Source organism: Zalophus californianus, chromosome 6 (assembly GCF_009762305.2).
Source record: "Zalophus californianus isolate mZalCal1 chromosome 6, mZalCal1.pri.v2, whole genome shotgun sequence".
Lineage (NCBI taxonomy): Eukaryota > Metazoa > Chordata > Mammalia > Carnivora > Otariidae > Zalophus > Zalophus californianus.
Window position 1 is genome coordinate 19959912 of NC_045600.1, and position 144179 is coordinate 20104090.

Sequence of the window (144179 nt, forward strand, 5' to 3'; positions counted from 1 at the left end):
CTATGTTCTATTTTGAAAAAGCTGAGGGAGTACAGGGCGAGAGATTAAATGAAAAATCTGTGATGACAGGTGTAAGAACCTTTACAACCTTTAGAGTTAACACTGGCTGCGGGGACCCTGTCACTTACCTCGTTCATTTATTCTTCTCAACAACTCTTGAGATCTATAGCTTCAACTCCATTGTTGGAATTAAGCAAACAGAAGTATATCCATGATAACCCCTCATATGGGTTCTTCTCTTGAGCTTCTAGTTGTTCCTTTGTTCTTTCTTATGGTTTCACCTTCTTTCCTGACTCCTTAAATGTTGCCATTCCTCTGGAAGCCTCTTTGGTTCTCTCTCATTCTAACCTCCCTAGTGAAGCTCTTAGTTCTAGGGTTCAAATTTCACAAATATGCCAATGACGCCCAAATCAGATCAGCTGAGCTCTAGACATTTCTACTTGGATAGCTCAAAGATTTAACATCAAAAGGGAATTCAGTGTATTTATCCCAAGTTTCCTTCCTCTTCCTGTATTCCTATCATTACTGCAATCCACCTGGTTTCTCCATTTTTTTACTTCTTTCTCTCCATCAGGCCCTTCTACCAATTAATCACTAAGACCTGTTGATACTCATCTAAATATTTCACAAATCCATCTCCACTTCCTTGCTGTGGACCACCACTGTCCTTTCCCTACACTTTTGCCCCAGCAGGAGTCCTACCTCTGATTCATTTCCTACACTGAAATCAAAAGAGCCTTCCTGACATGTATACCTTATCATATCATGTTTTTGCATGGAAATTTTCAGAAATTCCTGACTAGACTCACCATTGATTCAAAGATGGTCAGTGTTGTATGCAAGGCCCTTCGTGATAAGACTCTTCACTAGCTTCAGTTATTTCTACTTGCAATGTTCTCTCTCTCTCACTTCAACACACCCTAAATCCATTCCCACCTAAACATGCTCTTGGCACCTCTAAGTAGAACATCTGTTAGGCCCTATGTCAAGGTTATCTTTTCTCTATTTCTGCCCTGGGCTAGTAAGTTAACCACTTACCCTTCAGGATTCAGCTCTGCCATTTCTTCCACCTCGAAGCCTTCTCTGAGTGATTCCTCTACAAAGGTCCTCCATGGCATTCAACTCTATCACAGGCAGCACTTATAACCCAGAAGCACTCATTTTTTTCTTTATTTTTCTCTCTTTGCACTCCTTTGAGTTTAGGTGGCTTCCCAAGACAACAAAACCAGTAAGTTGCAGAATCAAAATTCAAATTCAGTTCTGTTCTCTCTCCATTGGGCCACACTGCTTGATGTAATCCCATGGTGTGCAGCAATCCAGCCTGCTAACTTCCTTCTAAGTTTTAGTTATAAGGGATAGAGAAATTTACATGCATACTCATTCTTCCTCCACCATATATTTATTATATCTTCCATCACCACAATCACCAAAATAATTTGGATAATTATGGTACTCTATTAACTTTCCCCATTTGAACAGATACATATGCACCTTGTTTTGTGCTCCTCTCAACCTATCAATAACCAATGTTGTAGTTGGACTGGACCTTATAGTTCTTTTTTTTTTTTTTAAGATTTATTTATTTATTTACTTGACAGGGAGAGAGAGAGAGAGCTAGAGAGGGAACACAAGCAGGGGGAGTGGGAGAGGGAGAAGCAGGCTCTGGCTGAGCAGGGAGCCTGATGTAGGGCTCAATCCCAGGACCCTGGGATCATAACCTGAGCCAAAGGCAGACGCTTATGACCGAGCCACCCAGGGGCCCTGGACCTTGTGGTTCTTATTATGATTTCAAAATGTCCTCAGCAATGAACAGCTGGAAACTTTGAAAAAAAAAGGGGGGGGGGTATTATTCACAAGTCCTGGAAAGTACATGGCACACCTGGGGCTACACACGTGAGGTAATGGGTAGAGAAAGAGAGAGAAAGCTTAGGTCTTTCATTTGGATAGAAGGTGGGGGCCTAGGGTTTTGGGGGCTCACTCTTTATTGGTGAATTTAAAACATAAGAGCAGGAATTTAAAGCATAGGAAGAGAAAAAACAATAAGCCCAAAGAGTTAGTTATCAAAACCAGCCAAGATCTCCAAAACAGAGGAGCCTAGGGCAGGAGTTGGGTGGTAGTGGTGGTTGGGGGTTTGGCTAGCTCTTTATCTAGTCTTGTGGCTGGCAATGTGTTTATTTGAGATAACCGTCTTTGAAGTGGATGCCTCTTTGAAATGGATGCCTTGACAATCAAAGCTTAAGTTAGACACTTGCATTACAATAAAAGAAAAACCATCTGTCAGGGCTTACGTTAAAACCTCTAGGTTTAAAGAGACTTTAGAGCACTAGTTCTCAAATTTGGCTGCATATCGAAATTGCCCCGGGAGTTTTAAAAAATACTGATAGACCTGGATTCCACCCTCGGAAAGTTTGATTTATTTGTTATGGGGTTTTGCCTAGGCACTGGGATTTTTTCAAAGCCTATGAGATCATTTGAACATGCAGTAGTGTTTGAGAACCATGCCTCTGAAAAGATCTAGTTTACTGCCTCTTCTCAAAGATGAGGCAAGTATAGAGAGATTAAGGACTAGCCTGAGGTTAAATGATACAGATCATGAGTAATTAGTCACAAGTGATTGATTCCTGAATTGAAAATTGGTTGCCCAAGCAGTTAAAATTAGGTAGGATTTTGAGACTGTCCCCACTGCAGTGATGCTATACTGAAGGAAAGGGAAACGTCATCTCTCTCCTAAGATATCACAGCCCTCCTCTGCTGCTCAATAAAATAGCAGCACCCTCCGTTTGTTTCATGCTTATGATATTCAGATCTATTTCATCAAGTATGTCCTTTATTAAGTACTTTGTTGGTACTTTCAGATCTATTATATAGTTTTTCTGCAATTTTGGAGATAGTTTATTTATGAACCTAAGTTTTTAAAAAATTGTAATCAGTAGCAAGCAGTGAGTTAGAATTTTAGACTAATATTATTTAAAAAGTATGTAGGAAATCTTAGTTTAGACATGGACATAATTCACGGGATTAAGAGGAGGGGCTTTGGCATCAACCAGTGTTGAGTTTAAGTGCTGACCCTGCACACATGAGCTGTATAGTATTGGGCAAGTCACTTGACTTTTCTGAATCCCAGTTTCTATAGAGAGGACAGTAATCATACTGTCTATGGTGATAAGCATCAGCTCCTACAAATGTATGATTGCAGGATTTCTTTCCTTTGGTGCCTGGAGCTCTTTGCCATGCCACTTCAAAGAATGAAGAGGTAGACCAGAGGAAGAGTGGTGGGAAGCAAAACAAAGTTTATTGAGCCATAGTAGTACAAAGCTCCTGAAGAGGGAGGGACCCAAGAGGGTTGCTACTGGAGTTTCTAAGTCTAGGGGTTTTTATGGGCTTGTTGGCAGGCTGTTTTAATCTGATTAACACTCCATGCGCCTGTCACCCAATCAGGTTTTTGTGAAGATACTGAGACTAGAGAAGTTAAGCCCTGTATATAAAGTCAACATATTTGTGGTGTTAGAGGTGAGCTCTGATTAGACTCAGTCCTCTTTCCACAACGTTCTTGTTTATTTAGGCTTAACACTTAAAATGTGGCACAGATCTCCTTACATCCAACTTCCCCTTAACATTAAAATTATTAGCTAGACAATACTCTTTCCCAAGTTGGGTTAAAAAATTTTCACAAACCAAGAATCTAAATGGTGCCAACTTTCCTGGCTGAAATTTCTAGTAATGAGGCTCCTAGGAATTACTCCTAAGAGTAACCCTTAGCCACAAAGTAGAGATAAGACTGAAATGCCAATTAATAAAATATTCACTAAATAAATATACACTGAAATATACACTTAATATACACTAATAAAACATACACTCTGAAGTCTTTTCTGAAAGAAGGCAACAAGTACAGTTGCCTTAGGCATATGTTTTTAAACTCTAAAGAACACATCTTCCTTTCTCCTCTCCAGAGTCCGAGAGTCAAAACATCATCTTCCTCTGTGACAGAGAAATTTGCTGGGTTTGCATGCTTCCTGGTAGTGCAAACTTGACAAATGAGGGAGGCCATTGCAAAGATGTGACTACCGGTTGACCCAGGCAATCTGAGGCTCCTCACCCTCCGCCCTGTCTTTGGAATGTGCATTATGCTTGCCTTCCCTGCTCTCAGAAGCTACCCCAAGGAACTGGCCTTGAGATAGTGATACAGTGTTAAGACCATCCATACATGATTGAACCTAGTTAAGGTCTCTATATAATCTTTTAAGATTTGTTGGACAAGAGTGGAGATCTACTTGTCTTTCAGTGGCCTAAGACAAGCTTTGTATGTAAGTTCCCTTGCTTATTAAACCTGCCACCTACCAATCTAGAGTGGCCTGCCTCTTCCCTAGGTCTCTCCCTGCCCTCTGTGTTCAGGGGCCATTTCAGATTATGCATGGGGTAAGCTTACGAGAGGAGCTTGTGAACCAACAGACAATTCTCAATCTTCCTGCCATAATTTCTTTATCTGCAAAATGAATGGATACCAGCTGTTTTATAGAGTCAACATGAGGACTAAATACAATAAAGCATGAAAAATATTTTATAAACTCTGAAGTTCTGCATTAGTATCAATATTCCTGCTCTTACCCTAAGTACAAGGGCTGATTGGTCCAGGGCAGATTGAAGACTGTAAATGTTGTCTTGGGGCAAATATTTCTGCTCCAGGGAAACCCAGTGATATGGAATTCTGTTCCATTTTTCTCCCTGCCTTGGTAGTGGAAGTAGTTAATGGTAAATCCTTGGTCTTGTGAGGTGATGGATGATTACCTAATTAAGAAGGCATTCCCTTCATTCTTTCTAATATATCTGAAAAAAATGTTATCTGTTTGATTTTATGGTCAAATTCATTGTTTCAGGGTAAATGGGAAGCTAGTAAGAAAAACAAAACAGATGGAAAGCAGTGAGGGGGCCAACAAAAAGTATTTTGGAAATCTTTAAAAAGATCTAGGAAATAGAAGAGATTTCTAATGGGATCCTGGGCTCCAATTTTCTGTTCTCAATTAGTTAATGCAGTTCACTCTTTCATCAATTACAGCCCATAAAATGCCTGCTATTATTTCCCACCAGGTCTGCTTTTCCTCTCATGGAGTAGGATCCCAGAGGGGAGAATGAAACAAACAAAAAAAAAGTGCTTCTCAGAAACATGGGATGGATGTGCTCTGAGAAATACCACTGGCAGCAAACAGTCGCCTGCATAGGGGAAAAAAGAATTTCCTACATCTTTAGAATTTTAGACCAACTTGTAAATCAGCTGATAGCAGAGGGACTCAAGGGGAGACCAAATAGCTCTATCATTTCATTGCCCATCATTTTTCTTTTCTTTTTTTTTTTTTTTTTTAGTGTCTCAGCTCACTTAACACCCAGGATTCTTTTTTTTTTTTTTAACTTGTTTCTTTTTTTAATTTTTTTATTAACATATAACGTATTGCCCTTCATTTTTCTTTTTTAGCCGTGTCCATCTCACTATACAACCCCTCTTATCCTTTGCTTTGATTTTTGAAATGTAAGTTAAATTTACAAGAATCTAAACACCTTAATTTGCATGGAGAAAGAGTAAGGCACCAAAAAATACTATTTTGAGACCTGTGCTTTCTTGCTTTAATAGCCAAATCCTAAGTTAAATACCAGTAATTAACTAAATAAGGACTATTTGAATGCTTTTCCTTTAAGGGCCCACCAGGGATCTGGATATTTTTGGAGAATACGAATGTGTGTATATTCATAATTTTCCCTGCCTTCAAAAAAAAAAAACAAACCAAAAAACAAAACCAAAACAAAAAACTCAGGAGTGCCCTATCCTAAATGGAACTAATAAAAATCTAAAAATATAAAGAGATTTTATAGGTATTTTTTATCTATTTTATTTTTTCAACTTTCTTTTCTTTTTAATGTTTATTTTTTAAGATTTTTATTTATTTATTTTAAATTAACATATAATGCATTATTTGTTTCAGGGGTACAGGTCTGTGATTCATCAGTTTTACACAACACCTAGCACTCACAACACATACCCTCCCCAATGTCCATCACCCAGCCACCCCATCCCCTCAACCCCCTCCCCTCCAGCAACCCTCAGTTTGTTTCCTAAGATTAAGAGTCTCTTATGGTTTGTCTTCCTCTCTGGTTTCGTCTTGTTTCATTTTTCCTCTCTTCCCCTATGAACCTCTGCCTTGTTTCTTAAATTCCACATATCAGTGAGATCATATAATTGTCTTTCTCTGATTTATTTCACTTAGCATAATACCCTCTGGTTCCATCCACGTTGTTGTAAATGGCAAGATTTCAATTTTTGATGGCTATATAATATTCCATTGTGTGTGTGTGTGTGTGTGTGTGTGTGTGTGTGTGTGTGTGTGTGTGTGTATATATAATCTTCTTTATCCATTCATCTGTCGATGGACATCTAGGTTCTTTACATAGTTTGGCTATTGTGGACATTGCTACTATGAACACTGGTGTGTAGGTGCCCCTTCAGATCACTATATTTGTATCTTTGGGGTAAATACCCAGTAGTGCAATTGCTGGGTCATAGAGTAGCTCTATTATCAACTTTTTGAGGAACCTCCCTACTGTTTTCCAGAGTGGCTGTACCAGCTTCCATTCCCACCAACAGTGTAGGAGGGTTCCCCTTTCTCCACATCCTCACCAACATCTGTCATTCCTGACTTGTTAATTTTAAGCCATTCTGACTGGTATGAAGTGGATTCTCATTGTGGTTTTGATTTGCATTTCCCTGATGCTGAATAATGTTTTTAGTAGCTGAGGAAACCAAGGTCAAATTAAGTGATCTGTCTGTCTTGGTTTAAATGATCCATTTAAGGGCTGCTCTTTTGGATTATATTAAGGGCCTTTTCCTTATATTTGCATGTCAAATGACTAATCTATGTTACTGTTGTTTTTTTTCCCCCCAATACCTTAAACCTGACCCACAAAGGTTATTTGGGACAAAGAAAAAGAAAGTTGTTCTCATTGTTGACATAATTCAGTATTTCTCAACTGAGATCCAGCTTCTAAAGTATAGTAAGGGGAAAAATTGGGATATGAAGAAATGATAAACTCCAAGGGGTAATTATATACAGATTTATTTGAATTAATTTGCTTTTCCATCTCCACTGATTCTGATTCTAGACTAAATATATTTGTGGTCAGACCACAGAAGCCCTTTGGTAACAGTACTTTCTAAGCCCACATGACAGATACTCTCCTGGCCCACCTAGAGTCTAATCACTGGTTTGGGGATATAAGTTTATTCTTTTGATAGCTATTTCCTCAACCGCTTTCAGTCCACAAGTGCCTCTTTTATTTTATTTTATTTTATTTTAAAGATTTTATTTATTTATTTATTTGAGAGAGAGAATGAGAGAGAGAGAGAACACATGAGAGGGGGGAGGGTCAAAGGGAGAAGCAGACTCCCCGCTGAGCAGGGAGCCCGATGCAGGACTCGATCCCGGGACTCCAAGATCATGACCTGAGCCGAAGGCAGTCGCTTAACCAACTGAGCCACCCAGGCACCCAACAAAGATCTCACTTTAAATGATGTTTGATGTTATTACATGAAATGTGTGGGCTGAGAAGACAGGACTGACTGGGCATTTTTTTTTTTTGAGTCAGATAATGATTCAAGATGAACGATTCCTTCACAGTATGCTACTTACAACCCTACCAAGATGAAATTGTTTATCAGAAGAAGAACAACAAGAAGAGGAAGAAGAAGGGGAAGGGAAAGAAGAAGGAGGAAGGGGATGAGGGGGAGGAAGAGGGAGCAAGGAGGGAGGAGCCGAAGGAATATTCCTAGTATTAGAAAGAATGGGTTAAAAACAAAAAGGCAGGGCACTTGGGTGGCTCAGTCAACCGGTTAAGCATCTGCCTTCCCCTGAGGTCATGATCCCAGGGTCCTGGGATCAAGTCCCTCATCAGGCTCCCTGCTCAGCGGGGAGTCTGCTTCTCCCTCTGACCCTCCCCCCTCTCATGTTCTCTCTCTCTCTCTCATTCTCTCTCTCAAATAAATGAATAAAATCTTTAAAAAAAAGAGGGGGGGATTTTTTTTTCTTTTTACACAGTGGCATCTAGATAAAATTACCTTTCATTCCTTTAACCCTATCTCATTTTCATCTCCAGTGGAACGCTTAAGACAGAAGTTACTCATTTGATTTCTCTTGCATTAGTCACAGTAAACATAGATAAATAAGAAAATCTAGTGTAACACCTTACATTGCTGAGGTTAGTTATTACCTTTTTAAATCCAGGCATAGGACTAAGCTCTGTATACAGAATGTAGATAGAATTTTTGAGAATTATCATTTTTTTTTTTTTAAAGCACAGGTCATCCGTTTTTACAATCCCATGAAGCCCTGTGTGTGTTTCTTCTCCCTCACTGTTTTCTCTGCCCCCTTGCCCTCAGTTAGGCCTTCTTATCTTTTAACTCCCCATCTTACCACACAGTACCTTTTTCACGAACCACATAGAGCCCCAAGTTCTAATCCTTTCACTTTCCACCAGGCCTGTATTCTCCTCGCACGTGAATGGAACAGTCCTGGTTCTTCCCCTTCTGCGGCTTCCCATTTCCCTCCTAAACTAGATCACTCCCATCTTTCTTCACTCACTCTGCACCAATTGGCATTTGTACTGATAAGGCTGCACGTGTACTGGGGGACATTAATCACACAGGCACACGATATCTTATGGCTTCCACTTTATACTGTACCCTCAAGTTATTTGTCTAAATTTGGCCCAAATCTTTCAAATATTTAGAAGGTATAGGATGAGAGACTTATCTTAAAAAAATTATTTTACTATATGCCATTAAAAATCTTAAATTCCCTAATTCTTTCAAATCATATGTTTCTCCTACTTTTCCTCTTTTCTTCTGGACTCTTTCAGATTAGGATCCATTCTTCTCACCACAGACCATGATTCCTATGTAAATAGGAATTATCTCTTTATGTATTTATCTCTCTATGAATAGCTCTGTCTTCACATACTATAACACAATAATTTTTCAGATTTACTCCTCTAAGCTCTATCACTGTAAATTTCACTAAACAGAACTTGGTTTCATCTCTCCTGGTTTTGATGTAATTTTGCTAAGTGACTTTAGACAAGCCATCTAAATATAAATGTTTTCATGTGTCTTTTTCACATGCAAGACTTGATGCATATGAAAGCTCTTTACAAATGTAAATTTATAGTCCTATAAATGCCAATTCTGAATCATCTCATACACAGCCCTTTCTGAGGCAATCTTTTTACCCTTCAGTATTTTTTGAAGGATAGGCTTTGAAGGCTGATAAAGCTCTATCTAAACAGTAAACATCTGGTCCAAAGAGATTCTTCTTCAAAAGTTGAAGTGGGAAACAGTGAAAATCAGGCAGTTTGTGGCAGGACAGGAAGCAAAATAATCATGAAGTAAACATACACCAGAGAGTCCATCATTTACATTAGTGAGCCAAAAAATTAGAAAACCAAGGTTATAATTAGATGCTATAAAGAAGGACATGATAAAGTCAACTGAAAATGAGAAGACTTAGAAAACAAAGAAAATGCATCAAGATAGTAGCTATTTTAAATTCAATGTATTATGCTGGATAGTTTCTATTTGTTTTTCCAAATATACATTTTAATTCTACTGACCTACTTTGTTCCATGGGACATATCAATATCTATGGCTGGCACCACCCAGGCTGCTCTGCCTTTGGCTTCTGACTGGGCATCATCATGGCAGGTGTGGGTGGGAGATTGGACAAAGATAAGAGAGATACTGGGGGTTGTATTCCCTCAGCTTTCCCTCTGCAAAGCTGCATTGTGGCAGTTGCTACCAAGGGCCATGGCATCAGATGGTAAGCACACTGCTAGAGCCACAGGTCTTGCTGGACTTCAGTAGTCACTTCTTCCCTTTGCTCCTTTAGGCCTAAGGATGGCCATGGCTTTGTTCTCTTTCTAACCCCAGGCTGTGTCACCATCCCATGTCAGTTTTTCTTAACCTCTCTACATTTGTGTTAATGACACCTTCAAAAAAATCCTTCTTAACTAACACTTCTAAATATGTCATCTCTTTCCTCCCTGAAGCCTGACTAAACCGGTCTTGACAGAGTAGATGTGTAGCCACTCATTGCTAAGACATCTTGGATCAAGAATGACTCTTTAGTTTTAGGCTTTGTGAAGTTCACTTTCTTGCCCACATTTTGCAACAGCTCATCAGTCCAGTACAATTTGGCTTTGCCTGCACTTCTCCAATGGCAATGTCAAGGTCTCCAATGACCTCTCTGTTGCCAAATTTAGTGGGCAGTTCTTAGTCCTCATCTGACTCAACTTCTCAGCAGGTATACTAACCACCACTCTTTCTTAATTGTCCTGTTCTCCCACAGATTGTTTTGAATTGTTACTGTTACCAAAGTGACACATGTTAAGTAATTTTACAAGTTTTATATAAAATAGTAGACTTCTGTATTACCTTTCCCCATTCCCAATTCCCCTTTTCCTAGAAACAATGGTTTTCAGCTCTTTCAAACTAGCTTACCCCATGCCATACCCTGGCATTTGTCTCCTAATTTCTAAATAATATGTTTAAAATATTTTTGCTTGGGTTTTTTTTGGTTTTAGAATAATTATCAACTTCCTGTTGAAGAAGCTACTACCATAATTTCTTACATCACCCGCACACACTTACACACATGAATTGCTTTTTTCCTTTTTGCTTGATAAAGTTATACCATAATTTTTAGTTGAATCACTATGCCCTTTCTATGTGATTATGGCTAAGTAAATATTCACAGATGATTCATGCAGTGTATTCTTTTTTAAAAAATATTTTTGTCACTCTTTTTCATTCGCTTTTGTTTATTCTGGACTCATCTTAATGTACTGTAATAAATAAAATTTCCTCTCATTAATTTTAAGCAAATCTTTTCTTGGTGCTATCATTTCTAGAGATCCTTATTCTCTTTCATTAATGACTGCTCAAAGGATGTCATGTTGGGATATTTCTTTGCCATCATCCTGGAAATTCTTTTACCCTTTCCCACACGTGAGATCCCCAATTTTCTGGATACCACTTCCACTTTCTTAGTTTACTCCTGTATCTTAGTGAAGTATATCCTCCAGTAGATTTCTGGAGAAGGGTGTATATGAGGAAAATTTTTTGAGATCTTGCACATTGGACAGCATCCTTAGGTATAGGATTCTGATTGAAAAGTATTTATCCCCAGACTTTTGATAGCCTTGGTCCATTATTGTCCAAATTCCCATGATGCTATTGAGCAGTCTGATACTTTTCTGATTCTATGTCCTTTGTATACAAGCCTTTTCCTTCCCCTGAAATTATGCAAGATCATCATGTTGTCCCATAAGTTTCATGATGGCATATGATTTGGGATGAGTCTTTTTATCTATTATACTGTCAATTGGTGTATAGGGTGACCAACTCTTTCCAGTGTGCCTGGGATTATTATTGTTTTAAAACTAAAGGTTCCACACCTCAAAAACTCTCTGGTTTTAGGCAAACCAGGACATTGGGTCACTTTACTGATGAGTCCTCTCAATTGACAACATCATGAATTTCAGTTGTGGGAAGTTTTCTTAAGTTACTTAATGATTATCTCCTTTTTCTCTTAATTTCTTTTAATTGTTCCAGATACAACATTTTTTAGATGCTGAGTCTCTGGACTGAGAAGATGGTTAATTATATGTTTTCTAGTTACCATATTTTCCTTTCTTTCCTTCCATATGTTTTCTACTCCCATTCCCACTTTTGTATTTAATCTTTTATGTCTGCTATCTTATTTTTATTTTGCAAGAAACTTTTTTCTTTCTGAATATTTGCATTTTCTATAGCAAGCTATCCCTGTTTAATAAATGTGTTATTTTTTCTTTTTTCTGTATAGATTTTCTATTGCTTTTGACATAGTTCTACTTTATTCTGAGTATTTAATATCTGAGATTTACCTCAAATATTTGGTAATCATTTGATGTCTGTCATATCTAAAAGTGATACACCAGAATTCTCTTGGGAAGGTACATGTGCTGGATCAGTGAAGATTATTCGACTGGACTCTTCTTGAGGACCTCCACTTGTCAGTTATGTGAAGGTTCTTTCTCTTGAAGTTATTGGTTTCCCCAGAAGAATTTTCAACTCCTTCCTGGATAGGGCAAGCCTTGATGCCATGTTCTTGAAGCTGAGTAGAACAAACTCAGGGCTGTCACTACTTTGTATGTAGACTTTCACTTTATCTTCCTTTATGAGTATGGTTTCTTCCCCTTTCTCTGGGGCCCTGAGTTGATAATTTCTTAGGTTAACCACCCTCTTTAGAGAGTAAATCCCTAATGTTCTGTGATGGTGAAGGACATTCAATTACTAGTCTGAGGTTAATGAGGCAAGGTATTTAGGAGTCCAAATCTTTCTTATACAAATTCAAACATTGCTTCTATCTATAGCACCATCTTTAAATTTCCATTTTCAGAAGTACCTGTATCTTCAATTTTTGAACATTTGTGGCATTTTGTGTTGTAAAAATAATCTTTCAATCTAGCTACACTAATAGCTTTCCATATGTCTCCTTGATCCAATTCTACCCACCATCATGTCTCCAGAAAATCAAATCAGAAAATGTCTCACTTGAGAACCCTTCATTGGTTTCCCAGAACACTTAGAAGAAAATCCAAATTATTGCATTATATAAAAAATCTTGCATGATCTGGCCTTAGCTTATTGCAAAACCTCATTTTGTACAATGTCCTTTTTTACTCACTTAGTCTAATTACATCATTATTATGCTGACACAAGGTCTTTGCATGTTGTGTTCCCATTCTAGAATACTCTTCCAACAAATGCATGCATGTATATACACATTCACACATACACACAGCCTACACAAGTGCACTTTGCACATGACTACATTCTGCTCATTTTTCATGACTCAACTTCGGTGTTACCTCTTCAGCAACATCTTTTGTGACCACTTACTCTGAGTATTTCCTCCATCCCTAATTCCTACTTCAGCCCTTTATTTCCTCTTTAGCACTTGCCTCAATTTGTAATTATTCTCTTTATTTCTTTCAGGAATACAGTACAGGGATACTTGCATGACTAATTTAAATATGCAATGTAATTCTGCATTATTATGCAAGCCACATTAATCTTCCTGACCAGTATGTACACCAGATTATTTTCAGGAAATTGCATTGGTTCGTATTACTCAGATGCCATTATTTCCAGGCAATCTATTACAGTACATTTACAGGTTACTGGGAAGCATTTTTATAAATACAAACTAAACCACACTTGTCAAAATAAAAGAACAAAGTGTGATGAGAGTTGACAGTTTAGATTAGATAGTCCCTTCACTTGAGCAGTCAGAATATTAACCTCAGGGGGTTAAAAGTGGCACAGGGAGATAACTGGTAGATATAAAACAATGAGAAGCAGGGTAAACAAAGAGAATTTACTGAATTCAAGTAATCTACAATACATTTTCCATATATAAAATGAGATAGGCAATGAAATAGATCCAAAATAAAAGGCAACATCAAAGAACTAGAATAAAATGGAATGGTATCAGTGTTTTTCTTGCAAAAGAAAGTACACATTGTTACATTTTAGCAATTATAAGACGTGGTGTTAGATGTTATAATATCAATATGCCTAGGGTGCCATATAAGACTATACAGGAAGGACACATAGAGTAATGAGGAGAAAGGAGGAGCTGCCAGAAGGGTAAGAGCAAGGTAAGATCATGTTATGTAGTCTAGATTTGGGAAGAAACTTAGAAAGATCAAATCTAATGTCAGTTTTTTCTCAAATAAGGCATATGAAGTCTAGAAGTCTAGAGAGGTGGAATGGATTACTCAATTTCTTTTTTTTTTTTTGAATTTTTTTGTATTAATTTCTTAGAGCTCGACAGAAACAGAACTTGGAAGAGGGTTTGATACCCCAGGTGCCTAGTTTAAAACTCTCCCTATTTACCGTGAATTAACTCTTCCACTGTTTCTCTTGTGGGTATATTATGTACCCCTAAAAGATATGTTCAAATCCATGGTACCTGTGAATGTGACCTTATTTGAAAATAGCGTCCTTGCAGAAGTAGTTAAAATGAAGTCATTCCAGGTTAAGGTAGGCACACAATCCAGTAACTGGTATCTTTATAAGATAAAGAGAGATTTACATAGAGGCTCAGAGGAGACACACAGGAAAAGAAGGCCATGTGAAGAGGGAGACTGAGGCTGGAGTGATGTGTCTACAAACCAAGGACCACCAAGGGTTGCTGACAACCACCAGAAGCAAGGAATTGGCAGGGAAGGATTTTTCCCTACAGCCTTTATAGGGATCCTGGCCCTGCCAATACCTTCATTTCAGACTTTAAGCTTCCAGAACTGCATAAGAATAAATTTATGCTGTTTGAAGCTGGCCAGTCTGTAGTAATTTGTTACAGCCACCCTAATAAATGAACACACTGTTCATCAATAGTAGGCAAATCTTACCAATCATATTTAGTGAGAGACTATCCCAGTTTCCCTGACTGCGACCTGCCAACAAAACAGAATCAAATGCTCTGCTGCGGCATGCACTCCCAGTAATCACTCAACTGTGATTTTTCTATTTATTTTTCTGAGTATTCAATCAGTATCCTTGCTATGAGAGCAAGGATAACAGTTTGTTTTTACCATTTATGATGGTTAATTTTATGTGTTAATTTGACTAGGCTAAAAGATGTTCAGATAGCTGGTACAATATTATTTCTGGGTGTGTCTGGAGGGTGTTTCTGGAAGAAATTAGCATTAGAATTGGTACTGAGTAAAGAAGATTGCTCTCACCATTGTGAGTGGGCTTCATCCAATCCATTGAGGACCCACAGAAATCAAAAAGGTGGAGGAAAGTTGGAATTTGCTTTCTGCTTGAGCCGAGACACCCATCTTTTACTGCCCTGGGACATGGATACTCCTTGTTCTTGGGCTTTTTGAACCAGAACTTATATCATTGATCCCCTAGATCCTGGGCATTCAGACTCAGGTTGGTACTTACTCCATTGCCTCCTCTGGCTCTTAGGTCTTTGGGGTTTGGACTGGAACTATACCACTGGTTTTCCTGGGCTTTCAGCTTGCATACAGCAGATAATGGGGCTTCTCAGCTTCTATAATTGCATGAGCCAGTCCTTGTTAATCTCTTTCTATATACTTCCATATGTCCTATTCTGTTTTTCTGGAGAACACTGACTAATATACCATTGTTTTCCTAGAGTCTAAAAGAGTGTCATGCTCATGATAGGCAATCAATAAATATTCATTAAATCAAAAGAAAAATGAAAGTGGGCAAAAATATGAACAGACACTTGAACAAAGAAAATGTATACATGGCCAATAAACCCAGGAACAAGTGCTCAATAGCATTAGTCATTAGGAAAATGCAAATTTAAACCACAACAAGATACCAGTAATTATCTACCAGAAAGTTATAATTTAAAAAGACTAACAACAAATGTTGGCAAGAATCTAGAGCATTCAGAATTCTCTCTTCTTGGTGAGAGTGTGAAATGTTAAAACCATTTTGTAAAAAGTTCTGGCAGTTTCTTATAAAATTAAATATATGCCAACACTGTGATCCAACAATTTCACTCTTAGGTACTTATCTCCCCTGCCCCCACATGCCCATAAGGAAATATATGTCCACAAAATACTTGTATAGGAATGTTCATAGAAACTTTATTAATAATAGTCAAAACCTAGATATAGAGTAGGTTTCTATCAACAAGACAATGATAAACAAACTGCAATATATTCATTTAATAAAATTCATTACTCAACAATGAAAAGAAATGAATTATTGATCCATCCAACATAGATGTATCTCAAAAATATTATGTTGACTAAAAGAAAGAAGTCTTAAGCAAAAGAGTCCCTCCTTATGATACCATCTATACAAAGTTCTAGAATGGGTTAAACTATGTTGACATAAATCAAAACAATTTTTCCCTCTGAGGACATGGATGTGGGAATTACTGGAGAGGAATATAAGGACACTTTTTGGATTTCAAGAGGGAAGTGGTTTACACAGGTGTATGCTTCTGTCAAAACTCAATGATATACTTACGACTTATGTATTTCATTGTATATAAATTTTACACCAGGAAAAATGAACTATAAACTATAAATATTGATGATGTGTTTAGATGAATAGATTAGTGATGTCTGAAATTTAATTTGAAATGCACTAAAAATAAACAGATTACCTGATGAATGGATGAATAGATATATGATAATACAAATAGAATGAATGTAAATTGTTGAATGTGGAGAGCATGTATATGGGTCTTCATGGTCAATTCTTTCAATTTTTTTGTAGATTTAAACATTTTTATAATAAAATATTAGAGAAAACTCTATAAAATATAAAAGAGTTAAAAATGAGTGAATCAAATGATAACTTAAACAATTTAGATTGGCAAAATTAAACTAAATATAAGATTCAAAAAATCTGAGTATAGTGTAAGAGTGTGATGTAGGGAATCAGAATTCATTGTTGAAAAGCCTCAGGCTGGACTAGAACCCAAGACAAACACCACTTAGCCCAAAGCTGTGGTGGCAGGGTTTGGGAAGATACAACCACATTGCCTGACTTAAAAATCTTTGTTAGAACTTGAGCTATCTATCCATCTCCATCAGCTAATACTCAAAACCAGCAGACAATAATAGATGGCTTTGCTTTAGCTGAATTCTAAGTGAAAACAATTCTAGCTGCAAGAAAAATACATCTCTGCCCTATTAGGCTTGTCTTCAGCCCCTGCCTAGGAGAACTTGGCCGTGGTACAGGGAGGGCAGTCCTGTGGCTTGAGGGCTCCTGTCTGAAATGAAAGACCTCTCTGCCTTTGAATTGGAAGTTTGCCATTGCTACCTGTAGAGAAAGAGTGAAAGAAAGACAAATAACTACTTTCTAAGAAGGAAGAGCCAGTGTGAAATAGTGATCATCTAGGGAGCCTTCCTGCTCTCTAAAACCCTGCTCACTTTGGTTTATGTTGGTGGTGCAGAGACTAAGATTGTAGGACTCCTGAGGGGTCAGTATCAGGTCTAAGACTTTAGCTATTGAAGTTGGGAAAAATAACCTCTTAAGTCACCAAATCCCATTCGTTCTCCTACAGAGGAAAAAGGAGGAAAAACTCCCTTATCTTGTTTCTGCATTCAACTGTCTGGTGGAGAAGAGGTGGAGAGAAGCATATAACCCTTAGCACAATTCTTTAATCACGCAATACACAAATGGCTCATGAACATTTGCAGAAGTATCTGCAAAACAAACAAAACTTCTGAGAGTAATAACCAGTTTTCAGGCTGATTTTTTTAAAAACTCCAAGTATGCCTAACCAAGCAATCAGCTATAAGGGAATTCAGACTCCAAAATCCTAATTTACATCCTGGCTCTGATGTTTACCAGTTTTGTTATCTTATGCAGGTTATTTCTACTGATTTCAGGTTTTTGTTTTTAAGCCTCATTTTGAAAATGTAATGTCTGTCTAATTTGGGATATTAAATTTGCAAGTAGCTCAGTAGCTAACTTAAACTGGCTTAAACAGCAAAAGGAATTTCTTAGCTCTTAGTACTGAAAGTCCACATTCAGGGCTTCAGCCAACAACTCAAATCATAGGAAGAAGACATTATTTTACTCTCTATTTCATGCCTCTTCCTGGTTTTGGCTTCTTTCTCAGAAAACTTTTGCAACCTTGCTCCAACATAGTTTTCAAAAAAAGAATGAAAGAAAAGAAAATGGTGACAATAACAACCATAAGCACTGTGGTAATGACACAGTAGGGAAATCTAGGATCAAACGTAGCAAATGCAATACCAGACATGCAGTCCTCCTGCTTCTCTCCGTTTCTTTAATCATATCTGTTGGGGAAGCAGACATCGTGGGACCTGCCACCCCTCTTCAAGTTTGCCCAGGAGCAAGCTTGGCTTGAAATATTCACCTATAAGGAAACGGGGTGCCAAACTGTTCCTTGGCCTCTGATTCTGCTTCCTCCTTAGAAGGAAGTTCTAGGTATGCAATGAACTTCCTTGTATTGCTTAAGCATGTGAATCATATGACTCCTGGCCAGTCCCACCAGTATATCTGCACTCCTCCTTCTCTCCCAATTGCAGGAAGGGAGCCATGTCTTCATAGTAGTAGGAGAGGGGTAGGTGTAGTCTATCACCCTGCACTGGCTATCTGGAGGGAGCCACTGACCAAAACAGACCAGCACACACAACAGATGCTGATCTTGCTGCATCTCTTCTCTTTTCTGGGAGTAAACTGTTGTCCTAAGTGTTGAGTCCTCCTTAGTGACCCCCAACCCATAGAAAAGCACTGGGTAGAGGTCTGTGAGCTCCTACTTCTGGGGGTTGATATCGTCATGATCTTTGCCATCATTCATGTGTTGAGAATCCTTACTTGAGATTGGTTGTTAGATCTTCCTGCTTCCTGACAATATCCAGCCCAGAAGAACATTTTTTCAGGTAGTTCAGGAGAAGAGAAAAGAAGCTCTTTTTCCAGAGCTCTTAGAAAAATCTACACAGAGGTCCTTGTTCTCAAATGAGTCCAGTGCCTGAATTGGTAAGTGGGGCCACAGGAATGAGGCTTTTTAGTGACATCTGGTGCTGTCATTAGGATCAGCTTCCATAAAATCACACTGACTGAATGTGAGGAAAAGAAATTCAGTACAAAAATTGAAGTATCATTACTAAGAGGAAGAGGAAATAGATGCTAATGGTCCCAAAGAGCTAATATCCACAACAAAGCCAAATGATGGTGAAGCTCATGAGATAAAGGATCTGAATACATTTCATCAACGTAGAGCTCCCTATATTTTAAAGTAATGTGTCCCTGAAACCAAACAATATGAGGACTAGACACCAGAGGTTAAAGAATCTGTAAACAGAGCACTGTTCCAGTAGCACAGAAATTTCAAGTGTTATAAAAACCAAGAACAATGATATGAAAAAGAACAATATAAATTAATGGGTTTTGCTAAACAAATCTTGCTGTAGTACAAAAGCAGTATTCTTAGATTCCATTCCTTTTTCCTTAATGATGAAAATATTTGAGGCAATTAGAGCACTTGAGAGTGGATTGATTATTTTTGAACTACTTTACTTCAAGAGTGTTTTGCACAGTTATTTAATGTTTAAAAAGTGGTCTGAGGTTTAGGTTGTAATTGGTTTGCTGCTAATATAAATTATGACACACAGAATGGAATATTATTTAGATACTTCTTAGAATATTTCACTGGATGTAAATTTACCATAGCATAAAAATAAAAGAAGAACAGCAAGCTCCACAGATAACCTTGTTTTAATTCTGTAAGATTTTGTGAGATGTTTCAAGGGTATTTCTCTAGTTGAAAAAAAAAAAGAATCTTTGGAAAATATTAAAATATTTATGGGTAATTATGGAGACTATAGTTGAGTATTTCTTTTATTTTTCTGTATTTTATTAATTTTCTCTAAGTTTGTTTTAGTATTACAATGATAAAACAAAATATCTTACTTAAAAAGATTAAAATAAAAGTATTTCATATGAATTTAGTGTGAAACATTATTTTCAAAGTACATTTTCTCCCTTTCCAGTCCCACATGTACAGTATGGTTAGACAGGGATGGCAGCAGTACCATAATTCAGAAATACAAATATCAGCACGATTTCCCTTTCCTTGTCCCCATCTTTTGGTGCTTCACACTTAGCCAAGTCCAAATTTCTTACCTGGCATTTGCCTTTAATTATTCATGACAAATATAATTTCCAAATTTTATCTCCCATTATCCACAACCATAGGTGCTTTCTCCATATGACTCAAATTTTTTTTCAAGTAATATTAAAAGGAAGAAAAAGAGGGGTGCCTGGGTGGCTCAGTCAGTTTAAGTGATGGACACTTGATTTCAGCTCAGGTCGTGATCTCAGGATTGTGAAATCGAGCCCTGTGTCGGGATCCGCACTGGGCCTGGAGCCAACTTAAGATTCTCTCTCTCCCTCTCCCTCTGCCCCTCCCCCTCTTTCCCTCTCCCCCCTCAATCAATCAATTAATCTAACTACTAACTATTTCCTGAATTCAGCATTTAAATATTTTGCATGTTAAATATCAAACTGGGATTTCAAACGAATGCTATGCTTTTTAAAAAAGTTTTTATTTAAATTCCAGTGAATGCTGTTTCTTTTTTTAAATTTTTAAAAAAGATTTCATTTATTAATTTCAGAGGGAGAGAGAGAGAGAGAGCATCAGCAGGGGGAGGGGCAGAGGGAGAGGGACAAGCAGATTCCCTGCTGAGCAGGGAGCCCGATGTGGGGCTCAATCCCAGGTCACTGAGATCATGACCTGAGCTGAAGGCAGGTGCTTTACCCACTGAGCCACCCAGGTACCCCTCTTTTTTTTTTAAGATTTATTTATTTTAGAAAGAGAGTGTGAGCATGCTGTGTGCACATGGGCAGGGAGGGGCAGAGGGAGAGGGAGAGAGAGACTCTCAGACTCCCCACTCAATGCAGAGCCCGATGGGGCTCCATCCCAGGACCTTGAGATCATGACCTGAGCCAAAACCAAGCATCAGATGCTTAACTGACCGAGCCACCCCGGTGCCCCAGTGCTGTGCTTCTTGGAGTAAGGACTCCCACTGCCTTTATTTTGGTCCCAGCAATATTAGTCTACACACTCCAACATGAGAGGCAGTCAGTAGATGCTTGTTGAGTTGAAGAGCAAATTCTGTGCACTAGTGAGGAGTGAATCTGAGTGTAAGTGTTTAGAAAATTTGTTTATTCATGCTATTCAGTATGAATTAGAAAATATTTTTAAATGAAAGTTTACACGTAGTCACATTAAAATTGGCCATATAAGTTTTTAACTTAAGAATGTATTTTATGGAAGTGGGTTTTGTATACAATGAGAAACCTGACAATTTCCCCATCTCCATTCAAAGATGTCTCCATGTCCAAAAAATAAGTATATAAATAAAAAGATTACCCAAAGATTATTAAAAGACAGCAAGACATATGTACTAAGGATATGTAATGAGAGGTCTAAATTGGAGTAGCAGATAATCCATATCTTTTTTCCTTTCTTACAATATTTAGAATTACTTCCTTTGATTCAGTCAATAATTACATTAGAATGCAATTGAACTTAACAAATGGACTAGGTGCTCAATGACTAGTCTCTTGTGTATAGTAGTAATTGTCTGTGATTGAGCTTGAGTTACTGTCTTTTACAAACTTTATACACTAAGTTTTTCTTTTTCACCCCTTTAAAAGATGGAATAATAGACACAACAGAAGTATGAGATTTTTGATACAGAAGAAAAAGAGACAAAGAAGGAAAACAGAGTCTTCCCTGAAAAATCACAGGCAGTACTTGTGAAAGACATCATGGGAATGATTTCATCATTTGTTTTCCACTAGCTGGTTGTCCTCAAGGCAGACACAGACCTTCAGGTGGGAGGCATCCTGTGCTAAAGCCTGGAAGACAAGCCCTGACTTCACAGCTACCCGTGCGCTTAGCCTGAGTGACCCAGTCCTGATAAATTCAGCTAAAGCAGAGTGTCACATATATCCGCAGCAACCTTTGGGGAACACTTTAAGTAGGCATTGTTGCAGTCAGCCCCTGGAAACCCAATTTTAATATTGTTTCCTGCTTAGGATCCAGGGTCCCTCATTCTTTCCTTTAGTCTTTACCAGGGCTCAGCAAACACTTTGTTAAATAGCCAGACAGTGCTCTTTTGATTCACATAGAATACAGAGAGGCAAACAAGAAAAAAAAATAGCTTATCTTTGTGGGCCAAACAGTCTCAGATGGGCTATTTTAAAGAGATATTAATATACCTGCACATGTCTCATGCAAAATATATTCAAAGGTGTATACCCAGAAGTGGGCGTGTTGGATCACAGACTGTGGGTATTGTCCATTGAACTAGATCTGAAGTTGTTTCAACAAATGACACCTTCTTTGCAGTTTGGAAAAATTCCCATTCTCCATATCCCATGTCCAGCTCCTTTGCTACATATCCTAAGTAATGCCTGGAATGTTAGACTTTGTAGTTTTAGCAATATGATAGGTGTGAAATTATGACTCTTTGTAAGTTTATTATTAAGCATTCCTTGGTTGTAATGTGGTTGAACACCCTTCATACATTTATTGTGTATCTTTACTTCCTCTTTTATGAAGTACCTGAACAAGTTATTTACCCATTTTACTATTGGGTTTCTCAGGTTAAAAAAGTAATTTTTAATATATGTTTATTATGCATATGATTTATAGTGATTCATGTATATCACTTATAAAAATATGTAAATATGCCCATACACACACACTGGAGATAAATGTTTAGACACACAAATACATTTACAGATGGTAGTGCAAATATTATTCACATTTGCATCTAGATGATGAATATTAATTTTCTCTTACCTCTGTAATCATTTTCATGATAATGCGCATTACTATTTTAAACCAAATGGATAAGCCATTGTTCAACTCTCCCATATGTGTACTTTATAACTCTACCCTCAGGGCAGCCCCAAGATGTTGTGATTGAGTTTTATAATATCCTATCCATTCCTATCTTCTTTTTCTCTTTGATAGTCTTCAGCAGATTAATCATCTATTCTCCTGATCAACAATATCCATTTACAAATTCCTTCGGATGAGGAACAACTTTATTAGAGGTAATAAAGGTCACAGAATATCAAACTGGAAGGAAACCTAGACCCAGCCTCCTCCCTTGACAGAGAAGAACACCAAAGCTGAGTGTGTGTGTGTGTGTGTGTGTGTGTGTGTGTGTGTGTGCAAGAGGGTGGGGATGGTGTCAGAGTGCTCAGAGAGTTGCCTGAGGCAGCAAAGTTACTTATGGTCAGAGACAGAAAGAACTAGTCTTTTTTTTTTAGCCTCATGTCTCTTCCAGTCTCTTGAAAACATTGTTTTTCTTATGATAGCAGAATATGAGAGACAGAGACAGAGAGAGACAGAGGAACTGGATAGTGAAGAAGAGTGGGGGAAGCCCGCATTCCTATCTACCATGTGGCAGTGTGGCCACACCTCGTATTTCTGTCAAGTCACTCATAGAGTGCCGTATGTCCTGGAAAATTACTATTTCCCAGAAAAGAGGGAAGGACTCAACAAAATTCCCATTAACAATTTTTTTTTCTCCTTTTCACCAACCACATCCAACTAATCCTTTCATGACTTTTCCTGGTTAATCACCTCGAGGTCCTTGCATCTCTGCTTCAGGCATTCAGGGCTCTACCAGGCACTGGGGAACAACGGGATGGGAAATGGGGCCAGTATTAGGGCATTCAGCTTCTGCTTCTCACTTCCTAATACAACCTTGTTGTAGCATCATCAATGCCACAAAGAAATGCAGCTTTATTTGGAAAAGGTGCTGTCATGTTTGCAGAGTAGAGAGAAAACTCTCCTTGAACACAAGTGCAATTTTAGAATGTCCAAAAATATTCACACCTCCACAAAGACCCACCCTTCTATGTCCTATAAAGCCACGTGTTTCAGTCCCTGGAACATTCTCCTTAACTTTGATCATCTAAGGTAAAACTAAAAGCAAGTCCCAAGTCACAGAGGAAATTCAGTATGCTTTTATGATAGAGCGAATTTCTCTGTCTCAGAGTGGTGCACGTTTCCACAGAAATATGTAATGCAATTAAAAAAAAAAAAGGACAGAAATAAGCTGTTTGATGATTAACCATGTTGACTGCTGTAATAGCAGAGCCCAAACAGCCTTTCTGAAGCTAGGTCAACCTGATGAACTGTGGATAGCAACTTCTTAAAAACAGGTATGCAAAATATTTCTTAATACAATAATAGTTATGTGTAATTTCTTAATACAATAATAACTTATAAGTTACATATATAAATTATATATACTATAAATACATATAATATATAAACTATAAATTATATATAAAATATATACAATAATGATGTAAATTAGATATTTATATAAATTATATGTTTATATATAAATTTTATATATATATATACGTTTTAATCTTTAAACTAATCCTATGAAGTAGTAATTATTATCACAATTTTACAACTTAGTAAATAAGGCACAGAGAAGTTAATAAATTACCCAAGGTCACAGAACAAATGCATTGCAACCTGACTAGGGTCTATATTGCCAGACATGTCTCTAAAATCTCTCTTCAATAGGAAATGGAAAAGAAGTGTAAGGTCTTTAAAATTTTGGTTTGGGGATAATCTGGGAAAAATGGTATTGGATTTATAGTGAATTCAAAACAAATGGCCATGCTTTTCTTTTGGAAGCAAAGGTTTTTAAGTAGTTGAGTACCTTAGGTCTTATTTTCTTTCTATTTTCATACTTTACATTTTGACAGATGCAATATGTTGGCCATCGAAGGACTGATAGACTATATTTGAAGTCAGAAGTCTAAGACTAAACTCGGACACTAACTTTCTGGGTCATGTTAATGGTTTCAGGTATTCAATATTCTAGTCTAGTTCTTGAATTTGAGATTATTCATTGATAATTTGCATGAGGCATTCACTATGTGTCAAGCAGAAGGTTAAGCTGGAAGTCCTAAATTCCCACAAATATTAATTAACATATCCATTACTTCATATGTTTAACTTAGCAAATTTTATAAAATTTGCTATACAGAACAATATTATCAACTCTAGTCACCATGTTATACATTAGATCTTCAGACCTCATTCATCTTGTAGCTGAAAGTATGTACCTTTTTACCAGTCTCTTCCCATTTCCCCCACCCCCAGCCCCTGGCAACCACCATTCTAGTCTCTGTTTCCATGAGTTCACTTTTTTTCTTTTCTTTTTCTTTTTCTCTTCTTTCTCTTTCTTTCTTTCTTTCTTTTTTCTTTTTTCTTTTCTTTTCTTTTCTTTTCTTTTCTTTCTTCCTTCCTTCCTTCCTTCCTTCCTTCCTTCCTTCCTTCCTTCCTTCCTTCCTTCCTTCCTTCCTTCCTTCCTTCCTTTCCTTCCTTCCTTCCTTCCTTCCTTCCTTCCTTCCTTCCTTCCTTCCTTCCTTTCTTTCTTTCTTTCTTTCTTTCCTCCCTCCCTTTCCTTCCTTCCTTTCTTATTTTTTAGTAGATTCCACATATAAGTGATACCATGCAGTATTTGTCTTTGTCTGGTTTATTTCACTTAGCATAAGGTCTTGCAGGTTCATCCATGTTTTTGCAAGTGGCAGATTTCCTTCTTTTTTAAAAAGGCTCAACTTTATATATTTCTACATAAATATAAACATTATATATAATATATAGTTTACATCACATTTTCTTTATCCATATATCTTTCAACAGACATTTAGGTTGTTTCCATATTTTGACTATTTTGAATACTGCTTCAAGAACATGGAAGAACAGATATCTCTTCAAAATTATGATTTTGTTTCCTTTGGATATATATATCTAGAAGTGAGATTGCTGGATCGTGTGGTAGTTCTATTTTTAACTTCTTGAGGAACCACCTCATTGTTGTCTATAGTGTTTATAGCACTTCACATTCCCACCAACAGTGTACAAGTCTTCCCTCTTTCTCCAACACCACAGCCAGCGTTTATTATCTTTTGTCTTTTCAGTAATAGACATCCTAACAAGTGCGAGGTAATACTTCATTGTGGTTTTGCTTTGGATTTCCCTGATGATTAGTGATGTGGAGCACCTTTTCATGTACCTGTTGGCCATCTGTATGTCTTCCTTAGAGAAGATGCTTTGCCCATTTTTAAAATTGGGTTATTTGTTGGTTTTGTTTGTTTTGCTATTGCATTATATAAGTTACTTGCATATTTTGGATATCAATCCCTTATCAGATATATGATTTGCCTATATTTTCTCCCATTCCACAGGTTACTTTTTCATACCTCTCCCAGAGCTTTGTGATTTGGGAGCCAGTCCCCTGAGTTGGGGGGAGGGCAGCCTTAACAGTTGGGGTGCTAGATGCCTGGACATGCATCTTCCAGAGAAAAGCTGGAGACTTGGTTTAACCGTTGGAGAGAGCCAGAAAGAGAAGGCAGGGGAAGTACCCACCAGATCTTTCAGGTTCTAGGATGATCCCAGGCAGCACCTAGAAGCTGGACTCTAAAGGAACAGCTAGTAAAGTATGCAGTCAAAATACTTCTGGGAAAAACTTGGGAGATGGGCATTTTTTTCTGCTCCCTCTGCACTGAGCCAGCCCAGGTTGCGGGGCGGGGGGGGGGAAGTGGGGGGGTGGGAGGAGGGTAATGGCTGCGAGTGCTATGCAGGCCTGCATAACAATTTCTTCTTTGTTTGCTGTAGTCCTGTGGGATTCATAAACACAAGCTTCAGTTGGCTCTCAGAACTAGGTGATTTGGGGGCCTGTTTCTTGGGTGGCAGCTTTAAATGTTGGGGCTTTCCATTGTGGTCCAATGTTTCACTCTGCAGGGAGAAGCTGAGGATTAGGGCTCTCTCCTCATTGCATGGCACTGTGCTATACAAGTGGCAAGAGTGTGTCTTAGCCTTTCCTACCTGAGGTGGGTATTTTCTTAGTGCCCAACACGTAGGAGTCACTCATCTAGTTCTTGGATTTCTTTCAGAGGAAACTGATCTGTGTAACTGTATAGTCAATGTATCTGTAGGAGGAGGCAAATTCAGGAGCCTTCTGTGTCACCATCCTGGTGACATCCCTGGTGGTAGGATTTCAATGTGGGAAGACATAAATATTTCGTCTATTGCTCATAACCTCTTCTCTGTGCTAAGTTTACCTTGCTATTATTGTCCTTGAAGCCATTCAAAACTATTGCTTTTTTTGGACAGGATGTTGGTGGCAGTATGTTCATAATAGGAAAAGCACATACTTGGATGGAACCTTGACTTTGTTTTTAAAAGTCTTACATTAATTATAACCCCTCTGGTGGTTTTCTTATTCCTCTCCTTATTATAGGCTCCATCACTTTATCATCCTCCTATATGTCATCATTTTGTGCATAAAAATCAATGAGGCTTGAAAGGGTGACTGGTGGAGGTTTCTCTCTTAATGGACTCTGCTTTGTTCCAGGCATGGCAGCTTGGATATACAGAATATGCCCACAGAGCACTTTATTTGCAAATGTTGTCAGTTTGTTCTCTTTCTACTTCCCCAAAAGTGCTTGGAGAGTTTCAGCTGAAGCTGTGTGTATAGCTGTCTTCCCTAGTGTCCCTGCCTTGCCCTTCTCAGATGCTCCATTTGGATTTGCAACATTTGTCATGCAGCCACTTAGCTGTCTGCCACAGCCTTTGGATATCTGCCCTGGTGTGGTCTCTAAGATTTAGTATCATAAAGTATCACGGTGCAAGTTGTATGAGAATTATTGAGGTAAGCTACAAAGATAAATAACATATAGGCCATGCCCCCCAAGGCTCTAAACTTCCATTAGGAAAGATGGACAGAAATGTAAATAAAACGAGAGAGGATTTAGTAGAATAGAATGCCCAAGGATAGTACAAGCAAATGGAGACAGCCAACTTCTGCATTCCAAATTGATCTCTGAGGCTATACATTGCAGAATCCACTCTAAAATCTTAGCATCTTTGGGTAATTTCCTCATGTGGAAAGAGACTGAGACCAATGGTGTCTAAATTCCCTCTCACTCCTCAAGTTCTCATGTTTTTGCAAATCAATACACCTTCCAGAGGCTGTGTTTCTCCATTCATAAAATGGAGATTTTAATAACCTAACACAGGGCTGGCATATAATAGGTGATCGGTAATTGGTGGATATCTTTGTAATTTTACTTATTGTTCTTTTACTGTAGATAACCTTGCTGGTAAGATTTAAGGAGGTAGGTATATGGTTTCTTGGCCTCAATAAATTCCATTGTCGTTATTGTATTATATTTGTTTCCTCGGAATCACCAAGGCTCAAGTTTTTAAGAACTTATCACCAAAATGCTAGTGAGATGAAGCTGTGTGTTTTTGGTTGATGGTAATAGTGACACCTTAAACCTGTAAGCTTAAATCTGTTATCAGTTATCATCTAGTGGGGAAAATAAACTAAAGCTTCTTATTAGAGCTAGTACCAGAAAAAAAAAAAAGGTGTGTGTAGGGAGACTTTGAAACTTTAACTCAGTCAATAAACTGAGGAAAATAGGAACAAATTTCCTTACAGACAACAACCCCAAACCGACTTTGGTATTGGTGTTTATCCAAGGGTCCCATACTCCAATGCCTACAGTGTCCAGGAATGATCACTTAAGGGAGAGAAATTCATAATGTGAAGATCTGGGAGAGTCACGGAGGTAGATGGAAAGGGAGCTGCACCCTCATTTCTGGAATTATTTGCTATGTGGGAATGAGGTCCCAATGCTACCTGATATTTGTTTGTTTGGTTTTTATTTTTCTTTTTCTTTTAAAGATTTATTTATTTATTTATTTGACAGAGAGAGACACAGCGAGAGAGGGAACACAAGCAGGGGGAGCTGGAGAGGGAGAAGCAGGCTTCCCGTGGAGCAGGGAGCCCGATGCGGGGCTCCATCCCAGGACCCTGGGATCAAGACCTGGGCTGAAGGCAGACGCTCAAGGCGTCCCTGTTTGTTTGGATTTTAGAAGAAGTTGGAAATCAGGACACCTATGATAAGTTTCTTAATTTTTAAATGTTGGCAAATTATTAAATGATAAAAAAATCAATACTTAATGAAATATATACATTTGCGGTAACTTTGCCCAGAGTGTTGTCAGGTAGACACCTCTGAATTCAGCTTTCAGGCATGTTATATGGAAGCAATGCTCACTAGGGGAGGAAAAAAAGGTGGTGGGGTAGGGAGAAGGAATCTCTTCGATCTAAATCACTGAGGAACACCAGGGGAGTTTTAGCCACCCCTCCCCCAGTCACAGAATGATTCTAAACTACTAACACTTCACTGTACTTTAACTGTACTGCTTACAGTGCCTATTCAAAAGATCTTGAATATACAACTATATCTGTCTTCAGAGTATGCTCAGAGGAAGGCTGGTGGGCACCGCCTAGCCAAAAGACACAAGACCTGGAGATGCCTTCAGAATTGTCTAATCCAATTCACTCTTCAGTAAACTGACTTTCAGAGACGTTAAGAGGCTTGCCTAGATTCACAGTTAATTTAATTGCAAAGCTAGTACAATAACTCATGTTTCTTAATTTTGGCTGGAGGGAGTCCATAGCTTCTTGATTCAGATTTATTTATAAACTATCCCCTTCTCCAAATCAGAGATCACAGAGTCAGTCCTGTTTTTGTTGTTAAAATTACAATAGCTCTGAGGTCGCTCTTCAAGGGTTTCACCACATGGGTAGAAGCTAGCAGCTCTGATAAAATGGCTCTGGAACAGCAATGATTTAGAGCTTCACTGTAGCCTTTGATCACTGGCACATTTTGGCCTGCTGTGAATTCCACCGATGGAGTTTTCTCAGGGAGCTGTATAACTTTCCAGCTTATGGAGTTGAAATAAATCTCTTCTAAACCCAGTTATTTTACTCTCCTGCCCAGTTTTTTATTAACCACAGGTTGCAAGGCCCTTTGGAAGTTTGTCCCCAAGTTGTGTGTGCAGTACGCCACTGCCCCCTGCTGGTAGGATTATCTTCAGAATGTGCTTAGACCTTATCTACCTCCTCCTAAAGGGTAAGAGGCAAATTTTGTGATCCTTCTGCTCCAGGACGTTCAAGTAAAGGACACTAAAAAAAGATCTATTACATTTAGGAATTTAATTCAGCAAATGACTTTCACCATTTTCTGTTCTGATGCTACCACATCCTGGACAACACTAGAGATGAAATGTGTGTGTGTGTGTGTGTGTGTGTGTGTGTGTGTGTTGGGGACATCAGGCCTGTGGGTTCATGGTTATGGGAACAGAAATTAAAGCAAAAGACCAGTTAAATTATGCCAGTTGCTCTTTCACAATTAAGGGGGAAAGTTCTCTGAAATGTTCATTGGTTTGTTTCAAGTATAGGTGGTTCTCAACCCCAGACTTTATACTTCATACGTAGTCAGTGTGATCTATTCTGGCTTGAAATATTGAAGACTCTGTATTTTGTAACTGGTATGATATGTCAGTTGCCTCCCTTTTGAAATAGTGGCTCGTGAATAGTCAAATGTGCTCTCTCCTGTTTTCCATTAATGCTAAGTTGGAGAGGAGTTGGGATTTTATCTATATTTATAGCATATGGAATCATACACTAGAAAAGGTATGAGCATGAATTTGGCAGAAAAGAAGATATCTCTGTCATCATAACCAGGGTCTCAGCAGTTTCTAGGTTATTAATGTGCCTCAAAAATTTGTAGGAGCTGCATATGTATTGAGGCAGGGAACTATTTTCCCCCAGCTGTGTGTATTCCTCTACTTCTGCATTCAACCAGTTTTCAACACATAGTGAAAGAAAAGTAAATATTCTTACACCTGGCCTAATGCCATATGGCAAAACTCAGACTTGAAAAATGTATTTGAAGGCAAAATTAATGCCTGACTTATTCTGGAGAAAGACTATTCTCTTAAACAAGGTCATTTAAATGTGCTAGTTAGATGAATGCCGGGATTCTATTTTCTTTCTCACAAAATTTTACAGAAGTCCTTGTATTTCTAGACTGATACAAAGGAATCCATGTGACTACAAAGATACCCGCTCTGAACATTCAAAATACCACTTATTAATAAAATCAGAATCAAAGGTATCTCAAAAATAATACTTTATCGTTGATTCTACAAGTGTTCTCATTACCATTTTGGTCTATCCATCTATCTATAATCTATCATCTGTCTAATAATTAGGTAGACTATAGATGTATCCATTTTGAAGATTTTTATTTATTTATTTATTATTTATTTATTTGAGACAGAGAGAATGAGAGAGAGAGAGAGCGCGCACATGAGAGGGGGGAGGGTCAGAGGGAGAAGCAGACTCTCCGCCGAGCAGGGAGCCCGATGTGGGACTCGATCCAGGGACTCCTGGATCATGACCTGAGCCGAAGGCAGTCGCTTAACCAACTGAGCCACCCAGGCACCCTAGATGTATCCATTTTGAATCTAATAGTATTCAACAGGTTTGAAAAGTTGGAATGATCAAGGTATGTTAAGTCCCTCCTGCTTTAAACACATTCACTTAAATTTATGACAGAAACAATAAAAAACTAAATTTCTATTCTACAGGTGAAAAAAAAATAGTCATTATCCAGCTTTCCAAGTATTAAATGTATATCTCTTACTTGGACAACTTTTTTGAAAATATTTCTTTGTTTTAAATGAGTCTTAAGTCTCTGTCTTCCTGTGCATTGGTGGTTGCCTTAATCGTTTTTTTAAACATCTTTATTGAGATACCATTTATATACTATATATTTCACTTGGTAAACTTGTAAAATTCAATGGATTTTAGTATTTCATGAAGTTGTGCAACCATCACCAAAATCTAACTTTGTAAACGTTTTATCATCCCAAAAAGAAACTGCATTCAAATTAGCAATCACTCCCCTACCTTCTCCTCTTCCACTCCCCTATCTCTAGCTGAAGGAATTTCTAATCTATGTTCTGTTTCCATATATTTGCCTTTTCTGGACATTTCATATAAATGGAATCATACCGTATGTGGTCTTTTGTGATTGGCTTGTTTTACTTAGCACAATGTTTTCGAGGTTAACCCATATTGTAGCATGCATCAGTACTTTGCTGTTTTTTTATGGCTGAGTAATATTTCATCATATTTATATACTATTTTATTTATTCATCAATGCAATAATGGACATTTGGGTTGTTCCACTTTTTGGCTATTATGAACAATGCTTCCATGAGCATTCATGTACAAGTTTTATATGGATATATGTTTACATTCCTCTTGAGTATATACTAAGAAGTGAAATTCCTTGGTCATATGGTAACTCTATATTTAACTTCTTTTGAGGAAATGCCAACTGTTTTCCAAAGCAGTTCCACCATTTTACATTCCTTCCATAATGTGTGAGAGTTCCAGTTTCTCCACATCATTTCCAACTTTGCCATTGCCTACCTCTTTTATTATTACTTTCCTAGTGGATATGTAGTGGCATTTCGTTATGGTTTTAATTTGCATTTCCCTGGTGGCTAATTCTACTAAACAACTTTTCATATGCTTATTGGCCATTTGTATATCTTTTCTGGAGAAATGACTATTCAGATCCTTTGCCAAATGTTTAATTGGGTTATATATCTCTTAATTATTGAATTTTAAGAGTATTTTATATATTCTAGATACCAATTCCTTACCAGTTATATAATTTGAAAATCTTTTCTCCCATTTTGTGGAGAAAGTGAAATCTTCTCACTTTCTTGATATCATTTACAACAAAAAAGATTTCAGGTTTGATGAAGTTAAAAATATCTAATTTTTCTTTTGTTTCTTGTGTTTTTGGTGTATAGAAGATATTGTCTAAATTAATGTCATGAAGATTTACTTCTTTCTCTATATATTTTTAAGCAGGCTCCACACCCAATGTGGTACTTGAACTTTCAACCCCAAGATGAAGAGTTTTATGCTCTACTGACTGAGCCAGTCAGGTGCTCCCACTTCTATATTTTTTAGGAGTGTTTTTTGTTTGAATGTTTTTAGTTTTAGCTCTTATATTTAGGTCTGTGATCCATCCTGAGTTTTTTTGGATATAATGTAAAGAAGTCATCCAAATCCATTATTTGGTATGTGAATATACAGTTGTTTAGGACCATTCGTTGAAAAAATATTTCTCCCGCTTAATTCTTATGGCACCATTGTTGAAAATTAATAGACTATAAATGTAAGGATTTATTTCTGGACCCCCCGATCTGTTCCACTGATCTATATATCTATCCTTATGTTAGCACCACACTGTCTTGATTTTACTTACATTTTATAGTAAGTTTTGAAATTGGGAAGCATGTGTCCTCCAATTCTGTTCTTTTTTAAGTGTCAAAATTATGTTTCTTAATTGGATAACTTTACTGAAAATATTTCTGCTTTAAAGTGTTGAGAAGTTGGAATGACCAAGTGTTGTGGATGTTTCTTCCCATGCATTGGTAGCTGTCTTAGTGATTTCCATCTTGTTCTTTTGAATGAAGTAAATTACTAGTTTTAATATTATGCCCCACAAATTTTACTATGCAATTTGAAATAAACATGAAGAATTTTAAAAAGAATTTCTCTTTTTAAGTTGTGTTAATTTTGTTTCCAGAGGCTTTCCCAAGACAGAAACATATTGTGTGGGCTTCTCTGGTCTAGCTGGGCAAAGGTCCAGGAATTTAGCTATTAGTTTTCAGCTGGGTCAGGTGCCACATGTTGGAAGATAGGGTCCTCTATATGAGAGGAAAAAATGAAAGGTGTCTGGGAAGAAAAGAAGTGAGTACCAGTGTAACCAGAAAGGGAAAACAACAAGTCAAGATAAATGCACTCCATATTTTTTTGTTTTGTTTTTTCCTTTCTAGAGAAGCATTAAGTTTGATTGTTAGAACTGTATGATGAGAAGAAATAGGGGTTTTTTTAGATTTTATTTATTTATTTGACAAAGAGTGAGAGAGTGCACAAAGCAGGAGGAGCGGCAGGCAGAGGGAGAAGCAGGCTCCCCACTGAGCAGGGAGCCCAATGTGAGATTTGATCCCAGGACCCTGGGATCATGACCTGAGCCGAAGGCAGCCGCTTAACTGATTGAGCCACCCAGGCGTCCCAAGAAGAAACAGAAGTTTTGATGAAAGATCCTAATCAGTGTATGGTAAAGAGAAAGATACAGGTTCTAATAAAACCTACAATAATCACATAATTTTCAAGGAAGACTTGACTATTTACTTCAAAGTGCTAGTTTTGGAGATAAGCAAGACGATCAGAAAGATAATTTGACCAGAATTGTCCAAATAGCAAGTCAGTCCTAAAACCAAGATCCCCTGGCTCCTAACTCTGATTTCATTCAGATTTACCCTCTGAAGAAGACATTAAAATAAATATGACTTACATTTTAGAAGAAAAGTTGAGAGGAGGATAGAAAGGAATATCAGAGGACACTACAACCAAATACAACTTTGGTATTTCTAGATTTCCTGTATGTGGCACAACATGACACTAGTACCCCATGAAAGTTCTTGTTTAAATCTCCTGGGAAAACATAGGTGGCCTTCTATTGTGTTCATATAAATCTTCAATCAAATTCGACCTAAACACAGGAACTTGAACATAGAAAGACAATTGCTTACATATAAGCTATGTGTACATTCAGACTCTAAATGGTCAATGCTACCATTTGTGGGACTGCAACCAGCTTGGAAACTGCCAGAATTTGCTAGTGAAAGCATGGAACTTCCCATTTCTTCTTTTCCCATATATGCAGTTAGGTTCCTGATTTGTTATTATATAGACACTAGTTCAAGTTCTATAGATAGTGACAGAAGTAGAAAATTTTGTAAACTAATCTAGGTTTAAACAGATCTAAAAGACATCCTTAATGCTTCAAAACTAGAAGAACTATAAGCAATTCTGTTGTACATGTTACTGTTTTCATCTTGCCAAAATATAGATCCTTTTCCTTATGCCAGTATCTGAAATTACGTTTTATTGCTACTACCAGACTTGAACCACATTGTTTTGGTAAAGGCTGACCTCACCCTATTCCAAAGGTATAGATGTGATCTAGATCTAGCTAAACCAATGTTATGCATTCCGAATTGATCAATTGGTCCATGATTTTGACATCTAGAGTAAACGATAGTGGTACCTTTCCTTGCTCAATGGCCCTAAAACCATGATGGAGATCAGCTTGGAGCTAGTCATTCTCTTGCCATTATGAACAGAGAGCCTGAATGAGGATTATGCCGACACAGAGAGAAACAGAGGCAAGATAACAAGAATGGGTTCTAACTGTGTTGTCTCAGATCCTGGTTAAGCTAGTCTGTGTTGGCTTTTCTGTCACTTGCAACCAAGAGAGTCCTAGTAAATATATCACTGAATGTGCTATTGTGACACACATGAGAGAGGAGAGAGGGAGGGAACAAGGAAGGGATGGAAAGAGAGAAGAGGAACAGGGTCATCTTGAATTAAAAACAAAAAATATGAAACAGAATCTCCCATCAAAAATATACTTGAATTGAAGAAACAGCAATGTTAGAATGAAATAAATGATCCTGGAATTCACAAGGCAAATTGCTAGAATGATCCTTCTAAGGTTATTTTGAAGAGTTTGAGTCAAGAAAGAACAATGCATATGGTTGCTCCAATAAAACAAAAAGAAAGGGTAAAGAATCAAAGGAAGTCCTTTACCAGTGGACTTTCTAATCAAGAACAATATGCTTACTACCTCTATTCCTCACAATTTTCCATTCTTTTGTATAGGTTTCACCTTTCTTTGCTTCCTTGGAGATTAGTGGGAGGAAAAGAATAAGAATGCAAAGAGCTTAATTAAGGCTTTTTGCAAATGAGCTTAATAAAAGAGGTTAAGTTTATTTTCTTATTCAGTCTTCCTGTACATTGTGGCTTTTTTGAAGGGACAGGAAGACATGCATTTTTAAAAATTTCCTTAGAATAGATGAAATCATTGGTTTGCACTTTCTAAGCCTGAAAATGTCTCTGAGATGATTTTGAAAAGAAGTTATCAAAGACAAACATTTTCCTCCTCTCTCCAAATTCTCAAAGCAGAACTTTGTCACTTCACATTTCCATAAGTACTGCTCATGAGAGGGGGAAAAATGAGAATTGAAATTGGGTAATAGGATTATATTATAAATCAGGAAATGTGTTTCAGAAAGTCCAAGACCATCAGCCTTCGCAACACTGCTCTCAGTCTCTGCTTTTGCACCCAGCTCTCAGACTGTCGAAATGTTGTATAGGAAGCCCAATGACTTGGTGGCATCTTACTGGTTTCTTCTTCCTTTTGGAGGCTTTCAGTATTTCTCCACCTTGCATGTTAGCAATTGATCCTTGCCTGAGAGTGTTCCCACACCTTCCTAGCATCTTCTCAATTCTCACTCCTACCCCCAGAGTACTTGTTTCTTGTATTTGTTGAGTTGGGTTGCTTTCTTTCTTTAGACCATTCTATCCCATCTTTTATCCTGCTTGAATTCAATTTCCTTTTAATGAAGAAATGACTTCTTTTGGTGAAAGACCCTTGCTCTGTGTACCCAATAGAGAAAGGAAGAATAGAGATTAGGAAGGAACTACAATGCATAATATACTTGTATAATCAGGGGGAAAAATGAAAAGGATAGAAAAAGACAATTGATGATGAGAGGAAACATATCTGATGATTCTGTAAGTGGAAGAATGATGGTAGGTTATCTGCCTTCAAGGATCGTTTTCTTCTGACATAATGAAATAAAGATTTTGTTTGAGCAATGGGTATTTCACTAGGATTCAACTTCCCAGACTTCCCTACAGCTATGGTAGCTATAGGACTCAGTTCTGACCAATGGGATGTTGCAAAGACAAATCCCTCTGTCACTTTTCCTTTTACCTTTCTCATTTTTTTCTCTCCTGGATTGAGGGCATGATTCCTATAATTCAAAAAATTGTCTTGTGGCATTGAGAAAGAAATCACAGGATATTGTAGGGTGAGAAAAACTACCTGGCCTGCCAACCACAAACCTCTTGATACATGAGAAAAATAAACCCCACCGATTGTGTATGCCACTGAGTTTTGGAGGTATAAATCGAATATGTTTTTGTATGTGAATATATGTGCCTGTGTGTACATTGTACATTTTATTGTAAACTATACTCTCAAGTCAAAAAATAATCTTTAAAAACATATCACAAAGATTCATAAATGGATATACCAACACTTATTTAACCAGTGTCCTCTTGCGAATGTTTAGACTTTGACTTCTCAAAGAGCAGCAATATCTCTCCTCCGGAGATATTTAACATATACATATAAATATGGACACAGAGGTTAGTGTGGGGGCATTTCATGGGGGAAGGAAATCCATGTTATATTTCCTGCAATGCACAGGCCAGGCACAAAAATGAATTGTATCCCCAAAATGCCAATATTACCCTGTTGAGAACCATCAATATAGGTGGTTTATAAGTTTTGAATATTATGATCAATGTAAAAACGTGGTAATGATTTTACACAAGCCACTAATGATTTTCTTAGTGGAAATTATCTAGAAGTAAAAATACTGGTCCAAGTTCAGTTATTTTAAGACTTTAAGATGATGAATGTATGTATGTATGTGTGTGTGTATATATATATATATATATATATATATATATATATGATTTTTTTCAAAGCGGTCTTTCAGAAAATCTGTACCAATTTAAGTTCCAAATTATTTATTTACATTTTGCTAATCTGGTTTTTAACAATAGCAGTTGCTTAACATTGAATTAACCTGTCCTAAAAGTGGGTAATCTCTGCTCTCAGGTGTGTGCCATTGCTCTTGTGTAAACTACGAATAAGAGTACAGGTGAAGGGGTGGTCAGGGGCTACTAATCATATTTCTAGAAATATTTTACTTCTTTTCTTATAGAAGCAGTGAAGTCATTCTCCCAATGATTGTAACAGTGAAAACAGAAGAACACTTGCATAGACCTTTCTAAGATTACACATTCCATGCTCAAGTGACCCTAGGAGGTATTTTCATTATTTTAATTTTAGAGATGAGGAAATAAGATATCAAGACTTGTTTGTGATAAGGAAGGAAAGAAGGAAGGAAGGAAGGAAGGAAGGAAGGAAGGAAGAAGGAAGGGAGGAAGGAAAGGGAAGGGAAGAGGGAGGGAGGGAGGGAGAAAGGGAGGAAGGAAGGAAGGAAGGAAGGACTAGTCTTCTTAGAAATTGCTGTTATAAAATGAGCTCAGACATGCTGCAAATTTCTGAGTGAAAAAATTGTCCTATTAAGTGATTAACTAATCATAATGATTTTGCTGTGTGATTCTAAGCCTTAAAAAATGTATATTATATAAATTTTAAGAAATAGGAAACACCTTAACCAAGGAATTTAACATCTTTATGACCTTACAGTTAATAACTATTAACATTTTGGGGTGTTTCACATGTGTGTGAGTGTTTGTGTCTGTGTATTTGTGTATATATTTTTATACAAATCAAATAAAATATGTACTGTGATGTGTGGCATACTCACTCTTTTATGGCTCTTGTTCAGCATGTGTCACTGCACACAGGAGGTCTTCAGTATATTTGCTGAATGCTGGACCTGAAGGAAGAATGTCATGGTTCTTTGAGACTGTGTTCGTCCATCTGTACAACACTGAGATCAGTCTTCCCAAGTAAGTAGCTAAATAGCTACTTAGAGTCTTCCTAAATAGCAGCTTGCCTCACACTGCAAAATATTGCTTCTTTTTTATGGATGAAAATACTAAGGTTCACAAAGTTAAATGGTTTGTTCCAGATATACTGTGAATAAATTGCAGAAATAAGACGTGAGTCTGGGCCGCCATATTCTAAGTTTTATGTTTTCACATCTTATGTTCAGTATTCCTCTACATACATAGAGTTGCTTCAGATTCCTTTTTTTAATTAGAATTACATTAAAAAGTAAAATACAACTTACATTTGTGAATTGAAGAATACTACAATAAAAATGAATATTATTTATATATATGTACACATATATATGATTAGACTAATCTGTTATTTCTCACATCAAATTTAATAACCTTCTTATGGATATATATACATCATAGTTGCCTGAAACTGTGGATTTTTGTCTATACCATGAAACTGTGGATTTTTGTCTATAACCATATATATTTCTGAGTGGCTATATCATATGCAGATTAAATGAAGTCTGACTTTTAGATGACATATTGTATTGGAAGGGAATGTTGTAACGGTAAAATTTATGTACAAAGTACCTCTTAGTGCTCTCCACACTTGGGAATAGAGATACTAATTGTGCCCTTAGAAATAATACTGCAATATTGTGGTTTACTTGGATACAAAATTGGGAGCTTTAACATGGTGTTCCTGTAATTTGTGTATCTCTTTGCCAGTATTATCTTTTTGTTTTCAATTTATAATTTTTGAAAGTATTATGCTGTTTCCTTTATTTTTAATGCTTGCCCTAAATGGCATAATTACTGACAGGAAGAACAGGAGTAGAGTGTAAATCTGTTTTCCCATACCACTCCTCATTGACCTAAATACTTCTACTCTGGCTGCGCTTCACTACTTTTTTAGCCTTTTAAATTTCATTTCCGGATTTACAGCTGACTTGTGTAATAGCATGTTGACTTCTTAAACACAAATTTCAAGTAGGTGCAGTTGTCTGCTCTATTTGATCTAGGAATAGTGAGAGGATATTAAAGAAGACTGATGAAAAAGAAATTGCCCCTAGTTTACTGTGGGAAAATAAGAAGGAGGAACCAAAATCCAGGCCTCTCAAAGGAAACAATTCAATTTCAAACTATTGCAAAAACTAAATGAAGCACCAACTTTGTGTTCAGTTGGATGTTGGAAGAAATGAATAGCAGCCATGTTTTTTCTGAACCCCTAAGGAGCTCTGGGACTCAACCCAGAAGCAACAACAACAAAAACGATACGAAAGAGACATTCATAAAGACACATTTTTAAGTGCTTAAATAAGGGATATAGATAGGACAAATGTTAAGAATTTGAAGAAGGGAGAAATCAGTAAAATTTGGAAAAACACATAATTTTGATTCAGTCTTAGAGTGTTTTTGTATACCATACAACATGTCACATAGCCACACTTTCCAAGGCCGAAAGAATCCCAAATCAGAATTTTTTTTTCTTTTCTTCTGTTGATAAGAAGAAAAAAAAATCTCCAGGCCTTGCCTTATTCTCATGTAACAAACCATGGGGAACACACTGAGCTTTTTCCTATGTGGATCTCTCTGAAATCATTTTTAGTGATAGTCACATAGATACCTACATAAGAAGCTCTAGCTAGAGCTTCCCTCAATCCCTGCAGATAGGTGAGCACTAACTGGGGGTGTGGCACACATATCTCCTGCTAGCAGCTAGTCATGGATTTACATATGGGAGAGTCAGGGCAACTCTCCCAAGTGTGTGAACATGAACACATTTGCGGCTTCAGCTTTGAGTTCTGTGATTTGCAGTGCCATAGGCCTTGCCTTTCAGAGCTTGTTGATAAACCTTAGGCTCTCCTGTTCCCGCTTAAGGTAGCTTCCAGATCATGTGACTTCTATACGCCATGCTGGGTGAAGGAAACGTCAATGGATATCCAATAAAATAGTAACTCTATTTTCTCATCCTATGGAGTCTGGAAACCCACATTTTTATAGAGTTACAAGTTAGAAAGCATACTTATAACAGCCCTTGTACTAAAGTGAACTCATATTCAGGTAAGTAAAACATTACTACAATTGCAACTTTGTTATTCTCACCACTTGTGTCAGGGACCCTAGAACAATTTGGTTTGGGTAAACATGGTATGTTCCTTGGCCAAGAAAATAAAACTAACACTCCCTTTAGCCAAATGCAAATTGTTAGGATTAACAACCAGGGAATCAAACCACAGAAGTGAATGTAGCAGCCGAGAATCCAGAAAATACTGATTATATAACTTAATGAGGGCATAAAAGATATAATTTAAGACCTGATAATCATGTGAAATAAAAAATGTCTTTGTTGACATTTTTGATTTTCAATATGTGGCCACTCAAGGTCTAGAATAGGTGACTGCTTCTTCTAGTGGGAAGCAACACAGCACAAGATCTCTCCAATACATCTGTTTGTGAGAACTGGACCTGTAGCAGCACCCCATGCCAGGGCAAGGGACTAGCCCCAAATCCCTATTTGCCAAGCATTAACATATAACAGTTCATGTTATATCTACATCTATAGCTAAACTCAATTTTTGTGAACAATATCCATTCATAAGTTTGAGAAGTTTCTGAGGGTTAAGATGAGACACTATGAAAGTTCACTCAACTCTAGGAAGGATAAAACTGTTTACTGAAGAAATGAGAGTAATCAGGCATTGGATTGAAATAAATATTAAGGAAACATATTTTACATAGTGGATTTATTTTAATACTAGGAAAAGAATAGACAATTTAACACTGGACTAGGGAATTAGGATGTAATTAAGAAGATTAAGGTTACTTTCAAAATCTTCATAAAGACTTGAACCTACAAAGGTTGAGAACCTCTAATTACCAGCCTTTCTCTTCAGTTAAGGAAACATGGATAACTCAGGAGTACACAGTATTTGTATCACTGAAAAGGGCCAGGTTCAATATAGATGATGCCCTGGTGAATTGGAAGCAATCCTAGTTTGTAAATCTTAATCTGGTTGAAATACAAATGAAATATATTTATCTGCATTATATAAGAAGTTAATACAAAATGAAGAGTCCATAAAGTTGGAAATCAAATTCATAAAATAAAGTCCAAAGCAAGTGTATTACCCAACTTAATAACAATTTAAAATGCTAGGGCTACAGATAACCCATACCAGCCGATTTTAGACTCTTGTTGATTTGTACCATTGACATTATTTTACTAACCCCGTACTGTTGAAAAGCCAGAAAGATAAAGACCTCTTTCTTTCATTTTGCCTTGGATAATGCCAAAATGTGAAGATTTACAATAACAGCAACTAAGATATTAAGTTATATGACATATATTATATATGTCAGGTTCTATTCTGAAAGCCTGGCATAAATGAACTCATTTAATGTTTAAAACATCATCAGTTTCGTTTTAGATGATGGAATATGCCAGGGGACCTCAAGCAGTGTTGCATCAGCCTATAGTGATAGCTCTTAGCTATTTTCCTCTTGGCACTGTTTGCTTCATTTATGAGAAAACAGATTTGATATACTGTCACTAGGAGAGCATGGTACCATAAGGCTTAATCTATTTCATCGTGAGATATGGTTTATTATTTGCAAAAGGAGGTGGGAGGGAAAGCATGATATGACTTCAGTTTTATATATATATATATGGAGAGAAAAGATGATGGTGATGAGATTGTGTCCATAGGGTTAGATGATTAATGAAACTCTCTTTGTCCACCTGTTTAAAGACAATGGGTGGATAAAGCGGCTCGGGGGGACTCCAGTTCTGCTTGGTCAGGTCAGGTAACCCATTTAAAAAGTTGTGAAAAACAGTTATAGCTAATAACTAATTATTATTTTTTTAAAGATTTTATTTATTTAATTGACAGAGAGAGAGAGAGACAGCGAGAGAGGGAACACAAGCAGGGGGAGGGTCAGAGGGAGAAGCAGGCTTCCCGCGGAGCAGGGAGCCCGATGTGGGGCTCGATCCCAGGACCTTGAGATCATAACCTGAGCCAAAGGCAGTCGCTTAACCAACTGAGCTACCCAGGTGCCCCAATAACTATTTTTTTAAAATTATTTTAATTCTATAATAAAATGATGTGTTGAATAGTCTTTTGAAGAGTGTCTTTTGTATATTTCTGAGTCATTCTTTCACTGCCTTATAAAAAAGCGCCTATTCATATGGCACCCAGGGTGGAGTTGAGAGTTTCCAAATCTTTATAAAAATTCCCCTAGGGCATAGATTTAGGCAACTGGACTAAATGCTATTTCCAAGTCAAAACACAGTGGCTTGTTCCATCAAAGAGCCAACCAAATTCAAACAAACCACTCTCTCTCTAATTGACAAAAATTTAAAACTACTTCCCTGACATCTGAAGAGATGTGAACTCCTCAGATTATTTATATTAGAGATGAGAGAAGTGCTTATCAGCTGTTCTTGATCATGGTATGAAATCTTACTGTCTATTCTATCAATGGAGGATCATTAGTTATCACAAAATATTTCCCCCCCTGCATCCTACAAGTATTCACACAAAGAAATCAACTCTTTCACCTTTGCTTGGATGAAATACAGTGATTAAATATTCATTAATGAAAGGAAATCCTACATTTTAATAATTTTAACATGTTAGCTTAAAATGACAAAAATTGTAGAGATAACTCCATGAGTCGTATCTCAATAGACTTCTGGTGCCTAAAGAAAACTGAAGAAATGGGGAAAATATCTAGTTGGAATAAAGTTTTCTTCTTCTTTTTTAAAACATTTTTAATAAAAGAGTCCAATAATGTCCAAGGATAAATATATTGGGAGACTCTTATTTAAAACTCAACTCATATGAAGGTGAAGGTCCTAGTTTGCAACTAGGTGTTCCAATTCTAAAGCAGTTAGGACATTTTCAAAGCCTAAGTCAACTGGAGGATGCTAGTATTTAAAGAGAAAAGAGGTCTGATTGCTTAGGCATCTCTCCTACTGCCCCCACCCCCACTCAGCATATAATGAATAAGGTTAAACTCAACTTTATGAGAAGAAAACAAAGGTAAATATAACTTATTTGAAATATCCAAGTCCTTTTTTTTTTTTCTTAAGAGAGAGAGAGAGAGCACAGGGCACAGGAGAGGGGCAGAGGGAGAGAGAGAATCTTAAGCAGGCTCCATGCCCCACACAGGGCTCAATCTCACAACCTTGAGATCATGACCTGAACAAAATCAAGAGTTGGACACTTAACCAACTCAGCCACCCAGGTGCCCTGAAATATCCAAGTTCTTATAAGAAAAGGAAACCAGCCTCCAAATCATGTGGCTTCTGACTCAGCTCATCATTTGTTTTTCTAATAGCCGCAGGTGCTTCAGCTAGATATTTAGTATAAAACTTCCAAAACAGTCACTGTCATAGTTTGCATTTCTCTAGAAGTTGACCCCAAAGCAAGGATTTGAATTCAAGTAATTTACTTAGGAGATGATACTATGAGGCACAATTAGGGATGAGAGGAAATGAGATAGAGAAATGAAGGAAAAATATAGTGCATTACCAAGACAGCACCCATTCTGGGCAACTGGAAATCATTCCCATTAGAGAGCTTCTAGGAGACATAAAGTAAGCCTCATAGTTGCTCCAACTGAGGCAGAGAAAGCTAGAGTATTAATCCACTCACCTCCTTCTGTCAGTGGAGGTTTGTGGCAGTGCCAAGAGCACAAAACATTGCCGTGGATGGAGACCTTTAACTTCAGTTAGAGCTCTACCACCCTCATTCTGCTCTACCAGTTCACCTGAATATATTCCTGTTTTCCTATCTTTGTCAGCTAATTCTAAATCTATGTCAGTTCTAATTTGGTTTTGATCATTTGATTTATCTTTTGTTCTGAGTGATATATTCCTGCTTCTTTGAGAGTCTATTTGTTTTTATTGCGGTATAATTGACACATAACATTATATTAATCTGTATAATGTAATGAGTTGATATTTTGGGAGGCTGCAAAATCATCACCAAAATAAGTCTAGTTACCATCTGTTGACATACAAAGTTATAAAATTATTATTATTTTTTTTAATGATGAGAATTTATAAGATGAATGGTCTTGGCTACTTTCAAATATGCACTACAATATTATTGGCTATGGTCACCATGCTATACATTATATCCTCATGACTTATTTATAGTCAGAAATTTGTAGCTCTTGACTATCTTCACCCATTTTGCCCAACCCCAACCCACTTTCCCCTTGGCAAACACCATCTTTTTCTCTGTATTTAGTTTTGTCTTGTTTGTTTTTAAGATTCCACATCTAAGTGAGATCATACAGAATTTGCCTTTCTCTGACTTATTTCACTTAGCATAGTACCCTCAAGGTCCATCCATATTGTTGCAAATGGCAAGATTTCGTTCTTTTTAATGGCTGAGTAGTATTCCTTTGTGTGTGTGTGTGTGTGTGTGTGTGTGTGTGTGTGTGTGTGTGTGTGTGTGTGTTTATCTGTTCATCTATCAATGGGTACTTAGGTTATTTCCATATAACTACTATAAATAATGCTGCAATGAACATGGGGTGCATATATCTTTTCCAAATTACTGTTTTTGTTTTCTTTGGATAAATACCCAGAAGTGGAATTGCTGTATCATACAGTAGTTTTAATTTTAACTGTTTGAGACACCTTCAATACTGTTTTCCATAGTGGCTGCACCAATTTACATTCCTACCAACTGAGCACAGGGGTTCTCTTTTATCCACATCCTTGCCAACACTTGTTATTTCTTGTCTTATTTATTTATTTATTTATTTATTTATTTATTTATTTATTTATTAAGATTTTATTTATTTATTTGACAGAGAGAGACACAGTGAGAGAGGGAACACAGGCAGGGGGAGAGGGAGAAGCAGACTCCCTGCTGGGCAGGGAGCCCGATGCGGGGATCGATCCCAGGACCCTGAGATCATGACCTGAGCTGAAGGCAGACGCTTAACGACCGAGCCACCCAGGTGCTCCTCTTGTCTTTTTTATAATAGCCATTCTGACAGGTGTGAGATGATATCTCATTGTGGTTTTAATTTGCATTTCTGCAATGATTAGTGATGTTGAGCATCTTTTCATGTGCCTATTGGCCATGTGTTTTCTTTGGAAAAAAGTCTGTTCAGATCCTTTGCCCATTTCAAAATCAGATTATGGTTTTGGCTATTGAGTTGTACGAGCTGTTTATATATTTTGGATAACCCCTTACTAGATACATGATTTGCAAATACTTTCTCTCATTCAGTAGGTTGCCTTTTTATTTTGTTGATGGTTTCCTTTGCTGTTCAGAAGCTTTTTTTTTGTTTGACATATTCTCATTTGTTGTTCTATTTTTGTTGCCTTTGCTTTTGGATTCAGATCCAGAAAATAATTGCTAAGACCTATATCAAGGAGTTTACCACCTATGTTTTCTTCCAGGAGTTTTATGGTTTCAGGTGTTACATTCAAATCTTTAATCCAATTTGAGCACATTTTTGTGTGTGGTCTAAGATATTAGTCTAGATTCATTCATTTCATGTGGCTGTCCAGTTTTCCCAACACCACTTTTAAAGATATTGTCTTTTTGCCATTGAATATTCTTTCCTCCTTTGTTGCAAATTGACCATATATATATGTGGTTTTATTTCTGAACTCTCTATTTCTATTGGTCTATGTGTCTGTTTTTATGCCAATGCCATACTGTTTGAATACTATAGCTCTGCAAAAGAGTTTGAATCAGGGATTGTGTTGCCTCTAGTTTTGCTTTCCTTTCTCAAGATTGCTTTGGCTATTCAGGGTCTTTTGTGCTTCCATTCAAATTTTAGGATGGTTTATTCTATTTCTGTGAAAAATGCCATTGGATTCTAATATTGACTGAATTAAATCCATATTGCTTCAGATGTGAACATTTTATTAATTCTTCCTATCTCTGAACATGGAATATCTCTACATTTATTTATGTCTTCTTCAATTACTTTCATCAATGTCTTAAAGTTTTCAGTGTGCTGGTCTTTTACCTCTTTGGTTAAATTAAATTTATTCCTAGGTATATTATTATTTTTAATGCAATTATAAATGTGATTGGTTTATTAATTCCTTTTTAAAAAAAGATTTTATTTATTTATTTGACAGAGGGGGAGACAGAAAGAGATAGGGAGAGAAGGAACACAAGCAGGAGGAGTGGGAGAGGGAGAATCAGGCTTCCCATCAAGCAGGGAGCCCGATGCAAGGCTCGATTCCAGAACCCTGGGATCATGACCTGAGCTGAAGGCAGATGCTTAATGACTGAGCCACCCAGGCGCCCCTATAACAGTATATTTTAAGTTGATATTTAAGTTCAAACTTAAGTTTCAACACATTCTAAAACTACATTTTAGTCTCATGTTTGTTTTTGATGTCACATTTTACATCTTTTTATTTTATGTATTCCTTAACTGATTATTACAGTTATTTTTACTACTTTTGTCTTTTAAACTTTGTTTTAGCTTTATAAGTAGTTTATCCACTTTTACTGTATATTTACTTGTATCAGTGAGATTTATACTATCATATAATTTCTTGTTACTAATTAATGTCTTTTCTTTTCATCTTAAAGTTTTAACATTTCTCATAAGGCCAGTTTAGAGAAGATGAACTCCTTTAGCTTTTTCTTAACTGGAAAACTCCATCACTCCTTCAATTCTAAATGCTAATCTGGCTGGATAAAATATTCCTGAATGGAAGTTTTTTTCATTATTTTCAGCAGTTTGAATATATTGGGCCACTCCCTTCTGGCTTGTAAATTTTTCACTGAAAAATCTGCTGATGGTCTTATGGGGATTTTTCTGTATGTAACAAGTTATTTTTCTCTTGCTGCTTTTAAGATGCTATCTTTAACTTTTGATATTTTAATTATAATGCGTGTTGGTGTGGATCTTTTTGGGTTCTTCTTATTTGAAACTCCCTGGGATTCCTGGCTTTGGATGCCTGTTTCCTTCTCCAGGTTAGGGATGTTTCAAGCCATTATTTCTTCATATATATATATATTCACTTTCTCTTTCTCTCTTCTCTTTCTGGGACCCCTATAATGGGAATGTCATTCCACTTGATGTTATCCTATAGATCCTTAAGCTATCTTCACTTTTTAAAAATTCTTTTAAAATATTTCTGCTCTGTTGGTTGAGGATCACTGCCCTGTCTTGTAGCTCACTGATCCTTCCTTCTGTTTCATCTAGTCTGCTTTTGAACACCTCTATGTATTTTTCAGTGCTGTTACTGTATTATTCAGCTCTGTGACTTTTGTTTGGTACTGTCTTAAATTTCTTTTTGTTGAAGTTATTATGGTGTTCATCTTTTCTTTTCCCAAGTTTGGTGAGCATGTTTATGTCCATTACTTTGAACTTTTTTATCAGGTAAATTACTTATCTCTAGTTCATTAAGGTTTTTTTTTTCCTTGAGAATTTATATTTTTTTCTTTCATTTGGAATATCTTCCTCTGTTTTCTCATTTTGCTTGATTCTCTGTTTCTCTATATTAGATGAAATATGCACCTCTCTGAGTCTTGAAGGAGTGGCCTTATGTAGGAGATGAACCTTGCCATAGCTCTTGGTTGTCTCTTGAATCTTTTATGATTATCTAAGCAGGCTGATTTACTGATAGGTTGCAGGTGTTGAGGGTATGCCAAGACTTGCCACTATTCCAAAGGGAGGGAGTCTCAGTCAGCACCTAGTTTCAGGGTGATAGGAAGTCAAGACTCTCAGGCAGCCACTTTTAAATTATGCAAATATATGCAGTCCTGTGGCACTGCAATTTTAAACCCTTCTGGACTTTAGACCAGGCAGTCAGAAGATGTTCCCTGGGCAGCAGGTGCAAAAACTGGGGCTTCAGACAAGTGTATAAGCTCTTTTCTCAGAGGTGTTGGTAAGCTGTGGTGAAGCCAAAGGAGGGCACAAAGATGGTGTTCTCTGGACTACATTCCCTGAGAACAGCTATTTAACCTTCAAATATGTGAAAAACCTGAAGTCTGCCCCTAGGTTAAAGCTTCAGGACAAATTATTGGCGTTTTGCACAGAAAGACTTGGGGTGTGTGTCAGTCTTCTGTGTCATGCCCAGTAAGATGTAGCGTGCCAAGAATTATCTCTGATTGTTTGTCCCCTGGGACTCATGAATGCAAGTCCTCCTAGCCACCAGAGCCAGATGATCAAGAAGCATCTCCTGTATGTATTGCATATACCTACCACTTTAGAGAGATAGTGGGAGAGCACAGGGCTGTGGCAGGGCTGTTAGCTGTCACAGGACCATGGAAGAGCACAGGGCTAGGGCACACCTGCCATCTTTAGCAGGGCCATGGGAGAGTGCAAGGTCAGGGTACTCTGCTGGTACTATCAAGGTAGAGGGAGAACACAAAAATGCTGACAGGCTCCTGTTCCTCTAGCAGATGCTTTAAGATTATCAAATGTATTTCCACACTGTCTATAAGTGCTTTTCAAACTGCTGTCTTTGTGTTGGTCCTCATGGTGAATGAGTCTGTGTGAGGGTCCTTTAAGAAAAGAATCTAGGAAAAAAATAAATTAATTAATTAATTAAAAAAAAGAAAAGAAAAGTATCTAGGTTCCCTACAGCCTTTTGTTTTTCCTGGACCTGAGCTCCATTGGTTTTCAAGACCAGACATTTTAGGACTCATTTCTAATTGCAGGCCCAAAGGGTTGGGGCTCATGATGTAGAGCACAGACTCCTTGCTCCTCAGGGAGAAGTTGTGGATTTGTGAGATCCCTACTGATTGTAGGTTGTCATGCCAGGAGTAGGCTTTGTGGTGAGACTGCATCTCTGCCTCTCCTACCATCTCAAAGTGGCCCTTTTACTATTTGTTTTGAAGGAGATGTTCAGCTAATTTTCAAGTCATTTTCAGAGGGAATTAATTTTTCATATGTAGCTATAGATGTGATGTGTCCTTGGGATGAGGTGACTTTAGGATTTCCTATACCACCATCTTGGACCACCCTTCTGTTACTTTTAATTGGATATCAGACATTTTGTATTTTATCTTCTTGCAAACTAGATTTTTAAAAATTCTTATTAGTATACTTAATACTAGAGTTATGACTATTTTCCCCCCAGTACTGAGACAAAAGAACATGTGGGTTCTAACCAATGTCCCATGAATTATGAGGTCTTCCAGTCTGGCAAATGAAATCAATAGTATTCCAGGAATTACGTAAAAGCTAGGCACTTTTGCTGCTAAGACTTCCAGGTGGCTCTTTTCTCAGCCTGGTGCAATTTTCTCACACGCAAGTGCTGATCAGTATCAGCTGAATACTCAATTGGAATGTTGCACATTTCCAGATTTCTGTCTCTATTTAGCTTTGTGTAGCATAGTTGGATATGCAAATATCAATTGTCAAAGGTTCTGTTTACTCAGTAAGGTAATTCCTACAGAGCAAGTAACTTAGGACTTAGTATGGTCAAAAAAAGTAACTATTTTTAATATACTATAGTATTTATAGCATATAAACAATCATCATATCTCTTAAAACATTACAAGAATGATGTCTACCTACTTGCTCCAGAAGTTGCACATCTCACCTGCCACCATCACCCCCAACACTCACTTAAAAAAAAAAAAAGACACTAAATTTCCCCTTTACTCTCTTCATTAAGGTTTACTCAAAAATATATACTTTGAAAAGCTGTCAGTTGCTTTAAAGCTAGCAATGAAAAATTAAAAAGCTATCATCAGACACCCACTCTATTTCAGGGATTTTATAAGTTGGGTTAAAAAATGGAAAGATGTATTAACATTCCTACTTTGTTTTTTCTTCAATTATAAATGCAAACATGACTTTTGTGACAAGTGACAAATGGTGTAAAATGTACTTCTCTACCCCCAACCTCCCCAGTCTAAAATAAACCAAGCACTCTTCTAATGGATATATTTAAGTTGTTATCCTTGCACTGTTAAGTTGTATCTATAACAATAACAAAATCCTTCAGAATCCTGTGATCTCATCTTGCTTCTGCAACCAGATTCCTTCTGTCTCTAAAGAATGCCTTTGTGTCTTGCCATCCAAAATATTGTGCAAACACACAGGTGATATTTCTCTCTTCTTATCTATCCTATGAATGTGGTGGCTTTGGTGGTAAGAGAGTCTGCCTTGATTGAAATAAAGATAATTTGCCCTCAGCAAAGCCACTAAGCTTCTAGCTATAGATAGTAACACAATGTTTGAACTTTGATTTTAGAAGCCATGTTTGAAACTTAAAAAAATATGGAAAGTCTTTAATTTCTGTCTCAATTGTGAGAACTGAAGGAGTCCATTGACAATAATTCCTGCACTAAGCAGAAAGAACAGTGACTCAGTGTTTAAAAGTTAGAAAAAGAGGTGAATAAGAGGACATGGGAAGAAATTTAACTTGAAAAGGAAGATCCTCAAAATATAGATGTCCTCAGACCCATAAAAACTCTGTGATGCTGCAGAATATAATATTTTCTTCTTTTTAATTCTCTAACCTATGAGGACTATTACCTTTTTACAAATAAAATAACCACAGTGTTCACAGTGAAACTTAGGAGAATGAGAAGTAGATCCTGATTCTCTTCCTGCCATAATCTGGGTCTTTCTTGGTGAGATATCTATTTTCAAAAAATGTAATTTTTAATATAACAGCCATCAGAAAATAATCCATGCCAGCATGTCTTAATATGTCCCAAGAATCATTTTTTGAGATGTCTTCTGGTAAAAAAAATTTATGGTAAAAAATGTTCTGGATCATCTGAATGCTAGATAATTTTCTTGAGGACATAAAATGCACATTATCATATACTGAAGAATCTTGAAGTCTGCCTCTATTTAACTCTACAATTATCAAACACTTTAAACGAAAATTATATTTTTCCTATAATGCATAACACTGTTATTGAACATTTAGGGAATGTTGCCTCAAGTCCTTCTCAATAAAACCTTTTATTTGTATCATTTTGCTGTTTTTAGTGTTTAATTAAAAGCAAACTGAGAGCAAGAGGGAGGCATAGCTTGAGAGGCAGTAGTTGGGCTTGAGGGACTCTTGGCTTATTATACTCAAGGCTCCACTGCTTGACTCACTCACAATCCCCCTCCAGGACCCCTCTGGCGAGGAAGCTGAGGACTTCAGTCTCTGTCATAGCACTGATTTCACTCAGTGATATTCTTTTCAATAGAGAGAGAAGTTTCTGGCTTTGAATTATCCCATATCTGCCCCATCCAATTTCTGAGTTAAAAAAAGTCAAATATCTCTCTGACAGTAATATTGTAGATTCCAATATGTTTTGTCAGGGAAATTGTAGGAAATTTAATCTTTTCCTAAAGTATTTAAATATGATCTTATGTGGCTTCTATAATGAGAAAGTATAATCTCATACTTCAGGATATGTGGAAGAGAGGATAATATATATTCTTAGATTTGTGACTTAAAAAAGTTGTAGAAAGAAAAGATATAGGAAAGAAAAAGATAATAGAAAAATGACATATCTAACCTGAATTTTTGAATTTGAACGTCTTGAATGCGACCTATGCAGATTTTATTCAGGTGATTCAGGGCTTGATGTCTTCACTTAGATGTTCTAAAGAGCTCAACCTCAACCAGTCCAAAACTGAACTTGTGTTTTTCCTATAAATACTTTGTTTCAAGCAGAGTATTCTTTCTTAGGGAATAGTACCACAATTTAGCTAACTGAATAAGCCAGAATCATAAAGCAGATCCTTAAAATTTTCTTCTTCTTCATGCTCAAATCTAAACCAATGCAAACTTTGTGACTATAGCCTACTACATATCTCATAAGTATATTCATACCTGAAGTATTTATCAACACATGTCTTTTGAGTGACTACTAAGTGTCTGCCATTGTAATAGATGCAGAATATACAGTTCTAAACAAAACAGAGTTCCTGCAATCATGAGTGTCCATTTTAGTGAAGTGGAAGTAAGGGCAGTAAACAAATATAAACATATATAAGCTGAAGAAAAGTGCTACTGAAAGACTAAAGTAGAATAAATATGATAAAGAATGACCACTACATATATACCATTTCATATAGCAGTAGTCTTCAACTTGCAAATTAGGAGGAAATGAAATCAATTTAGTGGATTAAGAATAGTATATTAGTAATGGGTACATGCATGTGTTTTGTGTTTAATTTGTAATTGTGTTCTGAATCATTTTTAAAAATATAATTCCTTCCACAAAGAATCAGTAAAACAAAACCAAATATTGAAAAGAAAAAAAAAAACACATTATATTGAAGAGTAATGAGTGAGAAATGCAAATAAGTGGGAGAAGAACATTCAGGAAAATAGAACTTGTGTAAAGATACTAAGGCAAGAAGTCTGTCCGTGGAGCATCCAAGATCCAGCAGAGCTAGAGTGCATTGACAAGATGAAGGATGAGAGGATGGATACGTGGCTGGAGAGACAAGCAGGAGCTAGACCATGGAGGGCCTTGTAGATCAGAGGAAGGTCTTTAGATTTTACTCCAAGTAAGTTGGAAAGTCATTTAAGGTTTTGAGCAAAAGAATGTCACAGACTTATTCACTTTTTCACGTATTATTCTGACTTATAGTTGTAGAAAGGAATAGAATAGGTGTAGAAAGGCAAGGATAGAAGCAGTGAGAAACCCTGGAGACTATAGCAATGGTCCAGAAGACCTGAGAAGTGGCCTGAGACATGATGATGTTAAAATAAAAACAGAGGCCAACCTTGAAAATTCCCTGAAAAGGCTAAAGAAGTTTAGTCATACAAGCAAAGCTTAATTTAGCTTATTCTGCAAGGCTAACTGGACTTGGGTCACCTCTTGCTTATGTCTCTGAAAAACGTAAGCAAAACTTAACTGTCCCGAAAGGTTGATATGAGGTAACCACTGACCATTTTTTTTATCATTTAATATAATTTTTATCATTTAATATAATACTAATATTATAACTAATCACTATGAAGAATAGTCACTGCTTTCTTATTATATAAGCTGCTTCATAACAATATACCCCTGAGCCTTGCTCCATGTTTTGGTTAAAGTATGCCTGGTCTTTTTGGTGTGTGCACAATAAACTCTTATTAATTAATACTTCAGTGATTCATTGGTTTTATTCTGTTATGAATTTTTGATAGTGGTAATTATAAAAAAGTTGAGAAGCCATTTGATTCTAGTCCCATTTTGAAGGCATGGTGAAAAGCATTTGCTAATGGGTTGGATGTGGGTGAGAGACACACAGAGAAGTGAAGGACACAAAGAAAATTTGGCCAAAAGTTAGGAGAATGAAATTTCCATTTACTGAATAACTCTATGAAAGTGCAATTTTATAGCCTATGGGGGAGATAGAAGATCACTTGAGAGCAGGTTTTGCATCAGCAGTTGGGCACATGGATTTAGTATTCACAAAAGTGATTTTCTGGAAGTCAACAACAACAACAAAATAAGTGATATGTGAAGACTTGCAAGTGGCTGAGAATCAGAAGAAAGTGTATTTAGGCAGAGAAGGAAAGAATAGGGAAGGGAGCAGAATAAAAGGGAAAGGGAAAAAAGAAAAAGATCTAAAAACTGATCTTGGAGGCAGTCTAATATTTAAAGGTTTGGAAAATGAGTCAAAAGATCAGCCAATAACAGAAGACAAGAGGAAATAGAATTGCAGAAACCAAGGGGTGGGGAAAAGTATTTCAGGAAATTTCATTCAATTTTTTCCAAATACTGATAGGTCAAATAAGAATGGGTTTTTTTTTTTAGTGTGAAAACTATTGCTGACTCTGATAGCTATTAGAATATATTGGTGGGAAGTAAAGCATCTGAAGAGAAAACTGAAGATGGATAGTAAGTAGACTTCTAAAGCTTTACTAATGAAGGGAGCAGATAAATGAAAGGACTGATGGCTAATGCAGTGTGTGGAAATGAGATCTAATGAATAGATAAAGGAATTAGCCGTGGGTAGGAGGCAGGATCTTCCCTCCAGGGTACCTAATGGGGAGGCAAAGAATACTGATATTGACTCATGCAATTTAAAAGGTGATGATGGAATTGTGTGCAAGTTTCTATTCTTTTCTCTTCTTTTTTAAATCTTCTCAGTGAAATATAAATCACACAGCATCAGGGTTTATGAAAAGAAACAAGGAGGTGACAGAGGTTTAAGGATTACTTACTGGGTTCCTAAATCCTCAATCAGTGTCCACTATTGTGCCTAATTAAAGCCTTTTCTTCCAGTTAAAAAAAAAAATCACTCTGATAATGTAACTAGGTAGCTTAAAAATGCACAAGAGCTCCCCTTTGTTCTTTAAATAACACCTACAATATTTAATTGTCTACAAGCACCCTCATGAATTGGGTTCTTCCCCCTGTCCAGCATCATCTCTCACTTCTTATCCCTCCTCATATCTCGAGACAGACTGATTCTGGAATATGACACACTACTTTTTATCAAGGACTTTGCACATGCTGCTGCTTAAGCTCAGAAAGCTATTCAATCAATCTGACATGATGAATGTACTCATCCTTTTTACTTCAATACAAATGTTACTTTCTCAGGGAAAGTAACTACCTTCCATTTCCAAGAGTAGATTAGATCTATCTGTTTTATTCTTTGTTGGCTAATTTTTTTTCTACCCTTAGTCCTCAACAGTTTATAATTCTTTACTTTTCTCAAGAAATGTTTACTTCTTCCTGTGGTTCTATGGGAGCACTATCCATGTGTGTTGTACTCAACTCTAAGGTCTCTAGTCAGCCTGATATAGAACATCCCTCTTTGTCACTTGAGTTATAAATTGATTGAGAAATAAGACAAAGGAGTAAGGCTTATGGGGCCAAAATATCACCCTTATCATTGGTAAAGTCTGAGTTGAAGGACATGGCTTATATCTATAGGCATATGAACCCTTTAAAACATACCCCCAAAACAAGGCAGCCTTACCCAGTCATGGTGGATTTCTCCCCCTCCCTCCCAACACACACACACACACACACACACACACACACAGAATCAAAACTTACTGGAGCAACTCATTCCAAATATAATGGAAGAGGAAACATACCAATTTTTTCATTCCAGAATCACCAATCAGATTAAATCACTGCTCTTTTCTTGAAAGGAATAATTGAGGGGACACAGAGAGGAAGGACTTCCCTTACTGTAGAAGGAAATATGAGTAGAGAATCAATATTCCATATCAACACTCACTAATGAATCACCAGATTTTACTCAAATCAGTGTTTTGTTCATAGTTTGCCAGCAATATAACTTGCAAGATTGACTGAATCAATGAAAATCAATTATTGGCTTTATGGTTTTCAACTTTTACTTATTTACAAAGTCTTTTTGACATCCTCAAACCCTAAGTCTAGTTGTGCAGTTATTCTCATTCATTTAGATTCGTACTCTCTCACAACTTAGAACAAAGATGACAAAGTTGCCCATGGGCCTAATCTGACCAACGTCCTGTTTTTGCAAATAAAGCTTTATCAGAGCATAGCCACACTTACCGGTGCATGTATTGTTTATGGCTGCTTTTGCACTATTCCTGCAGAGTTGAGCAATTATGATAGAGATGGTGTGGCTTGCAAAGCCTAAACTATTTAATCTCTCACACTTTACAGAAAGAGTTTGCTGACACTAGTTTTGATTCCATAAAGCTGCCTATACATGCATAAATTTAGGTCTTCTTTGTTAAACATCACTATTCATGTAGTTGAGAGATTCAAACAATAGAAAATTTATCTTTTTATAACTTTGTTCATGATATAGTTCCATCTGGCTGTATTCTTAGTAGTACCCATGCCAATGTCTCTAAAGTACCCTTTCCAAAGAAACTGGAAAATGGCAAAACAATAAAAATGTATTCCAGTACATCTATTCATCTAATTATTTCATTCTATAACAGGTAAGGTGAGTATCTGTGGTTTCTGTTGTAATAGACTATATATATATATATATATATATATATATATATATATATTTTTTTTTTTTTTTACAAAAAATTATCTTGGAATCATTGTTTAAGCCACAAATCATGAATAGTAATACCAGGTTTACAAAGTATCTCAGTGCTTTGAAAGGATGTGAACTGGAGTTGCAAACTCAGAAAAAATAAATAATAGCTAACATTACAGAGCACTTATAATGTTTTAGGTAACTAAGTATTATCTCAGTTAATACTTATAGAAAACCTAGGAAGCAGATATTATAGTTACCCACATTAAATACAAAGTAAAAGTTGATGCAAACAATGACTCATGGAACACTACACCAAAAACTAATGATGTAATGTATGGCGATTAATATGACATAAGAAAAAAAAAAGTTGGGCATGGGATAAAGAAACATGCCCAGGACTATACAATCACTAAGTAACAAAGGTGGGATTTAAACATCTTGTATCAGAGGCTCTCAAACTTTCTTTGTTCCCGGAGCCCTTAGTGTTCAACTAATTTTTCATGGTGTCCTTGTCCCGAAGAAATGGAATATGCAGTTTTGTTAAGTAGCCACGTCCAAGATTTTTACTAAGCATGTCCTCTAAATTTAGCAGCTACTTAAGAAATAATAAACACAAATTGAAATTCATCCTTAAATAACTACAATTACCTACTAATAAAATGTATACCTCTGTTGAGCATTGCATAGCTTCTCAAAGCTGAGAATCTGGTTGGATATCACACCCCCAATTTCTGTTCTACACTGATTTCCAAATGGTGCTTAATTTTTATCTCAGCAACCTCAAAATTTCACAAAGTTAAAGCATCACAAGAGAGAAAGTAGTATGATATCATCTTGAAATTGTAAACAACCTGGAGCTAATAGTGTCTGTGTGTTTCTCTGGGATATTTAAAATATCCCATGGTGATCTGTGAATTCATCACAGCCTCCAAGGATGCATTCGTGCACAGTTTGGGAACCACAATCTTATGTTGTTTTACAGCCTCATGTTAAGTGCTTGTTGTTTTTGTTTTGTTTTGCTTTGCTTTTAATAAATCTGAATACTTTAAAGTGGAGCATGCCTTCTTAGATCACAAGCTCCTGCAGTCCCTGATATCTTTTATCTAGACTCTTCATGTAGCTCTTATCCATTTTACCCTGAGAATGCCTTGGGTCTTACATTCTTTGGTTGGTACAACTCTCCCTCCTTAGGCCAGGATGTTAAGTGCTCTCTACAAAGAACAGAGTATTGAATATTGGGAATCCCAAGGACTAAACGCATAGTTCTTACTTTCAGATTATACTGGAAGCTAAGCCTGTGTCTGAGGCATAGACATAAAAAATGGGAAAATGATGAGAATGGTGCATGGTAAGGAGCAGAAGCTTGGAATTAAGACAGTCCTCAATTTGCACTGAGGCTCTTAATTATACTGGTGCTGCTCTAAGCACAAATATGTGTCAATTCTTGCCACGTCTCAAAGGCATAAAAAATATTTATGTTAATAAAGATAAATAATAAGAGTCAAATAAATTTTAGAGGCCATAATCGATATCCTGCCATTTCCACCTTGGTAATAAATCGTAAATTCATTTTACTTTTTGCCTTTCCACCATGGTTACTTGACTCAAACACTTACTACTTTTTGCTTACATGGGGTTGGAATTCTGGGGTCCTAGGAACATAGTTTTTATTACAAGACTACTCAAAATGCATTCTGCAGATGATTGTCAGTTTAAAAAGTTTTGTTACTGGTCTGCGACAAGATAAGGGCATCAACTGATGCAAAAGTTTAGACACTTTTGTAACAATTTGGCAAACTAATTTAATTTCTGTTGAATAATTAAAAAAAATGGGGGGTTGCATTTTATATGTTAGCTTTTTAGATTTAATTTCCCATAGTAATTCATTTTTATTATATTTTACAAAGGTATTTGTACACAGCAGCTTGGAAATTAGAGGACACAACAAAAATGCGTTCTTCACCACAGATAATGAGAAGCACTGGCCTAGAGCAGGTGTATCGGGTGAGCACTGTTTCCTGGCCCTGTGGCCTGATGGCCTCATGGGGAGGACCATGACTGGGAGAGGGCTGGATAAGGGTCCTCCAAAGCATTGGGCCCATGATAGGGCCCCAGACACCCAGGCCTAAGTGCTGCACAGATTGTGATCATTAACCTATGATGGATAACATGAGACAGCATAACTCATTCCTGTCTTCCCAGCAACTAGTACTATAACTTGTACCTTAAAGGCATTAAATAAATGTTTGAATGAATAAACAATTAAATATAATGATGAGAGCACTGATGATGATGATGATGGCAATGTTTTCTATCATTTCTTTTAATTGTGCCAGGTGCCGGGAGATACATTAAACACTTTATATAAATTACCTCTGATCTTCACCAGAACTACCAGGATAGGTATTATGTCCTCCACTGAGAGATGAGATCTCCATTTTACAATTTTGAAGAGAGAATACACTTTTGAGAGAAGGCTTGGGAAAGTAAAAGGTGGCTTTATTGAAAGAAATGTGATTTGAACTGAGTTTTAAAGGATGAGCAGAGCTGTTGGAGGCAGAGAGAACAAAACATCCTGGCCTAAGGAGGGAGAGTTGTACCAACCAAAGAATGTAAGACCCAAGGCATTCTCGATAAAATGGATAAGAGCTACATGAAGAGTCTAGATATAAGATATCAGGGACTGCAGGAGCTTGTGATCTAAGAAGGCATGCTCCACTTTAAAGTATTCAGATTTATTAAAAGCAAAGCAAAACAAAACAAAACAACAAGCGAGAAACAAATGTCACTTAATCAAAAGTCTTACAGGCTTGGGTTTCTGATTTGTTACATCACCTCAGAATGGGCTTTCCTTACCTCTAATCTATATCTTTTACATCGTTCTGTTCTAGTTCCCTATGCAAAATCTATTACTTCTTGATATGCTTTGATATGGTATTTTCTTGTGCATATATTTATTTTTGCCATTTTCTGCTTGCTAGGCTTTAAATGCAATGAAATCAATGTTCTTGTTTATCTTTTGTATTAATGAATACCTGGCACCTAAAGATATACCTACCACATGCTTAATGGATCAACTATTTTGCTACGTAACAAACTATTGATACTTACCAACAAATACTAAGTGGTTTAACATAGCATTATATTATTATGATCATCACAATTTAGGGGGTGGCGTGGGCAGTTCTTCTGTTGACTTCACCTAGGCTTACTCCTGTGGCTCTGCTTAGGAGGCTGAGCTGGAAATCCAAGATGACCTGACTCATGCATGGCAATTGGTACTGTCTGTCAGCTAAGATGTGCCATATATCCTCCACATGGCCTCTCATCCTCCAGTGGGTCAGACTGGTTTCCTTATGTTGTGTTCTCTGGGCCCCATTCCAAGAGGGTGATGACAGAATCTGTGAAGCTCCTAAAGCCCAGCCTCAGAAGTTGTGCAGTATCACTCCTGCTGCGTGAACTGATCCAAGCAGATTGCGTCACAAGCCCAGATTCAAGGAATGGGGAAACCATCTCTACTTAATGGAAGGGGCTGCAAAATATTATAGTCATGTTTTTTAATCAACCACAGTGGAAGTTCAATAAGAATGCATTATCTGAATGAATGAATAAATGGTGTGACTAAAAGCATAGCCAAGAAATAATATAGCATATTCTTCAGTTTATAAGCAATGGGTAGTCATGTGGATTCTTGAGTATGAGTTGACATGATTAAAGTGAAGTTTTAGGAAGATTAATCTGCCTATGGCTAAATGAGGAAATAAATTGGGGAGAAACTAGATGCAAGAAAGTCATTTGAAGCCTGCCATGATAAACCAAAAGTAATGAAATGAGGAACTTGAAGATTCATCATAAATTCTACTCGTATTTCTCATTTACTTACTTGGGGTTTACAGCAATGTATGAGCGTGGCACTATGCTAAATGATTGCTTGCCTAAGGACAGATGCATGGGACCTGCCAGGATATGACAGGAGAATAAAATGCACCTGAAAAGGAATTAGGATGACACTGATATCTGAGTGGCTCCAGACAATTGTCCACATATTTACAGGTTTATCTTAATTTATTGGAAATTCAAGGTAGTTTGAATAATTCAAGGTAGAATGTGAGATCTGTTCTTCTGAGAAAAAATTTCCTTGGGATATATATATAAATATATTTTTTTTAACTCCTGAAGACATTACATGTAGAGGTGGCACTTTATGTGCTAAAGTTAACATAAAGCCTCATGGCCATTTACTTAGAACTACTGATACTAAAGAAATAGAAATATTAACACATACAGCATTTCAATTTTCCCTGGAGATAGCTCAGCTCCCTGTCTACTCCAGTTGCTGAAAAATGAAGAGCCTCATATATTTCAAGGTATTTTCACTCTGGATGGTTATGCTTGTCAGTACTTCTCCTGTTCAAAGATAGATTTGAAAAACACCCCATTTTTAGGAATGTTTTCCTCTAGAAAAAAAAAACTATTATTTTCTTTCTTAGAAGGGCAATAGGGAAGGAATTCAAGCTTAACTGAAATCAAGTTACAAATTTATCTGGAGAATGCTGCCTTATATATACCTCACCATAAAAAAAAAAAAAAGAGGAGTTGATGTAAATGTACCTGATTCCTACGTAAAAAGGTTATCTTTTAGAGTTTGAAAATGTATGTCATTTTGAAAACTTGTCTCAATGTGCAATTAACAGAAAATAAAATCTCCACTGAGATAAAATAAAATCTACACTGAGCAGCAGCTTAGCAATTAAAATCGTTTATATAATTATGAACCCTTCAATGGCAAAAACAGCGAATAACAATGGAAATTTTCAATAAACTTCTGCTAAGTCAACTTTTCAAAAATAAAAGTCCTTAAATTTACAGGTATAAGAATGTGAAGTTGGCTTACCTTTTATCTATTACTCACAATGTAATTCAATTCTAGCTCTATCTTGTTTTAAGTATTTTTGTTGTAAGTAGATTTTGACTTTTTGTAATTAAAATAATGATTCAGGATTTAATCTCCTTTTCTTCTTTATTATTCCAACTGCCAATTTTACTACTTTGCCTGGATGGATGGGAGAGGGTTTTTGTTTTTGTTGTTGTTGTTTTTTAATTATTTTCCCTGGGACCTCTCGGCCAGTGTATCTATAAGTTTGGGTGGTCAAAATCTGTATCAAAATCAACACTGCTCCTATTTTGAACATACAATATCAGCATCTCCAAAATGTGATTTTTTTATCTTTTTTATTTTTTGTGAAAATTACAGATTCAAGTAATTTATTTAGATTTTGTTTTTACAAGTACATAATGAATTCTTTTTCTTCTGAGTGCACACATATAATCTTAGACAATGCTGATGTTCTGAGCCAGTATCAACTGAAGTCTATCCAAAAGAACCATATCCATATTATAAACCTAGATTTTATATTGGACTCTATCAAAGAAAGGAGGCTCTTGGACATAATGAATTCTGATCCTAATAAGGTAGTGGACCTCACACCACCTCCTTGTCAAAAAGTAAGCAATTCTGTAAAGTATTTTATATCAAGCACTTAATATATTACAGGTGCTATAGTAAACACTTTGGTTTATCAAAGGCAGTCAAAGGATTGTCTAGACATATTACAAAAATTATTAAAGTTTTTTTTTAATTTTTAATTAACAATGTATTATTTGTTTCAAGGGTGCAGGTCTGTAATTCATCAGTCTTACACAATTCATAGCACTCACCATAGCATATACCCTCCCCAGTGTTCATCACCGAGCCACCCCATCCCTCCCATCCCTCTCCACTCCAGCAACCCTCAGGTTTTTCCCTGAGATTAAGTTGTCTCCTATGATTTGTCTCCCTCTCTGGTTTCATCTTGTTTCATTTTTCCTTCCCTTTCCCTATGATCCTCTGTCTTGTTTTTCAAATTCCTCATATTAGTGAGATCATCTGATACTTGTCTTTCTCTGATTGACTTATTTTGCTTAACATAATACCCTCTAGTTCCATCCACGTCGTTGCAAATGACAAGATTTCATTTTTTTGATGGCTACATGATATTCCATTCTATATATATACACCACCCCTTCTTTATCCATTCATCTGTTGATGGGCATCTAGGCTCTTTCCATAGTTTGGCTATTGTGGACATTGCTGGTATAAACATTGGGGTGCACGTGCCCCTTTGGATCACCACATTTCTATCTTTGGGATAAATACCCAGTAGTGCAATTGCTGGGTTGTAGGGTAGCTCTATTTTCAACTCTTTGAGGAACCTCCATACTGTTTTCCAGAGTGGTTGTACCAGCTTGCATTCCCACCAACAGTGTAGGGGGGTTCCCCTTTCTCCACAACCTCATCAACATCTGTCATTTCCTGACTTGTTCATTTTAGTTATTCTGACTAGTGTGAGGTGGTATCTCATTGAGATTTTGATTTGGATTTCCCCGATGCTGAGCGATATTGAACACTTTTTCATGTGTCTGTTGGCCATTTGGATGTTTTCTTTGGAGAAATGTCTGTTCATGTCTTCTGCCCATTTCTTGATTGGATCATTTGTTCTTTGGGTGTTGAGTTTGATAAGTTCTTTATAGACTTTAGATACTAGCCCTTTATCTGATATGTAATTTGCAAATATCTTCTCCCATTCTGTTGGTTGTCTTTTGGTTTTGTTGACTGTTTCCTTTGCTGTGCAAATGTTTTTTATCTTGATGAAATCACAATAGTTCATTTTTGCCTTTGCTTCCCTTGCCTTCGGCGATGTTTCTAGGAAGAAGTTGCTGTGGCTGAGGTCTAAGAGGTTGCTGCCTGTGTTCTCCTCAAGGATTTAGATGGATTCCTATCTCCCATTTAGATCTTTCATCCATTTTGAGTCTGTTTTTGTGTATGGTGTAAGAAAATGGTCCAGTTTCATTCTTCTGCATGTGGCTGTCCACTTTTCCCAACACCATTTGTTGAAGAAACTGTCTTTTTTCCATTGGACATTCTTCCCTGCTTTGTCGAAGATTAGTTGACCATAGAGTTGAGGGTCTATTTCTGGGCTATCTATTCTGTTCCATTGATCTACATGTCTATTTTTGTGCCAGCACAATTCTGTCTTGATGATTACAGCTTTGTAATAGATCTTGAAGTCTGGAATTGTGATGCCACCCACTTTACATCTCTTTTTCAACATTCCTCTGGCTATTTGGTGTTTTTTCTGGTTCCATACAAATTTTAGGATTATTTGTTCCATTTCTTTGAAAAAAGTCGATGGTATTTTGATAGAGATTGCATTAAATGTGTAGATTGCTCTAGGAAGCATAGACATGTTCACAATATTTGTTCTTCCAATCCATGAGCATAGAATGTTTTTCCATTTCTTTGTGTCTTCCTCAATTTCTTTCATGAGTATTCTATAGTTTTCAGAGTACAGATACTTTGCCTCTTTAGTTAGATTTATTCCTAGGTATCTTATGGTTTTGGGTGCAATTGTAAATGGGATTGACTACTTAATTTCTGTTTCTTCTCTCTTCTTGTTGGTGTATAGAAATGCAAATTATTTCTGTGCATTGATTTTATATCTTGCCACTTTATTATTTTTTAAAAGATTTTATATATTTGAGAGAGAGAGAATGAGAGAGAGAGCACACGAGAGGGGAGAGGGTCAGAGGGAGAAGCAGACTCCCTGCCGAGCAGGGAGCCTGATGCGGGACTCAATCCAGGGACTCCAGGATCATGACCTGAGCCGAAGGCAGTCGCTTAACCAACTGAGCCACCCAGGTGCCCTATATCTTGCCACTTTACTGAATTCCTGTATGAGTCCTACCAGTTTTGGGGTGGAGTCTTTTGGGTTTTCAACATAAAGTATCATATCATCTATAAAAAGTGAGAGTTTCACTTCTTCTTTGCCAATTCAGATGCCTTTTATTTCTTTTTGTTGTCTGAATGCTGAGGCTAGGACTTCTAGTACTATGTTGAACAGCAGTGGTGATAGTGGACATCCCTGCCATGTTCCTGACCTTAGGGGAAAAGCTCTCAGTTTTTCCTCATTGAATATGATATTCATTGTGGGTTTTTCATAGATGGCTTTTATGATATTGAGGTATGTATCCTCTATCCCTACACTCTGAAGAGTTTTAATAAAGAAAGGATGCTGTACTTTGTCAAAATGCTTTTTCTGCATCTATTGAGAGGATCATATGGTTCTTGTTCTTTCTTTTATTAATGTATTGTATCACATTGATCGATTTGTGCATGTTGAACCAAACTTGCAGCCCAGGAATAAATTCCACTTGGTCATGGTGAATAATCCTTTTAATGTACTGTTGGATCCTATTGGCTAGTATTTTGGTGAGAATTTTTTCATCCATGTTCATCAGGGATATTGGTCTGTAATTCTCCTTTTTGATGGGGTCTTTGTCTGGTTTGGGGGTCAAGGTAATGCTGGTCTCATAAAATGAGTTTGGAAGTTTTCCTTCCATTTCTATTCTTTGAAACATCTTCAAAAGAATAGGTATTAATTCTTTAAATGTTTGGTAGAATTCCTCTGGGAAGCCATCTGGCCCTGGGCTCTTGCTCTTGTTTGCTGGGAGATATTTGATGACTGCTTCAATTTCCTTAGTGGTTATGGGTCTGTTCAGGTTTTCTATTTCTTCCTGGTTCAGTTTTGGTAGTTGATACATCTCTAGGAATGCATCCATTTATTCCAGATTATCTAATTTGCTGGCATATAGTTGCTCATAATATGTTCTTATAATTGTTTGTATTTCTTTGTTGTTAGTTGTCATCTCTCCTCTTTCATTAATGATTTTATTTATTTGGGTCCTTTCTCTTTTCTTTTTGATAAATCTGGCCAGGGGTTTATCAATCTTATTTACTCTTTCAAAGAACCAGCTCCTAGTTTCGTTGATCTGTTCTACTGTTCTTTTGATTTTTATTTCATTGATTTCTGCTCTGATCTTTATTATTTCTCTTCTCCTGCTGGGTTTAGGCTTTATTTGCTGTTCTTTCTCCAGCTCCTTTAGGTGTAGGGTTAGGTTGTGTATTTGAGATCTTTCTGGTTTCTCGAGAAAGGCTTGTATTGCTATATACTTTCCTCTTAGGACTGCCTTTGCTGCATCCCAAAGATTTTGAACAGCTGTATTTTCATTTTCATTGGTTTCTCTGAATTTTTTAAATTCTTTAATTTCCTAGTTGACCCATTCATTCTTTAGTAGGATGCTCTTTAGCCTCCATGTATTTGAGTGTTTTCCAACTTTCCTCTGTGATTGAGTTCTAGTTTCAAAGCACTGTGATACAAAAATATGCAGGGAATGATCCCAATCTTCTGGTATCGATTGAGACCTGATTTGTGGCCCAGGATGTGATCTATTCTGGAGAATGTTCCAGGTGTGCTAGAGAAGAATGTGTATTCTGTTGCTTTCGGATGGAATTTTCTGAATATATCTGTGAAGTCCATCTGGTCCAGTGTGTCATTTAAAGCCTTTATTTCCCTGTTGATCTTTTGCTTAGATGATCTGTCCATTTCAGTGAGGGGGGTGTTAAAGTCCCCTACTATTATTGTATTATTGTCAATGTGTTTCTTTGGTTTTGTTATTAATTGGTTAATATAATTGGCTGCTCCCATGTTAGTGGCATGGATATTTACAATTATTAGATCTTCTTGTTCAATAGACCCTTTAAGTATGATGTAGTATGTCCATTAGCATGGTAAATTGTTTTCCACCCCCTCACTTTCAATCTGGAGGTGTCTTTGCATCTAAAATGACTCTCTTGCAGACAACATATTGATGGGTCTTTTTTTTTTTTTTATCCAATCTGATATCCTGTGTCTTTTGATTGGGGCATTTAGCCCATTTACATTCAGGGTAACTATTGAAAGATAAGAATTCAGTGCCATTGTATTGCCTGTAAGTTGATTGTTACTGTATATTGTCTCTGTTCCTTTCTGGCCTATATTACTTTTAGGCTCTCTCTTTGCTTAGATGACTCCTTTCAATATTTCCTGTAGGGCTGGTTTGGTGTTTACAAATTCTTTTAGTTTTTATTTGTCTTGGAACCTTTTTATCTCTCCTTCTATTTTCAATGACAGCCTAGCTGGATATAGTATTCTTGGCTGCATATTTTTCTCATTTAGTGCTCTGATTATGCCAGTCCTTTCTGGCCTGCCAGCGCTCTGTGGATAGGTCTGCTGCCAATCTAATGTTTCTACTCTTGTAGGTTACAGATCTCTTGTCTCAAGCTGCTTCTCAGGATTTTCTCTTTGTGAGTTTTATAATTAGATGTCAGGGTGTTGACTTATTTTTATTTGTTTTGAGGGGGGGGTTCTCTGTGCTTCCTGGATTTTGATGCCTGTTTCCTTCCCCAAATTAGGGAAGTTATCTGCTATAATTTGCTCCAATACACCTTCTGCCCCCCTCTCTCTTTCTTCTTCTTCTGGGATCCCAATTATTCCAATGTTGTTTCGCTTTATGGCATCACTTATCTCTCGAATTCTCCCCTCGTGATCCAGTAGTTGTTTATCTCTCTTTTTATCAGCTTCTTTATTCCCCATTATTTGGTCTTCTATATCTTTAGTTCTCTCTTCTGCCTTATTTATCCTAGCAGTTATAGCCTCCATTTTTTATTGCACTTCATTAGTAGCCATTTTGATTTTTGACTTGGTTAGATTTTAGTTCTTTTATTTCTCCAGAAAAGGATTCTCTAGTATCTTCTATGCTTTTTTCAAGCCCAGCTAGTATCTTTATAATTCTTATTCTGAACTCTAGTTCCAACTTTTTACTAATGTCTGTATTGATTAGGTCCCTGGCAGTCGGTACTGCCTCTTGATCTTTGAAGTGAGTTTTTCCATCTTGTCATTTTGTCCAGAGAAGAATAGATGAATAAGAAAACAAAATGCTCAAAGGGTAACAACGACCCCAGAAAAATATACACTAAGCAAATCAGAAGAGACCCAAAACTGGGTGGAAAAGAAAGGGGGAAAAAAAAGAATACGATTAGGCCGGTGAAAATAACAGAGCCACACACTAGATTTTGGTTGTATTTTGGTCTGTTAGAAGAAATTGCCTCCCAAAATTTTAATGAAAGAAAAACTTGTATATATATATATATATATATATATATATATATATATATATATACAAAAAAAATAAGGGTAATTACAAAGAAGGGATGGACTATGTAAAGATGAAAATTAAGAAAAGATTTTTAAAAAGGAATTGCTAAGATAATAAGTTGGTTGAAAAAAGAATGAAAAAAATTTAATAAAAAAAAAAAAGAGAATGTGATCAGGTGGGAGAGTAGGACAACACCACACACTAGATTTAGGGTATATTTTGGTCTGTTAGAAGAAACTGTTTCCCAAGATTTTAAAGAAAGAAAAACTTTATATATATATATATATATATATATATATATATATATATATATATATACACAAAAAATAAGGTTAAATACAATGAGATAGAATATGACTGTAAAAATGAAAAATTAAAAAAGATTTTAAAAAAGGAATTGATAAGATGTTGCTTGAAAAAGGAAAGAATAAAAATTCAACTGAAAAAAGAAAAAGAAAAAAATAAAATTAAAAAAAATAACTTTGAAAGACTAAAGTATCATGGGAAAAAAGCCATGAATTACATGCGCTGTATTCCCCTAGCACTGGGGTTTTGCTGTTCTCATTGATAGGTAAACTTGGTCTTGCCTGAATGTTCTTGCTGATCTTCTGGGGAAGTGTCCTGTTACAGTGATTCCTAAATGTCTTTGCCTGAGGTGGAATTGCCCTGCCCTTGCCAGGGGTCAGGCTAAGTAATCCGCTCAGGTTTACTCTCAGCAGCTTTTGTTCCCTGCAAGCTTTCCGTACAGGTTTGGAGGATGAGAATGAAAATGGTGGCCTCCCAATCTCTGGTCCTGGAGGAGCCTAGAGCTCAGGGCCCCACTCCTCAGTATACCCTCAGAGAAAAGAAGTCAGTCACTTCTGTCTCGCTGGTCTCCAGCTGCACTCCGTGCTCACCCAGCCTGTGACCAAGTGTTTCTATCTCTGGCACATGACTCTGTTTGGAGTCTCCAAACCCAGCACATTCCTGCAGTGCGCTCCTTCACCGCTCCTCCCAGTGGGAAGAAGGGGAGTCTCCCCAATCTGTCACTTGTTGGGACCCTGTTTGAAGAGCAGTGGCCCAGCCGTGCTGCGGATAACAGTTTATGACAACCGCAAGCTGAGATCCCATTCCTTGTCTCTGTCTTTGCAGCCAGCTTCCCTGCTCTGGTACATGGGAGCTCTGCCACACTCAGGCACCCCTGGTCTTTTGTTGACCCCGAGGGTCCTGAGACCACACTGTCCCATCAAGGTTTCCACCCCCCGCTTAGCCACTGGAGAGACGTCCCTCAGTGGAGCAGGCTTCTAAAAGTTCCAATTTTGTGCTCCGCTGTTCTATCACTTGCCAGTAGCCGGCTGATGGAGCCTCTCTCCCTACCATGGTCTGTCTTCCCGTATATCACCTTGGATTCACTTCTCTGCAGGTCCTACCTTCCAGAAAGTGGTCGTTTTTCTGTTCAGAGAGTTGCTGCTATTCTGTTCTTCGATCTCCTAATGAGTTTGTAGGTGTTCTGAATGGTTTGATAACTATCTAGCTGAATTCCTGGGACCAGATGAAATTTAGATCTCCTATTTCTCTGCCATCTTTCTCCTCCCTCAAAAATTATTAAACTCTTGGGCGCCTGGGTGGCTCAGTTGGTTAAGCGACTGCCTTCAGCTCAGGTCATGATCCTGGAGTCCTGGGATCGAGTCCCGCATCGGGCTCCCTGCTCAGCAGGGAGTCTGCTTCTCCCTCTGACCCAACCCCCTCTCATGCTCTCTCTCTCTCTCTCATTCTCTCTCTCAAATAAATAAAATAAAATCTTTAAAAAAATAAATAAAAATTATTAAACTCTTGATCTTTACTTTTAATAAATTATTTAGGTTGTTATTTTGAACAATAAAGTTCAGACACTTGCTCTAGATTTGAGCCCTAGTAATTTGTTTGATACACTTTTGATTTGGTAAAACATGGTCTCTCTTTAAAATAACAGTCATCTCTGTATTTTACAACTACTTACTGGGTACTTTCCTTATGATAGAAAATGCTCAAGGTGTTGGAAATACAATAATCAGATCAGTGTTCTGTTTTCAGAGAGCTCTAGAGCTAGAGAGATAATGAAATTATAATACAATTAGAAAAATGCCAAGAGATATGTCAGGACACATGAGGAAATACAGGGAAGAGTGAGCATAGGGATATTGGGAAAAATAATTTGAAGAAATTAACATCACATCATAGTCTTAAAGTGAGGTTCCAAGAGATGGGGCATTTTGCATAGTGTTGAGAGAGATGATGGTGTCTTCAGATACTGCAATTTTTTCTTTATTACTGGAAAAGAAGGTGTAAGTGGAAATGAGATAAAAAAGAGAAAGAGATAAGAGATAAAGCTGAAGAAGTCTACTGGAGTCACTTGTGAAATTTTTTTGTTCTATATTATTTTATAAAATTTCTTTGAAACTCATTTAGCCAATAGACTCAGTATATTAAGTGAAATGACATTAGCCAACTTGATTTTACTCCCGTATTTCTAGAAAATATGGTTAGTATTATTGTTAGAAACATATTGCTACAGTGGGAATCCCATTCTATAAGAACAGAGTATGACCTTGTTTCTAAAATGAATCTTTTGGTATATAAAAACAGCTCACTGCCAAAAAAAAAAAAAAAGGAGTCCTGAAGACTTTCTCATTTTAGAAAGTAATCATTCTTGACTGTGATCTTCATCTCATATCTCACATCCATTCTATCAACAAATCCTGCTAGCTCTACCTTCAAAATATAACCAGAATTTGACTACCTTTCACCATTTGTATTACCACCACCTTGGCCCAGCTCCGCCCCCCCCCACCCCCGCCATTCTCTTTCTTATTCTGTAATTCAGTAGTAGCTGACTGGATTTTCTTTCATCCTTGCCTGCCTGTAATTTGTTCTCTATGCAGAAACTAGAATAAGGGCCAGATAAGGTTTCTGTTACATAATAGGATCAAGTAGGAAAGTTTTTGGCTCTCAGCTGATCCACCTGAGGGTTTTTGGTATTCTTTTCCTCTGTTTTGAAGGTAAATGTACAAATGTTATAGGCATGGCCTAAAAAGAACATGGTGAATGGGGCTTGGATCTTTGTTAAGGAAGGTTTGTGTCACCCCAGCTATATAAGTCACCCAGGAGTGAACAAAAGCTGGGGGACATCTAGAAATTATGGTAGAGGAGGAAACATTGAGAATCAGTTATGGTCTTATGGCCAGCTCTATCTGTGAGGGTTATAGTTTTTTTGCACAAACCTTCTTCTCATAAGTTTTTTTTTTTTTTTCCCCAAAAGAGGCTCAAGCATCCCAGAGAAGCTACTCCCAGAATTTATACAAATAGATCTAAGTGACACAAGGGGTAGGCTATAGTGGATAATGTGTTGTGGCATCCAGGTCTGCTTTCAGATTGAAGAAATTATTCTCCTGGGAATTTGCTGTTCTCTTAAGCCCTCAGCTATCAACCTTCTCTGGGATTTTTATCTTGTCTGATTCTCAGCCAATTCATCATCAAATACTAATGATCTGAAGATATTTAATTTACTTCCTGCCAATTGGAGAGAAATATGGAATTTTAAAAACTCTTATTTGAACTCAGTTTGATTTCTTTTGAGGACCCTAAAGTTAAGACATCCCAAAGCCTTAGAAAAGTCTTTTGGAACAACTTGCTGGGTGTTTAAATCTTAGACATACTTAATTTCTTCCTCTCAGATAATGAGAGGGCCCAGGCTCTGAAAAGAGTAAGCAGAATTAACCAGGAGGGGGAAGGAGCCCTTCCTATGTTTATGCTACTACTACTTTTGCCCTTGAAGGCAGAAGTACATCAGGCAGGTGCTGTTCTCTCTATAAATGAAGCAACCCTTCCCAGCTTGCACACCTGAATTGAAACATATTTGCCATGGCCTGTATTTCCAAGATACATGTTTGTCTCTGGCCTGACAAAAAAGGCACTATGTCTTATTTGGTTTTGTTTTTATTGACTACTATCTTCTGATTTCAAAAATAAAACTAGAACTCAAAAAATAAAGAAAGAAGTTAACAATAGTCAGCATCATTAAAACACACCATAGTGAGAAAGATGATTAACTAATATCCATCCTTCCTAAAGGTTCCAACCTTCCCATGACTTTTTGACTCTATACATATGGGTCAGCATATGGTTTTCCATTTTATTTTTCCTGAATGTTGCAAAACTCTTCTAATCTCAGGTGAATTTGAAATTATGAACATGAATATGGTCTTTTTTTGCACATGAGAAAACTTTTATATACATGTTCCATAAAAGATTTTTTGAATCAAAAGAAATGAACTTCAGCATTCTCTTTTTTTCCTTTGTTTTCCTTAGTAATTTCTTTGGTCACTAACTATTTAATAGTCATTGGGCTAATCTTAATTATAAAAAGCTTAACATAGTTTGGGCACTGACCATAGCTATGTTTTGATTTCTTGGCTTACTTACTCTCATGTTCCCTTATTGTTTTGTACTCTGAATTTAGAAAATCTCAAGGCATTCAGGTTCAGAACATAAAAGTAAAAACACCCTCATCTTGCATATTCAGAAGATCAATGGGTGTTATATAATTTTGATTAATTTGCTCTCTGGATCTCATATTTGTCATGTATAAGAATACTTGACCTAACAAGAATTTCAACATAGAGTTTTGGATCCTATGAACATTAAAAGTCTTTTATGCTTGCTCACTGAACATAACTGAAGTTTCCTGATGTAAAATCTGTACAAACCCCAAGGGAATGAAAAAAAAAATAGAATTAGATGAAAATGAACATTACAGTGCATTCTATTGTTTCTTTAGAATTTTTCAGCAACAGAGATTCAGAATACCCAAGTGAAATTATATTTACCTATTTATTTCTCTAATGGAATATTAATTAATGTGTCAGCTGTTTGTGCTGGCCATGCTTGCTGATTTTGTTAAATGTTGGAGAGAAAAATATGAATTGCTTGTCATGGGCTTCCAAACTACATATTATGGGATAGACTGATAACAATTAGTTGTTCTTCAGCGTGCCTTTCCTCTACAATTTAAGACACCTAAAATAATGAACAAATTTATCAGCCTTCCTTGTAGCAAGACAGATATATGACTAATTGTCAATAGGACATAACTATGGGTTTCTCATACTATCTTCTTAGATCACCTTTAAGGCACTACTACTGCTTGTCCTTAATAATTTCCCTTGCATCCCCCCCACACCCTTCCTTTCTATTGTGATTGAGCTGTCCAGGACACAATCTTGGACCATAAGATGACAACATCATACCTTGTGGGTGGTGAAATAGTCACCCGAAAGGAAATTGGGTCCCTTTGGCCTTCACAGTCAGCATTTAAATGTAGTAATGGATTTTTTACCTTTATTGATATAGACAGTAAATATACTCTTTCTTGTTTAGGCTATAATTTTGGGTTTCTCTTATACCCAACTAAATAGAATATTAACTAATTCACCTATTTTAGAAGTTTAGCAGAGGATCCAAGTTAATTTGTACTTACTATTTTCCTACATTATATTTTCATGCAATATTAATAGAAAAAAGAATAATGGAAATAATAAAACTCAAACCAAGGAAACAAAGTAAATATTCCCTCCTCTCACCCACAACCAATTTCCTAAAACTAGAATTTGCATTTTTTGAAATATGTAATTCACTGATAGACTGTTTAAGAATTACTTAACTGAGACCAAATACACAGTTTGGCCCACACTCCTACTATAAAAATTTATAATAATCTTATCACCTCCATTTTGTTTATGAAGTCATGTAGCTATTGACACAGTATTGATTGAATGAAAAATAAAATCATGAAAGGGATGACCTTCTGTGAGGGCTGTAACTGGTGGTAGATAGTGGAGTGACTTGTGTTTTTCTTTTCTAAAGATTTATTTATTTGAGAGAAAGAGAGAGAGCGAGAGAGAGAGAGATTGTGTGCACACAAGAGCAGAGGGAGTGGGAGAAGCAGGCTCCCTGCTGAGCAGGAAGCCCGATGCAGGGCTTGATCCCAGGACTGTGATATCATGACCTGAGCTGAAGTCATAACCAACTGAGCCACCCAGGAGCCCAATGATTTCCTTTACTTAGTACCATGTTATTTTCCACAACTCAGGTAAATCCTCAAACTGCAGTCTTAAGTTTTGATTTCTTCCTAAAAGGTAAGTGAAATATCACCTGGATATTTAAAAAGGAGAATGGGAGCAAGGCTGGCATATATCTTTTTCTTTGTCTTGGTAATATTAGTAACTAGCTTTCAAAATCCAAAGTAATGTTTCAGAAATGAAATAACTTGCATGAAGCCAAACCTCTGTCTTGATTCTCAGGACTCCTTGAAGACTGTCCAAAGCCTGGCTATACCCAAGGCATTTCCTGCTTTCTTTGGTCAGGGACCTTCAATAAACAAGTACTTTCTTCTCACATTAATAGTATTTATAAGGGAACTTGTCAGTAAAAGAGGCAGCCAAATTCCTTCAGGAAGTAACAATCCAGTATTTGCTATCTAAACAGTCAATGTATTTTATTCTGGCCCTTCTCACACCTGCAACCCTAATTGTATATTTTCCAAGTTTAATCTTAAGAAAAGGTCATTTAGATTCCAAGTTTAAAAGTTCTTAAATTTTTAGTGTGGCTCACCATACATACAGATTCAGGTGAAGTGGAAAACGGATCCTTCCTCTACATTCTCTCTCCTCTTCTCCATTTTTCCTTTGACTGAGTGCCCATCTTTATGACTCAACAATTTGAACAATGGTGTGGGTTATCTTGCATAATGAAAGTCATCCACTGGCACACATCTTCATTCTTTCTTGGGGTTCTGTTCTGTCCTCATTACTTTGTTTCTTCAAATCCCTGTGTATCTACATATGTTCATACATGGGTGTGCACACTCAAGCAGAATGATCTGTTTATTCTGGAAGTCATAGCACCATATTTGCCAATGTGAGATCACTGGAACAACTTTTGCTGATGTGTTCCACATGTTGGCTGACTATTTGAATTCTGGTCTAACCAATGTGTGCAATCTCAATTCCCACATATGCTGAGGAAGGTTCTTATTTAGAAAGCAGGGGAATTGCCAAGCATCTGACGATAACATTCTGTGAAAATGTTGCTTTATCTGAAAGAAAATGTGTCCTTAAGCAATCTGAGATCTCCTATTGTTAAACTAGTCATATGTGAAAATAGCTTGGATCCATAAACCTTTTCCAGATTTCTTGGATTAGTAATAGCCAAAATTGAATGGAAGAAAATAAATAAATCTCATCATCTAAATAATTATATCATCTTTCATCAGAGATAAAGCTTAATGAGACTAACAAGGCGTTAATAGAACTAATTCATAGGCAGAACCTTGTTTTACATTTTCTTCTGTCTTGTCTCTATTTTTTGGGTAACTATTTTTTTCTATTTCTTTCATGGCCATTTTTTGTTTGTGAATGATCAGAAAGTGATAATTCAGAATTATCATGCATCTCTTCAATTGATTTATCTAGGTTTTGTATGAAATTTAATGGGCCATGATATTGTGATTGTCTTTTTTTTTTTCCCATTGTCATGTTGTCTGTAATTTGCTTCAGGTCCATACCCCAGTGATAAGGTGATTTAATTCAGTGTGGGATGGTAACATTATCCACATATTTTAAATAATGTTAAGTTGGAAACTTCGGTGTTTGGGTTTTTTTGTTGTCGTAATTGTTTGTTTTTTTTGGTTAAGAATAATACTGCAGAAATGCAGAGCCACATATGGTGGCTGACTCTAGCTCCAGATTTTCACTGAATTTTCATTGATTTTTAAAAATCATGCTCAATTTCTTGTTGCCTTATATCCCCTCATAACTCAGTTCATTGAACTTTTTAACCCTTGATCTTATCATGGATAAATATGTCCTTGTTATGTATTCCTGACCTTTATCTGTTAAGGTTGTGCCAAGTTCTATTTGAATAAATTACTTGGTAGAAAGGTGAGGTCATCAGCCACAGCAACTTCTTCCTAGAAACATCGTCAAAGGCAAGGGAAGCAAGGGCAAAAATGAACTATTGGGACTTCATCAAGATAAAAAGCTTTTGCACAGCAAAAGAAACAGTCCACAAAACCAAAAGACAACTGACAGAATGGGAGAAAATATTTGCAAATGGCATATCAGATAAAGGGCTAATATCCAAAATCTATAAAGAACTTGTCAAACCCAACACCCAAAGAACAAATAATCCAATCAAGAAATGGGCAGAAGACATGAGCAGACATTTTTCCAAAGACATCCAAATGGCCAACAGACACATGAAAAAGTGGTCAACATCGCTCGACATCAGGGAAATCCAAATCAAAACCTCCATGAGATACCACCTCACACCAGTCAAAATGGCTAAAATTAACAAGTCAGGAAACGACAGATGTTGGCAGGGATGCGGAGAAAGGGGAACACTCCTACACTGTTGGTGTGAATGCAAGCTGGTGCAACCCCTCTGGAAAACAGTATGGAGGTTCCTCAAAAAGTTGAAAATAGAGCTACCATATGATCCTGCAATTGCACTACTGGGTACTTACCACAAAAATAGAAATGTGGTGATCCAAAGGGGTATGTGCACCCCAATGTTTATAGCAGCAATGTCCACAATAGGTAAACTGTGGCAAGAGCCAAGTTGTCCAACGACAGATGAATGGATAAAGAAGATGTGGTATATATACACAATGGACTATTATGCAGCCATCAAAAGGAATGAGATCTTGCCATTTGCAACGACGTGGATGGAACTGGAGGGTGTTATGCTGAGTGAAATAAGTCAATCAGAGAAAGACATGTATCATATGACCTCACTGATATGAAGAATTCTTAATCTCAGGAAACAAACTGAGGGTTGCTGGAGTGGTGGGGGGTGGGAGGGATGGGGTGGCTGGGTGATAGACATTGGGGAGGGTATGTGCTAGGGTGAGCGCTGTGAATTGTGCAAGACTGTTGATTCACAGATCTGTACCTCTGAAACAAATAATGCAATATATGTTAAGAAAAAAAAAAGAAGAGAGCAGAAGGGGAAGAATGAAGGGGAGTAAATCGGAGGGGGAGATGAACCATGAGAGACGATGGACTCTGAAAAACAAACTGAGGGTTCTAGAGGGGAGGGTGGTGGGGAGATGGGTTAGCCTGGTGATGGGTATTAAAGAGGGCACGTTCTGCATGGAGCACTGGGTGTTATGCACAAACAATGACTCATGGAACACCACATTAAAAACTAATGATGTAATGTATGGTGATTAACATAACAATAAAATAATTTAAAGAAAAGAAAAATGAAAGGTGAGGTCACCATTTAAAGTGATGTGATCCTAATATTTGGAGACTAGTATTATTTATAGTGACACAATAAATTGTAGAAGTTCTATTAAATAGATACACAAATTGTGGACTCTCTGGGTAATATAAAAAATGAAGAGGTTAATTTAGTTGGGGTTATTGTGATCACGGGCTGTGAGTTTGCCTATCTATCCCCATCACTTGAAATAGCAATAGAGAAATTTTGAGCATATGATGAAGCAAAATGAAATTTATACTTTGCTGTGAATACAGAAACTACCATGGCAGGGGCTTTCAGGAACTAAAAATATTAAACCTGGAAATCATTAAAAAGAAAACAAAACAAAAAGACAAAAAACAACCCCTGTAAGGCAAACAGTTATTTATAAACTCAACAAATCCACAAATTTTCCCTAAGTCACTGAAGTTAAGACAGAGTATATCCATCTATATCTATCATCTATCTATCTATCATCTATCATCTATCTATCATCTATCTGTCTATGTATCTATCTATCTATCTATCTATCTCCATTAATAAGTCCCTGGTCATAAAGAGACCTTCTTAGTTTTTTGGGTTGTTTTGTTTTGTTTTGTTTTATTCTGAAGACACTGGTAGATAGAGGCAATGTCATGGTAGTGTATGAGGCTTTTCTATATAGGCAACAAATAAATCCTTTACTTTTCTGAGTAATCTTATGTATAGTCAACTATTCAACCTAGCACACACTTGCTGTTGATCCATTCACCCAACAATAATCCCCACTGAGATCATAAAGGTCATCACTATAGTAATACAAAGATAGTAGGAATTATGTGACATCCAACATTGGTGACAGAGTAGTACTATTTAAGTAATTAAAAATACTACTGGATTCTCAGTCTAACTCAAATCCTAGCATAACAAATATACCAGGATATTTTTGGAATTCAAGTGCACATCAAATATTAATGCTATTTACTAATACTAATGGCAAAAATAATACTAATAATGTCACTTTATCTTATTCATATAATTTTATTCATAAAATTAATTATTTTCTTAGAATAAGGTTTTAGATATAGAATTGCTGGCTCAAAAAAAATCATCTGTATACCCTCAAGGATTTTGATACAGCTATCAGATTGTTCTCCAGAAACCCACTATTTTACTCTCCCACTAAAAACATATGATGATGCCCGTACAGGCACTGGGGTTAAGACATGCAGAGTGTTGTGCTTTGATAAAAAATATTTTGACATCATATGAGGAAGCAGGGAGAAAATTATTTTGTCCTTCTTCCTAACAGCAAATCCCCCTCTTATTTCTTGTTTGCGTGCCCTGATTTTTTTTATGTATTTCTTTTGCTTGGGTATGTACTTAGGAAAGGTTGTGGCAGGGGGTCCTACTCAGTTGAGAGGACAAATTATGATTATTCTAAGTCAAATATGGAATTCCATTTCCTTTACCAGTAATTAGATAGGCATGGCCATGAGTTATAATATCATTAAACAAGTGGAAAGTCTACTGGGGTGGGGCTTCTATGAAATTGTTTCCTTCATGTAGTAAAGACATTTATGAAGAAAAATGCCCCAGTTCTTTCTGGTTCTGGTTGTAGTGTGCTCTGATGTGAAGTATGCCACTATTGCAGCCCTTTTGGAAGCATGAGGACAATCTACTACAAAGTCAATATGCTGAGGATAACCAGATGGAAGATAGAAGAAATTCTGGGACCTGGATGTCTGCTAACCTCAATGTCCTATAACAATAATTTTTCTTTATTGCTTAGCTCACTTACATATTATTTTTTTTATTATTTAAAGTAACTTGACTCATACCTTACTTTCAGCTTCAAGCTTTAAGCATCAGCAGCAAACCTAAATGCAAATGTTCTAGATGTCCATTGTAAAGTTCAGATACCTGTAGCATATTCCTCGTTACTCAAGTGAAATACCAACAATATAGTGCAGAATATAAAAGAGGCCCTGGAGGATATGTGATGATATAAAGTGTTCATGGGCTTTACAAACTATGATAAAGACTTGGAAATGTAGGAAAGGGTACAGTGTGGCATGAAAAATGGAAATTCCATGTTAAAGCCTATATTTTCCAGATACTGCCCACTACCCCTCACTGTATTGAAACAGGGTTAGTGAAATTCATTTTCCTGTCCTTCCCCATACTTGTCTCATCCTCTATAGAAAAAACACATGAAGTCCAGAGTATGAATCCTCCAGTGAAAGAGAACACATTTTGGTGGTTTAAGGAAGTAGTGTGTGGTAGGTATGGCTCTGTTTTGGGTTCTTTGCTTATTTTAATGCCAGGCACTTTCATTATAGATTGGGGGATGAAGGAGAGTACAGAATTTCAGAACAGATATGCAAGTTTACTACCAATCCCTGATAAGCAAAGTTATGAATGGTGTAAGTGGTTTCAGTAGTAGCAGTTAAATCATTTTTACCACAGTACTTTCCAGTTTTGTAATATTATAATAATTATTATTATTAGGTAGCTACAAGGAGGATGGAAAAAAGTGATCCTGTCTTAGGTCCATTTCATTATATGGGCTTTTTCCATGAGGATTATGATTTGTTTTAAAATTTTATATGGCTTAAGCTGAGGCTTGTTCATTTTCCCTGGTAATTAGCTACTGAACAGAATTCCATCTCTCTATGATATTAGGAATCTTATGGTTTAAAATCTGTTAAGTAATTCTTGCTCGTGGGGCCCCAACAGAACTAAATGATCTAGGTTATAACTTTACTTGTCAGTTTGGTTGAGTTCATCTGGGGTCCTGTCTGAATTTTAGCAGCAAGGCAATCCAGCGGAGGACAAGTTATCAGTTACGTGAATGACTGCTTAGTGTTAATTAAATCTGTAAGAGAGAGGGTTAGAGCCTTGCTTAGATTTCTTCTCTATTTCATGTTGTCTGTGGCAAAGTTAAATGAAGTTCCTGATGAGTATACTCTAGGCAAGAAAAGAAAAGACATTCCATGTCAATCTTGCCAGATAGGGGTTGTAGAGGTGTGAAGGAGGGCTGGAGCTCAAGGGGTGGGGTTGTTTTTTCATATGCAAGTAAATGACTGTGAATACCAATGACCTTTCCTGGAAGGCAGTTATTATTTTGACTTTAAAATTTTTGATTTTACTCCTAACAAATATGTTTCAGATTTCAGACTGGAGTTAAGTTTACTAATACACACACACACACACTCACTCATCCCCATTCCACCACATATTTGCTAATCACCTTTTCCCCTAACTCCATTAAACACAAAAAGAAAGAAAGTTGAAATAATGGAAAATAAGACTGTAGTTCTTTGTGACAGACCTGACATTAAATCTTCTAGAATTTCTCTCTTTCCTGGTACCCTGTGCACACTTCTGTTATGATAGCACATTCTATTTATTTATCTATTTCCCATCTAAAACTATGAGATTTTTGAAACCTGAGCCTGCATGTTTTATCTCCAAGAAGCATGGTGACTGCACACAGTAGGCATTCAAGATAAGTCTAGTAGAATTGCATAAAATGAATTATTTTGAAGGTATATTAATGGCTTCACCTAAAATGAGTCCTCATTCAGAAATGAGGATGGTTTCTTTACCGAATAATTTATTCCAACACAATATGGAGATGGAGACACAAGGATGGTTTCATTATACTTCATTTTTCTTACTTAGGAAAAGGAACTTTGGCTCAGTTGTTTGAGTTATAAGATAAGTAGGAAGAGGACCAAACCAAACCAAACCAAACCAAACAAAAATGATGTCGCTGCCCTAACTGATTTTGTAAAGAAAGGAATTCTAAACTACAGTTTTTGTTGTTGTTTGATTCTTTTTAGAGGCCTGTGCAAATAAGTAAAACAGAAATTTAAAATAAACACAGGGGTGCCTGGGTGGTGCAGTAAGTTAAATGTCTGACTCCTGGTTTTAGCTCAGGTCATGATATCAGGGTCATGACATGGAGCCCCGCGTCTGGCTTCTTGCTTAGCAGGGAGTCTGCTTAGCATGGAGCCTGCCCCTCCCTACTGTGTACTCCCTCCCTTCCCCTCTCTCTCTCTAAGATAAATAATTAAGTATCCTTAAAAATAAAAAAATTAAATAAAATTAACCCAAAGGTTGGACATGATATTTGATAATATGGGTGAAGTTGTTTATTTAATTCAAGATATGAGAACTGAGACAAATATTTGAGCTGTGCACTTTATGAAAATTTCATTGGAAAAGCACTATATCACTATTTGTTGTGGAAGACAACCAATCTCACTCAACATTATATAGTTATTAATGTACAAAAAAGTATCATCATTAAAAGGTGAAAACCCTTTCTGTGATTATAGCTATGAATGCAGCCCAAAGATAATTTTATGATAATTGCTAAAGTTGGAAAGGTGACTTAATTTACAGTTACAGAATAATGACTAATGAACAGGGGCTGACCAAAAAAATGAATAAGCAAGCATATGTATCTATGTCTGGATATCTGAGTTGACATAAATTTCTGCCATTAACAGATTGTAATCTTGGGTAGAAAACATAGCCAAGCATCTCTTCTGTTATCTTTATTTGTTAAAAAATAAGAGGGTGGCTTAGGTAAGCTTTCGTAAATGGCTTTTTGAAGAACATAGTTATGACAAAATTTTAAAAGATTTCGTACAATGTGAGTTCTCTGGTTAAGAAAGGTAAACATTTAGAGGTTGAAAGATGACAGTAGAGTAGGAAGACCCTAGGCTTGACTTGTCCCATGAATATAAATAGATAACTATCAAATCATCCTAAATACCCCAGAAATTGGCCTGAAGACTAGCAGAACAAACTCCACAAATAAAGGTACATAAAAGGCCACAAAGAAGAAGGTAGGAAACGCAGAGACACGGTTTAGGAGAGAAATGGATTGTGGCTGCTGTGATGGGAATGGAACCATGATCATGAAGTGTGACAGACTAACACTCAGGCGAGCACACAGGGAAAATGAAACTCCATTGAAATTAGCTTGGAAAGTGAGAGTGGCTGAATTTTGTGACATCTGCCAAGCAGTGGGGCTTAGAGCCTAGAGTTTTAAAGGTCAGCTGGCTTGGCTGGGATGGAGCCCAGAAAGCATTGTGCTCTCTTGGAGAGAAGGCAGGCAAACAACCTGCAGACATACAGTGGGGAAACAGTGACCTGAAGAGTGCCTGGGGCACACAGTGGGGAAGTTATTTGCACATCTCAGTGCATGTCCCAGAGAGGCAGTGTTCATAAACCCATCTGGGAACAAAGGAACTGGCCAGCTCCATTCCCTCCCTCAATCCTCAGCATAAGCATAGGGCCACCTGTTTGAATCAGCACAGTACCAACACTCACTACCTAATTTATACCAAGCTCCACCTCTCCCCCCGCCCCCACCCCTGCCCCTTTCCTGGCTTTGGTGGAACAGCCCTTGCCAGTCTCACTTGCCTCAGTCCCAGCTTGGCAGGCCCCTCTCCAGAAGACTGGCTCACAGTGTCTCCCAAATCAGGAGTTTTGTGGAGCCTCAGTTCTGGTGGTGTGGTGACAGGTTTCATTTCACAAGCAGAGCAGAGTACACCTAGTTAAAAAATGTCACATTCAGGCCAGGAACCAAACACTGCCCACAACAGGCAAAGAGAGCCTCTGCAGATGATGGTCCTGAAGGATAACGTAGCCAGGAAAAAACAGCAGAGTGCATGCAGCATCCATTGGAGACACTTCAGGAAGCACCAGTCTCTGGAGAACAGGGAACACTCCACAGCAGGGCAGTACAGGACCTCTTCTTCAGAAGGCCATTACCCTTAAGAACAGGAGATACAGCTGACCTTCCTAACACAAAGAAACAGAGACTTAGACAAAATGAGAAGAAAGAGAAATTGATCTTGAATGAAAGAATAGGACAAGGCCACAGCCAGAGATCTAAGTGAAATAGTAACATGCCTGATGGAATATTTAAAGCAATGATCATAAGGATACTCACTGGAGTTGAGAAAGGAATGGAAGACATAAGTAAGTCATTTAAGACAGAGATAAGGAATAACATAGGAGAAATAAAGGGCTCAATAAATGAAATGAGACACACACTTGGAATAAACAGCAGGCTGGAAGAAGCAGAGGAACGAATTCATGACCTAGAAGTCAAAGTAATGGAAAGTAGTCGAGCAAACAAGAAGAGAGAAAAAAGAATTATGCAAAACAAAAATAGACTTAGGGAACTTAATGTTTCCATTAAATGTAATAACATTCATATTATAGAAGAAGAAGAAGGAGGAGGAGGAGGAGGTGGAGGGAGGAGAAAAGGGGGGGCAGAACATTTATTTGAAGAAGTAATAGCTGAAAACTTCCCTAATCTAGAGAAGGAAACAGATATCCAGACACAGGAGGCACAGAGAACCCCCAACAAATTCATCAAAAGCAGGGCCACACCAAGACATACTGTAATTACATTTGCAAAATATAGTGATAAAAAAGCTTTAAAAGCAGCAAGACAAAAAAAGACAGTAATAAGGGAAACCCCATAAGACTAGCAGGGGATTTTTCAGTAGAAACTTTCCAAGCCAGAAAAGAGTGGCATGATACCTTCAAAGTGCTGCATGGGAAAAATCTGCAGCCAAGAATACTCTGTCCAACAAGACTATCATTCAGAATAAGATGAAGAGATAAAGAGTTTCCCAGACAAACAAAAACTAAAGGAGTTCATGACCACTAAACCAGCCCTGCAAGAAATTTTGAAAGGGACTCTGAGTGGAAAGGAGAGACCAAAAATGACAGTAAAATGAATATTTCTGTAAAAAAAATCAGTTAAAGAATTCACAAAATAAAAGGTTGTAAAATATCACAACATCTACCTAAAATGTGGGGAGAAAAAAATTAATAAAAATCTGGGGAGGAGAGGAGTAATATTCTCCAGAATAGATCACACATATTAGCCAATAAATAAGTCCCAACAATTCAAGATTGAAGTCATGCCATGCATTTTTTTCTGACCACAATGCTATGAAACTAGAAATCAACCACAGGAAAAAATCTGGAAAGACCACAACTACATGGAGGTTAAATAACAAGCTACTATACAATAAATGGGTCAACCAGGAAGTCAAAGAAGAAATAAAAAAGCACATGGAAACAAATGAAAATGAAAACAAAACCTTTGGGATGCAACAAAAACAGTTCTAAGAGGGAAGCTTATAGCAATACAGGCCTACCTCAAGAAGCAAGAAAAATCTCAGGTTAACAACCTAACCTTACATCTAAAGGAGCTAGAAAAAGAAGAGCAAACAAAAACTAAAATTAGCAGAAGGAAAGAAATTATAAAGATTAGAGCCGAAATAAATGATACAGAAACTAAACAACAACAATAATACAACAGATAAATGAAACCAGGAACTGGTTATTTGAAAAAAAATCAATAAAATTGATAAACCTCTAGCCAGATTTATTAAGAAAGAAAAGATAAAGGACTAAAATAAATAAAATTACAAATGAGAGAGAAGAAAGAACAACTAACACCACAGAAATATGAACAATTATAAAAGAATACTATGAAAAATTAAATGCCAAAAAATCTGACATCCTAGAAGAAATGGATAAATTCCTATAAACATATAACTGCCAAAACTGAAACAGGAAGAAATAGAAACTTTGAACAGACTGATGACCAGCAAAGAAATTGAATCAGTAATAAAAAAACCTCTGAACAAACAAAAGTCCAGGACAAGATGGCTTCACAGGTGAATTCTACCAAACATTTAAAGAAGAAGTATATCTATTCTTCTCAAACTATTCCAAAAAATAGGAAAGGAAGGAAAACTTCCAAATTCATTCTATGAGGCCAGCATTATTCTCATACCAAAACCAGATAAAGACACCACTACAAAAGAGAACTACAGGCCAATATCCCTGATGAACATAGATGCAAAAATCCTCAAAAAAATACTAGCAAATGGAATCCAACAATACATTAAAAAGTCATTCACCATGATCGAGAGGGATTTAGGGGTTGCAAAGATCATTCAATACTCACAAATCAATCTATGTGATACATCACATTAATAAAGGAAAAGATGGAAACCATATGATCATTTCAGTAGACTCAGAAAAAGCATTTGACAAAATACAACATCAGTTCATGATAAAAACCCTCAACAAAGTGGGGAACATACCCCAACATAATAAAGTTCTTACATGAAAAACCCACAATGAGCATCATCCTCAATGCGGAAAAACTGAGAGCTTTTCCTCTAAGGTCAGGAACAAGGCAAGGATGTCCACTCTCACCACTGTTATTAAGCATAGTACTGGAAGTCCTAGTTGCAGCAATCACACAACAAAAAGAAATAAAAGGGATCTAAGTTGGTAAGGAAGAAGCAAAATTTTCACTCTTTGCAGATGACATGATATTATATATAGAAAACCTGAAAGACTCCACCCAAATCTGCTAGAACTGATAAATGAATTCAGTAAAGTGACAGGATACAAAATAAATGTACAGAAATCTCTTGCATTTCTATATACCAATAATGAGGCAGCAGAAAGAGAAATTAATAAAATCCCATTTATAATTGCACCAAAGATAATAAGATACCTAGAAATAAACCTAACCAAAGAGGTGAAAAACCTGTACTCTGAGAACTTATAAAACACTGATGAAAGAAATTGAAGATGACACAAAGAAATGGAAAGACACTCCATGCTCATTAATTGGAAGAACAAGTATTGTTAATATATCTATACTACCCAGAGCAATCTACAGATTTAATGCAATCCCTATTAAAATACCATCATTTTTCACAGAATTAGAACATGCAATCCTAAAATTTGCATGGAAGCACAAAAGGCCCCCGAAAAGCCAAAGCAATCTTGAAAAACAAAAAACAAACAAAAAAAGCAAAGCTGGAGGCATCAGAATTCGGACTTCAAGTTACAAAGTTATAGTAATCAAACAGTATAGTACTAGCACAAAAACAGATACAGAGATCAATAGAACAGAACAGAAAATCCAGAAATGAACTCAAAACTATATGGAGTCAATTCAACAAAGCAGGAAAGAATATACAATGGGAAAAAGACTATCTCTTCAACAAACTGTGCTGAGAAAACTGGACAGCAACAAGTAAAAGAATGAAACTGGACAACTTTCTTATACCATACACAAAAATAAATTCAAAATAGATTAAAGACCTACATATGAGACCTGAAACCATAAAAATCCTAGACAAGAACACAGGCAGTAACTTCTTTGACATAGGCTGTAGCAACTCTTTTCTAGATATGTCTCCTAAGGCAAGGTAAAGAAAAGCAAAACTAAACTATTGGGACTACATCAAAATAAAGATTTTCCATACAGCGAAGGATACAATTTAAAAAAAAGACAACCAACAGAATGGGAGCAGATATTTGCAAATAACATATCCAATAAAGGGTTAGTATCCAAAATATGTAAAGAAATTATAAAACAAGACCCCAAAAACAAATAATCCAATTAGAAAATGGACAGAAAACATGAACAGGTATTTCTCCAAAGAAGACATATAGATGGCCAGCAGACACATGAAAAGATGCTCATCATCACTTACCATCAGGGAAATGCAAATCAAAACTACAATGAGATATTGCCTCATACCTGTCAGAATGGCTAAAAGCAACAACAGTATTAAGCCAGTCCAGGTCCCTTTTCAACCCTAATTAGACCAATTGTATAAATCTATGTAAAGAAGTACTAGGTTTTCAAACAGGTTCACAGAGCTCAAAACCTTGCATGAGTGGAAATCATTTTTCACTATCACTTCCAAAACTATCACTTTCACTATCACCTTTCACTACCACTATCACTTATCAGATAAAATAGGGTTGTATCTCCATTTGTTAACAGCAATCTAGAAAGGTAAAATACTTTCCCTTTATATATGCCCAATACATTACTAACCTCTATTTAATGAGCCAAAGATAAATTATGATGGGATTATTTCTTGAAGGTATAATCAGAGCACTGTTTTTGAAATGCAGTACAGTTGAATGAGTTTTCTTTCTCCTTGGAGTACTGCAAGACACTCAAATAGATCTCAATTATTTTATTATAATCTGCAGCCAAATGTCCTTGCTCTCTGATCGCAACAGGAACTACAGGAAATGCAAAATACCAGAGCTGGTAATTCAGAACATGGGAAACATCTGAGAAGACCAAATATGTTGACAGGTGAGTTTATGATTTGAGAAGGTATAGTTTTGCCTAGTCTAAAACTCAAAATGTCCTTCTTCATGCTTAAATAGCAATAAATAATGGTTGAACAATGGAATTTAAATGCTGGGTACACAGTTAAAATGTTCAGAAAGGGACTTCTTAAATTTTATTAATAAAAATATAAATAACAGCTTTCCTTTTATGCCCTGACATTAGTGCAGGGGAATATTTTGTAGCAAATAGTTTTCAATGATGTTTCACTGACATTGATTTCATAGAGGATATAGAGAAAAATCAACAAAAATGAAGACTAGTAGTAAATGTTTAAAATCCAGAGAAAACAGTGGCCATGATATGACCTTGTATATAAAAGCTACTGTCTAAGGAGGCCATTAGTCATTCTCAATTTATGATAACTTCCATTGACAGTAAGTATAAAATAGGTTAGAATTTGTTGTCACAGAAAAATTTTACATTAGACACTGAAAGGACTATAGGGTAGGATGGTATTTCACCGAAAATATAGAATCATTACTAATAATCAATATTTATTGAATGTCTACAAAACCCATGGCATTACACCCCAAATCACAGGAGAACAAACTAACTCTGGCCAACTTTACACTTAGGAGAAATATTTAGTTCACAGTCTTTGAATTAATTACTATCCTCTCTGGAGCTTAAAGAAGGATCTAGATAAATTACACTTCTTCCCAGTTCTGACTTTACAATCCTTTTTTCTATGATTGGTGGTGGTAGCCTCTGGTGCACTATTTTCATTCCAAGTGAGTAAGTTCTTTCTAATAAAATTCCCCTTGCTTGTAGGGCAATTCTTCAAGCATTCTGAATCTACAGAATGGTCTTAAGGAGGTAGCTCAGCAGAAGTAATTTTTCTCCTGAGCGCAGACTGATAGGACCTCAAGAGCTATGTAGTCTTAGGAGCACATTAGAAACATAGAATATGTTACAGAAAATTCTGTTCTGTAACAATGAAAATAATGCCCTTGTAGAACGGTACCTTAATAGGAGCATCTCCTCTTATTCCTTCCACCCACTCACTTGAGAAGTGGGCTTTCCCAGTTTTAGTTCCATTCAACGTATCCCACCTCATTTTCCTCAAAGGTCACATTGCAAACATTATAGACCACTGATTGTTGTTTTGGGCTCAGGCATGAAAAAATTAAAAATACTCAGCGACAAGGGTTTTTGAGTTGTTTGAATCTGGCAAACTGGTACTGTCCTAATGATTTCAGAGAGCTTACCTTTATTGCTTCACTTCAGGAAATCAGTGAGAACCTAGTTTTAGGAGAAGGGGCTGAATAATTTTTGGGACTGACTTCAGTAAAGTTTTCAATTGTATTTTGGTTCAGACAGAAGTTCAATTCTGTCATGAATACAACACAATCTATTCCCTAATAACATGCCTGAGAAAGGCATGACCCTAAAATGCAACCACTTTGCAACCAGGAGAGAGATTCAATTAAAAATCAGGAAAGAAACTTTACAGCTCTCTAGTCTCATGGGAATATCAACTCAGAAGACAGGAACTGTTGTTTAAAATGTCCTTAAAACTTAGGACATTATGAGTTCTGAACAGGTATTACCTAAAGCAGCTATTGCAGTAAGCAAGTGACCTCAGAAAACTACTCTGATAAGTAATCATTTGTGGTTCATTGGAAGGAACAGCCAATGGGAGATTATAGTGAATCTTGACTTTCATGAGGCCTATATAACTGCAAAGGAGCGAGCACCTGAAAGATTTCTTTAGGTACAGAATAAACTAGGTTCTTAAAAAATAGTAGTTCCAAAATTGTTACTGGGTAGGGTTGGTAAATGTTAAATAAAATAAACCTAATATCCTCTAATCATTCATAGTAACCAAGTTTTCTGAACAAAATAGAAATCCAGAGCTATGGGTGGAAAAAATATTACTAAGTTTTCAGTACACAGTCAATTCATTCTACTTAGTAGATATTCAATGATAAAATTTTTAAAGACATTTAAAAAGATTTAAAAAATGATACTATATAAGCTCAATGAAAAAGTATAGAAAAGCATTAAAAAAGCCCCCCAAAAAGCCTGGGTGGCTCAGTTGATCAAGCAACTGCCTTCAGCTCAGGTCATGATCCGGGAGTCCCGGGATCGAGTCCCACATCGGGCTCCCTGCTCAGCAGGGAGTCTGCTTCTCCCTCTGACCCTACCCCCTCTTAGGCTCTCTCTCTCAAATAAATAAATAAAATATTTTTAAAAAGCCCCAATAATTTACAATACAGTCATCATCAAAGACAGACATTTCTAGTTCCTTCTACTTTATAGAATATTATGCATCTTTTCATAACTGATATCATACTGTGCATAAAACCGTGCAGCCTTCTTTTTTCACTTATAATATTTTTATCTATTTCTTTAAAAATTATAAGCATTGGGGTGCCTGGGTGACTCAGACAAATGAGCCTTTGACTCTTGATTACAGCTCAGGTCATGATCTCAGGGTCATGAGATTGAGCCCTGCGCTGAACTCCATGCTCAGTGGGGAGTCTGCGTGAAGATTCTCTCTCTCCCTCTCCATCTGCCCCTTCCCTCGCCCATGCTCTCTCTCTCAAATAAATAAATAAATCTTAAAACAATTAAAAACGTTAAAATTATAAACATCATTTTAATAGCTGCATACTATTCCATGATACGGGTGTGCTACAATTTACTTAAATGTTTCCTCTAGAAATGAGCATTTATATTGGGTACAAGTAGTTTTATCTGTGTATAAATCTTTGAAAAAAATAGTTATCCCCCTAGGATTTTATTCTTAGAAATTGAATTATTGGAACAAAGGATATAAACATGAATGTTCTTTATTCAGCTTTCTTAATTCATAAAGAATATTTATTGCTGAAAGAACTCTAAGATATATCTAATTCACAGAAGTTAAGCAACTGAGTTACTACTGTGTCTTGGTTTTTCACCAGTTGAAGTTATTTTGTAAATAACTGTTTCTTAAGAATTTTATATACAAGATGTTTTTGGGATTGTTTGATTACTGTTAGTGTCTATAAGCTTAATGAATAAAACATTTTTAATATTGTTAGAGACTAACAGATTATTTCATATTGCCCTTTGTGTTTTTATGGTTTAATTTTATGCAATAAAATTTATCTTGAACCTGAAACATTTAATGTATCTCCAAACAGTGATCTTTTTATTAACTTAACCCAAATTTGAGTATATCATGACAAGTTTGTTATATAGGTAAGTAACACCTTTTCCCTGGGGAGACAAACAGCCGAATGGCTAACTTTGTAGAATAGATAGAATAGATTGCAGTAGTGAGAAAATCTGGGAATGATAAAACACTCCAGGTAAAATAGAGGCTGAAGATCAGATCAGCATTTATTTTCTCCTTGAGGAGCACATATACAGAAGATCTTAGTGCCAGTGAATATCCAAGTATTCTATTTGCTTCCATGCTTTACTGTTTTAACAATCAAAAATTACTACATTATAGGAGAAAATGGACATTTTCAACATAGGGATGTTTATTATTTTGAAATAATTCCACCTTTAGGTGTATTATTTTATTCTGGATTTACAGAATTCTAAGAGAGTCTTCTATTACCAAGTGAATAATTAATAATTAAAGCATTTTGACTTAATGGCCTGGACAGTTCGGTAATAAATATTGCTTTAAGCACGAATTACTTATAAATATGCTCAATTGCCTATTTCCATATTTTGGGATTATATTAAAATTAAAAAATGTTTTGCAAACTAAATATTAAAACCAAGTCTACCGGGAGGATTCTGGGAAGATGGCAGAATAGGAAGCACTAGGCATCTGTCTCCCACTAGGAATCTGTCTAGACAACAATAACACTAGAATTATCTGCCTGATGTAACTATTTTGGGACTCTGGAATCTGTTGAAGACTTACAACTTCCAGGGGAAGGAAAAATTACCTCTGTCTGCAGATGATATGATCTTATATGTAGAAAAACCCCAAAGATTCCACAAAAAAACCATTTAAATAGCAGGATATAAAGTCAACACACAAAAGTTGGTTGCATTTCTATAAACCATGAACAATCTGAAAAAGAAATTACAAAAACAATTTCATTCATAATAGCATCAAAAAGAATAAAATACTTTGTAATTAACTTAACCAAGGAAGTGGAAGACTTGTGCAATGAAAACTATAAAACAATGCTGAAAGAAATTAGAGAACACATAAATAAATGACAATATTCCTCATATTTGTAGATTGAAAGACTTAATCTTATTAAAATGTCAATACTGTAAAACTTGACCTACAGTTTCAGTGCACTATCAAAATCCCAATAATATTTTTTGCAGAAAAAGTAAAATGTATCCTAAAATTCACATGGAATCTCAATAAATTTTTAATAGCCAAAATGATCTTGGAAAAGAAGAATAAAACTGGAACACTCAAACTTACTACAAAGCTATAGATACATATACCAATGGAATAGACACAAAACAGAGAGTACAAAAATAACCTTCACATATATCGTCAAGTGATTTTTGACAAGAATAACAAGAGTGTCAAGAGTGCTAAAAGTATGCTGTGGGGAAGGACAGTCTATCAAACAAATGATGCTCAGAAAATAGGATATCCACATGCAAAAGAGTAAAATTTCATCCTTATCTAACATCATATATAAAAATTACCTCAAAATAAATTAAGGACCTAAACGTGAGACTTACAATAAAACTCTGAGGAGAAAACATACGACAAAAGCTTAACAACGTTGGATCTGGCAATGATTTCTTGGATATAACAACAAAAGCACACGTATCAAAAGAAAAGAATAGACAAAGTGACTTCATGAAAATTTAAAAATTTGGGGCATCAAAAGACACTATCCACAGAGTAAGAAGTAACCCACAGACTGGAAAAAACATTTGCAAATTATAGCTCAGATAAGGGATTATTAACCAGAATATATAGAGAATTTTTAAAACTCAATAACAAAAACAACCTGTTACAAAAATGGAAAAAAGTGATTTAAATAGACATTTCTCCAAAGAAGATATATGAGTGACCAACAAGAACATGAAAAGATGCTCAACATTACTAATCATTAGAGAAATGCAAATCAAAACTGAAATGAGATATCACCTCACACCCATTAGGATGACTACTATAAAAATAAACAACAAGCAAACAAACAGAAAGCAATGAGTACTAGAAGGATGTAAAGAAATTGGAATTCTTGTGCCCTGTTAGTGGGTGGGACTATGAAATGGTACAGTCATTGTGGAAAATAGTATGGTAGTCCCATAAAAAATTAAAAATAGAATTCCCACATGATTTAGAAATTTTACTTCTAGGTATATACCAAAAAGAATTGAAAGCAGAGTCTCTGAGAAGCATTTGTACACTTATGTTCATAGTAACTTTATTCACAATAACTAAAACATGGAAGCAAATCAAGGGTCTATCGACAGATAACTAAATAAGAAAAATGAGGCATTTACATAGAATGGAATATTATTCAGCCTTAAAAAGGGAGATTCTGCAGTATGCTACAACACAAATAAACCTTGTGGACATTAGGCTGAGTTAATAGGCCAAGCATAAAAAAACAGACACTATATGATTCCACTTATATGAAGTAATTAGAGTATCAAACAAAATCATTAAGACAAAGTATAAGTGGTGGTTGTCAGAGGTGAGGGGGGGGAAAAAAGGGAGAGTTATTGCTTAATGGATGCAGTTTCAGTTTTACAAGATGAAAAGAGTTATGAGGATGGATGGGGGTGATTGTTCCATAATATTGTGAAAGTACTTAAGTACTTGCCACTGAACGGTACACCTAAAAATTATTAAGATAGTAAATAAGCCATGTGTACTTTATCACATAAACACACACAGAGTTCTACTTACTACTTTTTTTCCTTTAAATTTTTTTATTGTTATGTTAATCACCATACATTACATCATTAGTTTTTGATGTAGTGTTCCATGATTCATTGTTTGTGCCTAACACCCAGTGTTCCACACAGAACGTGCCCTCCTTAATACCCATCACCAAGCTAACCCATCCCCCCACCCCCCTCCCCTCTAGAACCCTCAGTTTGTCTTTCAGAGTCTATCGTCTCTCATGGTTCATCTCCCCCTCTGATTTCCCCCCCTTAATTCTTCCCCTCCTGCTATCTTCTTTTTTTTTCTTAACATATATTGCATTATTTGTTCTACTTCTATACCCTACTACTTTTAATTAATTTCCATCACTTCACTACTTTCTACAACTTAATGAAACTTTCAATTGCTCTCTAAAATTTACAAGTACTGGATTTTCTTTGGTCTGAATGATAGATAAAAACACATTGCACCAAAATTTTAGTTTCCACTGCTGTTAAAATACACTGCAGGGACCTATGAAAACACTGTCTACTATATAAATATATGTTGATGTTTCAAGTGTAATTACTTCCATGGGGACACTAAATATATTCCATAGATTGTAAGGCAATCATAAGTCAGAAGAGACATCGAGTGTCTAAATAATGTAAATGCTTGTCTTGAGTCATGGGAGAAAACCCTAGAACCATTTTTCTTACCATTATTTCAGCAGCCACTGCTTTTGTTTGTCTGAGAGGCAAATAACTGGAGCTACCTATGTTCATCTGGTTATTTCAGAATCCCTGTGCCCCTGTCCAGATGAAACCACTATGCATCTCAGCTCTCATTTATGGGTTCTTGTAATAGTGGCGTTCTAATGACCTTGGGAAGCAATGACAGTCCCGGGGAAACACTTCTATCCTTAGAATCAAGTCATTTTTGGTTACCTTGGTTTTAGTTTTAGGTAGTGTATATACATGCAAAAGTATTTCTCTCATACAACCAAAGGATTTTGATTAAACTCTTCCACAGTTCAAGAAATACAGTTAAATTTAGAAAAAGCAAGCACTGGCATTTAGAAGCTTAAAGCTAGAAAATATTTTACAGAAAAAAATATGTAATTGCATTGATAAAAATCAATAAAATATAATCAACATTGTCAGCTCATAATTTTTGTAGGCATTTACATAAAGGTGAATAGTTACTTATAATGTAGTATAAGAAAAAATGGTGAAGCAAACTGGATTCTTTTTTCTCAACTTGGTCAATAAAACTGAAATGTAAAGTGGTATTAGATCACAAACCAAGGAATTTTTCTTCCAAATTATCTCACTTAAATCTTTACAAGTCATATAACTTCTTTGTATCTCAGTTATATCATACCCAGAGAATATGCTAATTTTATTTTCCACTTTGATTCTAAGATTTCCTATTGATAATATGTTTTTATTCTACCTCATTCCTGAAAGATTTGCTGTGTCTCGTGAAGGTAAAAAGCAAATCATGTTTTTAAGTAAGGGTTGAAGAAGGTAAAGGTAGAGGAAATAAGACAAGATCAGAGGTAAAGTCAATACACAGTACTTATATTTTCTCTGTGTACCTGCATAATTTGCAACCTTAACACAGTTACAACTGACAATTACTGCATGTGACAATAACTAATTGTAATTACAGAGTGATTTAATTACAGAGTGATTTAAAAACATAATTTTGGGGAACAACTTTAATTTTACTGTTGACTCTTAGAATTCTTTTTTTTATTTTTTTATTTTTATTTTTTTTAAGATTTTATTTATTTATTTGAGAGAGAGAGAATGAGAGATAGAAAGCACGAGAAGGAAGAGGGTCAGAGGGAGAGGCAGACTCCCCACTGAGTGGGAAGCCCGATGCGGGACTCGATCCCGGGACTCCAGGATCATGACCTGAGCCGAAGGCAGTCGCTTAACCAACTGAGCCACCCAGGCGCCCGACTCTTAGAATTCTTTATGGCTTCTTATATATTTAATTTCTTGCTAATAGATTGCATGAAAGGCCTCAATTCTTCAGCCCTCCCAATGAAGCTGACCTTTGCCATGTAACTTAGCAGCACTTCCCACTAAAGTGCTATTTCTCTGTCCCTGAGACTAGGCTCAATCATATGACTTGTTTTGGCCAAGAGCATGTTGGTTAGCATGATGTTACTAGAAAAAGTACTTTCACAGAAAATAATTGTGCAATTAGACTCACTCTGGTGTTTCTGCCATGACTAAGAGATGGACATGCCTGGACCAGCCCACTAGGCTCAGGAAGAGAATAAGTGATATGAGAACAGAACTGCCTAGTTGTACACAGCCTAGTTAAGATAACCTAATACTGAAAGTGGCAGATATGTGAGAAATCAATTTTATTGATGTATATGTCACTGAGATTTCCAGTACTTTGCTAAGCAGTATTAGCATCCCAATATACCCAAAAGAGCATTATTATTTTTCATAGCTAATGGTACTCTGTGGCTCAGACTCACAGAGAGGTGAGTCAGTCATGTCTTCTACCTTAAAATAACAGCTAAACTTGGAAATTGTGCAGTGTCAAGAATGAAATAAATCTGCTTCCCAGGACTCATGTTCTACATGAGTTTTTAGAGGGCCAGCCCAATACACAAGCCATTTTTTGAATGAGCTTAATTATGATAGAATATAGGCATGAGAACACCTTTTATCACCTGCTGTTTTTCTTTCTATTACACTTGCTGGGATTTATATTCTATTGGGATTCAATCCTATCACCAAAGTCAGCCATGAATGTTTAATTCTTAAATATTAATGCTTTAAGTAATGAAACAATTGAACATAGACTTTTGGACCTCTTAGAGTCATGGGAAGTAAGCTAATGAAAGCTAAGCACCCGCTTCTGATAAAACAGCTTTGGAAAAAAGAGAGAGGGTGGTCCTTCCTAAAGAATGATAATAATGTGGTTGATTATGAGCCATAACATCATTTTACTCCTTTCTGAAATGGGATGAGCTGATAGTCTACTCCAGCAGAATTGGAGTCCAGAAGTAACAAATATCACCTTGTTTGGCACCAGCCATGTTTCTCCCGTCCAGAAGCCAAGGGAATGCTACCATGGGACCAGTGGTGTGGCAACATGTGGCTAACAAATGTGATTGGATTGTTAAATAGTTTATGACATAAGCCATGAGAGCCATGACTCATTGATAATTTTGTTCTTTTTTTTTAAAGATTTTATTTATTTATTTGACAGAGACAGAGATAGCAAGAGCAGGAACATGAGCAGTGGGAGTGGGAGAGGGAGAAGCAGGCTTCCCACCAAGGAGGGAGCCCGATGGGGGACTCGATCCCAGGACCCTGGAATCATGACCTGAGCCGAAGGCAGACGCTTAACGACTGAGCCACCCAGGTGCCTGATAATTTTGTTCTTTGACAGTGTGGAGAAAAATCACATTTCTTCAAGTTTTTTTTTTTTTCTTTTTTAATCAAGAGCTTTACTATGTAAAAATTTAACACTTGAAAATGATCTGTGCTCCCTGTAATGTTGTTAACCTGGACTTATGAAAGTATCTCATGATAAATTATAATTCAAATTTGAGGTGTTTTCTAATTTGGCAAAATATTTGGTTAACATTTAATAGAGGTAAGGAAGTATCATGACATTTAGCATCAGACAGGCTGCAATTTACATCCCTGATCTATAATTTTCTCTACTGACTGCTTGGGTCAATTAGTTAACCTATAAATCATCAGCTCTATCAGTTGTAAAATGTTTTCTGAAACCAACTATCTCACAGGGTTATGAAATATATAAAGACATAAAAAAAGCTTAGCATACTGTATCGTACTATTTCTAGAATTATCTTAAGTTAAAATATTTAATCTTCTAGATTTAACAAGTTAGTATTTAATTAAAATCTAAGATGAACTTTAAAAGACTTCAGAACATGAGAATTTTGTTGATGTTTATTTTTTTATGTGAGATTCAAATATTATGAAGGTTTCCAGTCAAAATTAAAATCATATGAATTATGCAAGTTCAAGATGGTTAGAATAAATGACAGAATAACTGAAAAAAATTGTTCCAATTCAGTATGTTAAAAGATAAACTGAGGTATGTTAAAAATGTTGAGTTTGAGCAAAAATCTATTCAATACGGGCAGCATCAAACAGGAGATGGTTAGGAGCACTCTATCCACCGGACACAGAAGAAAGACTTTTAGAAAGAAGATGTGGAAGCAAAGGAAGGAAATTGTTTGATTGTCTTAAGTAGCTCCCTTATTCAGGAAAGTGGAACTGGTCATGACTGGCTATCCTTAGGTTTCAATTTCTTGACCTTGAGGGATTTACAAGCTTAAATTTTTTAATTTGCTTACATAGGCTCTCCAGGCACTAGAACCACCTCAGTCTAAGATCTCCTTGTTTTTTTTATTTAAATTTTATTTTATTATGTTATTTTAGTGACCATATAATACAAATTAGTTTTTGATGTAGTAATCCATAATTCATTGGTTTTGTATAACACCCAGAGCTCTATCCAGTATGTGCCCTCTTTAATACCCATCACCAGGCTAACCCATCCCCCACCCCTTTCCCCTCTAAAAACCTCAGTTTGGTTCTCGGAGTCCATAGTCTCTCATGGTTCATCTCCCCCTTGGATTTCCCCCCCTTCACTTTTCCCTTCCTTCTCCTAATGTCCTCCATGCTATGCCTTATGCTCCACAAATAAGTGAAACCACATGATAACTGACTTTCTCAGCTTGACTTATTTCACTGAGCATAATCTCCTCCAGTCCCATCCATGTTGATGTAAAAGTTGGGTATTCATCCTTTCTGATGCCTGAGTAATATTCCATTGTATATATGGACCACATCTTCTTTATCCATTCATCTGTTGAAGGGCATCTCAGCTCTTTCCACAGTTTGGCTATTGCAGACATTGCTTCTATGAACCTTGGGGTGCATATGGCCCTTCTTTTCACTACATCTATGTCTTTGGGGTAAATACCCAGTAGTGCAATTGTTGAGTCATACATTAGCTCTATTTTTAATTTTTTGAGACACCTCCACACTGTTTTCCAAAGTGTCTGTACCAACTTGCATTCCCACCAACAGTGTAAGAGGGTTCTCCTTTCTCCACAACCTCTCCAACAACATTGTTGTTTCTCGCCTTGTCAATTTTTTCCATTCTAACTGGTGTAAGGTGGTCTCTCAATGTGGTTTTGATTTGAATTTCCCTGATGGCTAATGATGATGAACATTTTTTCATGTGTCTGTTAGCCATTTGTATGTCTTCTTTGGAGAAGTGTCTGTTCATGTCTTCTGCCCATTTTTTGACTCGATTATTTGTTTTTTGGGTGTTGAGTTTGAGAAGCTCTTTATAGATCTTGGAAATAAGCATTTTGTCTGTGGTGTCATTTGCAAATATCTTCTCCCATTCTGTGGGTTGCCTCTTTGTTTTGTTGACTATTTCCTATGCTGTGCAGAAGCTTTTTATCTTGATGAAGTCCCAAGAGTTCGTTTTTGCTTTTGCTTCACTAGCCTTTAGAGATGTATCTTGAAAGAAGTTGTGTGGCCGATGTCAAAGAGGTTACTGCCTATGTTCTCCTCTAGGATTTTGATGGATTCCTGTCTCACATTGAGGCCATTCATCCATTTGGAGTTTATCTTTGTGTCTCGTGTAAGAGAATGGTCGAGTATCATTCTTCTGTATATAGTTGTCCAATTTTCCCAGCACCATTTATTGAAGAGACTATCTTTTCCATTGCATATTTTTTCCTGTTTTGTCAAAGATTATTTGACCATAGAGTTGAGGGTCCATATCTGGGCTCTCTATTCTGTTCCATTGGTCTATATGTCTGTTTTTGTGCCAGTACCATGCTGTCTTGGTGATCACTGCTTTATAATACAGCTTAAAATCAGGCAACGTGATGCCCCCAGCTTTGTTTTTCTTTTTCAACATTTCCTTCGTGATTCGGGGTCCTTTCTGATTCCATACAAATTTTAGGATTGTTTGTTCCAGCACTTTGAAAAATGTCATTGGAATTTTGATCAGGATGGCATTGAAGGTATAGATTGCTCTGGGTAGCATAGACATTTTAACAATATTTATTCTTCTGATCCATGAGCATGGAATGTTTTTCCATCTTTTTGTGTCTTCTTAAGTTTCTTTCATGAGTGTTCTGTAGTTCCTAGAGTATAGATCCTTTACCTCTTTGGTTAGGTTTATTTGGAGGTATCTTATGGTTTTTCATGCTATTGTAAATGGAATCGTTTCTCTAATTTCTCTTTCTACAGTTGCATTGTTAGTGTATAAGAAAGCAACTGATTTCTGTGCATTGATTTTGTATCTTGCCACATTATTGAATTGCTGTATGAGTTCTAGTAATTTGGAGGTGGAGTCTTTGGATTTTCCACATAAAGTATCATGCCATCTGCGAAAGGAGAGAGTTTGACTTCTTCTTTGCCAATTTGAATACCTTTTATTTCTTTTTGTTGTATGATTGCTGTTGCTAGGACTTCTAGTACTATGTTGAACAATAGTGCTGAGAGTGGACATCCTTGACATATTCCTGATTTTAAGGGAAAGGCTCTCATCTTTTCCCCATTCAGGATGATATTCACTGTGGGTTTTTCATAGATGGATTTTATGAACTTGAGGAATGTTCCCTCTATTCCTATACTCTGAAGAGTTTTAATTAGGAAAGGATGTTCTATTTTGTCAAATGCTTTATCTGCATCAATTGAGAGGACCATATGGTTCCTCTCTCTCCTCTTATTAATGTGTTCTATCACATTGATGGACTTGCGAATGTTGAACCACCCTTGCATCCCAGGGATAAATCCTGTTTGGTTGTGGTGGATGATCCTTTAATGTATTGTTGGATCCTATTAGCTGGGATTTTGTTGAGAATTTTGGAATCCATATTCATCAGGGATATCAGTTTGAAATTCTCCTTTTTGAGGGGGTCTTTGCCTGGTTCGGGGATTAGGTAATGCTGGCCTCATAGCATGAGTCTGGAATCTTTCCTTCTGTTTCTATTTTTTTGAAAAAACTTCAGGAGAATACATATTATTTCTTCTTTGAATGTTTGGTAGAATTCCCCCAGTAATCTGTCAGGCCCTGGACTCTTGTTTTTTGGGAGGCTTTTAATCACTGCTTCAATCTCATTACTAGTTATTAGCCTATGCAGGTTGTCAGTTTCTTCCTGTTTCAGTCTTGGCAGTTTGTAGGTTTCCAGGAAGGCATCCATTTCTTCCAGGTTGCTTAATTTATTGGCATATAGTTGTTGATAATAATCACTAATAATTGTTTCTATTTCCTTGGTGTTAGTCGTTATCTCTCTCCTTTCATTCATAATTTTATTAATTTGGGTCCTTTCTCTTTTCTTTTGGAAAAGTCTGGCCAGTGGTTTATCGATCTTATTAATTCTTTCAAAGAACCAACTTCTAATTTCGTTGATCTGATCTACTGTGTTTTTGGTTCTAATTCATTGATTTCTGCTCTAATCTTAATTATTTCTCTTCTAATGCATGGCTTAGGCATCTTTTGTTCCTTTTTCTCTAGTTCTTTAAGGTGTAAAGTTAGTGGGTGAATTTGGGATTTTTCTATTTTTTTGAGTGAGGTTTGGATGGCTATGTATTTCCCCCTTAGGACCACCTTTGCCATATCCCATAGGTTTTGGACCGATATGTTTTCATTCTCATTGGTTTCTATGAATTGTTTAAATTCTTCTTTGATTTCCTGGTTGACCCAAACATTCTTGAACAGAGTGGTCTTTAGCTTCCAAGTGTTTGAATTTTTTCCAAATTTTTTCTTGTGATTGAGTTCCAGTTTTAAAGTATTATGGTCTGAGAATATGCAGGGAATAATCTCAATCTTTTGGTATCAGTTGAGACCTGATTTGTGACCCAGTATGTGGTCTATTCTGGAGAAAGTTCCATGTGCACTCAAGAAGAATGAGTATTTTGTTGTTTTAGGGTGGAATGTTCTGTATATATCTCTGAGGTCCATCTGGTCCAGTGTGTCATTCAAAGCTCTTGTTTCTTTATTGATTTTCTGCTTAGATGATCTGTCTATTGCTGAGAGTGGAGTATTGAGGTCTCCTACAATTAACATATTGTTATCAAAATGACTATTTTGGTTAACAGCTGGCTTATGTAAATGGTTTCTCCCATGTTGGAGGCATAGATATTTACAATTGTTAGATCTTCTTGTTGGACAGACCCTTTAAGAATGATGTAGTGTCCTCCTGCGCCTCTAACTATAGTCTTTAGCTTAAAATCTAATTTGTTGGATATCAGAATTGTTACCCCAGCTTTCTTTTGAGGTCCACTGGCATGGAAGATGGATCTCCATCTCTTCACTTTCAGTCTGGATGTATCTTTAGGTTCAAAATGAGTCTCTTGTAGATAGCATATGGATGGTTCCTATCTTTTTATCCAATCTGCAACCCTGTGCCGTTTTATGGGAGCATTTAGGCCATTCACATTGAGAGTGATTATTGAAAGATATGAATTTATTGTCATCATGTTGTCTGTGAAGTCCTGGTTTCTATAGATTGTATCTGTAAATTTCTGTACTATATCTCTCTTGGGGTCTTTCTCCTTCTATAGGACCCTCCTTAATATTTCTTGCAGAGCTGGCTTAGTGGTCACATATTCTTTCAGTTTCTGCTGCTCTTGGAAGCTCTGCATCTCTCCATCCATTCTAAATGAGAGCCTTACTGGATAAAGTATTCTTGGCTGCATGTTCTTCTCATTTAGTACCCTGAATATGTCTTGCCAGCCCTTTCTGGCTTGCCATGTCTCTGTGGATACATCTGACGTTATTCTGATGTTCCTCCCTCTGCACATAAGGAATCTCTTCCCCCTAACTGCCCTGAAGATGCTTTCCTTGGTTCTAAGATTTGCGAGTTTTACTATTACATGCCAGGGTGTTGGCCTGTTTTCCTTGATCTTGGGAGGGGTCCTCTCTCCTCTAAGACAGGAATGTTTGTTTCATTCCCCAGATTAGGAAACTCCTCAGCTACAATTTGCTCAAATATATCTTCTAGTTCTCTCTCTCTCTCCACCCCCTCAGGGATCCCAATAATTCTGACATTGGAACATTTCATGGTGTCACTTATTTCTCTAATTCTGTTTTCATGGATTTTTGTTGTTTTCCCTGGCCTCCTCTTTCTCCTTCTTTTCTATCAATTGGTCTTCTGGATCACTAATTTCTTCTTCTGCCTTGCTTTCCCTAGCTGTTAGATTATCTAGATTAGATTGGATCTCATTGATAGCATTTTTAAATTCTGCCGGTTCAGCTTTCATTTCTGCCCTTAGAGACTCTATGTTGCCATTAATCAATTGCTCCAGTCTAGGTATTGTCTTCACAACTGCTACCCTCAATTCCATTTCTGACATCTTGGTTATATCTGTATCCATTTGTAAATCTGTGGCAGAAGTCACAGTCTCTGAGTCTTTCCTATTTTGGGGGTTCTTCCTCCTAGGCATTCTGTTGAGGGGTGGTTGAGGGAATGTACAGAGTCAAATTATTGACCATAACCCACACAAGATGCACCTGTTTTACAGGGACCTTAGGGTTGTCGGCCTTTTGTTCTCCCAGCCTGTCTTCTGGGACAGGGGCCTGCTGCGCTGTTACTCAGGCAACCCTGTTTGGGTAGAGTTGCCCTGCCCCCTGTAAGCGGGGGGTGGGGGGAATTGGCTCAGTGAAAACCAGTTTTTTGGGGCTTTTGTTTTCTGGTGGCTTTCCCTGGTGGCTTTCCACATCTCTTCTGAGAGTCAGAGCAGAAGAAATCGTTTCCAACCTTCTGCCTCAGAACAGAGAGATCACAGTCTGTTCTTCAGTGGGCTCTCCAGGCCACACTACCTCCGTTTCTGTCTGTGCTGCTATAAACTGCAGCATCTTGGGTTGTACGGCCCTTAGCAGCGCTCCCCGTCCTTGCCTCCAGGTTGGGGAACAAGGGCATATCTCTGTTCTTTGTGCTTCTAAAACCACCAGCCACTCCCAGTTCACACGCAAGATCCTGCCGATCCAGGTTTCAGTCCGGGGGGCTGCCCTAAAGTCCTTTCTCCGCTGGTACCGGTCTGTGAGTCTGTGCCCGGTCCCCAGTATGGGAGACTTTTGCTCACTGGTGGTGTAGGATCCCCATGGCTCCCTCCCTCTTCTGTTTATCTTCTGATATCTGCCTGTGGAATCATGGCTCCCTGCTTCATATTTGACACCAACTTCCTGCATATTCTGTTTGTAGAGATCCAGATATATCTTTTTACATCTCAGGCTTATTTTGTGGGTGTTCAGAGTGGTCTAGTAGCTCAATTCAGCTCAATTCTGGGGACTGGTTGGAATAGGGTCCCCTACTCCTCTGCCATCTTTTCTTCCCTAGCTAAGGCCTCCTCATTTAATTAATTTAAAAAGTATATCCTTTGCCTCTACATTTAAAAGACACATTTTTCTCCTGTGTCATTGATACTTTTCCATCATATTTTTTTTCCTGTTGAACTTATTCATTTTTTCCTTAGATTCTTTATTAACTTGATTTTTGGCCAGGCAAACATGTTCATTGGCAGATTCCTCTACCCTCCAACACCTTAAGCTAGTATTAATGAAGACGTCTTTTTGGAGGGGAAAAATATTTAGTTTAATAACCAATTTATCCTAGTTCAGCATCATTCATACTGGGAGGACATACCCCACACTAATCACGAAGAATGATATCATCATTATCCATTCTAGTGATTACAAGATAATTAATATCTAGTGATAGACACATTCAAAATTTCATTACATTTACAAAATAAACTGAAAGAATTCTCCAGCTCACTATCTCTTGATGCTAGTTATTTTCCAAGAAGATTTATCCAATGTTATGAAAGCTACAAATTGGAATTAACTTGAGCTTTGTTTTCTTAGCTTCTTTCCACCTCCCTACTCCACCAATAAAATCTTAATAACGAAATAATTGCATGCATTATTTACAGTTGCTTCTCTTTCATTTTCCGTTCTCATATTGAGACCAGTATGCAACCCAGTGAATTAAAAGCACAGAGCTAACTATCATCTTCCTCATGATATCTTAAAAAAAAATCCAAAAACAAAAAACCTCATTCACAGTTTTCTTTTGATATTGTAATAATCAAGACCAAATTACTGTGGCATGGCTGCTTGTTTCATTGGGGAAAGAAAACAGAAATATTCTCCGCTAGTTAGACTTACATGACTTCTTTTAGAAGGAAGGGAATAATTTATTTTTTAAATGAAGTGAACATTAGCCCAGGGGGCTATGATGGCAGCCAGGCACATAAAAGGCTTTTTTGTTTACATTTTGACACAACAGAGATGAGAAATACAGGCGGAGCATCCTAGATTCTACCTTCCCATTAATGCACTTTGAGCCTTTAGCCACAAAATGACAGGTTGACCAGAATTTAAAAAAGGAACAGTCATTAATCTACATTTTTTGTAATGTTCAAATAGAAAAATAATGTTGTAATGGAAATGACACAGTTCTGAAGACCTATTACAGCCATCAACCCAAGATAATCCATTCAGATATTGGGACAATGAATATTTCTGGCTTCAATGTCCTCATTTATAACATGGAGAAATTCAAGATGATGCCTAAATCTAAAGTTCTCAATTTCTATAATCACAAAGAGATGAGTTCTTGCTGATTCCTTTAACTCACAGTGGAGAAGTTATCTGCTTTCAAGAGATGAATACAATCCCATTCTCAAGAAAGGTCTCACTCTTCATTATCTTTCTCAGCTTTCCTTCTTGATTTGTAATAGGACACGCTGTGTGAGGTAGGTGAAACATTAAAGTGATTAATAAATCAGATTCTGTAGTCAAATTGCCTGATTTCATATCCAAGCTTTGCCACACACTGATATGAACTTTAGGGGAAATACTTAGCTGTTTGCTTCCTTAGCTTTAGTAGAAAAAACTAGGGGTAATCATGGGGACTGCCTTTCAGGGTATCTCAGTGTTTTTCCTGTATCAGTACATGTAAAGAGTTCATCACAGCACATGGCACATAGTAAGTGTTCCACATATACTTGTGCTATTTTAAGGCTAACCTCAGCACAAGGACTAATACAGACTCCTCTTTTAGGAGAAAGTCCTTCCTAATCATTCAAATAAAACTTGGGTAACCATCCCTAACCTAGTAAAACACATTGGCTAAGCCACCCATCATTATAAAAACAAAAGTTAATTTCCCTTTCTCTCCAGCTATGAGAACTTCCCCCCAGCACAGGCTGAAATGTACAAAATATTGTTGAGTTGATTTATCTGTCACTTATCTCTCTACCTTCACTGATGGTAGAGAATAATTCTGGAGTGTGGAGTTTATTGGGCATTGGTTTCCCTTTATTTTTACACATCTCTTCTGCAAAATATCTATTAAAACTCTACCTTTCTAAGCATATTAAAAGATGCACAATATCATTTGTCATCAGGGAATTCAAAGTAAAATAACAATGAGCTACCACACTAAATGAGAATAACTGAAATCCAAAAACCTGGAAAGAATATGGAACAATAGGAACTATCTTTCATCGATGTTAGGAATTCAAAATGGTACAAACTTAGTGAGCATTGGTGGTATAGTGGTGAACACAGTTGCTTCCAAAATTGTACACCCTTTTGGAAGACAGTTTGGCAGTTTCTTACAAACCTAGACATAGTCTTACCACACAATCCAGTAATTGGGCTCCTGGGTATTTACTCAGTTCAGTTGAAAATTTATGTCCACACAAAACCTACGTGTGAATGTTTACAGTAATTTTACTTATGATCACAAAAAATGAAGCAACCAATATAACTTTCAATAGATGTGTGAGTGAACAAATTGTGATATATCCATACAATGGAATATGATTCAGTGAGAAAAAGAAATGAGCTAACAAGACATGGCAGAAACTTAAATGCCTATTTCTAAGAGAACAAAATGTTACATAGTGTATGATTCCAATTATATGACATTTCAGAAAAGGCAAAACTATGGAGAGAGTAAAATGATTTGTGGCTTCCAGGGGTTGGGGTCGGGGAGGAAGCATGAATAGATGAAGCACAGGGGATATTTAGGTTAGTACAACTCTTCTGCATGATAATGTGATGGTGGACACATGACATGATTTGTCAAACCCATAGAAATTTACAGCACAGGGCGCCTGGGTGGCTCAGTTGGTTAAGCGACTGCCTTCAGCTCAGGTCATGATCCTGGAGTCCCAGGATAGAGTCCCACATTGGACTCCCTGCTCAGCAGGGAGTCTGCCTCTCCCTCTCCCGCTCCCCCCTCTTGTGCTCTCTCTCTCTCAAATAAATAAAATCTTTAAAAAAAAAGAAGAAATTTACAGTACAAAGAGTAAACCATTAATGTACACAGATTTAAAAAAACATCATTTAGGAGGTCAGTGGATCACAGGAAGGTGTGCAATCATGATAAGAAAATCTAACTCTATTACAAATGTATGAAACAACCTGACTAAAGGGGGCAGTGGGGAAGAAGTACTGACCTAAGTAACTTTGTAAATAAGTGAAATCTGTAAGACTTATGGCAAAAGGAACAACTCAAAAGCACTGCATTCTAACTAATAAAATCATATCCTGGGGGGCACCAGTTAACAATTCTAGAACTATTATAAATGTATATTGAACTGAAAAATTAGATAAGTGAATGGTGGAGGGTGGGAGCCAGGTTTTTCACTGCTGGAGAATTTACAGATAAGCAAAATAGAGAGGCTAGCATCATCAATGTAATAATAAATTAGAGTTGGAGACACCAGAATGAATTCAAGTTTAGTTTAATATAGATGCATATGGTTACATATGCATCTATATATGGATATGTGTATGTAATGGAGGAAAACAAGCATGGGATATGTGAAAACCCCTGTACTATCTTCTTAAATTTTCTGTAAATCTAAAAATAAGATTGTTCTAAAAATAAACTATAATTTTTTTAAAAGCTCTGCTTTTTATATTACCTCTATATTTCTTCCCAAATTAATCCCCTTTTCTTCTTCCTCCCTCCTTCTATCATATACCTATATGAAAACATTTATTGGCTTATATAAAAAATCAACATCAGACACATATATTTTATTTATTGGCTTATTGTCTATAACTTCCATCAGAAAAGAGAATTTGCTTATTTTGTTTACTACTGATTGCCCAGGGCCTTGAATGTTGTCAGATTAACAATGAATATTTTTTTTATTATTCCCAATTACTACATGACAAATGTTTAATGGGTATTACTTATGGTAAAAAAAAATTGTTTACCCAAAATTCAAATTTATTGCAGTGTCCTGGATATTTGTTTTCTGCTATTGGTTGATTTGGATTTTGCTCAATCTGTTAACCCTACTTGCAACTTATACAACTATGGAGACTGTCTTATCCCATATGGGCTGCTATAACAAAACAGCATGAATTAGGGTAGCTCATAAGCAATGGAAATTATTTCCCATAGTCTGGAGGCTGGGAAGTCCATGACCAAGGCGCCAGCATGGAGAAAGCCCTCTTCTGGTGAAAGCCCTCTTCTTGGTTCATAGCTTGCACCTTCTCTCTGCATCCTCACATGGTGGTAGGGGATAGCGTTATCTCTGGGGCCTCTTTTATAAGGCATTAATCCCATTTATGAGGGCTCAATCCTCAAGGTTTAAGCAACTTCCAAAGACCCCACCTCCTAATACCATCACCTTAAGGGTTCATATTTCATCATATGAATGGGGGGGCAAACATTCAGACCATAGCATAGACCCATTTATAAAGAATGCAAAATTAAAAATTTTTGTATAGCTCAGGAATGGATCTATCTAAATGAGGATCCCAAAATTTAAGCTTTAATAGTTTCATGGAATATCTGCTTGTCTGTAGGACAACAGTTGCACTTCTCTACTCCAGATGGAGGTTGTAGAATGCATATCAGAGCAGCTTTACCACTCCTGTCTGGTGCCATTGACAAAAATTTCTAAGGAGGCTTAAAATGTCAATTTTAGAATTACTCTTTAGGAGCCTTTGTCTTGACACACTGTAAATTAAGTTCAGCTGTTCTCACCACGGGGTCTATTATCTCTTTGATGATCACTTAAGTCCAGTACATTAATGGAAATTATGTGCCACATCATCAGGAGGACAGACCTCCTTAAAAGTCAATTAGTTTCATAAAATAGATGCCATCTAGAGAGCAGAGCCAAACTATGATCTCATTGGTATATACCAAGTTTTCAAATACTGGGGATGACCAACAAAAGGTTTGTACTAGGGAGTTTCAAAAGATATGCTCTATGTAAAGGGATATAGAAGCAAATATTAATTTTGCAAAAGGAATGCTGTCAAAGGTAAAATCTCAGTCTTTAGGCAACAGCAACCCACATATCCTCCAGAGAGCGGTAACAGAAGCAGGGGTTGGGAAGCAAGACTAGGATGGAGGAAAACCCTGGGGGAGAAAGAGGAAGCTTCCCAGGCCCAGTGTCTAAAACAACCTGTCATTTCCAGAGTGGCTGGTAAGGGAAGGGTCTCCTCCTCCTCCTGGATTTAAGCCCTCCTCTTTGGGCTGTATTAAATCTTCCTAGTATTAGATCTTGCTTCCCTGGCTACCACACAGTTCATAGCTAAGAGACTTGTCTAGTAACCTATGTTCTACATGTTTAACACTGGTGTGAATATAGATTACTAGAAGAACAATGGAGGGTTGTGTGTATATGCATGTGTGTGTGTGTGTGTGTGTGTGTGTGTGTGTGTTTAAGAATTGCTTAAAATCTAGGGGCCTATTTGAGCTCAAGAAAGGAAGGACAGACATAAGTGTATCCCCATCTCAGGTGTGAAATCATCCTCATGGGACTGCACATCAAGTTCACTACAAGGAACTACTTATTTGAAAATCAGTGTCCATGTTATAGAGTAAAAACTTCTATTTTCTCCCAAGGAACTCTTGTCCTTTTGTCTTCCTCCTTTTCCCTCCTCATTCTTCTTTTTTTCTTTTTAAGATTTTTATTTATTTATTTGATAGAGAGAGAGAGAACACAAGCAGGTGGAGTGGCAGGCAGAGGGAGAGGGAGAAGCAGGTTCCCTGCTGAACAGAGAGTCCAACACGGGGCTCAATCCCAGGACCTTGGGATCATGGCCAAAGCTGAAGGCAGCCACTTAACCAAATGGGACACCCAGATGCCCCCCTCCCCATTCTTATTTTTTAAATTAATTCTGAGGAGATGATGTGAAGTCTTAAGATCAAAAACATGAATCAATCAGTTAAAAATGCTTTATCTTTATATGGAATGTCAGATTGGTTAATGAAAACAAAAAACAAGTAGTGGTTTAAGTGTCAGTCCTATTTCAATTTTTCAAGATGTTTATTTTTTAAAAGATTTTATTTATTTACTTGAGAGAGAGTGAAGGAGAGTACAAAGGGGGAGGGAGAAGCAGACTCCCCACTGAGCAGGGAGCCCAAATGCAGGGCTCTATCCCAAGAGCCCAGGATCATGATCTGAGCTAAAGGCAGATGCTTAACTGACTGAGCCACCCTAGCACTCCGAGTTCTTCAAGATGTTTAAATCATCATATTAGGAATCATAAATCTTGACGTTTCTTTCTCCTTTTCATTCTTTGGTGTTTGGCCTCTCTCTTCCTTCAGAAGCTGTCTATATCTCCCTATCTTTATTTCCATTTTAACCAATTAGACTGGTAGTAGAAAGGATGCAGTTCATGGTCTTGAAAAATGTTTCCATTTGTTGAAACTTTCTCATTCTTGGCTTTTTGGCTGATTCATTCTCCTGAATTGGTAGCAAAGGTATGTCTGGGTGACATTTAGAGCCGTTCATTTCTCAAATTTTGTGAAAATTAAAACAGGACTCTAGAGAGTTCAAGTCAGATAAGGAAAAAAATGAGGGACAAGCCCAGTATCCATTGGGCCTTTTAAATTTTGCATCTATAAGAATTGTAAATATATGATTACTGTGCCTCTGACTTGATTCAAACATGTGAGTTCCTATGCATCCAAAGGTAGAGGTTGTTTGTATAAGAGATTCTACCAGCCTAGAGTAACATTCCACTGACCTGTGAGGTTGGTGAGTTTTGTGTTTAAGTCTTTAGCAAAAGAAAATACAAAACAGTATTTTCTTTCCCCTGTTCACCTAGTGTCATCTTTGCCAACTTCGCAAGTTTGATTACTCCTGTTCATCATAAAAATCTTCGTCCAGGCATCCTTATTTAAGACTATCCTCAAGGCGACCAGGCTAATTACTGTGAACTTTAAGCAGCTGAGTTAAAAATAACAGCAGCCAAATATTTACCAATGCTGACTAAACAGATTCTTCCTCATTTGTCTCCACATATATTTTTTCCTCCATACACCAATAAAAAACAGCATGGTGTAGTTGAAAACTAAAAATGTGTATGCACCTTGAAGCAGGGTGCCCTGGTTTTGAATACTGCTTTCAGCAATTATTAGTTAAGTGGATTCCTGGTAAATCACCTAATATCTATAACCCACTACATAGCTCCTGCTAAATGTTTTAAAAGAGAAAAAGTGCCCAGCACTGAGGTGATGTTTAAAAACAGTGGCTATCATTCAATCTCTAATGACCCCTCCTTTGTCACCTTCCTTCTAGTCTGCTGTAATTTTGATGCCTAGCATTCTTATTTCTTGTTGGGAAGACATTTCCTTTCTCAAATACTGGTTAAGGGTGGCAAGAATAGAACAGAGTTATGCTACAGACTTATCCAAAGGGGGCTTTTGCACCATTTTTGGGCTCTTAGGCTCTGTCCCTAACCAGGTGTTCCATTAGCAGTATGTTTCACTATACTCTTTTCTAAAGCCTCTTATACACAGGCTCCCCTCTGGGAAGCCTGATCTGACAGGGCTGAAATTGAGGTAATAAAGTTTAATTACTATCAGTGATGATGATATTTAATAATTGTGTTCTCACTGGGAACAAATTTCTGAGAGAAATCATCTTGCTTCATTACAATATGTGAATGATGAGACCAATAAAATCCTACATGAGAAATTTTAAAACTCTAGGATGAAAATTTCCCCAATAAACATTTATTATATTTATTAAACTCACAAGAGTCCTTTGTTTTGGTCAGAAGAAGATAGCAGATTTTGGATTTTCTTTGGCCCTATGGTCACAAAAAATAGTCAGTTACCATGGGGGAGTAAAGGGTAGATTGGTGCATCCAAGGGGTCATGGAAATGGGATTCATTTTACCAGAGAGTGAAGTAGAGAGAGGACAGACTTGTATATAAACAAGTCAAATTTGGACAATAGTCTTCATTCTTTGGATTTTTTCCGGATTCAATTTCATTGATCTCTTTTTTCTCACTTCATAAGAGTGAATTTTAGCCATACGTATAGGGAGTTGGCTGCTCCAATTCAACATGAAAATGAAAAAGATGCCAACTAAAGAGAATGTCATTGAATCATATTTTGAAGAAGTTAACCTCATTTTTCAGTAACAACATTAATGCTTAGCTCTCCTTCAGGAAGTAAAATCCAACACTATTTTTCCAGCTCATTCTAGGATTCTTGTAACTGATAAACTTAGTGTGCTCTGGGAATGATTCCAAGTGAATGTTTTTATGGAATGTGTGCGTGTACACATGTGTGCATGTGTATGTGTGTGTATGTGTCATTTTAAACAACATATGTAAGGAGCAGCATGCCAAATTTTGACTTTTCCACATTTTATGTTATCACCCTTATTTGGGAACTGCACTATGTTGTGGGGTGGAGAAGCAGGAGAGCATGATGCCAGAATTTTAGTTAATATTAAATATGTGATGAAAACATTATCTTAGACCATTACAGCTCTAGGCAGATGATAGAAAAAAGAATTACACTTTCAGGTATCATCACATGATTCTCATTTCTTTCTGTCTTTCTTTTCAAACTAAGACAAGGAATGAGATATTGTCGATAAAATGACAAAGGGACAATAAATATTTTCTGATTTTGGGAAATCAAGTTCTGCCCTGCAATGTCATGAGTGAAAAGTGAAGTGTTCCTCCTGAAGTGGAAAAAAAAATCTGGAAATCAAAGTCAAATCACATCTCTAGATAGATGATGACCTTCACTTCCAGGAAGGTATGTATGTGGTTGTGAATTTGATGTTCTTTACATGACACCTTATAACTGTTGGGTGAGAGCAGTTTCTCTTTGTGCACAATTGGCTGAAGGTGGTTTGACAGAAGTAGCTGGTGGAGAATTTCTTCATGAATGCCTTCCTTGACAGTGTTTCAGTCAAAAGTCTTCCCTTAAGCAGTCAGATCTTTATCTTAGATTGACATGCTTAATATAAATATTATTTTTCTTTGAGACAAAGCTCTGAAAGAAATAATACTACAGTTAGAAAAAATACTTAATAAATTCCAAAAAAATAAATGGAGTAATTGAATGGCCAGTAGCCTTTAGTTACAAAGGAATAAAGTTAGGAATTATTATTATTATTATTATATTTTAAAGATTTATTTATTTATTTGAGAAAGAAAGTGAGCACAAGCAGGAGGGGCAGAGGGAGAGGGAGAGAGAATCCCAAGCAGACTCTGTGCTGAGTATAGAGCCTGACATGGGGCTCTATCTCATGACCTCAGATCACCTGAGCAAAATACAAGGTTGGATGCTCAACTGACTGCATCACCCAGGTACCCCAAAGTTAGAAATTATTATTAATTTCTGGAATTAAAATGACCTGGAAACAAAATGAAAATAAAACAAAAAATCTAAAGTGTTATCACCCAGTAATTTAAAAAGTAATCTGAAGCATCATCACCACTGGGTTCAAATAAAACTAAAAACCATAATTGCCTAATATAAATAAAATGATAATAGTTAATACATTATAAATCAGAACATATGTGAAGAATAAACAAGGACAAGAGGAAATTTTAGTCTTAAATACATGTATTAACAAGCTTGAAAGAACATAAATAATAAATATCAGACTTCAAGCAGTACAGAACAGTAAAAAACTAATGAAAATGATAATAGAGAAATCAATATAATTAAAGACAGCAAAAAAAAAGTCTTTAAAACTAACAAATTTCCAAGATCTGAGTCACTGAAGTAGAAAAATAGAAGAATTCTTAAATAATAAAGGGAACAGGAGAAGAAAGCATAAATGTGCAAAATAAGACATTACAACATGGAAATTACAAAAACTACAGAGGAATTTAAAAGACCACAAGGGACAATATTCTCAGCTTTATGTAAATCCATTTCAGAATCTGGATGAGATATATTATTTTCAAGAAAATAGAAATTACCAAAGTTTAGCCTATGGGATAAGAGAAATTCCAGAGACCAATCATTACCAAAAGAGGAATAGAAAAGAAATATGGTCATAACCCTTACTGAGTTATTTTTCAAACATTTTAGGAACAAATAACTTGAAGTGTACTTAGATTGTTTCAGTGAGTAAAAATGTAGGAAAAATGTACCTTCTAAAAACCTGTAGCTTAACAGTGATACCAAAATCCTACAAAAATAATACAAACAAAAAGAAAATTGGAGACCAGTTTTACTTACGAACACTGACATAGAAATCCTTAATAAACATTTAGTCTTGACACATATCAAATAAATGATACGCCCTAAGTCAAGCTTGTTTCAGAAATGAAAGATATCTATTGCAATAATATACACATTAATAGGTAAATTCAAAAATCTTTATCTCCATAACTACAGAAATGGTACTTGATAAAATTCAGTATTAAATCTTAATTTTTAGAAATATTTTTGAACCTTGATTATATGAATATTTTCTTACTATATTTACTCATATGTAGTTTATATGTAGTTTATCATATGTACTACATAATAATACACACATACCATGGATACACACATATATATTATTTATAAAAATACTGATTTCTGAAATTCTTTCTATCAACCAATCAAGATATGGATATATCAAACCAAAGCAAGTATGATGTGTGATAGGGGAAATACTAAAAGCATTCCAGATAGAGTCAGAATGCAAAGAGGATTTTTATACTATTACTACTTCGTATTATCCTGGATGTACCTGCTAAAAAACTTAGAAACAGACAGCAATGAGAGGGTAAAAGTAAAAGAAAGATAAATAAATATATACTTTTTTTTAAAGATTTTATTTATTTATTTGACAGAGAGAGACACAGCGAGAGAGGAAACACAAGCAAGGGGAGTGGGAGAGGGAGAAGCAGGCTTCCCGCGGAGCAGGGAGTCCAATTCGGGGCTCGATCCCAGGACCCTGGGATCATGACCTGAGCTGAAGGCAGATGCTTAACGACTGAGCCACCGAGGTGCCCCCAAAATATAGACTTTTTGCTGAAAAAAATTGTTTGATGGGTAACAGAAAGACAACTCCTCATCTAGGATGATAATAAATAATTTTGAGAAATAGTTGAGTAAACACTGATATACACAAAGAAATAATTTTTGTATAGTCAAATGTTAGGAGGGCAGAAGATATACTGAAATAAAAGATCACATTTTCTATTGCAACTTAGAGCTGGAGAAATTTAAAAACCATGCAAGATCTCTTAAGACTAAAATTACATTGAAGGACAAAAGACAATATGATCAAATAAAAGACAGATCATGTTTTGATAGAAAAAAATAAACAGAATAAACATGTCAGTTATCTCTTATAATTAGCAAATTCCTTCCAAAAATTACCAAGATTTCAAACTTGTCCAAAGGATCCTAAAAGTAATGTGGGGAAAAATGTAAAAAGAGCCAAGAAACTGCTCACAAAGAAGGGCAATGGAGATGAGATGGATGGGGACTTGCTCTGAAAATGAATGCTAGTGCAAATTCTAAATTTTCAGTGACTAAAATAATGTTATCTCAAAGAGGGAGAAAATCAAATCTAAAGGGACACCCAAATCAATGTGGATATAGAGTATAAAAATCAATTTCATAATAGGAGAGGTTAATAAATTAAAAAAAACTATGGGGACAAATGGGTAAACATCATAAAAAATATAAAATTTAATTACTATGTCTAACCTTGCAGCAAAATAAATATTAGTAGATCAAACCTTTAAATCATAACAAAATAAAACATGAAATTTAAGAACAAACTAAAGGAAGATTACAGTCTCAGAAAGTGGAAATTTTTCTATGTAGTGCATACAATGCAGAAACAGTAAGTAATAGGTTAATAGATAAGGCTACATAAAAGTAAAACATGTAATTTTACATGGAAAATGTAAAAATTAATATACATGTGTAAATCATAGCACATGAAAAGGAGTAAATTCTATTATAAAGAGTTACACAAATTCTAGAGACAACTTAATGGAAATATAGTGAAAAGGTATGAAAAAATGGTTCATACAACACCGAATTTTGCTCATAATGAAAGAAAAGCAAGATAAAGCCATAGACAATGTTAGTAAGCTGGCTAGATCAAGAAATACATGAAACAGGTATAGTAACATGTTAATGTTAGGATCCAGGTAGTGGTTAAATGGGTATTCATTGTAAAATTATTTGAACTACTTACTATATTAAAAATATTCTCATAATAGAATGTTAGAATAAAATATGTGGTACTTGTTTTTCAGCTATCAATTGGCAGAACAATAAAGAAAAAGTGATAACAGTCCTAGAGAGCATAAAAGAGGATAGGCACACTTATACATTTTTATGGAGAACTTGACAATTTCAACATTCACAAGTTGCATACTCTAAAGAATTTCACTTTTAGTATCTATTCTATAGTTTACTAACTTAGTTGAGAAATTATATATATGTAATGACCCCTACTGGGTCACTGGATGTGATAACAAAAGCTGCTAGACATTTATGTTATAGTCAATGGATCAATACTTTAAAAATCTACAGTAAAACCATAGATGAAATATTATGTAGTCATTGAATATGGGCTGCTTATGTACTTATATGGACCAAAATCCAAGTCTTTGTACAGTCTTTAGGGCATGCCAACATTTATTTAAAAAGTAAAAATAAAAAGGAATATATATGCATAAAAATTATATGAAAGGAACAGATATGCATATAAAATTATATAAAACAGAGGGTTCTAGAGGGGAGGGTGTGGGAGGATGGGTTAGCCTGGTGATGGGTATTAAAGAGGACATGTACTGCATGGAGCACTGGGTGTTATATGCAAACAATGAATCAGGGAACACTACATCAAAAACTAATGATATAATGTATGATGATTAACACAACATAATAATAATAAAAAAATAAGAATGCAAAAAAATTATATAAGACAATATTTCTGCAACAGATTTAGAAGAATTAAAAAAACAAAAATGAAAAAAGCACCTCTGAAGAAACTTGAATAAGAGAGCTATTGTGCTCAGCTGCTTTAGGTAAGTACAGCATGTGGATGTTATTCTTATAACTTTTAATGAATTCTTAAATATACAAAATTTATGTTCCCTCAGATCACGGTGTTAGCCCATTCTATTGCTAATGAAGATGTTAAATCATAACAAAGTTTCAGACCTACCATGACTAAGCTCAAACAAGTAAATTTTCATAAATCCTCACATGAAATTTGATAATTCTTTTGGAGGCTTGAAAAGGCCTATTGGGGATATTTTGTTGATAACATGACTGGTTAAGAGGCAACACGTACTCATCCATTCAGGATAAAACCTCTCAACAAAGCAGGTTTAAAGGAAACATACCTCAACATAATAAAGGCCATATATGAAAAACCCACAGCTAACATCATACTCAATGGGGAAAAATGGAGAGCTTTTCCTCTAAGATCAGGAACAAGACAAAGATGTCCACTTACCACTTTTATTCAACATAGTACTGGAAGTCCTAGCCCCAACAATCTGACAAAAAAACAAACAAAAAAAGAAAGAAAGAAAAGGCATCCAAATTGGTAAGGAAAGAAGTAAAGTTTTCACTGTTTGCAGATGACATTACACTATATAAAAAAAATCCCTAAAGACTACCAAAAAACTACTAGAATTAATAAATGAAATCAGTAAAGTGGCAGGATGAAAAACGAACACATGGAAATCTGTTGCATTTCTATACACTAATAATGAAGTAGCAGAAAGGGAAATTAAGAAAACAATCCCATTTACAATTGCAACAAAAATAATAAAATACTTAGGAATAAACTTAACCAAGGTGGTAAAATATGTGTACTTCAAAAACTACAAAACATTAATGAAAGAAATTGAAGACAACACAAACAAATGGAAAGTTATTCCATGATCATGGATTGGAAGAACCAATATTGCTAAAACGTTCATACTACCTAAAACAATCCATACATTTAATGCCATTCCTAACAAAATACCAACAGTAGTTTTCACAGAACTAGAACAGATAATACTAAAATTGGTACAGAACCACAAAAGACCCTGAATAACCAAAGCAATCCTGAGAAGGAAGAATAAAGCTGAGGGTATCATAGTCCCAGATTTTAAGATGTTCTACAAAGTTGTAGTAATCAAAACAGTATGGTACTGGCGCAAAAACAGACATTGTAGATCAATAGAATAGAATAGAGAGCCCAGAAATAAACCCATGCTTATACAGTCAATTAATCTATGACAAAGGAGGCAAGAATATACGAGGAAAAGACAGTCTCTTCAACAAATGGTGCTGGGAAAACTGGACAGCTACCTGAAAAAGAATGAAACTGGATCACTTTCTTACACCATACACAAAAACAAACTCAAAATGAATTAAGGACCTAAATGTGAGATCCTAAACCACAGAACTCCTAGAAGAAAACATACACATAATTTCTTTGACATAGGCTATAGAAACATTTTTCTAGATACACTTTCTTAGGCAGGGAAAACAAAAGCAAAATTAAGCTGCTGGAACTACATCAAAATAAAGAGTTTTGCACTGTGAAGGAAACCGTCAACAAAACAGAAAGGCAACCTACTGAATGGGAGAAGATATTTGCAAATGATATATCTGATAAGGGGTTAATATACAAAATATATAAGGAACGTACACAACTCAACACACATACCAATCTCAATAATCTGATTAAAATGGGCAGAGGACCTGCAAATACATTTTTCCAAAGAAGACATACAGATGACCAATAGACTCATGAAAAGATGCTCACTGTCACTAATCATCAGGGAAATGCAAATCAAAACCACGATGAAGTATTTACACTAGTCAGAGTGGCTAAAATCAACAAGACAAGAAATAAGTATTAACGAGGATGTAGAGAAAAGAACACTGGTGCACCATTGGTGGAATGCAAAGTGGTACAACCACTGTGGAAAACAGTATGAAGTTTTCCCAAAAAATTAAAAATAGAACCACCCTATGATATAGTAATTCTGCTACTAGGTATTTAGCCATAAAAAATGAGAACACTAATTCAAAAATATATACACTCCAATATTTACTGCAGCATCATTTACTATAGCCAAGATATATATAGAAGCAACCCAAGTGTCCATTGATAGATAAATGGATAAAGATGTGGTGTGTGTACACACACACACACACACACACACACTCTGGAAAATTAGTCATTCATAAAAAAGAATGAGATCTTGCCATGTGAAACATACACGCACCTAGAAGGTATAATGTTAAGGGAAATAAATCAGAGAATTACAACCACCATTATGATATCACTCATATTTGGAATTTAAGAAGCAAAACAAATGAACAAACAAAGAAAAAAAATGAGACAAGCAAAACCACAGACTTAAATACAGGGAACAAACTAGTTGCCAGAGGGGTGGTGGTAGGTGGGATGGGTGAAATAGGTAAAAGTGATTAAGAGTACACTTAAGCATTGAGAAATGTATAGAATTGTTGAATCATTATACTGAACACCTGAAACTAATATAACACTCTATATTCATTATACTTCCATAAAAAAAAAAAAGAAGCAATAGATATCTAATACTAATCTGTAGTTCTAGGTTCTGTAGAAACAGAAACATACATTTTGAGTGAAGGACTCTTTTAATTGAGTAATTGAAAATACAAAATCAGAAATAAAAGTAAATATTTTAAATGAAAAAATAACAATAAGTTTCACATTTAAAATTTGATAAATGTCATAAACACCAAAAATTCAGAAACATGACATTAAAACCTTATTATAATTATCATCACCAGTTAACTTCTTGGCACACATATCTATAATACATTTTTCTATATTTTTTGGTGACTTACTATTTTTTTTGCCTCTTCATCTTACAATGATTTCATAATATTTTTATTAAAACAAAGATAATTCAGTCTTTCTGCTAGCATAGTTGATCCAACTATTATTATCTTTAACTAGTTTGTTTTTTCTTTTCTTCAGCTACACAGTTTCTAGACTTAGGGCAACTCCTCTGAAAATGTCAATCCTCTGATCCTCAGCTCAGCCAGTCCCTGATGTGCCCCACTGGGAGGAGAAGTACAGTGGTAAGAGGAAGTTCCAAAAAAGAACTTCCAATTTCATTTAAATATTATTGATTTTGAAAAATATTTTGGGAGAGTTTTTCCTTTATAAAAAGCTACTATTGCTCTCAGCTTGTTATTTTTATTTTGGTGGTCTGCAATGAGTTTTTAGTCAATTCCTTTGATATTATTGAGGATTTAGTCAATGTATGTTGTATTAGGAGGACCTACTCTGGCACCTGAAAGTGCTTCTGTGGTTGATGGAGTCCATGATTAATTCTTTTTTATTAAGATTTTATTTATTTATTTATTTATTTGACAGAGAGAGAGAGACACACAGCAAGAGAGGGAACACAAGCAGGGGGAGTGGGAGAGGGAGAAGCGGGCTTCCCGCAGAGCAGGGAGCCTGATGCAGGGCTCGATCCCAGGACCCTGGGACCATGACCTGAGCTGAAGGCAGACGCTTAACGACTGAGCCACCCAGGCGCCCCTTCATAATTAATTTTTTAACTGACACTGTTAGTCATATGACAGCCATGACAAAGCTCATTACATTTCTGTCCTATGAATTTCTTTGTATTTCTTCCGTAGTTTTGTGACACAGGGCTAAGACAGAAGTAATTGTGTAAGTGTATGGATTTTTCTTATAGTAGTGGGTGTGTTTATAATGCTCTCTGAATATATGCTGTGATAAGCAGAAATGTAGGATGACACTCAATGACACTTGACATTTTACCTTTTGTGATTCCGAGATTTTAATGTGGATAGAACCTGTGAATATGCTGAGATATTCCTTTGTTTGCTGCATTCTATGGCAAAAGAGATTTTGCAGATATAATTTAAGGTCCCAAATCAGTTGATGGGGTGATTCTCCTGGGTGAAGAAGGCTTAACCTAATAGTTTTAAAATGTCTGGGACTTTCCCTTTTTTTCTTTTTTAAACAGGATTCTTTTAAGATTTTATTTATTTGAGACAGAGAGAGAAAAGGGGTCTTGATGATGGTCAAGGGGCTGGGACTCCAGGATCATGACCTGAGCCGAAGGCAGTTGCTTAAACAACTAAGCCCAGCCTGGAACTTCCCTAATGACAAATGTTCAAAGATTCAGAGATAATAATGGAGAAACATTATGTTGATTCTAGAGTAAGAAAATATTCCATCATTCCTGGCACAATGAGAAAATGCTCCGTCATCTCTGGCACACACTAGATATTTTGGTACCTTTCTTGGCTTTCAGTCTTACTGACATTCTAAAAACTCTCAGTGACTAGGAATATTCACTAGTTGAAAAACATGTTTGTGTATTAGTCAGCTTGGCCTCCTAAAAAGTATCATAGATGGGGTATCTTAAACAACAAACATTTATTTCCGTTCTGAAGGTTGAGAAGTTCCAAGATGGAGGTGCTGGCAGATTCGGTACATATGACAGCCTACTTCCTGGTTCATAGGCAGACGTTCTCTTACTGAATCTTCACATGATGGTAGGGGTGAGGAAACTCTCTGGGGTTTCTTTTATAAAGCTCACTAATCTCATTCCTGAGGGCTCCAGCCTCCTGACCTAATTATCTCCCAGAGGCCCCACCCCCCAATATCATCACCTTGAGAGTCAGGATTTCAATATATGCATTTGGGTGGAGAGGGATATAAACATTTAGTCCAAGTAACAAGTAGTCCAATTTGCATACCTTCTCTAATGAAAAAAAAAGGACCATTCAGAAATCTTCCTCTGATACTCATAAATTTGTAGTTGAGGGTATAAGAGACATTATTATACAATTGTTAAAGACTGAGGGAACTAGCAAATACAGAGTGACCTCTTTGACAGAACTACTATAACTTTCCCAAATATTTTGTTCATTAACAGGGAACTCACAAAGGTGGTGTGCTGGCTTTTTCTTTCAAATCAATTCTATTTATTTCCTAAATAGATCATTAATTCAACCTTCCCAAAATACTTCTCTCCTGGTTGTAACTTTCTTTTTTTCCTGAACATAAATGGATCTGATCCCCTGTAAATGTAATGTTTAGAAAGACTTCTGAGCTACTTTGCTCTGAGGAGGAGGAATTGGTAAATAATCACACATCTTGTTAAGGAATGAAAACTTTGGTATATTTAAATGAACTAAGACAGCAGCATTACATTCATGAAAAATGTTTAGAACATGGTTGTTCATTAATGGAGATACTGTTCCTTTTTAATTTGTGAGAATTTAGAATTCGATCTTGAAGAATGCAGACAGCATCACAGAGTAAGCAGGTGACATTAATTGAATATAATGCATTTTCAGATAAAAAAGTTTTAGACTCCTGAAAATGTCTAACAGAGCCTTGCGCCAACTTGACCACCATCAGATATTTTTTCTAAACTTTGTGGCAGCTGCACTTAATTGTGTACCCATGCCTTCTCGGTATCATTCTTTCTAATGGGGATCACACCAATCACACACTCAACAGTCCCCCTTCTGCTGCTCACTGGTCATACTGTAGCTTTTCTTTTTTTTTTTTAAGATTTTATTGATTGATTGGTTGACTGATTGATTTGAGAGAGAACAAGTAGGGAGAAGGGGCAGAGAGAGAAGCAGACACCCCACTGAGCAGGGAGCCTGATGAGGGACTCCATCCCAGGACCCTGGGATCATCACCTGAGCCAAAGGCAGGCACTTATCCGACGGAGCCACCCAGGTACCCAGTCACACTGTATCTTTATCCCCGGTTAAATCCTTCAATTGTGTGCCCCTCAGGGTGGCACCTATAGGTATTTCAATAAGCAGTGGGGGAATAATAGGCTTATTTGTGAAAACACACGAAGATACACATTTTTGCCACTTTTAGAATTAAAGATTATGAAGGGAAGAGAATGAAAGACAAAAGGTATATTCACTTTAGAATCTGCTTCCTAAACAAACTGATCAGTGAATGATTGACCTTTTCCTACCTCTCATGTCAGCATATTTCCCCATTAATGTGAATTGTATAAAGAAGCAGTATTCCACTCCTGTATTTACCCCAAAGATACAAATGTAGGGATCCGAAGGGGCACATGCACCCCAATGTTTATAGTAGCAATGTCCACAATAGCCAAACTATGGAAAGAGCCTAGATGTCCTTCAACAGATGAATGGATAAAGAATATGTGACACACACACACACACACACACACACACACACACACACACAGGAATATTACACGACCATCAAAAAAATGAAATCTTGCCATTTGCAAAGATGAGGATAGAACTAGAGGGTATTATGCTAAGCGAAATTAAACAGTCAGAGAAAGACGAGTATCACATGATCTCACTGATATATGGAATTTGAGAAACAAGACAGAGGATCATAGGGGAAGGGAAAGAAAAATAAAACAAGATGAAACGAAAGAGGGAGACAAACCATAAGAGACTCTTAATCTCAGAAACAAACTGAGGGTTTGTGGAGTGAAGGGGGTGGGAAGAATGGGGTGGCTGGGTGATGGACACTGGGGAGGGTATGTGCTATGGTGAGCGCTGTGAATTGTGCAAGACTGATGACTCACAGACCTGTACCCCTGAAACAACTAATACATTATGTGTTAAAAAAAACCACTGTGAATGTTAAAAAAAAAAAAGCAGCAGCATTCCTTATTTAAGAAAAATTACCATTTTTGAGAACCTGAAGATTGCCCCCTGCCATTTCTAACATACAACATATAATAAATATAATTAATATAATATAAATAATATAGTTGTGAAGAACAAACTCACCAGCATGAATTGCTGGTTGATCAAGTAAACAGCAAGAAACAAAAGTGTCCTTAGCTTTGTGTACAGATCCTTTGCTCTCTGTCCTCAGAGTATGACTCTATAGCCTGTCTCCCATCATTCTCCTCTTTCTCACCCTCTCCCCTTCCTGATTTCCACAGATTTTATGTTAAAAAGTAGAGGCTCCAGGTCAGGTCACCTGGCTGTCAACCCTAGCTATACAACATATTGTGGTAACCAGTTCTCCAAAGGTGGCCCCCACACGCATTTCTTCCCCAAGCTCATATTCTTGTATAATCCCCTTGCACACTGAATCTTGTCTGAGCCTATAACTCACTTTAGCCAATAGAAAATAGTAAAATTGAAGCTACTAAAGTTCTGGGCCTAAGCCTTAAGAAAGTCTGACAGCTTCTACCGGTGTGCTTTCGGGAGTCTTGAGTAAAAGATTTGGTTACCTTGTCTGAGAGACCCTTGTGGAGACATCAACTGTAGGGAGAGGCCCCTTGGAGTTGAAGAGGCCCTGTGAGGGAGGCTCCACCTTGCAGCCATGCCCACAAAGACACCGAATATGTCAGTGGGCCACCTTGAACATTCCAGCCCACTCACACCAAAAGAACTCTCCAGCTGCACCCAGTCATGCCACAGAATCATGAAAGAAAATAAAATGCTTATTCTAAAAAAAATTTTAAGCCACTGAGTCTCCTGTTTGTTTGATAGCAATAGATTATTGAAAGACATGCTAACTGTGAAACCTTGGGAATCACTTGACCTTATCTATTTTCTCATTAGTAAAATTGGATTTCTAACAATAATACTTTATTCATTGGGTTGGTATGAGCATTAAATGAGCAAAACATGGAAAGCTCTTGGATCTATTTCTAGCATGTAGTAATCCTCAATAAAATATGTTATTTACTGGCTTTTCCTAGTTCTCCAAATTTTGCAGGCATTTTGCCGCTCTTGCTTCTACCCATTGTGAACTCTACACTTGACTTGGTTTTACCTTCTCTCTCTTTATATAGTGGTTAGGAGACAAAGAATATTTGTGAAATCCTAAGTTTACATTCTGACTCAGCCATTTACTAACTGTTTAAACCTGTGTGAAAATTTTGTTGGTCATTGTCTGTAGAATGGCATCTGTGACATCTGTCTCTGATTCCTGGTAGGACGTTTGAAAATATTAATATATGTCAGGGGTTTACATACGTTAGTAACTTAAGAATAATAGCAATTATTAAGTAGGCACACGTATTATTCTTGGAATGAATAGCACCTCTATGGTGAAGTCCTCCTAGATTATTATATGCAGAATTCTTTCCTCCATCTTCAGTGATTCCAAAGTAATCTGTGAAATGTCACATGATCTATACAAGAATAACACATTTTGGGGGTGCCTGGGTGGCTCAGGCAGTTAGGTATCTGCCTTCGGCTCAGGTCATGGTCCCAGGGTTCTAGGATTGAGCCCCGCATCGGGCTCCCCGCTGAGCAGGGAGCCTGCTTCTCTCTCTCTCCCTCTGTGATCTCTCTCACTCTTGCTCTTTCTCAAATAAATAAATAAAATCTTTAAAAGAAAAAAAAGAATACCGCATTTTGACTTATTGGTATATCTGTCCAAATGAAATGTTAATTTCTAAAACAGGCATGTCTTTGTGATTTCTGCATTAATAAGTCCATGTTATAGCCTGTTTCTAGTAATTGATATCTGCCATTTTTTTTGTTGGTTTTTGTTTTGACCATCTGGGATATGATACTCTTCTGCCTTTGGGGAATCAACAATTGACCAGCCATTGTACGAATCTTGGTGGAAGGCAGAACCTCATTTCTCCTTTTAAAAACTACAAATACCCATCACTCAGTCTCCCTAACTCTTGGCAGTGAAGGAATAAACATGGTGTGACCAGTTGGATACTTATATCTATGATTTTAATCTTGGAGTAAGTGACCCATGGAGGAATAGAGAATTCACTTCAGCCCAGGGAACAGTGGTGACTGCAGCAAATAGGGTCTAGAGTCAGCAATGTGGTAATGATTGTCATGGATTGGGTGTCCAGTGGCCATGACAACAGTGTCCTAACCTAATTGTCTCTGCAAGTGGTAGGGGTGTTGTGCTCACTACCTCAGCCACCACTGATTCCTTCCACAGCCTCATTCTCCAGGCTTCCCTCAACCCCTGTGAGATCTTCATTATTTGTTCTTAAATTCTTTTTCCACCTAACTTCACAGAACGGGCTTCTGCTGTTTGCAGCCAAGAACCCTGACTATAGTACCCTTGACAAGAGAATCCTTGCAAGACTGGCTATAATGAGAATCCCTAAAAAAGAGAGTTAGTTACATGTTGGCTAGTGAGAAAAATTGAGAGAGAAAAGATAGTTATGGCAGGATGAAAAACTAAAGGATATTGCCTCACACAAATCCAGAAAAGGTTTTGATATTAATCCATGAGGTATTTGGAGAGCAAATAATTCAGCTAGTAGATAAGTGTGGCTTTTATGTGGTCTTCAAATTTTTAGAATGTAATTAATGGAGGAAATCACAGCAAGGGTCCCAGAAAGGCAGTCCACGCAAAGAAGGCAAAGGCTCATGGGTAAGAGGTTTTCTCATCTTCAAATATCTCAAAGGCAGTTAGGATCATGTCACTAGCAAAACGAGAAGAAATACAGGGGCAAAATTCTCAGATGGATGTTTTGTTAGCATTTACATTGTTTAACCTTACTGAAAAGATTAAATAGTCTACCAAATCCAGTATCTATTTCCCAAAAGTCCTTTATGGCAATTGCACAATGGAAAGGTGAGTCAATAAACTGCTTGATCAATGTACACTCCATTGCTAAGTGCTTTTATTGTTTTTCTATTCACAGTCTGGAATATATAAGAGAGACATGGAGATAACCCGTTACTGGGGAGTTTTTGGTTTGGTCAAATCAAAACCAAATTCAGTGAAACTGTGAGATTTTTAGGTATATTTTAAGAGGAACATGCAAATAAGATTTGATAAAAGTCATGAAAATGAATCATTCTTGTTACACTCACAAGCATTTTCAAAGTTGAATGTTCAGACCCACTGAGAAGAATGGTCTATAGAGAACTGTGCTTATAAATATCTTTGTTTTCTTCCCAAAGACTCAGTGGGCCTGGGGGATGTGGGCGGGAGGGCAATGAGGGAAAAAGATACTGAAGCCACAACTTACCTGTTTCTCCTAACCCCAGAGAGGACATTCTTCATTCTGCTTAGCTTATTGATGTGAGATCCTGCTCTGGCTTCCTGGAGCCCATGTTGCTCTTATTAATACGGAAGATAGCATACAATACGGTGACCATTTGTTTATGTTTTATGTCTCCAATCAACTTTAAGAGGAGGCTCTTGATTTAAAATGTTTTTATCACCCAACAGCAGAGGTAATTTAAAAATTACACAGTAAAGCTGTTATCTTATTAATTGATAAATTTTTGCCAAGAGTCAGAAAAATTGCTTTTAAACTCAATTTAAATACTCACCTCTCAGGCTTTAAAAGTACTTGCAAAGTGAGAGGCAATCTGGGGAGGAAGAATGGCATTGAAAGAAAATCGTCACTTTACTTGCAACATCTAAAAATTTCTGTAGACTGATTTAATTTTATTTCTAGAACTCCAGTTAACAGGAGGAATTATCTGTCTACATGATCTGTCTCTAATTTAAGAGATGCAGCTTTTGGCCAAACGTGTGTCCCCTTGCCTTTAAAGCAGTTGTCTATATTGGTTGTAATGAACTGTTACCAATAGTGCACAGTACCAAAAAAAAAAAAAAAAAAAAAAAGCATTATATAAAACCACCTAGAGCCAAGGCCTTTCGACTTTGGTATTACAGAGCCCCAAATACATTAATTTGAACACAGTAGGCACTTAATAAATACATGTTAGTTTACTTTATAGCAACTATTACTTCAGATATTGAATGTACACATGGTTTTTAAACATAAAAAAGAATGTATAAACATAAAAAAGAAAAAGGAATGGATTACTTCTTTATTAAATGATGCCATTTTCCCCCAAATAAAATAATCTAATATCAATAATGAACAATTTTCCATTTTATTCAATTTTAGTAAGTGAGAATGTTCTCCTGACCACAGAATGTCTCCAAGTTATTCTTAATTTGATCCTTGTCTGTTCTATCCTGATGTGAAAGACAAATGGAGATTATGCAGGCCCCCGGGCTCTCTATTGCTTCTTGCTGTAAAAATGCTAGGCATGTCCACAATTTGAAAAGCAATGGGGCATCACCACTCCATTTTTTGGAGGTCAAACTAAGTCCCTTTTAGCATGGTTCAGATTAAGTAGAGTAACTTCTTTTTCCATTATTTCTTCATGTTAAATGATCCAGACACCATCTAACTTCAAGGACTGATTATTTCTCAGCAATATAAATGAGAACTGTTCCCCTAACTTGGCTAAGAAGCAATTGGCTATTCTCAGCTGGTGGTTTCCAAGTGTCATTCCACCGTCCAACCCTAAATTTCTGTGTTCCAGGCTGAAACAAAGACTTTGTTGAATTTCTTACCAAAGGAAGAGGGATGATGCATAGATATTTGATGTATGAAGGTAGGAACTCCTTTTCAAACATATACCAAGGGAATCTCTGACCAGCTGGAAGAGCAGAGAGTATCTAGGAAGGATGCATCATGACTGTTGACAAGAAATTTCTAAGACTAGAGGAAATAGAAAAAGTGGACCTACCATGATACCCCATCCTCCTTCACCTCCTCCTCTGACCAAAGTATAATTTAAGCAGTCTTACGGTGGCATGAAGTGTATTTGCTCTGCCCTTTATGGTATCTATTATATGTTGAATTTTGTCCCCCCAAGATATGTTGAAGACTTAATGCCCAATACCACAGAATGTGGAAATAGGTTCTTTATAGAGGCAATCATCTTAAAGTGAGGTCAGAAAGGGGTGGACCCTAATCCAATAACATTGGTTTCATCATGAAAAGAGTCAACTTGGACACAGAGACAGACACACAGAGGGGACAGTGTTGACAGCCATGGGATGACAGAGGCAGGGATTGGAGGCAGCTGCAAGCCGAGAAATGCCAAGGATTTATGGTCATCATCGGATGGGAGCAAGAGGCAAGGCAGGATTCTACTCAGAACTGCAGAAGCATTAAGGACCCACTGACCTCTGGAATCTAAAAGGATTTCTATCTCCAGAACTATAAGGGAATAAATTTCTATTGTTTTAAGTCATGCAGTTATGGCAATTTGTCATGGCAGCCCCAGCAAAGTAGGAAAGAATACTGCGCTCTAATTTAATGCTCCCTTTATACCATGAGAGTAGATGAGAGAAATGTAGATACTGGGACTCCACAAGGTTCTCAAGGCTGAAGTAGCCATTTTGTAAGTAGCTGCACGCATCATTTCTTCCCAGCACATGGCTTTCCAGTTGTTTCTCAGTGATCTTTATTATTAGCTTTGTGGAACAAGGATCTGTCTCCCTTTGTTACAATTTACCAATGCTTTGTAGAAACATTGGTGTGCTATCATGTAATTGTATTGGTTTCTGGTATCAGGATACTGTTCTTGACTTCAAGAGACTGGATGAATATAGAATGTTGAGTTTATGTTGCTGTGGACATTCAGCTATTGTGTTCTGTCATTAAGTCATTAGAATTTCCTATTCTGCCACTTTAGAAGAAAATGCAAAACAAAATGTCAAATAAGTTATAAATGTCTGTTTCATAAGTAGATAAGAATAAGTGTGAAATACTAAATTTCATCTTCCCAAAAGATTTGCAGTGTGAATAAATCTATAATGGAGAGAACTCCAAAAGATGGCAGGGCGAGGGTGAGAATCCTCTAGTTGCTTGTGTAAAAATGTAGCAAAGGCTTGAAAGTAAATTAATGTTGCCATCTTTTAGATTAAAAACTGAAGATTTGTTTATCGATATTTTATCATTTTCTGGGCCTTGTTTACTTATCATTCTTAAATATTAACTTAGTTTAACTTCCATGTGTACTGTTTTTCCCAAGGATAACATGGTCTGCCTAAGATATCCAGAATTTACTGTTTCAAAACTTATAGTTTAGCAGATAAAGCCACACAGCAGTTATAAGACTGGGCTTTGGAGAGAAAGAGGGAGGGGTTAAATACTAGATGAGTTTATTTTCTAGCTATGTCATCTTTGGCAATTCCATTAACTTTATGATGCCTCAATTTCTTTCACCTGGTTATGGGAAATTAATATTTACCTTATATCAGTATAAGAACAATAAGAATTAAATCATGTAATGATCATGTAATAATATTTGTCATCACATAATAAATGAAAGCTCTTGTTTTTTTTTTTTTTCACTATTTCTTCCCGAAGAGGCATTTATAGTTCTTCAAAAGAAAAGAAACAAGCATGTTTTAAAACTTTGATGTGAAGCTCATCCAAAAGGTATTGCAAATTCCTAAAAAGACCCATTAAAGTCAAAGAAACACTTTCATATAGACTTTTGGTTGCACCCGATATAACTCCTTCATTTATTTTCTATAGATATAGCTTAGATGATTTTTGTGCATAAGATCTGGTAAGGACGGAATGAAAATGCATGTATAATGATATCTAGCAGGGTGGACCCCCCAAAGCTTTTCCATTATATAATCCCTGTTTTCTTTTCCCATGAAAGCTCTCATTACATCATGCTCTCATTCTTTGAATAGTTCCGAATCAAACATACTCAGTTTACAAGTCAAATAATTTCCCCACATGCCAGAGGCGTAAACACTGACCTTAAATTAAAACAAAAAATCAAGTTGTTATTATTCTGTCTTTGAAAATCAATGAGTTTAGTATTAGGAATTAGTTTTTCCTTTCCACCAGTACCAAAGAATCTTGTCAGAGCTCTTCTAACATGGTTTTAATGTTGTACAAAGCAGAAGAGAATCAGCTCACACCCCTGCAGCTATTTGGCTCTGCTTGGATATCTGGTGGAAAATCATGGCTCTGTTAGTGCAACAATTAGAGAGCTCTCATAGGGAGCACATGGAAAAACAGTCTGAAGCTGTTTTGTCATTGTCACTAGGTCAAATATTAGTTCCCTCTGGCACCTCAACACATGGAGGCAAAAATTTATCAACAATTCCATATTTTGCAATAAAGTATTTGTAGCATCCTTTGGTGTAATGGGGAGGAGTAGTTTGCACACTGGTCATTTGGGCAAAACTCCAGGGACTTCAGGCAGCCATCCTGCTGGCTGTAAAATCACAGGAAGACAGAAGAGTCAAATGCCAGCCTGTCAACCTCCTTGAAGAAGATGGATGGAACTATCAATAAGCCAATAAAGCAAAGGCAGACTGATGCAAAGCAGTGGTGCCTCTGACAAGGAGCTAGCTGGAGGAGTGACAAGGCAGAAGTCAATAAGGCAGCTTATTACAGCCAAAGCTGATAAGTGATATTATCATCAATAAGTGGAGACTGAGCCACCTGGGAGAATTCATGTCCCTTCAATCAGAAAAGTCAGAGTGGGTGGCAGATGCAGCTCTGCTTCCCATCCCAGGAATCATTTAAACTCTTTCCCCACTCTCTGTGGACAATGGTTGTTCAGAGAAAGGAGAATAGAGCACATACATTGGACTGATGACTTTTCGACTCCATGCTGCAATAAGGGTTTGGAGGAAGGAGTGTTGTCTATGGCTGTAGCATCATGTCATGTCATTCTCTCTAGCTTATCACCAAAGCAATGATAATTTTATTTTCTCAAGATTAATTATTTTTCAAGAAAATTTTACCCAAGAGCCCAAACTGGGTTAAAATGCAATCACTCTTCATTCTATTATAACTTACATATACTTGTCAGAAATCATTAACTTACCAATGAATGATGATGATGATGCCTCATTGTCAAGATGCACAGAACTATTTCACACATGACTATGCACGTCCTTCTGTGTACCAAAGGATAAAACTAAGGTCAGCAATAATTGAAGAAAGGTTCATATAGACTGTGTGAAGTCAAGATTATTATGATCTGGACATATTATTTCTCTGAGATCTCAAATGGTTCTAAACTATAGGACAAAATGAGAACATTTCAAATATTCTATATATATTTGTAGACATGGCCTTTCTATTGTCTCATGTGGCAGATTATATTGAAGATATAACCTAGGGAGGAAACACATGTCAACATGGCATTTTCTACCATCATTATTAAGAAATTATTTTATAAAACAGAGGTAGTTAATTCAGGTTCATTGATACATTGGTAAGGAACTTATTCCATAATCAGAGGATTCAGACAAATTTGTTTCCTGAGAGAAGTCTGTCTTAAATTCTACAACTGTGCTGAATATTTTATTCAGCTGACTCTAGCCAGCATCACCAGGCTTATGCCTCATGAGGGAAGTGTAAAAATCCCAAGAGATTCAGTGCCTCCCAGGCCATCTCAGATTACTAACCCCTGTAATCATGAATTAATAGGAAGGCAGGGACTGGTTGGGAGTAGAGTTGCCAAATATAATATAGGACTCATAATTTTGAACTTCAGATAAACAACAACTTTCTTTTTATGTTTCAAGTTTTTATTTAAATTCTAGTTAGTTAACATATAGTGTAATATTAATTTCAGGAGTAGAATTTAGTGATTCCTCATTTATATATATATATAACACCCCGTGCTCATCACAAGTGCCCTTCTTAATACCCTTCAACACAACAAGCAACTTCTTAATGTAAGTATGTCCCATGCAATATTTAAGACATACTTACACCAGAACATTATTGTTTATCTGAAATTCAAATACAAGTTGTCCTGTAATTTTATTTGCTACATTTGGCCACCCTAAAGCCAGCTTTCTGGTATTTCCCTGCCAAGCAGAGGCAGAAACTTTATTTTTCTGATTTGGGCTTCCTACACTTGTCTTTCACAGACCACTTGAGAATTCTCTAATTCCCAGCTCTCCTGACCCACTGCACATAGGCACTTTGTGCAGCTTCAATTGCCTCTGTCAATCTTGCCTCTGTCCAGATTTAATTTAAACCTCAGGCTACACTGCAGCATTTGTTCAATTGTTTTTCTTCCCATATATAAGTCATTCTTTGGCATGTTGCTCAGTGGAATTCCAGGTAAAGATATATATATGAATATGACCCAGGATTAGATCAGTTATCCTCTGAGCTAGTTATTTCCTCATTTTCTTCCTTCTCTGAGTCTACTGCAATGTGAGTACAGTATTAAAATCCTCAGCATCATGTGAAACCAGACCAGCAATAAAAAGAAAACCATACATCTAATAATCTGTCCCATTACAATAATGGAATGAGATCATCCAAACAGTAACTTTTAATGGGATGTTTCAGCGCTCAGCAGCTACATTCCCCATTGTACTATGTCTGCCAGAACTCGATGTTATTTTCCACCTGTGGCTCAATTCACTTCACCCTCCTCCCTTTTGCTTTGTTACCCTCACCTGCCAAAGCCCGACCAAGCAGCCAAAGCCCTGCCACAGACAAGAACTAGAAACCTAGATTGCACTAGAAAATAAAAAACAATACTGGAGCTCATCCTGTTGAATACTGACACTGTTTTGCCCCTCTGAGTTCAGAAGAGATTCCCTGCTTATTGTCTGACACTGTCTCCAAGTAAAGTTTGAATATGCTGTGCCTTGCACCTCTTGCTCAAACAAGTCAGGAGGCAGCTGAAAGAATGCTTTAGCATAATAGGTTAACATTTAAGGAGAAAGTAAGTTCAAATTTTTTCATAGTTTTCTAAGTTAGAAACCTGTGATTATGATTCAGTAACAACTGAATCTTGTCTTCCATTAAGTGCTCATAAAATTGTTGCAGGCCTCTTTCATTTATGGTATGCAATTTAAAAAAAAGTGAGCCTTGAAAAAGATGTTCTCAAATGAATGTGGTCTTCAAATATTATAATACCCTAGTCATTAGTCATTTATGTCTTTCTCCCTTCTAAAACAAAATATCCTCTGCCTTTTAATTTCTCTTCTTAGAAAGTCAATTATTGTTTCCACAAATAAGGGATACTATTTTAGTTCAGTGCTTTCCAAATTCCTAAAACCAAAGAAACAACAAAACAGGACTCTTAAGAACTCTACAAGGTACTAGTAAGAGCTTGAGTGGTATTTTCAATATTCCAAAAAGTGAGCAATGAACAAAACATATGACTGCCTATGACAAATTCTTAACTTAAAGTCAATTCTTAGCTTAAAGTCAAAACAGCTGCTAACCTAATAACTATCTGTATGCTTTGACTAATAAGTAGCTATCCTAACGAATAGCTATTGCTTATAAGGAAAGAAAGCTTTTCAAAATATTTAAGTAAAACAAAAATAAAAATTACATCTTTACCTCACACACTACACCAAAATCAATTTAGGTACTATAAATACTACAAGAATCTATATGTGAATCTTATATAAGCATGAGGATGCAAAGAATTTTCTAAAGGTGACACCAAAGGTAGAAACAGTAAAAAATCATTAATAGATTGACTATATTTTACAAAAGAGTTATTTGACAAAAAAGGTCTGTGAATAAAATTAAAAGGCAAACAATCACAGGTAAATGAAAAATGACAAAATGTTAAGCTTATATAACATAAAGAATTTTAATAAATCAAATAGAATGATATTGATAGGAAAATCACAAAAAAGGTCAAAAGCTGTTGTTTTAAAATATAGCCCATCAGTACCAAGAAATACAAATTTAAAATGATATTCTTTTCCACTTATCAGGCTAGAAATTATTTTTAAAAGTGATCATACCCAGTGTTTTGGGGAGTAGGTGAGGGAGGAACTCTCCACACTGGTGCTAGAAATGTTATTTTAGACAGATATTCAGCAGCAAGCATCAAAATTGAAAAACAAACGAACAAACAAACTTATTGTAACCCTGCCTTAGCAGCTTCACTTTCAAAATTTCTCTTAAGCAAGTCATTAGGAAGGTGAAAAATATAAATTGTACAAAGATCAATGTGTTTATTGATGCCACATATCAATAAAAGATGTATTTATATCAAAATTTTCTAGATAAGACTTTTGGTGCCAGCCAAGCTGAGACAGACCCACTACAGCCTCTCTCACTGATCTAAAATCTCTGAACAAAATATAAAAAGCAACTATCTTGGATTCTGAAGAGTAAATAATAGTAGTCAGAATGGAGATAGATGCCAGACTTGATGGTCCTAAACAGGTGAAATTACTATCTTTCCTTGCCCAGATTTTACCTAAAAGCAGCTCTTCTGTAGTAGTCTGTAGTAACCATCTATTCTGGCTAAATAACCAGGATAAGGAATCTGTAAGCAAAGAGGATTAGGGAACTTTCCCTTTCTTTTTTTGTTTCCTTTCAATTCCATTCCTTTTTTATTTTTATTTCTTTAAATTATGTTCCATTCCATTTTATTGTGTTTTATTTTTAATTTAATTCAATTTATTATTTGTTTGTTCTTTCAGGCCTACCCTGGTGTCCTGAATTGCAGAGCTGCTTTTGCAGCAAGCTGTGGTAAACCCAGAAGACAAAACAAAATAAAACACACATCTTTCTGTACAGAGAACTAAGACAAACAAACAAGCAAAAACAAAAAGAAACATGTGACCCAAAGAGTATAGGGGATGTCTATTATTTTGTTCCTTGTCTTGTTACACTGCATTGTCTAAATGACAATCACAAAAAAACTGTGAGACAGTGCTTAGGAATAAAACTCTGAGGGAAAACAAACAAACAAACAAAAACCCTGCTATTAGGGGCAGAAGACTGGGAAAAGTGAACCCTGGAGCCAGAATGGTGAGAATAATGGAGACAAAGAGAGGAGGAAAAGGGGCTCCCTGATAGAGTGTATGAAGAAACCTAAGCCCTGGGCTTTTGCCTGAGCTGCAGATATGGAGGAAAGGCCTAAAGCAAAGAACAAAGGCTTTGAAAATTGAACTGACCTTGAAATGACCACCCACAAAAGATAAAACCGTCTAAACCCAACTGGCATGACAGGCTTCTGAAGTAAAGATAAAATCAACACCTGAAAGGATCCTGAAAAGACCAAGAGATTCAAACAAAAAAATTAAACATATCTAAGGTATGATCCAAAATGGTTAAATATACAAAGAAGAAGAGAACTATGACAGATTCTCAAGGAAAAAGATAATTAGCAGGTGCTAAGCCAATCTTGAGATGATGCAGTTATTGAAATTATTAGTCAAAGACTCTCATAGCTAAGATAACCTGCTATATGAGGTAAAGATAAATGTTCTTGAAACAAATGAAAAGAGAGAATTTCTTGGCAGAGAAATAGAAGCTATCAAAAATAACCAATGGAAATATTAGAATTATAATATTTGAAGCAAAACAATAACAACAACAAAACCCCACAAGAATGGTCACAATAGGGTGCCTAGGTGGCTCAGTTGGGTTAAGTGTCTGCGTTCAGCTCAGGTCATGATCTCAGGGTCCTGGGACTGAGGCCCGCATCGGGCTCCCTGCTCAGTGGGGAGTCTGCTTCTCCCTCAGCCTGCTGTTCCCCCTGCTTGTACTTTCTCTCTCTCTGTCAAATAAATAAATAAAATCTTAAAAAAAAAAAAAGAATGGTCTAATAGCAGAATAGAGAAGACAGAGGAAAGAGAAAAAAATATGATTTAAAATAAAAAGAACAGAGCCTTAGAGACTTGTGAAACAACATCAAATGGTGTACTAGTCATGTCAGTGGAGTCTCCAAAAATATAAAGAAGAAAAACTGCTGCAGAAAAAAATTGAGGGAAATAATGACTTTGCAAACATGGTGAAAACAGAAGTGAACACGGTGAAAGAGCCGCCAAAGCCGTCATCCATTCATACCATATTCAATAAGCTCAAAATCAAAGATAAAGAAAAATCCTGTACAGTTAGAGAAAGCTAGTATTTTATAAACAGGGGAACAAAAATTTTAGTGCCTGAGATTTCTTACCAAAAACCGAAGAGGCTAGAAGACAGTGGACCTTTTTGAAATGCTTTAAAAAGTAAAACAAAATAGTCAACTCAGAATCATATCTAGTGAAAATACTCGTCAGGGGTGACAACAAAATAAAGACATTCTCAGGTGAAGGAAAACTAAAAGAAATCAGCACTAGCAAACATACTTTAAAAGAAATGCTAAAAGTGGTTCTTTGGCTGAACTCGTATTAGAGCAAAATGTGGAACTTCAGGAATAAAGGAACAGTAACACAATGGTAAATATGAAAGATTATTTTTCTCCTCTTAGGATCTTTAAAATATGTATAACTGTTGAAAAAAATGCAATGCATTTTAGATGGTTTTTCAGTGTACTGCCGATATAACGCTCAAATATAGCATAAATGTTTTGCATGAAGTAGTCAAATCTTAACTCTAAACAGACGGTGAAAGTTCAAATGTGTATATAGCAATCCCTGGAGCAGCTCCTAAAAAATAATGCAAATAGATCAACCCAAAAAGTTAACAGAGAAATAAAATGTATTACTGAAAATATACTCAGATAACCTAAAAGAATGTAGGATAAAAGAAAAACAGGGGCAAAGAGTAGAGGAGAGAAAAGAAAACAACAAAGGTCAAAATTACATGGCAGACATATATCCAAAAATAGCAAAATTATATGAAATGTAAATGTGATAAATATACAAGTTAAACACATGGCTGTCAGATTAGATAAAAAAGAGACACCTATGTGCTGTCTACAATAAATACATATATAATTACATAATTTTAAGTAAAAGGGTGAAAAATATATCACATAAACACCCTCTTCAAAAGCTGGTATGGCTATGTTTACACCAGACGAAACAGACTTTAGAAGAAAAAAACATTACCCAGTACAAAAGTGGGGTGTTACATAATGATAAAAAGATCAATTCACTAAGAAAATGTAACGATATGAAATGTGTATGAATGTTGCAAAATAATCAAGGCAAAAACTTGAAGAATTTGAAAAAGAAAAAAGACAAATCCACACTTATAGATCCTTGAACACTCCTTTCTCAATAACTGACAGAACAGGAAAACATAAAATTGGCAAGAATATAAAAGATCTAAGCAACGCTATCTAACAACTCAACCTAACATATTTATTGGACACTCGAAGAAACTGTCAGAAAGAAAGCAGAAAAACCTCCAACCACCTGAAAAGTAAATTAAATAAAACACTTATAAATGACACATCAATACAAAGAGATACTCTCAGGAAAATTAGGAAATATTTTGAACTGAATAAAAATAAAATAACATCAAAATTTGTGTGATGCATTTAAAACAATGCTTAAATGAAATTCATAGCATTAAAAGTTTACATTAGAAAAAATAAAGGTCTCAAATCAATAATCAGTTTCTACTGTAAGAAACTTGAAAAAGAAGAACAAATTAGGGCGCCTGGGTGGCTCAGTTGGTTAAGCGACTGCTTTCAGCTCAGGTCATGATCCTGGAGTCTCAGGATCAAGTCCCGCATCAGGCTCCCTGCTCAGCAGGGAGTCTGCTTCTCCCTCTGACCCTTCCCCCTCTCATGTGCTCTCTCTCTCAAATAAATAAATAAATAAAATTTAAAAAAAATCCTCAACTTCCTTTAAAAAAAAAAAAGAAGAACAAATTAAATCTAAGGCAACCAAAAATGAATAATGATAAAAACAGAAATAAATAAAAGGAAAACTGAAAATATCTAGAGAAATTCTCTGAAACCAATAGCTAGTTTTTTTTTTTAAAGATCAATAAATTGATTAACCTTTAGCCAGATACAGCTCACCATGATCAGGATTGAAAGTGGGAAATCACTACAGAATCTGCAACTATTTTTTTTTTTTTATACGATTGATTTAATTTTTTTTCAGCAGGAGAAAAAAGAATAAAGTTACAAGATTCTTTTAATATTTTCATAATGTTAAAACTAAACTTGAGCTCTAGGCTATGTGTGCAATTAAATCTAAAAGAGAATCTGCAACTATTAAAAAGATAATAAAAATAGGCAAGATGGCAGAGGAGTAGGAGACCTAGATTTCGTCTGGTCTCAGGAATTCAGCTGAATAGGGATCAAACCATTCTGAACACCTACGAACTCAACAGGAGATCAAAGAGGAGAGTAGCAACAACTATCTGAACAGAGAAGCGACCACTTACTGGAAGGTAGGACGTGCGGAGAAGTGAATCCGAGGCGATATTCGGGAGGATAGACGGCGGGGGAGGGGCCTCCGCCGGCCGCTTCTGGCAAGTGATAGAGTCGCGGAGCACAAAATCAGAACTGTTAGAAGTCGGCTCCGCTGAGGGACGTCGCTGCAGTGGCTAAGCGGGAGGTGGAATCCTCCCGGGACAGTGTGGTCTCAGGACCCTTGGGGTCACAGAAAGACTGGGGGAGCCTGAGTGCGCCAGAGCTCCCAGGTATCGGAGCGGGGAAGCCGGCTGCAGAGACAGAGCCGAGGCGCGGGCTCTCAGCTCGGGGTTGCCATAAACTGTGATCCACGGCCCAGTCGGGCCACTGCTCCTGCAGCAGGGACCCAACAAATGGCAGATCCGGGGAGACTCCCCTCCCTCCCCCGGGAGGAGCGGCGCGGGAGTGCACCGCAGGGATCTGCTGGGTTTGGAGACTCCACACGGGGTCGGGTGCCAGAGATAGCAACACTCGGTCACAGGCCGGGTGAGCACGGAGTGCGGCCAGAGACCGGGGACAAGGGAGTGACTGCTTTTCTCTGTGGGCGCACTGAGGAGCGGGGCCCCGAGTTCTCAGCTCCTCCGGGTGGAGATTGGGAGGCCACCATTTTAGCCCTGGTCCTCCAAGGCTGTACGGAGAGCTTGCAGGGAACAAAATCTCCTGAGATCAAACCCGAGCAGCTTGCTTAGCCCGGACCGACAAGGGCAGGGCAATTCAGCCTCCGGCAAAGACATTTGGAAACCACAGCAACAGGCCCCTCCCCCAGAAGATCAGCACAAACAGCCAGCAAGCCAAGACCAAGTTTACCGATCAAGGAGAACGGGAAAACTCCAGCGCTAGGGGAATACTGCACATAGAATTCATGGCTTTTTTTCACCATGATTCATTAGTTCATCAAAGTTAATTTTTTGTTAACTGTTTTTTTTCTTTTTCCCTTTTTCAACCAACATCTTATCAATCTCTTTTTAAAAAAAAAAAAAACATTTTTTTTTTCATTTTTAGAGTCATATTTTATCCCTTCATAATAGTTGCCCTTATTTTTGGCATATATATATATAAGTTGTTCTCTCTTTAAAGTTTTGAGATGCAGTTTCTTCTAACATATAAAAGTATACCCTAGATCACTAGTGTATGGCTCTGTTCTAGTCTCCTGCCTGATCACATTCTCTCCCTTTTTTCTTTTTGTTTTTTTAAATCTTCTTTCTTTTTTAAAACAACTTCTTATCTTATCAAGTCCTTTTATAAAATCTTTTATAATTTTCATCTTTACAGTCATCTTCTATCCCTTCATTGTATCAACCCTTATTTTGTACATATATGTCTTTCTTCCTGTAAAATTTTAGGAGGCACTTTCTTCTAACAGACCAAAATACGCCCAAAATCTAGTGTGTGGCACTGATCTATGCACTAGCCTGATCATATTTGATCACATTCTGCTTTTTTTGTATTGTTCTGTTTTTGTTTTTATCTTTTTGTTTCTTTTCTTTTTTTTTCCTCTTTCTTTGTTCTTTCTTTCCCTTTCTTTTCCCCTGGTTTCAGGTCTTTTCTGATTTGTATACAGTATATTTGCTGGGGACGTTGTAAACCTGTCAGCATTTTGTTCTCTCATTCAAGTATTCTCCTCTGGACAAAATGACAAGACGAAAAAATCACCTCAGCAAAAAGAACAAGAGGTAGTACCGTCAGCCAGGGACCTACTCAATACGGACATTAGTACGATGTCGGACCTAGAGTTCAGAATCATAACTTTAAAGATACTAGCTGGGCTTGAAAAAAGTGTGGAAGTTATTAGAGAAAACCTTTCTGGAGAAATAAAAGAACTAAAATCTAACCAAGTCGAAATCAAAAAGGCTATTGATGAGGTGCAATCAAAAATGGGGGCACTAACTGCTAGGATAAATGAGGCAGAAGAGAGAATCAGTGATATAGAAGACCAAATGATGGAAAATAAAGAGGCTGAGAAAAAGAGGGAGAAACAACTACAGGATCACGAGGGCAGAATTCGAGAGATAAGTGATACGATAAGATGAAACAACATTAGAATAATTGGGATCCCAGAAAAAGAAGAAAGAGAGAGAGGGGCAGAAGGTATATTGGAGCAAATAATAGCAGAGAACTTCCCTAATGTGAGGAAGGAAACAGGCATCAAAATCCAGGAGGCACAGAGAACCCCTCTCAAAATCAATAATAATAGGTCAACACCCCGACATATAATAGTAAAACTTACGAGTCTCAGAGACAAAGAGAAAATCCTGAAAGCAGCTCGGGAGAAGAGATATGTAACTTACAATGGTAAAAATATTAGATTGGCAACAGACCTATCCACAGAGACCTGGCAGGCCAGAAAGGACTGGCAAGATATCTTCAGAGCACTAAACGAGAAAAATATGCAGCCAAGAATACTATATCCAGCTAGGCTGTCATTGAAAATAGAAGGAGAGATAAAAAGCTTCCAGAACAAACAAAAATTAAAGGAATTTGCAAACACGAAACCAGCCCTCCAAGAAATATTGAAAGGGGTCCTCTAAGCAAAGAGAGAGCCTAAAAGCAGCAAAGATCAGAAAGGAACACAGACAACATACAGTAACAGTCACCTTACAGGCAATACAATGGCACTAAATTCATACCTTTCAATAGTTACCCTGAGTGTAAATGGGCTAAATGCCCCAATCAAAAGACACAGGCTATCAGATTGGATTAAAAAACAAGACCCATCGATATGCTGTCTGCAAGAGACTCATTTTAGACCCAAAGACACGCCCAGATTGAAAGTGAGGGGGTGGAAAACCATTTACCATGCTAATGGACACCAAAAGAAAGCTGGGGTGGCAATCCTTATATCAGACAAATTAGATTTTAAAACAAAGACTGTAATAAGAGATGAAGAAGGACACTATATCCTACTTCAAGGGTCTATCCAACAAGAAGATCTAACAATTGTAAATATCTATGCCCCGAACATGGGAGCAGCCAATTATATAAGGCAATTAATAACAAAAGCAAAGAAACACATTGACAACAATACAAAAATAGTGGGGGACTTTAACACCCCCCTAACTGAAATGGACAGATCATCTAAGCAAAAGATCAACAAGGAAATAAAGACTTTAAATGACACACTGGACCAAATGGACTTCACAGACATATACAGAACATTCCATCCCAAAGCAACGGAATACACATTCTTCTCTAGTGCCCATGGAACATTCTCCAGAATTGATCACATCCTAGGTCACAAATCAGGTCTCAACCGGTACCAAAAGATTGGGATCATTCCCTGCATATTTTCAGACCACAATGCTTTGAAACTAGAACTCAATCACAAGAGGAAAGTCGGAAAGAACTCAAACACATGGAGGCTAAAGAGCATCCTACTAAAAATGAATGGGTGAACCAGGAAATTAAGAAGAATTAAAAAAATTCATGGAAACCAATGAAAATGAAAACACAACTGTCCAAAATCTTTGGGATACAGCAAAGGCAGTCCTGAGAGGAAAGTATATAGCAATACAAGCCTTTCTCAAGAAACAAGAAAGGTCTCAAATACACAACCTACCCCTACACCTAAAGGAGCTGGAGAAAGAACAGCAAATAAAGCCTAAACCCAGCAGGAGAAGAGAAATAATAAAGATCAGAGCAGAAAGCAATGAACTAGAAACCAAAAGAACAGTAGAACAGATCAACGAAACTAGGAGCTGGTTCTTTGAAAGAATTAACAAGATTGATAAACCCCTGGCCAGACTGATCAAAAAGAAAAGAGAAATGACCCAAATCAACAAAATCATGAATGAAAGAGGAGAGATCACAACCAACACCAAAGAAATACAAACAATTGTAAGAACATATTATGAGCAACTCTATGCCAGCAAATTAGATAACCTGGAAGAAATGGGTGCATTCCTAGAGATGTATCAACTACCAAAACTGAACCAGGAAGAAATAGAAAACCTGAACAGACCTATAACCACTAAGGAAATTGAAGCAGTCATCAAAAATCTCCCAAGAAACAAAAGCCCAGGGCCAGATGGCTTCCCAGGGGAATTCTATCAGACATTTAAAGAAGAATTAATACCTATTTTCCTGAAAATGTTCCAAAAAATAGAAATGGAAGCAAAACTTCTAAATTCATTTTATGAGGCCACCATTACCTTGATCCCAAAACCAAAGATCCCATCAAAAAGGAGAATTACAGACCAATATCCTTGATGAACATGGATGCAAAAATTCTCACCAAAATACTAGCCAATAGGATCCAACAGTACATTAAAAGGATTATTCACCACGACCAAGTGGGATTTATCCCTGGGCTGCAAGGCTGGTTCAACATCCGTAAATCAATCAACGTAACACAATACATTAACAAAAGAAAGAACAAGACTCATATGATCCTCTCAATAGATGCAGAAAAAGCATTTGACAAAGTACAGCATCCTTTCTTGATCAAAACTCTTCAGAGTATAGGGATAGAGGGTACATACCTCAATATCATAAAAGCCATCTACGAAAAACCTACAGCGAATATCATTCTCAATGGGGAAAAGCTGAGAGCTTTTCCCCTAAGGTCAGGAACACGGCAGGGATGTCCACTCTCACCACTGCTATTCAACATAGTATTAGAAGTCCTAGCCACAGCAATCAGACAACAAAAAAATCAAAGGCATCCAAATCGGCAAAGAGGAAGTCAAACTCTCACTCTTTGCAGATGATATGATACTTTATGTGGAAAACCCAAAAGACTCCACCTCAAAACGGCTAGAACTCATACAGGAATTCAGTCAAGTAGCAGGCTATAAAATCAATGCACAGAAATCAGTGGCATTCCTATACACCAACAACAAGACAGAAGAGAGACAAATCAAGGAGTCGATCCCATTCACAATTGCACCCCAAACCATAAGATACCTAGGAATAAATTTAACCAAAGAGGCAAAGGATCTGTACTCAGAAAACTGTAAAATACTCATGAAAGAAACTGAAGAAGACACAAAGAAATGGAAAAACGTTCCATGCTCATGGATTGGGAGAACCAACATTGTGAAGATGTCAATGCTACCTAGAGCAATCTACACATTCAATGCAATCCCCATCAAAATACCATCCACTTTTTTCAAAGAAATGGAACAAATAATCCTAAAATTTGTATGGAACCAGAAGAGACCCCGAAAAGCCAGAGGAATATTGAAAAAGAAAAGCAAAGCTGGCGGCATCACAATTCCGGACTTCCAGCTCTATTACAAAGCTGTCATCATAAAGACAGTATGGTACTGGCACAAAAGCAGACCCATAGATCAATGGAACAGAATCGAGAGCCCAGAAATGGACCCTCAACTCTATGGTCAACTTATCTTTGACAAAGCAGGAAAGAATGTCCAGTGGAAAAAAGACAGTCTCTTCAACAGATGGTGTTGGGAAAATTGGACAGCCACATGCAGAAGAATGAAACTGGACCATTTCCTTACACCACACACAAAAATAGACTCCAAATGGTTGAAAGACCTAAACATGAGACAGGAGTCCATCAAAACCCTAAAGGAGAACACAGGTAGCAACCTCTTCGACCTCAGCCACAGCAACTTCTTCCTAGAAACATCACCAAAGGCACGGGAAGCCAGGGCAAAAATGAACTATTGGGATTTCATCAAGATAAAAAGCTTTTGCACAGCAAAAGAAACAGTCCACAAAACCAAAAGACAACCGACAGAATGGGAGAAAATATTTGCAAATGATATATCAGATAAAGCGCTAGTATCCAAAATCTATAAAGAACTTATCAAACTCAACACCCAAAGAACAAATAATCCAATCAAGAAATGGGCAGAAGACATGAACAGACATTTTTCCAAAGAAGACATCCAAATGGCCAACAGGCACATGAAAAAGTGCTCAACATCGCTCGGCATCAGGGAAATCCAAATCAAAACCTCAATGAGATACCACCTCACACCCGTCAGAATGGCTAAAATTAACAAGTCAGGGAACGACAGATGTTGGCGGGGATGTGGAGAAAGGGGAACCCTCCTACACTGTTGGTGGGAATGCAAGCTGGTGCAACCCCTCTGGAAAACAGTATGGAGGTTCCTCAAACAGTTGAAATTAGAGCTACCGTTCGATCCAGCAATTGCACTACTGGGTATTTACCCCAAAGATACAAATGTAGGGACCCGAAGGGGTACGTGCACCCCAATGTTTATAGCAGCAATGTCCACAATAGCCAAACTGTGGAAAGAGCCAAGATGTCCATCGACAGATGAATGGATAAAGAAGAGGTGGTATATATACACAATGGAATATTATGCAGCCATCAAAAGGAATGAGATCTTGCCATTTGCAACGACGTGGATGGAACTGGAGGGTGTTATGCTTAGTGAAATAAGTCAATCAGAGAAAGACATGTATCATATGACCTCACTGATATGAGGAATTCTTAATCTCAGGAACAAACTGAGGGTTGCTGGAGTGGTTGGGGGTGGGAGGGATGGGGTGGCTGGGTGATAGGCATTGGGGAGGGTATGTG